Below are 134,527 nucleotides of genomic sequence, written 5' to 3'. Positions count from 1 at the left end.
GAATTTAGGAGCAGCAAGTAACACTATGAGGATTCAACCAGAAGGTGCTTGGGGTATAGTGAGAAATGAAGCTTCAGCAGATAGGGAAGGACTATGCTGTGGAGCCCTTAAGTGGTGAGCTAAGCGAATTTCACTTAAGAGGAGCTGAGGAATTCATGACCAGAGGTGTGTCAGGCCACGCAGTAGACAGCCAGAGGCTAACGTAGGAGAGGGATAATGGGAAGAAAACGGTGGGGGAGGCATACTGAGAACTGAAATACTGTTTACTAATAATAAGTTGGATACTAAAACAGTTGAAAATGATTGGCTTGCTAAAAACTCTTAGGGTGCTCTGCCACAGGTGGCTTTTATGTTTAACTCGATATGCAAAAGTACTGTGACTATTCGCAGAATTTACAGTCCTGATATGGGAAAGGCAAATACTGTAAGCATATTACTTGAACATTACCGTCATTTAAGCAGAGAGTTAAGTATGATTTGGAAAATGGGTAGAGCTGACACAGAATTTGCCAGTGAGTTCATTTATTTGTCTGTAAGTTTAGTTAATTCTAATGGAGCTATAAAGCCATAGATAACATGAGCTAGATGGAAACTAGACAACTCAAATCCTTTAATGTGTTTCATTGACTCTTCAATTATCCATAACTGCTGTTATATCAACAAGATTGTTTTTCCTTAATACAGCATATCTGACTTCAGTGGCCCCTGTGTGCAAAACAAAAAATTCCTACCTTTTTAAAGGAACACTTACAGAATGCTTATTGTATTAAATGGTATAAAAACAAAGCAACAAACTGTCAAAGTCATTTTCACACCTAACATGTAGGTGCTGGGGACTGAACTCAGAGCCTTCACACCAAGTTATAGCCACACACTTAAAATTGTTTTACTTTAATCAAGTCTTGCCAAGTCACAGATTCGGCTCAAAATTTCTTCCCTCAGCCTCCCTGGCTGCTAGGATCCTGGCTTACTACTTCTTTTTAAGTATTTCCTAAACCTTATGAAAACAGTATCTGACTCTGAGGCTAGCATGGGTAAAAAAAGTTGCAGTGTAGACATCTCACTGAAATGCAGTGTGGGAAGAGACCAAGAAGTCACCAAGCAGCAAGCCCTCCCTGTGAATTGCTGCCATGTGTGGGTTGCTGGGGAGAGAGCCCGATGCCAGCCCCTTCTGGTGTGCAGGCTGGGAAGGGAAGAACCAGCACCCCCACGTCCATGCTGACCTCGCCGAAAGTGACCAGGTGATCCAGAGAAACGCAGGCTGTGATGATGGCTACTGAGGTGGAATACAATTTAATGCTGCAGTGCTGAGTGTTTCACTGACTTTGCAGGTCTAAAGCCAGTGGTCTGATCATCTACTCAGAGGACCGCAATACTCAGTATAGCATCTGTGGGGATCTCCTTCTGGGGGTGGTGGCCACTGCTGACTCACTATTGTCTTGGTGTGAAGTTCTGTATCATTTTCATTGTTTTGTTTGATTTTATTGTATCCAATGGCATGGGCAGCTGTTTCAAAGATAACAAGCTATATTATAGAGCCATTTGGGGTTTTCTATTATCTTGTTTTGAAGTCCTGTATTGCATTCATTGTTTTGTTTTTATTGGTTCTAATCTGTTCTGTTTTGTTTGATTTTTACTGTGTCTGAAGGTATCTGCAGCTATTTTGAAGACAGCAGGAGGCATCATGGTAACCACTGTGGATTTCCTAGTGTTTTGAAGTCCTGTGTCACACCGGTTTGTTTTGCTTGACTTTGTTCTCTTGTGTTTTATTCTCTTTAACATAAAAATAAATTTAAAAAAAGAAATGCAGTGTGAATCACATAAATAAGAATATTCTAGCAGTTACATTTTAAAAAACTAGAAACAGATGAAATAGTTTTAATAGTATTTTATTCAATATATATTAAAATATCTTTTCAACATGAGATCAATATAAAATATTTTATTCTTTTTGTACAATTTCTTTAAAATCTGGTGTGTATTTTATACTTAACAGCCCACTCATTTGAACAGTAAATTGTTGCAAAGACGATCTGCATGTAGATATCAAAATTTGCAGTTGAAAACGTAGGTTCAAATGCCCAAGTTGTTCCAGGCACACTTAAATATTTTCTGATAATTGAATATCATTTTAAAAATCAAAAACACTGCAAATTTACTTTGCCAGTCACCCTAGCTACATTGCAAATGCTCAATAACAGCGTGTGGCCATTGGCTGTCATATTGGAGAGAACAGCTTTTTAAAAATGCTCTCTATTATCTGTATAACTTGTACCCTTTCCCTGCTTTTTTTTTCTTTTCTCCTTAAATAAAATTAAAAAAAAAAAATGCTCTCTATTTTGGCTGGGGATTTAGCTCAGTGGCATAAGCACCTGCCTTGCAAGCAGGTGGTCATGAGTTTGATCCCCGGTACTGATAAAAAGATGTAAAAAAAAAAAAAGAAGCTCTGTATTCTAGGGTCACTTACAACATTCATTTTTTTTTAAAAAAATGTGGATATTTTGGCCTTTTTCAGAATAATGAAATTAATTATTCTTAATTAATATTCTGTTTCCTTCTTGATTGGTCCTAAGGTCCTTTCCCCCTTCTTAGTTACTTTTCTCACTGCTGAGATAAAATACCTGATGCCCCAAGTTACAGGAGGAAAGGTTTATTTAGCTCACGGTTTGTGGAGGTTTCACTCTGTAATCTGCTGGCTCCAAGGCAGAATGGTACATGTCATAGGGCAACAGTGGATGGCAGCAGAAGACAACAAAAGCCACAGGAGCAAAAAGGGAGGAGTGGAAAGAAGACTCCTTCTGTCCAATACATTGTACGAAGGCCACACCCACCTATGGTGGAGGAGGCACCCACACCCATAATTCCAGCACTGGACCATGAAGCACAAAATCTAGAAGCCTGCCCTCATGATTGCATGAGGCTTCAGGGGGACATCCAGACACAAACCATAACACCCCCCCTTCAATAATCTTTATTCCAAGACACAATGGTTGATTTCATTCAACTACAGTCTTTAATTCCTGACTCTAAAATAGTATATGAGATTAATTTAGGGCTATAGGCATCTCTGGGACCTACCTCTCTTTCAATGGTTCTCAGTTTTAGTTATGTTTAGCACTTCATAATTTCCAGTACTTTATATTTTCAGAGTATTTCATGTCTACTTGGATTTTAACAGCTGTATAAATAAGTAGAGGATCTGGTATTTCATTCTACAGATAAGAAAACAACTATCAGGCATGTGTCATTGTGCCTAACAAAAGACAGATTTCTTAAGTTCCATTCTTGCGCCTTGTGACTACACTTAGCACAATGTCCTTCATGAAAGGCAGCCAGAGAATGTCAGACCCCATTCTTATTGTTCTGTACAATCTTACAATGTACTGTAGGCAGTCGTAAAAAATTCTGAAGACCTTTTATAGATTTCTTATTTGTAGATAATCTCTTATGTCTGCTCACATTACCTTAAATGAACTGGAAAACTCTTCCGTTATGCCAAAGTTTATAGGGAATAGAATATTTTCATTTTTAGAGCACACCCTTCTTGGATTCACTTAAATCACTGTCTTGCAGTGTGTCGGCCAGGAAGAACGCATCTCCTTGTTTATATACACATAGACCCATAAAATAAATGGGAAAAGAGGTATTACAATGGCAAGAAGAAGCTGAACTCTTCCAACACCAAGTGGATTTCTATAAAAACATACAAAAAATTAAAAGTAAAAATTTAATAAAAATTATGGGATGCATGGGGGACAAAGGATAAAGATTTAACTGGTAAACACAAATATACTTTAATATATTTTTCTCAATTCTTTAAAAAATTTTAAAAATTATTTAGTACCTGTTTGCAATATACAGTACTTACTTTCATTATAGGGAGTTGGTGCACACCACGTCTTAATTCTTTTCTGTTCCTTTCCCCTCTATTCCTCCTTCCCTCCATCTCTCGGTTCCCTTGTCATTGTCATCAGTTCTTTAAATTATAATATAACTCACTGATTTATAGAATTTCTTTATATCTACTTAATACAATTCTTACTATTTATGACTGTTGCAAGCATCCTCCCACACTCAAATGATTTCTTATGAGGAACCCTGATTCATTAGACAGTGTTAAAATTGATCTTCTCTTGGTTTTTAAGAAATATTTTCCTCTTCAAGCTCTTGAAAATATCGCAAACTTCTCTAAACGTTTTACTGTTTTCCCTCTATTAGATGTACAAACTGCCGGGAATTGATTTTTATGAAAATTTTGAGGTCAGGGTTGTTTTACTTGCTTCTGTACAGATACAGACACTTTTCACTTAAAGACCATGTTCCATTCTGGCATGACTAGGTTGTTGAATGAACTGGTCACTAAATGAGGGATTATGTATAGTATATACATTACAATATTCAGAACAAAGAAATGGTCAAGGAAACTCCAACTGGGTGACTTTGCTTTGATTTGCATAACTTCTCCGTGCAATATTGTAATGTTTAATAACGTAAAACAGTACAGTACAATCTACAAAAATTACAGCACCAAATAAATAAAGCGTACTGTATAAAAAAGACATCAAGGTTCTATAAGCAAGGTATATAGAACTGCAAAAAAAAAAAAAAAAAGAGTTGAGCACTGCCTCGGTCATAAATCAGAACAGTCGTTTAAACAGTAGGTCATTAAATGAGGAATATCTATGTTCAGTTGTTTCAGACACTATTTATAGAAAAGTCTGCCTTTCTTGGCTGCCCTGTCCTGTCACCTTCACCATGTATATGGATCTGGTCTAGATCGTATTGCATTCTGTTAGTTTATCCTGCTGCCAGTATACGTTTATCCCTGCAATTATTTGGGTTTTCTTTAATTTCCCACACTATTGTATAATTTTGTGTGCAAAGATTTTGCATATGCTCCTAGATTTAATTTTAGGAATCTGGCTTTTTTGATGTCAATTAAATGATGTCAATAAATGGTCAATTTTCAACACTGTGCTACTTGCTAATAGAAATGTAGTTGGACTTTGGAAATCAACCTAGCATCTAATAGTCCTGCCTAACTCACCTATCCAAGTAACTTCTTAGAATCTTTAAGTTTTCTATATATTCAATGACATCTTTCACCCATAAGTTATGAAACTGTTATTTCTTTCCAATCGGGGTGCCTTTTATTTTATTCTTGTCTTATTGTACTAGAACATGATGAGAAATGGCAGTACTGGGTGATCTCATCTAGTTCCTGATCCTAGAGGGGACGTCCTGAGGTGCTCAACATTAAGTACCATGCTTTGATGGAGATACTCTTTACTGGGTACCTACACCTGTAATCAAACCTGTGTTCTGAGAGCTGTCATCTCGAGCAGATGGTGAGCTTTTTGGATGTGTCTGTAGTTCAAGAAGCGTTTACTTTTTCACCTTATTTCGCTAACATACTGGTAAATACTGCTTTTTAAGTGATAAACTAACTGTGTCCTAGAATGAAATCACCTTGATTGTTGGGTTATATTTTGTAGGTTTCGATTTGTTAATATTTCATTTAGGATTTTTTCATCTATGGTCATGAGTGGGACTGCTGTATAATTTCCCTTTATTTTATAATATTCTTGGCAAGTTTGTGATCAGGGTCATTCTGTCCTCCAAAGTGGATAGTATTTCTTCTTTTTGTAGATCCTAGAAGTGTGTGTTGGTTGGCAGTATATTTTCCTTAAATGTCAGAATTCTCTAGCTATGCTACCTAGGTCTGCAGGTTTGTTTTAGGAAAAATTTATATTATGGATTCAGTTTCTTTAATTGGTGTGTGACTGCTCTGAACATTTCTCCTTATGTAAATCTTCATTGATTTCTAAAAAAAAAAATCTGCCCATGTAATCTAAATTTTCAAATTTTATGGCATAATGCTTTTCATTGTGTTCTATTAGAACTTTTAAAATATGTTAGATATATCATGTTTTCTCCTCCCTGATATTTTTTGTTTGTACTTGTTCTTTTATTTATTTCTCCTCCTTAGTCTCACCACGGCTTGTAAGTGTTATTGATCATTTTGGAGAATCTGTATTTGGCCTTATCTCTGCTCTGTTTTTAAATCTTTTTGGTACTGACTGGGGCCTTCACACTGAACTACATCTCTAGCCTTTTTAAAAATTTAAATTTTGAGACAAGGTCTTGCTAAAGCCTTGCTCAATGGCCCAGGTTGGGTTTGAAGTTGCAACCCTGCCTTACCCTCCCAGTTTTGGAACGATAGGTATGTGGATTAAATGCTCTATTTTTATGATGATTTTTCTTTTAATGGATTTCTGCTTTTACATGTAACTTCTTGCTACTTTGTGTTTCATTTGATATTCTTCAAATTTCTTGAATTAGAGAATTCTGAACTATTTGAAGTTTAGCTCATTAATTTTCATCTTTTCTTGCTTTTTCTCCTTTTTAAAATGTATATGTTTAAGAGAAAAGGATAAAATGGAAACAAACTTTTGTAAATAAGTTGGGGGAGAGAGGTTGAAAAGGGGAGAGGAACAGAAAAAAGAGGAACTAAGATATGTCACGTACAGAGAAAAATGCCTTATGATGAATGTGATCATTATGCATATCTAAATTGCACCAATAAACTTAATTATAAAGAAGATTATGTATTTAAATTTATAAATTTTCCTCTAAGAATCACTTTTAGCTACGTCCCCTAAATTTTGGTATATAGTGTTCTCCTTATTCGTTTATATTTTTAAATTTCCAGTCTGATTTTGTTTTTTGATGCAAGAGTTACCTGAAAGGTTATTTCCTAACTTCTAAATTTACACTGCTTGATTGTCATTTTGTTAATGATTTCTAGCTTAACTGCACTGTGGTCAAAGAGCATATTCTAGGAGTCCTTTGAAATGTGTTCAGGTTGTATTTCAGTGGCCAACCAGCTAGTCTATTTGTAAATACTCAGTGTATGTGAAAAGAAAGTGGGTTAAGTTTTTTGTTGTGTATTTAAATTTTCTGTGTTTTCATTGATTTTTTTTGTTTGCTGTGATTAGTAACTAACAAAAGTGTGTTAATGTTTCCCAAAATAATTGTGGATTTTTCAATTCCTTTTAATTCTGTCAACCTTTGTAACTCTTTTTCAGTATATAAAAATTTAGAATTCTTATATGTTGTTGGCATAAGCTGTTGTCAAAAAAAAAAACTATCTCTTTTTGGCATCTTATATTCATTTTTTAATAAGTGTTAATAAGAGATAACCAGATACTCGTGTAAAAAAAAAGGTAACATTGGACCCCCTTTCTTCATTTCTTCAGAGTAAATTCTAAACTGCGTTCGTGTATGTGTGTGTGTGTGTGTGTGTGTGTGTGTGTGTGTGTGTGTGTGTTTTGGTAATGGGGATCACACTCAGGGCCCTGAAGATGCTAAGCAAGCAAGTACTTTACCAGTGAACCCTGTCCTCAGCACAATTCTAAACATTTAAATGTAAAAATGAAACTGTACATGTATTACAAGAAAACTTAGGTGAATTACTTTATGATCTGAAAATCTTCATGTAACATTTATGCAAACTACTTTACAACCTTTCTTTCTCTCTGAAAATCTTTGACTCTTTATTATTTTATAATTGACATTTAACATAATTTCAGATACAGCTGGGTTTAAATCTCTACCTTAACATGTGATTCCTATTTGTCCTACTTGCTCTGTGCTTTTCCCCATTTTTCTTGCCTTCTATATTCAATTTCTAGTCTTTAGAGGTTACCCTAACACCTACACAATGAACCAGAGTCTAACATAAATGTGTACTTTAACTCACTTTAGAAAATCCAAGATCCCTAGAATATTTCTACTGTAATCTATGTATTACTGTTGTTGTGTATTTTTATAGTGTATGTTTAAGCTCTACCAAACATTATTCTTGTTTTGTAAGTTAATGTTTATTTGTAAATACCCAACCATATATCTTTTCTTTGCCCTTCCTTTCTGAATTTCTAAGTCTCCTTCTAAGATGATTTTCCTCCACTTTGAAGCATGCTCCTGAGACTAACAACTACCAGTTACTACTGGGCCTCACAGGAAACTGCCTTACTCAAGAATGCATGAGAGGTCAGGAACATTTAAATCAACTACCCTTGCTTTCCTTACAAAAGGAAAGATTCCTTCCAAAAGATTGTTGTTTTCATTTGTGTGTCAAAATTTCAATTATGATCTAACTTTATTGACCGAGGGCCATCTGATTTTTTTTTTTTTTTTGTCTTTTTCATTTTTATCAGTACCAGGGATCAGACTCACGACTGCCTGCTTCCAAGGCAGGCGCTTATGCCGCTGAGCTAAATCTGCAGCCCCGGGCCATCTGATTTTAACTGATGAGTTGAAAACTTACTTTGAAGAACTGTGGCACAGACTCATCCATGCTATGATAATCACCAGACCAGACAGCTCCCTGCAAAACAGCACCAATATTTCAAATTTTTAAGAGATGGCAACATCACCTATTTCAGGTCAGTGGGAAGAATAATATAACCAATAAAATAATCCTGATTTGTTATTTTTACATTTTCAGAGGCTTAATTGTAGGAGGAGCTCAAATCAGTGCACAACTGGAGCACATACTTCAGGAGCGTGGAGGAGAATACAGGGGAAATGGTTTTGATTGTGGATCAACCATCGGGGTGAGTGTGTCCTTCTAGCCATGTGTGCTCAAGCCCACACATTACACAGAATAAAGAGAATCTATTCGGCCATGGTGCCCGTCAGCCCCTTCTTGGGCTCACTGTACCTCGTGGCCTTCAAGCTGGAGGCAATTCAGCCCGTCTGATCTGCATTCCTCCCTGCAGACCCAGCTGGACGGCTTCTCCAGCCTTCCCTGGGTAACACAGCAGCACCTCACGCGTGATCCCTGACTTACAGGTCTCTGAGGCTGAAGTTGGCCGGTGTCGGCAGACAGGTAACAAAGAGGGATTTTTAATAATACCACGAGTCATGGGCGGAAGGAAACAAAAGAAGAGGTGATAGAACAGGAACATTTGGCCGTGACAGAGAGGAGAGGACATGAGACGCACCAAGGCAAGGCCAGCAGGAGGCCAGTACTGGCCTCTGACACAGACGGCCGATCGCTCTTGTAGATGAGGGTTCCACTTAGAGCTGGATCCGAGTTCTGACAGAGATCTCACCCTGCTGGCTGGACCTAGGTATGACTGTACGTACTCTTGCAAGGCGGCCAAAGTCTGAGACCGTGAGAGGGGAAACAGGTATAAGGATTGCTGAGAGCAGTGATCATGGAGCTGCACAGACGGGGCTGGTTGGTCCTGGGTGCATCATTTCCTCAGCTGAGAAGCCTGCTGCGCGGTGCAGTCAGGGGCATGATACCATCACCATGACAGGTAAGATGAGGTTGGAAAGGGGTGAAAGATTGCCCGGTTCTACCCCTACGCCCACCCCAAAACCGAATGTCCCTGCTCACCTGCCTTCTTCCTCGTGTAAGATGTTGTGCTGTGCACGCAGCAGGAGGGAGCAGGCCAGGCCGGCAGCCCACAGCAGGCAGAATAAGACGTGCGCTGCAGAAACAGTCTTCCAGATGCAGCTACCTAAAAGCGGATACCCCGATGCTGTTAACCATGGACCCTCACATCCAGAAAAAAACGATCCCTGTTCCTGTTCTGTCCTAATCTTCTTTCCAGAAAGACACTCAGAAAAAAATACCTTTAAAGGGACAATTTAGAGATTAGACCACTAGTTATAACATAAGTGGACACATTCCCTTTCCTAGGACAATAACGCTTATTTTCTTCGGGAAGCCTCACTTCCCACACTGCTAGTCCATGCAGGCCAGAGAAATGGACCTTAGGTCAGCCAAGCATTTATTACCTTAGCCACTGTCATGTGGCTCATGACAAACTGATGATTCACTCATATTTCATATAATAATTCATTTTTGATACTTTGAAAGAGTGAAGAAACAATCAAGCCGGGCACAGAGCACCACCTATAATCCCAGCACTCAAGTGGCTGAGGCAGGAGGTTTGCAAGTTCAAGTACCACCTGGGTAATTTGGTGAGTTACTGAGATCCTATCTCAAAGCAAAAAATAAAATAAAATAAAATAAAGCAAGATTTGGGAAGGGAGCTATGTCAAAGCGTTGAGTTCAACCTCCAGTACTGAAAAGAGAAAACATTATAGAGGAAGGAAGGAGGGAGGGAATCTATATTGTCTGGGACTTCATGTCTGAGAGATGTGAACTGGGAACTCAGGGCTGCCGCGTGCCTGTCAGGAGTGAAGCCAGGGCAGCAGCCAGCAGAATGGGGAGGTGGAGAGAAGCTGAGGTTCAGGGTCCGTCAGTGCCTGATGTCAGCGCCAGCCACAGCCTGTCCAGGAAACTACACCAGTGTTACTTTCTTCTTACCTCACTGATCCACTGTAAAGATACAGCCAACCAAAGAGGAGCCGAATCAAGAAACAAAGCCATCTAGGGAACCGAGGTTTTCCAAGATGGAAATCAACAGTCTCTATGTACTAAAGGTTTTGAGAATTTTGGGGGTCCCACCTGTAGAAGCTACATTCATTTTCTATTAAGAATGATCTTTCAGGATAAATAGTTTCAGTTGACAAGAAACTGTTAACAACCGATATAAAAAATACTTTCTTTTCCCATTACAAGACACCATTTTACAATACAAAACAACTGAATTTTAAATTTGTGAAGTCTCCTAGGGGTACAGAAGAGGTAGCTGGAATTTGCCTAGCATTGACTAGGGAGCCTACAAGGAATACCAATCGTGTTGAAGCATATGTTTCACCTATTACCATAGACATCTTCACAACTTCCAGACGTAAGCGGCGCTTCATACACAGACTTGGAATAAATGAATTAAAATAATTCACCAGCACAGTGTTGCTCTAAAAAGAATTTGTAACGGAAGTCGGTGGATCTGAGTTGTATCTGGTCAATATATAAGAGGCATTGATTACCTGTATTACCTGTACGTGATTACAAGAAGGGCAGCTGGATTGCTGCTGATTTTACATGAGTTTGGTGGCTAAGGAAATCAGTACAACTGAAACCCTTCTCTCACGTGTCGCCTGCATAACCAGCTTCCCAAATTAGGCTGAGAGGTCTTGGGACCAAGCTGAGGAAGAATGGCTAAGGACGGCAAATCCTTCTGGAGTTTTCCTAAAGACGGGTCAGGATGAGCTGTGTTCGAATGAGCCCTTTCACTATCAGAAATGAGAAGGAATGCTGAGTTCTGTCCTTCTCCAGAGTCTGGCAGGGAGAGTCTCATCTTTATAAAGGAAATCTGATTGGCTGGAGCTCCGTGCAGAGGTTCATACCCGTGACAAGAGGGTTAAGTCCAACAAGCAGGGTCAGCACGGCAGGTATCATGTACACCACCTGACAGCAAACAGAGAGGAAATACATGCGTGAGGAGGATGCCCACTGCACGAGACGCTCACAGCCATCCAGGAAGCGAAGAAACACGAGATCAGTGCTTGTCGTGTTCCACGGTTTACCACTAAGTTTCAGGAACTATTAGGAAGCGGCCATCTGTGCTCCTGTGTAACCTGATAAGTGTGTCAGGCTGTAATTCTACCTCCTTCTTCCTAGATGGTTGGTTATTGCAGGAAAGACTCAGTCATCTTTACGCTCGAGCACGTAGAGTTTTGGTCTAGGTGCTGACTTCCTAGTCTCTCCCAAATAACTTCTATGCTGCCACGGCCAAGCCCTCTCACATAAACTAAAAGGTTCTTTGCAAAGGGGGTCGAGAGGTAGTCATAGCTACCTAGGTGATCTTGCTGGGTTTGATCTCATGGAACATCTCTGCAAGCCAGACCATCATGAACGGATAAGTTGTGCCACATACTGACATGAGGCTCTTCACTAGGAAACGGCTAGGCTGGCTAGGAAGTTAGAAGACTGGCCCTACGATGGTCCTATTCTCACAGCAAGCAATCTCTGGCAAAACTTGGTGCTGTGTATGAGTCTGTTGTGGACAGAGGGAAGGTAGGGAGCCTAAGTTTATAAGAAGTCTGGAGAGTTTCCAAGTGTAGTTCTTAACCGCTGCATTGCTTATATCAGAATCCTTCACTTTATTTGGAAGCTGTGAGAGCTGATCATATTATGTGATTTGTTTTCACTTTAAAGTCATGTCTATCTTGCTGTTGGGCAGAGAACACATTTGGATTACAGCCCCTTTGTTCATCTTTCTTTCTCTGGCCTTAATGATTACTGGAACATCAGTCAGTATTGATGTTTGCAAGCCAGGTGATCTAGCAAAGGTGGACAGAGGTGCTCCCTAGGGTTAACCCAGTACTTCTCAAACTTAATGTGCTTGGGATCTTAAACTCAGTTTCCAGTTTGGAAGGTCTGAGAGGAGAGGGATTTTCTAACAAGCTCCCAGGACTTGTGGAAGCTCCCACACTTGGAGCACTGAGAGGTTAGCTTCTAATCCCCACCCTGCGCAAAACTACGTGACTCAGACCCTCTCTGTCACACACACACACACACACACACACACACACACACACGCACACACGCACACACGCACACATGAATGACAGAGAACCAAGAGAGAAAGAACCCAAAAGAGCCCAAGAAACAGTGAAAGATAAACACACACGTCCTACAATATTCAATGGTGCTTTCCACAAGAAAGGTTAGGCAGAGATTCTTAACATGTGCATCAGCGCAACACATATCTGTCATGAATACATTAAAACAGTGTTTCAGTGCATTGCAAACATAGGAACAAAACAGTCCTTTAAGCTAAGTAACAGTTTTGCCGACAATCCTGACATATTCTTACATAAGCGCATCTCTGTATCTTGAATGAGAGAAAAGAAATTGAAGACTGAAAATAATTTCCTCTTGTACACAAGTTAAAAGAATGCACATTAAAAGTGCTCAAACATGAACTCAAGAGAACTCACACTGGTCTTTTTTATTTTTGTTGGATGTTTAAAAAACACTGAGCATCAGAATACTCAATACACTGAGTACCGTGGCAGGCATTCCTGATACCACACTTTCTGGTCTACCTGCCACCAGGAAAACTATTTTCCTCTCACAGCTGGGAACAGTCACAGTTCCAGCAACGAGATTCCAGGAGTGATCTTCCAGAAGAAGGCTGATAATGCACAAAGTATTTAACAGCTGGTGTGGGCGTGTGCTGATCACTCAGAATGGAACCCCACAACGTACCACACTGGGGGGGGCACACTGAACTGCAGCCCTGTCTGAATAGCTTCTTAGGAAACATTTTCTCCTAAATAAAAGGATGAAGACACAAAAAGGAAACTTATTGTGTTCCTGCTTTGCTTCTCCTTACTTGGAGATGAGATGTTTGGAGCTGCAGCAGCTGTGGTGTAAACATGAGACAGTGGAGAAGAGCAAGTCCAGGCCCTTGATGATTCCAGTGACATCTTAGTGAGTGATTCTGTATTTTTCTAACTGGTGCTAATCGTGTCTGTACAGATTCTGATAGCGATATCCCCCATGAGCAAAGAGAAGCAGGGAACATGGGGACGAGCTGGGTCCAGACAGTCCCCAAAGCACAGGAACGTACTCGTTGTTCATCTGTGTGTCCATTTTCAGAGTCAACACGGGCCAGCTGAAGTGGTGCACGTCTACAATCTCAGCTACCTGGGAGGCTGAGGCAGGAGGATGGCAAGTCTGAGGCCAGGTTAGTTAATTTATGGAGACTCTGTCTCAAAAGAAAATAACAGGGCTGGGAATGCAGCTGAGGAGTAGAGAGCTTCCCTAGCATATGTGAAGATCGGGGTTCAATCCCTGGGACTGGGGGCGGATGAGGGGAGCCAACACAGGAAGACTTTCTATAGTGGAAGCTCTACATTAAATTCCTAGAGACTCCCAATGAAATAGAATACCTTACTTTGTCCTCCTGAGCGCGGGCGCGTACAGAGCTAAGTCTAATGCTTTTATGAAGCTGAACACCAGGGTGCTACAGTAAGTGCTCAAAGGAAGAAGGCTCAGAACCTACGAGAAAGATGCCCAGTTGGCTTGTTCAAAGAGGCAGTATTTGGAGACGGTCCGTGAAGCCGCGTAGGCCACGACACACAGGAGTTCTGGGGCCAAGATGCAGTGACCATCATGCTGGGCTGGTTTTGCAGGCCATGCTGGGGAGGTGGTTGGGGCCATAGTGTGCAGGGCCTGAAATCCAAGTGGATGTGCAACTTAAGACAGTTTGAGAAATGATAGAAGATTTTGCAGCAGACAGTGACACATAAGAGGGGTCCTAGGAGCACAGGAGATTAGAAGCTGACCCAAGGATGGGGACTGTGCATACAGGAGGTGGGGGAGGCAGCACTGGGGATGAGGGAGGCTGTCAGGATGTGGGGGCTTACTTTCCTGCAGAGTCACCAGACGGGAAGTGAAGGGTAAGCTGGGGGTACTGTAAACTAAAGACACACAAGTGAATCTAAATAGCTTCTCGGGGTGGAGGGAGACAGGCTCTTCTCCCTGTGTAGCTCAGTCTGGTCTTTCTCATTGGCTTACTTTTAAAATTCTATTTTGTTTGAGGGATCTCAAAGGCTGTGGTAGGGAACAGACAGATGTTAAAGCAGACTGAGGTTTTAAACAAGGATGACTGAGGGAACATTCTGCTGAAAACACAAATGGTTAAGTCAGGAGAGGAGTGGGTTTGGGAGGGACAGATGCTGGGGAGAACCTTGGCGTACTGGAGGCACACTGCCGTGTTTAGGCGGACACACACCAGTCCCTTAGAGATTCGGTACTGTTCTGGATATCTCACACTCTGCACTAGACATTCACATAATATCGCCTATATTTTCATTTATAGCTCATCTGTACCTGGTCAATAGTACTCCAAAGCCATAAAGTCACCTGCTCGTTGATGCTGTGTAAAGTTACACATTTGTATTGAAAGACAGGGCATAGTTCAGGTCTTTTGGGAAATGTATGGGATGGTCTCCCCTTTTCCCAAATGGCTGAGTTCAGAGCACTGGCTAAATGAAAAAGGTACATTTTACGGACTTTAGTTTCTATAAAAACAACTCACTGAATTAGCAGAACCACAGAATCTAACCTGTCCCTCAAACACTGTAGTTTCTGACTAGAAACTTGTGAGATCATTGGGTGATTTGGAGAGGTCAACTCCAGGCCGACAAGTACAGGGTCCTCCTCCATGAGGCCATCTCCTAGAGGGAATACAGTCTTCTCTAGGAGGACATCGTGTTCAGGACACCCCCACCCCGACCTGTGCCTCACTAAAATCTGTGGTTATTCAAGTACTGGCAAATAACCCGTGCAATCCTTTGCATGGTTATTGTAAAGGTTAGCAATTATGTATGTAAAGGGGCTAGCACACTGTAGGCTCTTAGTAAATACTAAGTATTATTGTTGTTGTTGTTGTTGTTGTAAGACAGGATTTCAGCAACTTGCTGAGTTGCCCAGGTTGGCTGGAATCTGATCCTGCTGCCTAGCTTCCTGCAGTGCTGGGATCATAGATGTGCTTGTAACCTCACGCTGCAGTCAAACCGGCTGCAGAGAATGTGATAGGTTTGCTGGGATATCTGTCTGTCTGCTGGGAGAATCCCAGTGTCTCCGGAAAGTTCAGACTTCACACACACACACACACACACACACACACACTCTGCACTGACCCCTCCCCCACCCCAAAGGAAAAACGTAGGGACAGAAGAGCAAAGAGTCCGATTGCTAAGAGAGTGGGGGAGGCAAACCGCAGCCAGCAGCGGGCTGCGGCTCCTGCCCGGACAGCAGCACGAGCCCAGGGAGACTCCGGCAGCAGGCACACTCACCACCCACAGCGCGGCGTCGGGGTCGTTGACCTGGAAGCCAGAACACCGGCCGTTAGCAGATGCTGGTCCCGCCTTCCCACCTGCCTGTAACTCACAGTTAGTCACTTGGTGAGGGGCGGCCGCAGAGGGCACCAGGGCACAAAATACAGACGAGCCGCGGCCCAGCGCGCAGGCCGGCTGAGCGCCGACGGACCTCAGCTCGGGTCCCCGCACACGGCGCCGCCGGTCCCCCCGCAGGTCCCCGCGCCCTGCACCCCGCACCCCGCTCCCCGCGCCCCTGACCTGCACGCAGGCGGCCAGCGCGAAGAAGGTGGCCATGAGCGCGCTGCAGGCCCGCCACAGCCCGGGGACCCCGCGCCCCGCCGCGGGCGCCATGGCCCGGCCGCCGGCTCCCCTCGCCCCCTCCCGGCCAGCGTGCGCTCCGGGCGCTGCGCAGAGCAGGGAGTGACCTGCCCGCCCAGGGCGCAGGGCTCCGGGCGGCCGGGAGGTGGTGCTGGGCCCCGCGTCCCTGCAGGGCCTGCTCACAGGCTGATGCCACCAAGGCCAGGCTGCTTTAAAAACAGCAGAGGGGAGGGGGAGGAAGGAAGGAAGGAAGGAAGGAAGGAAGGAAGGAAGGAAGGAAGGAAGGAAGGGAGGAAGGAAGGAAGGGAGGAAGGGAGGAAGGAAGGAAGGAAGGAAGGAAGGAAGGGAGGAAGGAAGGAAGGAAGGAAGGAAGGAAGGAAGGAAGGAAGGGAGGAAGGGAGGAAGGAAGGAAGGAAGGAAGGAAGGAAGGAAGGAAGGGAGGAAGGGAGGAAGGGAGGGAGGGAGGGAGGAAGGGAGGAAGGAAGGAAGGAAGGAAGGAAGGAAGGGAGGGAGGGAGGGAGGGAGGAAGGGAGGGAGGGAGGGAGGGAGGGAGGGAGGAAGGAAGGAAGGAAGGCAGTCAGTCTTGGTGGTGCAGGCCTGGAAATTCAGCCCTCTGGGAGGCCGAGGCAGGAGTATCCCACACTGAAGCCCAGCCTGGGCAGCTGGAGATGTAGCAAGCCCCTGAGTTAACCCCCAATGTGAGCTCCGTGGAGGGGCCCGTGTTCGTGGGGGTGTGCAAGGAAAAGGGAAAGAAACATGTTGGGCCTGTACTTTAGTTAATCTACAGGGGAGGCTGAGGCAGGAAGACTGCAATGGTAAAGGCCAGCCTGGGCAACGGAGACCTCATGTCAAAAGGGAATATTAGATCTGGGGATGTGGCTCAGCACTGTCTGGGTGCAGCCCACCTAGACCCAACCCCTGTGGGGATCGCGGGTACATTTTCTGGCGGGAATTTATGCATTGCCTTCCCAAGCTTAGGAAAGCCTTGTAAGCGTTATGCTAATTTGCACAGTGATGAGGGTTATATTCACATCCCATCCAGCTCACAGCTTTGCTGCAAACAGACTCATTTATGTTGATGGGCCTTTATTACAAAAAGTATTTACATATTATACATATTTACAATTCTCTCCCACCACCAAAACCAACAAAATTTCCTGTGCGCCTTGCTCATGAATTTCTTATGAAGGAGAGAAACTGACATATTCCCTGCTCTCCACGCCCTTGTCTAGGTCTTTTTCTGTTTTGTAATTCACCCTTCTGGTTGGTTCTTGTAGGTTCATTTGCACATCCATAGCCTCATCATTTTTGTCTTCCAAAGAGCCTTTGTCACTTCAAATCACAGGAGCTTGTGAGCTGGTCCTCCTTTAACTAAGTCTCTTTAAACCATTTAGGGGGATTTTTGTTCCCTTTCTTGGTTTAAGTCCTTTCCAGAAACAATTTCAGAAATGTTGTCATGGGCTGGGTGTCTGGGCTGCGCTAGGAGGGGGGCCCAGGCTGGTTTTCTGTGTCCTGTCTAGGAAGGGATATTTGGGGACAAGGGGTGGGGGTAGGACTCCAGGGACCACTTTCACTTGGGGTTGGCACAAGTCTCAGTACTGAGTCCTGTGGCTGCCCAGCCCTGGGATGGGGACAAGCCTCACCTCCCTCAGTGCTCATCCTTACGGAAAAAGAATAGAGGGGGAGCTTTACGGGATGAGCTAGGTATCCTGTCCCTACTCTCCAAATCCACACACTGAAGCTCTAAGCCTTAGTTTCCCAAGCAGTAACTGTATTCAAAGGTGAGAGCCCTTAAAGAAGTGACTAAGACATCAAACAGAAGTCACGAAGGTAGGTCCTGTTCCAATGGACTGATGTCCCTAGCTGAAGAGGGGACTGAGCCTCAGGTGCTCACAAAAGACCAAGTAACAACCTGGAAGACTCCTCCATGGAAACCTGCCGTGCAATCACCGGGACCCTCCATGCTGGCCTGCCCGATTGTGAGATAATAAAATGTTGTGGTTTGAGTGCTAACACTGTTCTGATAGCCCTAGCAGATGAATGCAAGGAATGATTATAGAACTTAGAAAGAAAGAGATGAAGATGTGTTTTGTCTGGATAGGGGTCATCCCCTTTATTTCTAGGGTCAACATCTTGATTATTAAGGGGAAGCCTGTTCTGATTTAGATGGAGAGCATTCTCCAAAGGCCCCACAAGGTCATAGGTGGAGCCTTCGGATGGTGGCTGAATCATGCGGGCAATATAGGTGAGTTGCTGTCAGGAGGTGGGATCTCCTTGGAAAGGGGCTTCACTGGGGCGTAACCCAGGAGGGTGGGTGCACCTCCCAACTCAGCCTCTAGCTTTCTACTTCCTACCACTGTGACATCAGCAGCGTTCCCAGCTCTGTGCCCCTCTGCTGTGCTGTTCTGCCTTGGAGCTGGTGGACTGTGGATTGAAAATATTGTTAGGGCCGCCGCCGCAGGGAAAGAGACCCCAAGGACTCAACTCTTGGTGAGGGAAAAAAAGTTTATTTCCATGCGCATGGGGTCCTCCAGGCAAACGAGTGCGGAGGGCCCCGAGGAGAATTTGTGCAGGGTTTTTAAGGGCACAAGCGGGAAGTAAGCAGGTTTACAGAAGCAGATCGCATTGGTTAATTTTGAACGGCGCAGGACTTTTGCAGATGCTGATTCAAGGGGTCTGGGGCTGAGTAACCATGGAGACTGAGGGTCCTGGTCTGATCTCAGAGTGCCAGGTATAACTCGGTCTCATTTGAACAGCACATTCCTTTACTTATCTTTTCCTTTACAGAGGACAGAACATCTTGTGGTTAATGACTAGCAAATGTATTCCTTCCTGTCCTGCTCTGATATCTCAAGGAGGAATTAGGGAGTGAGACATTCCTTACAGCTCTGTTCTATAGCTCGGGGGGGTTACATCACAAACGGGGAGTCGATTCTCTCATTCCCCCCCCCCTTTTTTTGCAAATGACTTTTAATCTTAAAGGTCCTGTATGGGTAAGGGATCATATTGTTGACGTAGCACCATAACTTTTACTTGAGAAATCTGGGCCCTCACAAACCGGGTTACTCGGTTAATGAGGCAAGGGGCTATAGCTATGACTATAATGAATCCGGCCAGGGGTCCCAATAAAGGGAGAATATAGGGCAGGATTGATTCCCAGAAAGAGAACACTTTGGCTTCACTTGAAGGGGGCTCTCGAGATCTGATTCTCTCTCTCAACTTTTCCATTGCATCTTTTACAATCCCAGTATGATCAGTGTAAAAACAACATTCTTCTCTAAGTGCAGCGCAGAGACCCCCTTCTTTTAAAAACAAAAGATCTAAGCCTCTTCTGTTTTGTAACACTACTTCAGATAGAGACGAGAGAGATTGTTGTAATGCAGTTATAGATGTCTCTAGGGCCTGTAGATCCTGGTTCACAACTGCAAGAAGCTGCTGGCGGGTCTGGTGCCCAGTAATGAGGGCTGCTATACCAGTTCCTATCCCCCCTGCCACACCTATCCCTAATAAGACTGCCAGGGTCAGGGAGACAGGTTCCCGTTTATATCGACCTTTCATGAGGGGGAGCATGTCAGGAGGGAGATACTTAATGCGTGGCATAAGGTCTATGAGGATGCAGGAGCTGTCCCCTGCAAGGAGTACATTTGTGGAAACACAAGGGGTGAGCCCCGTAGTACATAACCAGAATGCCCCGGTGGGAGGGATGAGGTACTGGTTTCTGGGGAAGGAGCGGGTATGTGTGAGGCAGCGATGGCGTAGATCTGCAGGCCAATTATCAAGTGTCCCTATACAGGTTCCTCGGCTAGCGAGGCCAGGTAAAGGAAGGGTGTGGAACATGTGATCCCAATCGCACTGGTCGGAATTGGGGGTCAGCGTATAGGAATCATTTAGAGCAGTCCCCTCATAATATGGAGGGTTAGCACTTAGACATAACCAACAAGCTTGGGCCAGGTCTGGATGGGTAAGATTAAGGGCTTTATGAGCCCCAAGTATAAGGCTGAGAAGAGAGCTCACAGTTGGAGGGATGAGTCCTGACTCAGGAGGATTAGTTAAATCCCCGGAGGGGGTGCGAGGTGAGGTCATGTGTTCTCGATTTTGAGTAGCCTTAGGCCCCGGGGATAAAAGTCTTTTAGCAGTTGTTGGGGCCAGTGGTGGCAGGGACGGCCTTGTTTCCGGTTTTAATTCCTTTTTGATAAACAAATATCCCCCTGAGTCTTTTCCACTTTGATAATATCTAAACCCCCAAGTTTTTCCTGTGATCCATGAAGGCTCTTGGGGGGTGAGGACCGTGAGTTGTAGGTATAGGCAGGGTCCAGGTCCCTGGCTCGACTCGGCGTTCCAAGCCCCACCATAACAAGTGGGGGGCTTTGGGCGAGCCCCAGTCAGCCTTGAAAGGCTAATGTGTTGGTCCCTTATGGTGGGTGTCCACGCAGTGGTCACCGTCTCACATCCCCAGTAAGCACAGTAATATTCTCCTGGGGAGTTACAATAGGTTCTCCCTTCTACTGAAGTTGGGCATAGGTAAACACCCTGAGATGGATCCATACAGGGGGCTTGAGAGACAATATCGCAGGAAAAGAAGGCAAAAGTGGGATTACCTGATCCTTCCCACTTGCCGATCACCTCTTGGTTGTCCCACTTAATCAATGACCAGATCCAAGGGCGGTGGGGGTTAGCTATTGTAGGGGTGACTAACACTAACATGAGTAATCCCATTATAGCCCAGGGGGTTACAATCTGGGGTCTTTGTTGGGTCATCTTGCAATAATACACAAGGGGAGTGTATAGAAACAGCATCAAAGAGTCTTTCGGCTCAGTTTAAGTTTCAAGGGGTTATCAGACCGCTTGAGTTCCCAGGAGCTGTCCTCTGGCGCCGAAGCAGGCTTTAGATGTGACGCGTGGATCCAAGGGGCGATTCCGTCAACCTTTACCGCTGTAGGAGTAGTCAATAGGACCTGGTATGGTCCTTTCCAGCGAGGCTGCAGAGTCTCTTGTTGGTGGCGCCGGACGAACACAAAGTCTCCCACCTGGTACGGATGTGGTGCAGGGAACTCACTGGGGACGTAGGCCGAGGCTAGCTGCATCCACACGTCCCTCTGTAGATTGTCGAGGGCGATGAGCCTGTCAGACAGGGAGGTTGGCAACAAGGCAGCATGTTTGGTTAAGGGAGTGAGATCCCGAATGGGGGGTGGAGTGCCAAAGAGGATCTCGAAGGGAGTAAGGTTAGGGGGTTTGGCTGACGGGGTGTTTCGCGCGCGAAAAAGGGCATACGGCAGGAGCATCGTCCAATCTTTTAAGCCAGTCTCATGAGCCAATTTAGTGAGGGTCTCCTTAATAGTTCTATTCATTCTTTCTACCTGTCCTGAACTTTGGGGTCTATAAGCACAATGTAACTTCCAATCAATCCCCAATATGTTGGCCAGTCCCTGACTTACCTTAGCCACAAACGCCGGCCCATTATCGGACCCTATTACCTTTGGCAATCCGAACCGGGGAAAAATTTCTTCCATCAACTTTTTTGTTACCATGGCAGCAGTTTCCTTTTTGGTAGGAAAAGCCTCAGTCCATCCAGAAAAGGTGTCCACAAAAACTAGCAGATATTTTAGTCCACATCGGGCAGGTTTAACTTCTGTAAAGTCCACTTCCCAGTATTGTCCAGGCCTGGTACCATGTAGCCTTTTGCCGGGGGCCAGCTTGGCAGGGTAGGCATTGGTCAATTGGCATGCCTCACAATTAGTCACGACCCGAGTGGCGACCTGACGTATGGCAGTGGGGGATGCCCCCGGGAAGTCTTGGCATTGGGCCAGCAGGCATAGCTTTTTAACCCCCAAGTGGGTGAGCCGGTGGGCCTGTTGTATGTAAGTAGTCAGGTCAGATGCCTCAGGGGTTTGGTTAATCTGAGCTTTCTCTTTGGGAGGAGAATCTTTGACATCAGTCACCAACATCTGTGAGCCTCCCATGGCTGCAGATTTTGCTGCCTGATCAGCCAGGTTGTTTCCCTTCGTGACAGGATCAGTCCCTTTTTGGTGGCTATTACAGTGTATTATCGCCACCTTCTGAGGTAACATAACTGCAGCTAGCAATTGAAGGATTTCCTGTTTGTGTTTTATTTCTTTGCCTGCGGAGGTCAGAAGTCCCCGCTGGCGGTATATGGCCCCATGGATGTGGGCCGTTGCAAAAGCATACCGGCTGTCCGTGTAAATGTTTGCTCGCTTTCCTTTGGCGAGCTCCAGAGCCTTAGTTAAAGTGATCAACTCGGCCTTTTGGGCCGAGGACCCGTCCTCTAGCCTGGCTGTCCAGATAACACTGGAGTGATCGGTCACAGCCGCCCCCGCATACCGCTTACCTTGAATCAAGAAGCTACTCCCGTCAGTGAAGTAAGTCACCTCCGCATCAGACAGGGGGTAATCCAATAAGTCCGGTCGTACTCCGGCTTCTCCCGCCAAGATGTCTTGGCAGGTATGGAGGATGGGTTCCGGAGCTTCTTCCGGCAGCAGGGTTGCCGGGTTGAGAGTCACCGGGGGTCCGAAAGTTATTTTGTCCTTGTTGAGTAAGAGACTCTGATAATGAGTAACTCTGGCATTTGAGAGCCATCTGTCCGGAGGTTGGAGGATGATACTTTCTAGCGTATGCGGGGCAATGATTGTTATTTTCTGTCCCAAAGTCAATTTATCAGCATCCTTAATGAGCAAGGCAGCCGCTGCGATGGCTTTTAAGCAGGGTGGCCATCCGCTCGCCACAGTGTCCAGTCTTTTTGAGAGGTAAGCCACCGGATGCCTCCATGGCCCAAAGGCCTGGGTTAGTACTCCTCTCGCTATTCCTTTCTTCTCTTCAATGAAGAGAGTAAAAGGTTTGTCTACATTAGGAAGGGCCAGGGCCGGAGCAGATAGGAGGGCCCGCTTGATGGCATCAAAGGCCTGCTGGTGGTCTCTTTCCCAAACAAAGGGAGATCCCCCCTTTAGTAACGGGTACAGGGGAGCTGCCAAGGTCGCGAACCCAGGGATCCACAATCGGCAAAACCCCGCGGTACCCAGGAACTCTCGTAATTGCTTTTGGCTCTTCGGAGTGGGAATCTGGACCACAGTCTGTTTTCTAGCCTCAGTGAGCCATCTTTTCCCCCCTTTTAAGGAGTAGCCCAGGAAAATTACCTCTCGTCTGCAAATTTGAGCCTTTTTCGCCGATGCTCTATATCCCAGGATAGCCAACTCACGTAAAAGGTCTTGAGTCCCGCTGGTACAATCACCCTCGGAGTCCGCGGCCAGCAGCAAGTCATCTACATATTGGAGGAGGGTGAGGTTCGAGTGTTGAGCCCGAAAGGGGGCTAAATCCTTGTGTAGAGCCTCATCAAAGATGGTCGGGCTATTTTTGAAGCCCTGTGGGAGGCGCGTCCAGGTCAGTTGTCCGGTGGACCCAGTCTCGGGGTCCGTGCATTCAAACGCAAACAAGGGCTGGCTATCTTTGTGCAAAGGCAAACAGAAAAAGGCATCCTTTAAATCCAGAACAGTATACCAAGTCCTTGACGGATTCAAACCGCTGAGGAGATTATAAGGATTGGGTACGGTGGGGTGAATGTCTTCCACCCTGCTGTTGACCTCCCTCAAGTCCTGTACCGGTCTGTAGTCATTTGCCCCAGGCTTTTTGACAGGGAGCAGCGGGGTATTCCATGCAGACCGGCAAGGAGTCAATACCCCTTGGTCTAAAAGTCTCTGTATGTGTACCTTGATTCCCAGGTGAGCTTCTCTATTAATGGGATATTGTTTAACTCGAATAGGGGAGGCGGTGGCTTTTAGAGTGACCACTACAGGCGGTTGCTGGCTTGCCAGCCCGAGCCCAGCTGTCTTGGCCCAGGAGTCTTTAAAATCAGTTAGCCAGGCAGGGGCGATGGGCTGGGGGTCTCGGTGGTCATAGAGCCTATATTCATCTTCCAATTTTAGAGATGACACTGTAACCATGGGTTGCCCAACCTTTGGGTTACGGAATGTCACCTGAGGTCCTTGGGGCTCAAAGGAGATTTTCGCCCCCAGTTTGGTTAATAAGTCTCGTCCCAGGAGGGGAGCAGGGATTCAGGAATAACCAGGAAGGAGTGTTTTACTTTTCCTTTGCCTAGGTCAACTGTGTGCTCGGTGGTCCACGAGCGATATTTGCTCCCGTTAGCCCCTTGAACTAGAGATTTCTTAGTTGAAAGGGCCCCTAAGGGGGCCTGAAGAGCCGAGTAAACAGCTCCCGTATCGACCTCGAATTCTACGGGAGTCCCCTCCACTTTAAACATTACCCTGAGCTCGGGGAGGGGGTCCGAGCCCCGAAGTCCCTAGTCCTCTTCATCTAAGGCGAGCATGGGGGCTCGGGGTCGCTGCGAGGACTGTTTTTCTCGCTCCTCTCTGGCTCGTTTCTTTCTCAATTTCTCACAGTCTTTGATCAGGTGTCCTTTTTCCTTACAATATGCACATTGGTCAGGGTCTAATGGGGGGCGAGTGGGCTTTCCCTTTCCTGTCTCAGGTTTTCCCTGAATAACTGTAGCCAACACTTTAGCCAATTCCTTGTTTCGTCTTTTGTCCCTAGCTAACTTTTTTTCCTCTTCTGTCTCCCGTTTATAGTAGACTTTTTCAGCTTCCTTAACAAGATCCCTCAGAGTTAGGTCTTGCAGACCATCTAGCCTTTGGAGCTTACGTCTTATATCAGGAGCCGATTGCCCTATGAAGGCCATGGCTATTGAGCCCTGTCGGCCTTCCTCTTCAGGGTTAAAAGGCGTGTACCGCCGGTAAGCTTCCATCAGGCGTTCCAGAAAAACTGAGGGAGTCTCAGTAGGCCCTTGAATTACTTCTCTTACCTTGGCCAAATTAGTGGGGCGCCTTGCAGCCGCCTGGAGACCCACCATTAGAGTCTGGCGATAGATAGAAAGATGCTGCCTACCGGTAGGTGAGTTGGGGTCCCAGTTGGGGCATTTTAAGGGGAAGAAATCATCAATCAGGTCTGGTCTCTGGGTGGGTCTGCCGTTTTCTCCAGGAACAGCTTTCTGGGCTTCCAGAAGGATGTGGTCTCTCTCCTCGGTGGTGAACAGGACCCCTAGAAGCTGCTGGCAGTCATCCCATGTGGGTTGGTGGGAGAACATGATAGAATCCATTAAACCTGTTAACTTAGACGGATCATCAGAGAAAGGAGGGTTATTGTTTTTCCAGTTATAGAGATCTGAGGTAGAAAAAGGCCAGTACTGTAAAGCGGGCATCTGCCCTCCATCCGACCTGTCATCTATCATGGGCCCGTAGGGGCGAAGGGGAAGGGTAACAACTGGGTCCTCAGGCCGTAGCTTGCTCCGAGTGTTCTGGGCTGGGCCTGTGGGCCCCGGAGGTGTAGACCCAGAGCAAGCCATCGTAGGGAGCGGGGGATACAGAGGGAACGTGGGTATCGGAGGAGAAGAGGGGTTCGGTTCAGGTGAAGAGGGTGCTGAAGGAGAAGGAGCGCTTGATCCGGACGAGGAGGCTGGAGGAGAGAGTGGGTACGGAGGAGGTTGAGTCAGCTGGGAAGGAGGAGGCCGGTTATGTCGAGCAGAGGTAGATCAGGCTGAGACTCGGGCAGGACCGGAGCTGGAGCGGGAGTGGGAGGTCCTTTCAGAGCTAAGAGTTTTGGTATAGAGGAGTCAGAAGGGGGAAGAAAGGGTTTCACCCACAGTGGGGGTTCCTCCCTGAGGTCCTGCCATACTAGGATGTAAGCGACCTGATTAGGGTGGCCCCCTTGTCCGGGGCGGAAGATGATGTTCTGAACTGCTAGGATGAGGGGCAGGTGGAAAGTCCTCTCCGGCGGCCATCCCACTGAAAAAGTGGGCCACTCAGTCGAGCAGAAATTCTGCCATTTACTCTTCTTGACCTGCAAGGAGAGATTGTGAGCCCTCTTCCGCACCTCCGACCAATGGTCGAGGGTGAGGGACAATGGGGATGAGGTCGACTGTCCCATGATGTTCTATGGTCACAGGGCGGTTAACGCAAGCGCGATACAACAAATAACTAAACACGATACCCACAACACACAGGACAAACAGGCCGGCCACCTCACTCTCACGCATCAGTTTCACTCCAAACGAGCCACCTTACAGGGTGTCTCCAGATTGGCCCGGACGGACCACAGATTGGGAACGAAATTCCCCAGATGAGTCACCTCAAAGGGTGTCTCCGAATTGGCCTGGACGGACCACAGATTGGGAATGAAATTCCCCAGATCGATAGGGAAGCCCTATCGCAGACGGTGAGCCACGGAGAACCGTGTGGGGCGTCCCCCGGTCACCAGAGAACAGAGAACAGATAACAAAAACAGGTAACAAAAATTGCCCCTAGATCGGAGCCATTTGGCTCGGGGCGTAAAATACCAGTAGATTGACCCTCAGAGTAAAAATAAGAAGCGACCGGTCGTACTCACCCACCGCAGAGCCGTTGAGGTCACCTCCCGTGAGACGTGCTATCTTGCTGGGGCCTCCAGAATGTTAGGGCCGACGCCGCAGGGAAAGAGACCCCAAGGACTCAACTCTTGGTGAGGAAAAAAAGTTTATTTCCATGCGCATGGTGTCCTCCAGGCAAACGAGTGCGGAGGGCCCCGAGGGGAATTTGTGCAGGGTTTTTAAGGGCACAAGCGGGAAGCAAGCAGGTTTACAGAAGCAGATCGCATTGGTTAATTTTGAACGGCGCAGGACTTTGGCAGATGCTGATTCGAGGGGTCTGGGGCTGAGTAACCATGGAGACTGAGGGTCCTGGTCTGATCTCAGAGTGCCAGGTATAACTCGGTCTCGTTTGAACAGCACATTCCTTTACTTATCTTTTCCTTTACAGAGGACAGAACATCTTGTGGTTAATGACTAGCAAATGTATTCCTTCCTGTCCTGCTCTGATATCTCAAGGAGGAATTAGGGAGTGAGACATTCCTTACTGCTCTGTTCCATAGCTCGGGGGGGGGGGTTACATTACAAACGGGGAGTCGATTCTCTCAGTTCTGTTTTTTAAAAAAGGGTCTCACTGTGGTTAGATGGATTCACTATGCAGACCAGGCCGACTCTGGACTGTGGCAAGCGCTGGACTGAGCGCTGGCATCTCAGGCGTGTGGTACTGTGCCTGGCTCTGAGATTCCGTGTAAAGGACTGAAACACTTCTTTGGTGGGGGTGGATACTGGCTGTTTGCAGTATCTAACCAGCTAAAAAAGTGCACAGGGCCCTGTGTGGTAGTAGACACCTCTAATGCCGGCTCTTGGGAGGCTGAGGCAGGATGACAGGGGTTCAGGATCAGCCTGAACTACGCTGAAACCTTGTCTCAAAGGCCAAAAAAAAAAAGGGAAAAAAAGAAAGAGAAGTCATGAGCAGAAGCCTGCGAGAGCTGGGGATAGGAAAGATTCCTGTCAGGTCTTGCGATCTTTGTGTGTGTTTCTTTTTCTTCCTGTCTTTATAACTGTTTACTGGTACATTTTAGGGGTACATAATGCTCCCACTTAGCCTAGGGAGTTGCGCCTGTACATGGAACACCTTCATTTTTCCTTTGCCGGTCCCCTACTGTCCCTCAGGCCCCTTCTCCTCGTGTACAAAAGCTGTTCCTAGTTTTTCTGTCTTTTCCCTTCCTCCCCGCCCCAGTTCTCCTTCCCATTTGAACATTTTCTTCCTGTTTCACCATTTCCTATTTCGCCAATTTCTCTTCCACATTTTGGTCCTTATTTACACTTTCAGTTTCTCAAATCAGAGAGACAATTTGTACGTCTATGACCAATTTATTTCATGCAAGAGTAGGTCTCAGGGTGCATCCATTTACCAGAAATGTCTCGAATTCATCCTTCTGCACAGGGGCTAGTACTTCCCTGTGTAGAAGAGCCACATCTTCTTATCCGTTCACTGGCTGATGGGCATCTGGGCTGCTTCCCAGACTTAGCTGTTACAGCTTGTGCTGCTGTAAACACGCGTGTGCGTACATCACCGTGGTCCCTGCCTTTCATTCTTGGAGGACCGTGAGGCTGAATGGAACCTCTAGTCCTAGTTCTCCGAGGAATTTCCATACTGATTTCCACAGTGAATCCCCCATTTCTGATCAGCGCAAGGGAAGGTGACCAGGTGGGGATCCTGAGGTGCTCTGGCGCCTTGGGAAGTGGACACCAACGCTGGAGAGGCTTGCAGCACGGAGCACAGAGGCATGGAAGGAGGTGGCACCTCCATCTCTGGGGGCCCATCCCTGACCTTGGACAGCAACTGGAAGCATCACTGGGATTTAGCCGGGGTGTGCCCGACAACCCAGCACTTCTGTGTTTCTCCAGATATCCCCAGTGAAAGCCCCGGCAGGGGGACACAGCAAGCCTGGGAAAGACATGGCCACAGAGCTAAGCACGGGAAACCACCTCTGTGTCCCTCCGGAGGAGCTTTCTATTGGCTTGTTTGATTGAGGTGGGGCCTCTCACTCACTGTGCAACCCAGGCCGGCTTGGGTTTGAGCCTCTAACCTCAGCCTCTCCAGTAGAAGGGTTAGTTATGCTCCACCACACCCAGGGAGGATTGCACTGTAGCTGTTTCATGCTGTGCATCTGTTCAAACTGTCAGAGCTTCCAGGGTAAAGAGGGCAGAAACAAGCAAGAAGCACTGAGGAGACGGAGGCAGGAGGGGCACCATGAGTCTCCAGCAAAGCCCTGCCTCACAGTAAGACACAAAGAAAAAAAAAAGAGCCAAGTGTGGAGGCTCACGCCTGTGACCCCAGCACTCGGGAGGCTGAGGCGAGGGGACTGTTGTGAGTTCGAGACCAGCCTGGGCTACAGAGTGAGCTCAGCCAGCCTGAACTGCACAGTGAGACCCCGTATCAAAAAGAAAAGAAAAAAAAACCAGTAAGACACAAAGTATATACAGTGCAATACTAAAGCAAATCCCCACATGCTAAAAATGTTGCTTTCTAGTACAGAGACATGAATGTAATCGCAGAGAGGCCTGACCAATGTCACTTGCTGATATAATTGGAAAAGTGAATTTTTACCCCCATTCCTATCATTTAAAAGAGAATCAACTCATTTAAGCTTAATAAACTTTTAAATATTAAGGCAACAATATAGGGCTCAAAACCATGCCTGTGGAAAGTGGGATAAGATGAGGAGCTGGGAGGTGTAGGACCCTGACTGTGGGACTTGGGGTACAGGCAGGGGAGCGGCGCGGAAAACCTCTGGTGTAGGGAGCTGAGCGACAGCCCATTGCTGCCTCCCTGCCTCTCTCTCCTATGGGCACTGCGTCTGCCTACATTAACCATGATCCTCTCCTGCTTACGTCACATACCCGGATGAGACAGTGACCCTGTTGTATTCATCCCTGTAGCCTCTTCCTGTCCCACCTCCTGCCCTTGGCCTATAAAAGATGTAATCACTTCCGGAATAAACCGGGGGCTTGATCGGATTTTTTCGACTTGCTTCCATCTCTCTTTGTCTCCCCTATGTCTTTATTTAATCCCCGTTCCACCTCCAGGTACACCCCACGGATTGATCCCCAGACCGGATCAAGTGGCGCCCAACGTGGGGCTCCTGGCACGGAGGAGTCAACGAGGGAACCGTTTGAGACAGCCAGCTTAAACTGAAAGTGAAAGCAAATTGAACCAAAGACCTCGGCGAGGAGTGAGCAAACTTAAACAAGGATTAAAGCTTAAAGCAACAGGACATTAAATCAAGTACCGAGGCCTGTGCAGATGACTACCCAGCGTACCTGCCCGAGTCATGGTGAGTGAACGGCGACCCCATTCCCTTTCCCGGACATAGATCAAGCATTGAACGAACATGAAGTGTTCATGGGAGGCCTTATAAAGGTATGAAAGACAAGAGGGGTAAGGGTTAGAACAAAAGAATTATTGCAGTATTTTAAATTTATCCATAAGGTTTGCCCTAGAGGGTTCCATAGATAGCAAGAGGTGGAAAAGAGTAAGAGATGCTTTAAAAGATTATTATAGAGTTTTTGGTCTGGAAAAAGGTTCTGGTGACCACCTTTGCATATTGGAATTTAATCTCTGAGCTGCTTGCCCAGAGGCATGCAGATCCTCAGATTGAGGACACAGTCGCACAAGACCTTATAGTGCTCCTAAGATAGCGCCTGCCTCCAGCAGGCACTCTTAAAATGGCACTTGCTTCACTTCCGCCACATCAGCGTGGGTCCCTCCCCAAAACTGCATTTCTGGTGACGGAAACAAACATACCTCCCCAAGATGGCGCTGCACAGCCGCAAGAGGGCGTGAGCACCACGAGTTGTTAGGACTCATACGCCATTCACAGTGGCAGCTTTAAAAAAATTAAAGACAGGGGCTGGGGATTTAGCTCAGTGGCATAAGCACCTGCCTTGCAAGCAGGCGGTTGTGAGTTCGATCCCTGGTACCGGTAAAGAGAAAAAGACAGAAAAAAAAAATATTAAAGACAGCAGTTGCCCAATATGGCCTTACAGCTGCTTTCACTCTTGCTGTTTTAAATTCTCTGGCTGACGGCTGGCTCACACCTACAGATTGGCAAAGATTGGCTCAAGTGACTTTATCGGGTGGGGATAATCTTTTGTAAAAATCAGAATATACAAAAAGTTGCAAAAGAGACAGCCAGGCACAATACACAAGCCAGCAATGGGTGGGACCTTAATATGTTAATAGTGAAAGATGCCTATGCATGCAGAAAGGCTCAAAAGTTTAATCCAACACTTTTCGCTCAAATTCAAACAGCAGCTACTTGAACATGGAGAAAGCTGCCTGCAAAAGATAATATGAGCTCCTCTCTCAGTAGCATTAAGCAAGGCCCAGATGAACCCTTTTCAGAATTTGTCGATGGTTTGATTACTGCAGCTAACAGAATCTTTGGCTGCACTGATGCAGGCACTGATTTTGTTGAACAGCTGGTTTTTAAAGGTGCCGGCACCGCCTGCTGGGCCGCTATCAGACCTCCTAAAAATAGAACAGGCCTAACAGGATATATACACCTTTGCTGTGACTGCTGCCTTGCAGGGGTTTGTAGTTAAACAGTTGTTATCTCAAAAGCATAAACAAAACTGTTTTGCCTGTGGAGAGACTGGTCATTTTGCAAAAAAGACTCCAGAGATAGAGATTCCAATGTCAGTTACTTTGACTCATTTAACTGATTGGAGTGATATTGGTCTGGTCTCTTAAGTTTAATTTCAGCATATGTAAGGATGGGGACAGCTGCTAAAAGGAGAATGAGAGACACTATGGTAGTTGTTATTGTCTTCCCCAATGTCAGATCTTGAAAACCTAAGGAGCCTTCATCATGCTGTAATGGTTTGATTAGTTCTATAATATGCAGTGTGTATTTAATGTGTGTGAAGATGGGGACGACTGTTTGGAGGAAACTAGAGACAATTAAGTAAACAGTAAAGATCTCCAGTAGACTTGCTTTAAAAATCTGTATTTCTTTAAATCTTTTTTTAAACTGTTTTTTTCTGTTTTGATATGTTTGGTCTTGCCCTCTTTGAGATAAAAAACAAGTGTATAGGACTGATAACTGTATTACTAAATTTTTGTTGGATCATTGAGAACTGTTGGCATTGTCACTGTTTAAATGTCGCTTTGAATGCTTTAATTTTGTAACCTGAACAGCTATTTCTAAGATGACAGTACGTAACTTGTTAACTGTTGATTTCTTACCATTTATTTTTCTGTAATTCTGTGTTAAGATCACTAGAAAACAAGCCAGACAGATAGTAAAAAATTGCCTTTCTTGTGCCATGCACCTCCCAGTTCCACACTTTGGGGTTAATCCTAGAGGACAATCCTCAATGCATTATGGCAAATGGATGTCACCCACATTCCTGAGCTTGGCAATCTTAAATATTTTCATGTAACTATAAATATTTTTAATGATTTCATTTATACCTGTCCCCAGACAGGCAAAGCTACCAAACGTTATTAGCCATATGTGAACTACCTTACCAGTTTTGAGATGCCCACAACAATTAAAGACTGATAATGGTCCAGGCTATGCTAGTTCTGCCTTTGCTCATTTCTGTCAACATCTTAATATTGATCATATAAAAGACATACCTTATAACTCTCAAGGTCAAGACATAGTTAAAAGGACACATCTTTTCCTAAAATTCACTGTTGATAAAATAAAAAGGGAAAATGGTACTCTACGAGGACACCTAAAAATATTCTATCCCATGCCTTATTCATCCTTTATTTTTTAAATTTGGATGCTTCTGGACAGTCAGCAGCCATGCGTTTTTGGCATTCTAAAACACAAAAGCAATTTGCTTCAGTACTATAGAGAAACCTCCTGACTAATTCACAGCATGTCCCTGATCCCATTCTCATATGGGGACGCAGCTCAGTGTGTATTTACTCTCAACAAGATAGAGAAGCTAGATGGCTACCTGAGTGCCTCGTAAAACAAGTAGACAGTTCTTCAAAGACCCCATGCAATGCCCAGGAATAATGTCATTTCCCGAGGCACAATCCCCGGTGTTCTCTTACAGGTGACACAACCCCCCGGAGCCTTATGCTGCCTACTCAGCCTTCTCCTTGAGCCATACCACACCCATGGTGGATTGAGACCCCTGCCAAACAGACTACAACTGCTGACAGCCCTGCACAGAACCCCCTGTGACCACGGAAGAGGCTCTTCTCAGTCTGGGGGAACATAAACCAGCCAAATAGACTGCGGCCGGTGTTATGCGAGGCATACTCCAAGACATAGGAGAACGACTTCAACAGAGACACCAACAAATGGCTGCCAACCCCTTCTCCTCGATATGTGGTGGGGGGAGCTTTTCCCTTACCTAGCGCCCCTTTTGGGTCCCCTAGCTGCCCTATTGCTTCTCCTTTCTGTGAGTCCTTGTATTTTCAGAGGATTATGCTGCTCATTAATAACCGGATAGACGCGTTTATGGCAAAGCCCATTCAGGTACACTATCATCAGCTGGAGATGGCAGATCAACAAACCTACCAGGAAGGAATTCCCACGAGTGGCCCATATGACGATGCGGCCTAACTGCCCTCGGGCAATGGACAGGCAGTCAGAGACGGGCAACTAGGACATGCATGTTAACTCCATCGGCCGCCTAAGACAGGCACAGGACCAACTGCTGTCCTGCAAGCCCATGATGGGTAAGGCCTGGTTGGGTTCATGCAATGAGGTCCTTGACCTAAGACAGACGCTGTCCGGCAGGGCCTGCCATACTCTTGATTAAATAATATAGAAAGGGAAGAGATGTAGGGAGCCGAGCGACAGCCCATTGCTGCCTCCCTGCCTCTCTCCCCTATGGGCACTGCGTCTGCCTACATTAACCATAATCCTCTCCTGCTTACGTGACGTACCCGGATGTGACGGTGACCCTGTTGTATTCATCCCCGTAGCCTCTTCCTGTCCCACCAGCCCGCCCTTGGCCTATAAAAGATGTAATCATGTCCGGAATAAACTGGGGGCTTGATCGGATTTTTTCCACTTGCTTCCATCTCTCTGTCTCCCCTGTCTTTATTTAATCCCCGTTCCGCCTCCAGGTGCACCCCACGGATTGATCTGCAGGCCGGATCACTCTGGGGCAGAGGAGCTCACGTTTGGAACTTTGTTTTTTGTCTTGTACTTAGAGAGTTCTACTACACTGTGGAGATTTAGGAATAAAAACAAAATTACTATAGGGAATATGTTCTTGTTTGTGGGAAAATATTCAAAAATTGTCTGACCTATTTTTCTGGCAGTGGCCTTTTGATTTCCTTCCCTTAATACAATGCTTTGTTTGACTTGAAAATAAAAGGCAAAAAAATTAAAAGGCAAATACACGAATATATAAACATGTATGAATATGTATTTGTATATACATAAAAATGAGGGAAAGAGAAGTGAGGGGAAAGGAGAAGAAAGCCTGAAAACCTGATTTCTTATGCTTGCTAAGTGAAAAAGACAGGTGAAAGTGGAATCAGGCAGGACCTTGGCGCAAGGGATTCGGCTCAGTGCATAAGCACCTGCCGGCGGGCGAGCTCCTGATTTGGGCTCCTGGTGCAGACGGGAAAAAAGAAAGCCTCCCCGCCACCACAGAGGTCCTGATCCTCTTGCCCTGCTTAACATCTACTAAAAATAGCTGTGCATGGATTATAACAATTTAAGTTTTAATAACTTCATCAGGAGATTGTTTTATTTTGCTGTTTTGTCTTTTTGAGACAGGATCTCTCTGCTGCTCAGGCTGGCCTTGAGCTCACATTTGGAATTTTGGGTTTTTTTTTTTTTTTTTTTTCTCTTGAGATGGAGGTCTCACTGTGTAGTCAAGGCTGGCCTTAGACTCAGGCAGTCTTCCTGCCTCAGCCTCCCAAGTGCTGGGATTTCAAGTGTGTACAGCTATTCCTGCTGGAAGCTTTAAAATACCTGCAAAACATATATTCCATCAGAGGTAATACTAACGCTCAAAAATCTATCACACATAAAAAATGTATCACACACGAGGGATGTGGTGCAGGAAGTGGCGTTTTGGTGGATATTTACAGCTTAGGTGCTTTGACGGGAGAATGTGGAGATGGGTCTGGCATCTATGTGCGTAGGAAGTGAGCAAGTTTCCCAAGACAGCTGACTTCAGGGGTGTCCAGGGCTGTGTAAGACAGGAGGGTAGTGGATGCCAGGGTCTCACACATGCAGGAAGCACTAAACATCGGCTCCCTATACATGGATGCTTCCTGGGTGCAGTTTTAAAAAAAATGCTTCACCTCTCCCCTTTAGCACAAAGCCTGTAGAAGGTGCTCAGTACATTGTCAAATGAATCAATCTAGCCAACACTGTGATGTGGGGACAGGAGATGTACATGCGTTTGGTGGCCGTGGGATGAGAGTAAAATCTTTTTTCTGCAGTCCTAGAAATCAACCCAGGGCCTTGGTTCGGCCTCACTACTGATTTACAGCTCCAGCCCTAAAACCCTTCAGCTCCATAGTGGGAAGCAGCAGGTAAAAGTGAAAGCCTCAGCAGCAGTCTAATGGGGCCTGTTTTGCAGGCTGTCACCCCAGCAGTCTGGGAGGCACCATGTTTGTGCCCAGCCTGGGCAACTCGGTGACTTAGCAAGACCCTGTCTCAAAAAATGAAAAAGGGCCGAGATTCACTTCAGGGCCAAGATACTGGAAACACGTGACTTAAAAACTATACATTCCATGACTTAGGGTGATTGTCTTTGGAGTACTTGGGATTCAACCGAAGGACTCATACATGCTCGCCAAGCACTCTATACTAAGCTGCATTTCCAGTCCTGACTTACAATTATTTGATTTTTTATTTTTTGAATTTGTGATGGTGTAAAAGTGTACTCCCTCTCTCCAAAAAACTCCAGTTTTTGTGTTCAATATTCAACAAATTGCAAGAAATCAAACACTTGGTATATAATAGGCTTTGTGTTAGGTGATTTTTCCAGTATATTTTTCCATGGCTAATACAACCATGCTCAGCTGTTTCTAGGTTGGCAAGGGCCAGGCAATGAGCCAGCAGAAGAAAATGCTAGAAGCCCAGAGAAGGAAGGCAGAGATGGCTGAGATCTAACATCGCAGTGGGGAAGTAGGATGTGGGGGCAGACACCTGTAATCCCAGCACTTGGGAGGCTGAGGCAGGAGGACTGCTGCAAATTCTAGGTCAGCCTGGCCCACACAATGGGACCCTGTTTTAAAACAACAACAAAACAAATGAACAACAACAAAAACAGTGGGGAGCTAAGGTTTTCCCAAACTGCAGACTCTACAACTCAGAGCAAACAAAGAAGGGTCAGGGGACAGAGAGGGGACAGGGCCAGGGGAGGGAGCAGGTGGCCTCAGAGCTAAAGGCAGGGTGTCAGGTGGGCAAGCCGCAGCGCTCCCCCAGGGCAGTTCCCCCACCTGTCTCTGAAGGAAGCTTCCTCCCCAGCAAAGCCTCACCTAGAAACCTCTGCGCTCACCAGTACAAAAAGCTACAGGTTTATTAAATAAAAAGGAGGTGGAAGACATAAGGGAAGAGGCCAGACCTCTCCTGTCTCCCTGCACAATCACAGACACACCAACATATGCCGGGCACACTCAGGGGGCAGACGGAGGCAGCACCCTGCGGGAGTGCGCCCGCACCCAAGGGTGCGCTGCCACTTGGTCCAGGGAGAGCCGTTCGGATGCCTTATGCTTGAGCAGCTTGGAGATGAGGTCTTGGGCCCCTGTGGGCACAGAGGCGGGGAACTTCAGGTCCACCTGCAGGGGTGGAGAAAGAAGGTGGGGCCGGTCTGTGGGGTTCTCCTGGAGTATCCATCCCATTCAGGGCTTCCTGAGGGGCCTGTGACCCACTCTGGCCACCTCCAGCCCCACATTTACAGCCGGCCGAGCCGGGCACAGCCCTCTCACCTTCACAATGCGCCTGTAAGTCTCGTTGTGTGAGGCACTCTCGAAAGGCGGGTTGCCCACCAGCAGCTCATAGCAGAGGACCCCAATGCACCACAGATCCACTTTCTCGTTGTGTGTGAACCCCTCGATCATCTCTGGGGGGAGATAGTCCAGGGTGCCACACATGGTCTTCCTCCTGGAGAGATGCAGGAAGTGGGTGGAGGTCCCGGGGGTGGGCAGGCTTCCCAGCAGGCACAGCAGTGTCCCAGCCTCGGGGCGAGGATGGGTGAGGACATCAACCCGAGCCCCAGCGGTGGCCTGCATGCCATCCTGAGCATTTTAATATGGTAACTGGTAAACAGGAGCACAGGCTGAGGTAAGATCACAAGGCAGGAGGCTAGCCTGGGCAACCATGCAAAGCCCTGAGTAAAACTAATTTTAAAAAGAGCTGAGGGGAACACATAATATCCCCATACTACTGGGAAAAAATCCAATAGACTTATTAAAAGATTTATAATCTTTTCTTTTTGACATTTGAAAAAGTTCTATCAGAAAACATAATCCAAGGGGCTGGGGGTTTAGCTCAGCGGCATAAGCACCTGCCTTGCAAGCAGGCGGTCGTGAGTTCGATCCCCGGTACCGATAAAAATGAAAAAGACAAAAAAAAAAAAAAAAAAAAAAAAAAAAAGAAAACATAATCCAGTTGATTTTAGAACTACGTATTTATTTTTGGTGTTTCTGTTTGGAGTGAATCTCTCTGTGTAGTTTGTAGTTCAGGCTGGCCTTGAACTCACTATGTAGCCCAGGCTGGCCTCAGAGGCACAGCAACCCTCCTGCCTCAGCCTGCTGAGTGCTGAGCTTAAACCCCCATGTCGGGCTGGGGATTTAGCTCAGCAGCCCAAAGCACCTGCCTTGCAAGCAGGCAGGGGGTCGTGAGTTCGATCCCCGTACAGATAAAAAGGAAAAAAAGAAAAAAGAAAACCTCCATGTCTCTAGAGACTCAGACTCGATGGGATTTTGTGTTGGCCTGGACAGCCTTGCACAGGACTGGCCTTGTGGCCCACCGTACCTGAGGGACGGGGCATGCACAGACCAGCCGAAGTCAGCGATCTTCAGCTCTCCCTGGAGCCCCAGGAGCAGATTCTCAGGCTTTATATCTCTGTGGATGACCTTCCTCCCGTGGCAGTAGAGCAGCGCATCTGCCAGCTCCTCCATGATCTGCAGGCCCAGGACCCGGCGGTCAGGTCGCCGCTACACCCAGCGTGGCCCAGCTTCCGCCTCCCGATGGTGCCCTGGGTGCCCACCCGCCCGGACCGTGGCTGTCCGCTGCTCATCGAAGGTCCGGCTCTTTTGCAGCTCCTTGTAGAGCTCCCCGCGCGGGGCGTACTCCAAAATCAAGTAGATCCGCCGCCGGTCATAGAAGTAGTTGTAGAGCCTCAGGATGTTGGGGTGCCTGGGGGGAGAGACAGAGGATGCCTCAGGGAGGGAAGACCACAGGACCCGATGGGGTCAGAAGTGGGCCGGTGCTGGGGGTCGTAAGGGGGCATGGACGCCAGTCGGCAAGGCCTGAGAGCCAGGGGCCTCCCTGGCTAAGGTACGCAGTCCGGGTACCGCAGGGCACCCCGGAGGGTTGCAGGAGAGGGACAGAGAGGGGCTCTGGTTTGGAGGTGACGCGCATACTGCAGATGGGCCTGGATTTCGATCTCCCTCCGCAGCTGGTGCTCCACGCCCTCCTTCTCGATCTGAGACTTGAAGAGGACCTTGAGGGCCACGATGAAATGGCTTTTCTTCTCCCGAGCCAAGTACACATTTCCAAATTTGCCTTTGCCCAGCGGACGCCCGATTTCAAAGTCGTCGATCGTGAGGGGCCGCCTGATTAGAAAGCAGGGGCAGGTTAGTGCTAGCTTGTTAGTCTTCTTCTGTCCCTTTCCTCCTGACCCTAAGCTTGGCCTCCCAGATTTTCTCTCTTCACCCTTCCAGGACCCCCATGCCACCCCAGGCTTGGGCACTCACGTCAAGTTGGACCCTCCATTGCTGCTGTCCACCGCCTTCTGGCCAGGGGCAGCTAAGGAAAGCACAGGTAAGTTGAGGTCTTCCCACACTCCTCCCCTCTACACAGTCCTGTCCTTGGCCCAGTTACCTGCGGGCTGGCCGTTGGGGCGGCTCATGAGGACAGCTGCGGAGGGGGTGGTGGCTTCCTTCCGCAGGACTCTCTGGGACAGGGTGTTCAGGCCTGACTGAGACTGAGAAGAAGCAGAGGTGCTCTGAGGGGCCTTTGTCCTACTGACCAGGGTGGAATATGCAGCCAGCAGCATGTCAGCTACTTGGTAAAGAGCCATCCACCCTCTGTCCCAAGAAAAATACTGATAACCACAGTCTGACTCCCCACCCACCAAGCTTCTGCACCTTGAGGATTACTAACAGACAAAGGACTTAGTCTGACATGTCACACTTCATCTCTGCTTGAGGCCTGCGCCACCTTCTCAGGTATGTAGCTTCTCAGTCTGCACAGCTGTCTCACTGTCACCAAACTCATTCACCGGGCCCCCGTCCCAGGGGGCAGCGGATATTCACAATTCAGAGTCTAGCACAGTGGCGTTCTCAAAGTCCCCTAAAAAGCTCAGGCCATGAAGGCATTGTTAATGTCCTTAAGGCTTTAAATGTTGAAACAAACACTAGTATTTAACCCTTGCAGCAAAAGATGAGGGACACAGAGGGCTCTTCTGATGGCCACAGGCAACTTGTTCACTTTCATCTTTTCAGGGTAAGAGACTCCAATTCTTTTTGGGAGTGACAAAGGCAAAAGTGACACTGGGTCCTCAGTCAGCAGATTCCCCTTGCCAGCCTCACTCAGTGCTCCAGGACAGAGGGAAAGAAAACCAATGGACTCCTGGGGGCGCCCAACTGACCCCCAAAGGGAGCAGTCTGTGCAGCTAAGAGAAGAAACGGACCCAGGCCCCCTAAACACCTGCTTCCTGAAGACTGACAACCAAGCTAACAAAACACAGAGGATTCTAATATACATAGTAAAGGCATTGCTGGGTGTGGTGGCACACACCTGTAATCCCAGCACTTGGGAGTCTGAGGCAGGAGGTTGCTGGGAGTTCAAGGCCAGCCTGAACTACGAGAGACCCTGTCTCAAAATAAATAAATAAAAATAAATAAATGCATGACTTCAAATTAATGGAAGGTGTTTTTATAATTAGAAAACAGATTTGAGTCTTTATACCAGTCATTAAAATAAACTCCAGGGCTGGGAGTGTAGCCCTGGCGCAGAGCACTTACCTAGGATGCAGAGGCCTTGAGCTTGATCGTCTGCACCCCAACTAAATTCCAAAGGATTAGTTCAGATTGGTCTTGAACCTTTACTTTTTTTTTTTGTACTGGGGATCAAACTCATGATCTTGTGCTTGCCAGGGAGGCACTTACACCACTGAGCTAAATCCCCAGCTTGTCCTGAATCTTTTGAACACAATAACTTTATGTTTTCTTCCAGACTGTTTCCTGCCCAGTTTTCTCAGAGTAGAGTTGGGAATCATGGCCTGAGGTCCGACCCTGACTGCTCAGTCCAGGATATCATTTGTATGTGACAAGTTGGCTCAGCCCTGCAGATGTCCTCCAAAGCTGAAGTCACTGTTAAGACTGGGTAGCATCGGACAGGACATGGCTGCGCAGGGCCAAACAGGGAGCCAACAGTCGGGGCCCCGAGGTCAGAGCATCAAGGGAAGAAGTGCCTTTCAGAGGGGAGGAGGCGGGGCAAGTGGGAAGGGCCTTACCGGCATCCGGCCGTAGGGCCAGGGACAGGCGTTCTCCTTCTGGGCCATCCTCAGAGAGAAGGGGGACGAGAGCTGGGTGAAGGGGGGGGAAAAAAAGGAAAGGGAAGGAGAGGTCTAGCCGGAAGTGCTATCCTGTGCTGGTGAAAGGGAGAGGTCAGCCGAATGGCCTCCGTCTGGAAGCAGCCCGGACCTGGTCTCACCGCCCCGGCCCTACTACCCGTCCCGCACACTTCTACGACAACCCCCTTCACCCTTGAACGCTCATCGCTCACCGGTGGGGAGCGCGCGGTCCAACCAAACGGACCCCCGACCTGTCTGATCATCCACGAAAGGAGATCAGGCCTGCTCACCCGCTAAAGAGGGTCAGCTCACCTGGAACCCGCGGCCCAGCCACTGCACCGCTCCGGATCACCTGCGGGCTGCTGAGTTTGCCCAGCTCGGTCTCTGCCGAGACACTTTCAAATCTCCCGCCCTGGTCCCATTGGCTGAGGCGCCGCCCACGCTCAATCTCATTGGCTGGCTGCCCTGACGTAGTCGCGGCGCGCCGCGGGAAGGGCCAGAGAGTTAACAGCCGCGCGCCGGCTTCCAGCTTGGTCAGGTTTCCCGAGGCTCCCGATGCAGTTCTTCCATTTAGAAACGTTAATGTTTCTAAGTGACCAGAATTTATCTTAATGCACGTATGAACTAGAGCTTACATTTGTTTTCTGCCAGAGGGAGACCAGTTATGCGAAGACCGTTTGTTAATTGCCCCTCTCGCACCAGAATTTAAATGCCGCTCTTAATAAAGTCTCCTTAAGTAGAATGATCTTTTTGCTGTCTTTGCGGGGAAGTCGCTCCAGAACTCCACGGATACCAAAAATCCGTGAATGCTCAAGTACTTCATATAAAATGGCATAGTATTTGCGTATAACCGACGCAATTCTATACACTTTTAAAAATTTATTTATTTAAATTTTTTTACCTTCCATATACTTTAAATCACGACCTTTCTGAAACATGTCAAGAGTGTATGAATGGGAATATGCTTAATAGATGCAGTGTAATATCCCTAGTCTTCAAATTCCCACTTGCACTTTATAGCAAAAGATTTTGGCCTTTCAGAAATACTTGATGGGCCAGTACAGGATTGGCATTTGCATCTTTCACAAAACGAACACAAAAACAAAAATGTATCAGACCTCTCACATGCCGGCCCAGCTTAGTGAACAAACTCTGCTGCCCTCTACTTTCATTCTCAGGTGACTTGATAAGAACCAATCTTGAATATTTTCAATCTACTACAAATCAATACTTTAATAAAATACAATACAAGCAGGTTGTGTTCATGCATTCCTGTAATTCCAGCATCCTGGGAGACCGACATGGGACCACTGCAAAAGTCTGAGCCCAGCTTGGGTAACCCAGGGAGACCCTGTCTCAAAAGAAATTTTTAAAAATGTTGTGGGTGTAATTTAGTGTGAAGTTCCTGGTTTGAATCCCCAGTATTACAAAAACAGAGCAATGCAAAAGTATTCCTTGGAAAATTAAATCTAAACGAATAAACAAAAATGACAAGGCCACATCTTTCTGATAGTCAATATAAATAAGTGCTCTGATGAATGCTGTAAGAATTTTAACGTTCTTATAACTAGAGTTTTATATCATCCTGGATCAGTGTGGGTCACACTTTGAATGCCTCCTGTCTAACCTGAGAGAAATAAATGCAGCTCTGTTCAAAATTACGTTCTGTTCTCCTGCATCAGGCATACTTTCTTGTAAGTATGCTTTATTCTTGTGACACTACCATTTTGTTCTGGAAAGTTCTTTTGCTCTTAAAAGTACTGGAGATAGAACCTGGGGCCTCCACAATGAGCTACACCCCCAGCTTCCATTCTGGCCCTTCGCTAGTTTTTTTGTTTTTGTTTTGGGATTTCTTTTTTGTTTTGTTTTTGCTTTTTGAGACAGGGTCTTGCTCTGTTATTCAGGCTGGTTTTAAACTCACTGCGTAGCCCAAGTTGGCCTCAACTTTACAATGATCTTCCTGCCTCAGCCTCTCAAGTGCTGTGTTTAGAGGCATGCACCACCACCACATGCTTTGATTTCCTTTTCATCTCATGGGCCACGTTAGATGTGTTTGCTACTGGCCAAGAACTCCCTCGTGGAAGCCCCAGCCCCAGTGTGACTGGATTTTAAGACCGAGCCTCAGAGAAGGTTCAGCAAGGGTCACGAGGGTTGGGGCCTAAGCCAGTGAAGCAAATGTCCTCAGAAGAGCCGGAGAGCTCTGTCATGTAAGGACACAAGGAGAAGGTGACCCATTGATTGCAACCCAGGGGACACTGGTCTGGCACTTACACCTTCCCATTTATGAGAGAATAAATGGCTGCTCTTATGCCATTGGGTCGGTGACATTTTGTTATGGCAGCCTGAGCAGACTAGTACACCTTTTAAAGTCATCGAAGCCAGGCAGGGGGCGCATGCCTGTAATCCCAGCACTCACACTGGGGAGGCTGAGTCAGGAGGACTGCCGCAAGTTTGAGGCTCTCAGGAATGAAGCTTAGGAGTACAGCAGGTAAGAACACAACCAGGCCATAGTGTGCACACCTGTAGCCCCAGCTGCTTGGAGGCCGAGGAGTGTGTTCCTTTGGCGATCAGAGCTCCTTGCCACCCTGTGTGACCCTCCGGAGTCATCAGCAGGCCTGCAGTTCCTGCAGGTGCGGCTCAGCCACAAGGGCTGTCCACTGTCTGCCTCTGTCACACGGGGACAGCTCTGGAAGACAACAGGCGGGAGCCTCGAGGTTGGGGAGGAAGAGACGGACTCAAACCTGGTGGGCAGCTACTGTGTGGACAGAGGCAGGACAACCCGGCCCCTCTCCTGTCACCTGTCACACTAACAGCCACCAGCGCGCAGTAGGGGGAGGATGTGGAGGGAGGGAGCTCCCCATGGGGAAAGATGACAACTCTGAGTGCTTTGTGGGGAGCGAGGAGGGGGTGGCAGCCTGGGTTTCTTTGTATTTTTTTCCATTTAGCCAAAGCAGCAAAAATGCCCATGGTTCCAGCCTTTTAGTGGCTGCTGAAAAGTCCAGGCAAATGACTGTATTTAATATCTTTGTGTCCTGCCGCAACTTAATCAGAGACAACTAAAAACACGTAAAATAATTTGGACCAAATTCTGAATACAAGAAGCGACCACTGGAAACACAACGAAAAAATAAAAAAGAAACCAGGATGACTTTTGCTTGAAGGAGTCCCATAGCTCTTTGGACCACACTACAGTTAGAAGTACAGCTATCAGAACTTAAGCTAGGAACTGAAGTTTCAGGAATTTTTGTCACAGAGCTAATTCAATAAGGATAAAAACAGATGCACAACAATACCCTTCACAACATTTTAAACAGTTTAAATAGTAAAAAAAAAAAAAAGAACAGATTACCAGAAAACCAGGATGTATAACTTTAGGAGAATTGCTTAATAATTTACAGAACTATCAAAAATTTTAAGTGGTCACTAAAATTATAATTTAGGGTTATAGAATTATATTTCCGTTATACCACTGATAAATGTAAGTTAAATTGCCAAAGAGAAAAATGTCCTAAGTGCAAGGTCCTGAGTTTGATTCTCGGTACCAAAAAACAAACACACAAACAAAACTAAACAGAAAAGTATTTTAAGATGGTTATAAATGAGTTATTGTTTTAAAAATAATGATTGCTACAGTCTACACTCCTTCCAATCTGGAATATACAGTGTTACAAATGCGTTCTCTGAACAAGAATTGCAGACTGTTCATTAACAATTTTTGTTATGGCAACCTAGCCAAACTATCTGAGATTAAAGGGATTATTGTTTTAATCAGTCGATTTGATGGAAACAGCAAAATGAAATAAAGTACTCTCGCATTTAAGGAGACATTCCGGCGCCTTTGGGGGGGGTAAAAAAAAATCACAGAAATAATGAAATTCTTATTTTTCCCATGTAATACAAGAAGACCCACCCAAAAAAGTCCCTTAAAAGAAAGTCTTCTTTTTCCAAAATCCAGCTGCTGTATTTCAAAAACACTGATGGCTTTTGACCCCGACGTGATTTGAACACGCAACCTTCTGATCTGGAGTCAGACGCGCTACCGTTGCGCCACGAGGCCTGCCCGACCCCTTAGCCTGACAGATTTCGTGAACTGATGTCCCGTCAGCAGCGAGGGGCGGGGCCTCCTTAGGCCCCGCCTCTGGAGCCGCGAGCGCTGCACTCGGGGAGGTAGGTGCGCGCGATCGCGCACACAAGGACTTGAGCTCAGGTTCTTGGCAAACTACGAAAAGATGCAAATTGTGAGCAGGCATATTTGCTGTTAGGCCCAGTTCTTTAACCTTTTCAGCTCACTGAACAGAGAAGCGATCTCTGGGTTTTGACTTCTAGGGGAGGTTGTCATCTCGGTGTCACTGCTGTCCTCGCATGTTGCATAAATCTTACACTTAATCCCGACTCGGCTGGTGGCTCAGAAAATCGCCTTACTTAGCTTCTCTGGGTCTTAGTTCCCGCATCGGGAGACCGGGGAGAGCCCAGTGCTGCGGGGCGGGTTTCTAGCGATGGCAGGGGTGCGGCCCTGCTCGGCCTTCATTCAGCCTGCTGCCGCCTCGCTCAACCCGCACCTGGTTTGAGTCAGATGGCGGATCAGCGAAAGCCAGTCTTGAGTAGGCGCAGGGAGCCTACACTCGCAGCTGCGTTGGTGGTATAGTGGTGAGCATAGCTGCCTTCCAAGCAGTTGACCCGGGTTCGATTCCCGGCCAACGCAACCTTTATTTTCCCAGTATTTGAAATACTACATTGTACTTTTCCCGGACCCCAGCGTGGTGGGTGACAGGTTGTCACGGGGAACCCTTGCTCTGAGAGGACCGGCTCGGTCCCCGGTCCTACCGCTCTGCTCCGGATCGAAGGCCCCCGCGGTAATCTGCTCCCAGGACGCGGAGGCTTTGCGGAGAGCCTTGCGAACCGAGCAACACGGACACAAGAAGGCGAAATGGAGCCCCGAAGCCCGCCTCCGCGCCGCCGCCTGGGAATGGGGAGGGGGTGTCACGGGGCGTGGCCGGAAACTCCCGCGCTTTGGGGGCGGAAGCGAGCGCCGGTCACGTGGGCGGTTTTATGGCGTTCATTCATCTGTGTATTTTTTTTTCTAAATCTATATTTTCTAAATTATCGTCCACGAACACTTCTAGTAGCGAATGATGGGCAATGTAGCCGCACGCTCAAGTCGCGAGTTATTTGTAAACTATAAACTAGAAATTTCCAGTACGATCTCGACGTCGAGACAAAATTGTTTTTGTTTCGGTTGTTTCCTCAAGGTCTCAGTCCCGCTGTCTTAGAAGAGGAATTTGACGGATTTATAAAGTCAAAAAGCTAAATACAACGCTCTCCCCGTCGGGGAATCGAACCCCGGTCTCCCGCGTGACAGGCGGGGATACTCACCACTATACTAACGAGGAGCGAGCTGTTTGGGTCCCTTCCTGGATCCTTGATTTGGCTGAGATGCCGCCGCTGGCGCTTGGTGCTCTCTGCGCTGCTGGGGGATTCTTTCCGGGCACCGAGGGGCGCTATCCAGAAACCTGGGCGCATCTTAGACCCTGTCTGAACGCGAAAGAAACGAATAGCAGTAACCGAAAGAGACAGACACGGGTGCAGGGAACCGAGTTCTGAGTCCTTTGCTCTCCAGGCTCGGCTCAAGCAGCTCCCACCCGCTTCCACCATCTGTCACCTACGAATGCAGCTTGACGAAAGCCTCCAAACTCTGGTGGCCACGGCGAAGGGAGAAGCAGGAGCACGGGGGTCAGAACGCGAGAGCCTTGCCGAAGACTGGAGGCGCCTCGGTTCTCTCCAGCGTGCCGCGCAAGGCTGCTCGCTGAGCCCGTGTCCGCCCCGGGGTCCATTCCGAGCAAAAGAGCTCACTGGACGTCCTGGAGCCTGAGCTTTGCCCGTCCAGCCTCGCGCCCCACTGTAACCCGCACTCTGTGCACTCGGCGTGTGGTAAAAAAAAAAGCACACACCCAGGGCTCGTCCGGGATTTGAACCCGGGACCTCTCGCACCCGAAGCGAGAATCATACCCCTAGACCAACGAGCCGACACGCAGCCCCGCTGGCGGATGCGCTTAGAGGCCGTACAACGTTTGCTGTGTTTCTGGAGACGAGAATGGCGGAAGCGTCCCGGGGCGTTTCGGGGGCACCACCGCTCCCCACGACTGAATACCGAACTCTGGAGCTTGGATCGAGAAATCCCTGGACGCTGACTCTGCAGAGACCCACCCAGGAAACAGCGTGGAGGAAATGGAGCCCAGTGGTCCGGGTCTGTCCCAGGGTCACCTTTCTGGGCTACTCTGAGCTGCGAGATTCCTGTTTCCTGCGGGGAGGGACTCCGAGCCATCGCTTAGCCTGCAAAAGGTCTCCACTCTCAGCCCTGCGACCCAGCCCTGCGGTGGAGAGCTCTGGAACAAGCTGGGAACACGGCTGATTTCGGGAAGGCTTGGGGACACTTAAAGAATCCTGAGATCGCTAGGCGGACACCACTTCTCTGACCACCCCTGCATCTGTCCCTTTCCCCGGGAAGACTGTCAGGGTGGTCTGTAGCCTGTGGTTTCCCCACACGGTTTGACGGGCCCAGTTGAAAGACAGAGGTGGTCATTTCTCTGTCCAAAAAGACTCGAGGTAGAGATGTTCTGCAAAAGGTGGCTGCTAGGGTAGAGGATGTGTCCTGCTTTTCCTGCAGGGTAGCGTGGGGCGCCAGGCCAGCCCAGCAAAGACGGTCCCTGACCCTGACAGCCCTGTGGGCTCTGCTTCTGAGCCTCCAGCCGTTAGCATCAGGTTACGTCCACCTCTGGTCAGCCTCAGCTCTCCAGTTCTGTCTAGGCCGGCCCCGGAGACTGACTCTCCACCAAAGAAGGTAAGGGACTGACCACCTGGTCACATGAGCATAGTCCTAGGCCTACCTTTGAGGCCTTCAGTGTCCCCTGAGCTACACCGCGAGCCTCTCAGCTCTGAGAATGCCCATCACACGTGTACTTCCAAAGTCCCGAAAGATCTGGCGGAGCTGGATATGGTGGTGCAGGCCTGCAGTCCCAGGACCAGGGGGTCACTGCGAAGCCAGCCTGGGCTACATAGCGAGGTTAAAGCCAATTGAACTCTCCCCATTTACAAAACTTTGTCTCCATGTTCCCCTTCTCTTCCCTCTCCCCCCTCCTCAGTCCTCGTTCTCCCCATTTGAACACGCTCTCCTTAAGTCCTAAACTCTGTCCCCTTGGGGCCCATATTTTTCCTTTGGGTTTCTCACATAAAAGAAACAATGCAATATTTAAGCCTGTGTGTCCGGCTTATTTCACGTATGGTTATGGTTTCGAGATGCTTTCATTTTCCTACAAATGACTCAAATTTATCTTTATGGGAGAGTAGTACTCCACTGTACATAAATACATTTTCTGCTGGGTGTGATGGCACACGCCTGTAAACTGAGCACTCAGGAGGATTGCTGTGAGTTCAGAGACAACCTGAACTGCAGAGCAAAACCTGTCTCAAAAAGACAAAAAAAAAAAATCTGTATCTATTCATGTGTTGATGAGCCTATGGGCTGTTTTCAAGAATTAGTTGCCATAAATTGTGCTACTGTAAGCACGGGTGTGCATACATCACTGTGGTGTGCTGCTTTTAACTCTCTCAGGAAGATACGCAGGAGGGGAATAACGGGGTCTAATGGGACCGCCCCCTAGTCCTAGTTTTCTGAGGAATCACCATACTGATTTCCACATGGTTACACCAGTTTACACTCCCACTAGAAATGGAGGAGGAATCATTTCCCCCACAGCCTGGCCCGCACTTGTTCTTGGTTGGTTTCATGATTCTTCTTCGCCATTCTTCTGGAGTGAGATAGAATCTCAGTGTTTTCATTTGTATTTCCCGAATGGGAGCGACGGCAAGCGTTTTTTTCATATACTGTTCATGCTTTTTCTCCTGGGAAGTGTCTCGTCATCTCAGAAGCCACTTGTAGATTGGGCCTTTAGTGTCTCGTCATCTCAGAAGCCACTTGTAGATTGGGCCTTTAGATGCAGGAGTCTGGTTTTTAAAAAGTCCTTATATATTCTAGATATTCGTCCTCTGTCTGAAAAACAGCTGGCAATTTTTTCCCCCATTCTATGGGCTGTCACCGCACTCTTTTGGTGGTTTCTTTTGCATCAAATGCCTTCTTGAAGATCATGTTTTCGCTTCAGATTTGACATACTGTCAGTTACTAAAACTTTTTTAAACTTTTTTTGTAAATGTCTTAAATTCATCTCATGACTGGCTGCGGTGGCAGTGCACCCCGATAATCCCAGCGCTCTGGAGCCTGCGGCAGGAGCACTGCTGTGAGTTTGAGGCCAGCCCGGGCAGTGAGTTCAGGGTGGACCTGAACCGCACAGGGAGCTCCTGTCTCGCCAGCCCCTCAGTACATACCAGACTCACCCCGTCCCACAGTACTGTGCTGCAAGCTGCAGGCACTCCTAAGCCAACCCTGGCCTCCCACCCCTCGTGCTAATTACAGCATTTGTCTAGCTAGCATAGGTGTGGGACTGGTCTAGCATAGTTACAGCACTACACGTTCTGTTTGTGTTTATTGTATCTCCATTCTCCTCAGATTATAAACCCAGCAGGGCAGGGCTTTTCGTGTCATTGTTCACTGCTGTATTCCCCGGCCTTCAACACGCACTGTCTATTACACAGCAGGCTTTAATAAAACACACAGCACATTCTTGCTTGGTTTTTCACCTGCTCCCGAAAGCTTCTGCTGACACCCTCCAGCCGCCCACCGGCTAAGATGCCTCTTCTCTTCCCCAAGTCCTCCCAGCACACTACGCAGCCCTTAGCTCCGGTTGTGTTGTGATTCTGTTTTCCCAGGAGCCCAGGAGCTCATGCACAGGGTCCAGCACTAGCTTGACCGGAAGTGATCAGTTCCTGCAAGCTTTGACTCGCACTCACACAGCGGGCCGGTAAGGAACGCTCTCTTAACTTAGTCTTCCAGCGAGACGTAGGCTCTGGCCACAGCCCAAGGGTCTCATTTCTCACCGTGTCCAGCGGTCACTTCCTCCTTCATCAGCTTGGCTCCAGGGCTGCAGGGCTCCAGGAGTGCGTGCAGCCCTTCACAGCAGGCTCGCTGGGCACCGCACGGCCGGCCACTTCCCGTCCACCTGGTCCCAGCTCTTCAGCGCCCTCAGATGAGAAACCTGAAGGCAGGCTGGCGGGGAGTGCGCTGACTCCTACCCACCAGCGCGCTCCTGGAGAGGGGTGGCGACAAACACAGGCGAGAGGCCTGCTTGTAGATTGCTCCTAGAAGCTGCACCGAAATTTAAACATGTAAATATAGTGCTTTATATTTTACATAGAAAATATAAAATTAGAGGCCCTAAGCCAACAGTTAGCAAAGACACCCTCCGTCCCTAAATCAAAGCGACTCTGGCTGTAGGAGCGTCGTGGGGTAAAGGAAGCAGCTCAGAGGGCGGCGGCAGAGCCCAGAGGTTAGGATCCCAGCGCCAGTGCACTGTTGCGTCTTGCTAGGTAACCTCTGATGTCCCACGAATGGCAGCATTTTTCAGTAGGACAGCCAAGAATTTTGGGCGAAACTAACCTCCGTGTTGCGCACTCTCCTACAAAAACAGGATAGACCCCGAGAATATTGAATTTTGCCACAAAATGTCATCACAAAGCCCTCTCCCGAGCTAATAAAGGCACCGCTGGGATTCGAACCCAGGATCTCCTGTTTACTAGACAGGCGCTTTAACCAACTAAGCCACAGCGCCAGGGCTGCAGAACATTTTTTCTAGGAAGCCCTACAGGAAAATACGACTTGAAACAACATGTTCTCTAAAACAAATTTAGCGGATTCTGCACCAGCCAGCCAGCCCCATATCCCTGCGACTTCCCACTGGTGAAGGAAATAAGACTCACTAGACTGGCGCGCACGCTTGGGAAACAGGATTCGGAGGCTCCAGGGCAAGGGTCCCCAGGGCACGGCAACGGGTCCGGTTTGCGTCTTGGCTTCATGGCTGGTGACGAGGGGCGTAAGGGAAGAAGAAAAAAAAGAGCACGTAGTCGGCAGGATTCGAACCTGCGCGGGGAGACCCCAATGGATTTCTAGTCCATCGCCTTAACCACTCGGCCACGACTACACGGCGCTGGCTGCGACTTCTGTCCTTTTAGGGTTCTGCTCGCCTCGCCCACGCTCCCCCCACACGGCGGCCGCTGAGTCCACTTGCATCCCGCGTTTCTAAAACCCTCCTTTGCCATCTCCCCAGCGCCCCCAGCGTCGCCCAGCAGCGGCCTCCGGGAAAGGACGGGCGGGCGGCTAGGAGCCCTCCCCCGCTCTCCCTCCCTCTGCGGAGCCCCGCAGGCTGGTGTGAGAGGCGCGAGTGGCGCTCGGGCGGAGGGCAGGAGCGGGCGGGAGGAAAAACACTACCGGACAGCAGCCTCCAAAAGGCTAAGCCCTGGCCCGTACGGGGATCGAACCCGCGACCTTGGCGTTATTAGCACCACGCTCTAACCAACTGAGCTAACCGGCCAGCTGCTGGTGTGCAGTGCCTCCTTCCTCTAGATAACTACTCCTGAAGTGTGGGCCCGTGTTCCAACCCACAAGGGGTAGTTGATGCCGAGGACTTTTCTAAACAAAACGAAGTCTGTTTATTTTTGCTTAGGGAGAGGAAATGCTCCCTCAGCAGCTTTGAGAAGCGCGACGAGGCTCTAAGGCTCCATCTGGCGAGTCGCTCTCAGGAAAGAAATGCAATTACACGCAGAGCGGCATCGCCCTGGGCCGCGGCCGTTTCTACAGTCCCCGACTGTGTGCAGCGCTTCAGGGGGGCTGGCACGCCCCTCTGCTGCCGGCCGGTCTCCTGACACCCGGGAGGCTCTGCCCCAGGGAAGCCCTAAGTGTGCGGCCCGGCTCCCTCCCGGGGCTCGGCACTTGGACGCCGGCTTCCTCCTCTTCCTCTCGCAAGGCCTCTGGGCTCTTCGCTTCACCCAGGCCAGCCGTGCCCACCGCGGGCACCGAGGCCCTATCTTCACCTGACTCCCTCGCTCCCTGGAGGGCCTCACCGGCTCCTCCCTCGCTGGCCCAGCAGCTTTTCTCCAGTCCACTCTGCACTCTGCACGGTGGTAAACACATGGCTGAGACGACGCGAAGGCCGGGGCCAGGAAATGTGGCAGCGGAGATGAGCACAGGAGAAACAGCCGCGGGGAGCTTTATTGGAGCGCAGGGCCTGGGACAGCACCCTCCCGAGGGGCAAGGCTTCCGTCCTGCAGGCTGAGCCGCCTACTGCCAGCTGCGTGCAGGTGTCCAGACCCCATCAGAGGAGGAGTCCCCTGCCACCACTTGCTGTTCCCACACCAGCCCCAGAAGCCTGGCACTGGTCTAAGTCACAGTAGGGTAGCAGTTGGTGAACCAAGAGATACGGGGCCCAGGTTCAGTGACAGAAGGTGCCGCAAGAAGAGGACAGGGCTGGAACCCAGGCCTCGAGGTTCCCCAGGCAGGAAAAACTTCAGGCCATCTGTGCAGTTCAGGTCAACAGGGGGAGGCACGGGCCCCCAGGGGGCCGGGGAGCTGCGGCTCCCGGATAGAGAGACAAGTCAGTCTCAGCCTGGGATTCAGCCTGGTCAGGACAGGGAGCTCTCCACACTGGAACCGCTGGAGCCGTGGAGGTTCTGAAATGGGAGGAGAAAAACACACCCCACACAAAGGCAGGGCTGAAGGCATGTATCAGTCCACACCACCATTCCCCTCCCCCGGTCCAGCAATTCCCCATCAGTCCTTCACCCCTTCCCCAGGAACCCCCTGCACGTACTAGCCTTACCTAAGGGGCCAATATTACAGGGCCTCCTCTCCAGCTCAAAAGAAAGCTCCACAGGGCGGAGGACAGCGGGGCTGGTACAAAGCGCCCTGAGGAAGAGTGTCAAGGGCCCGATCTTCTCAGCGGAGGACTAGAAAGGGAACAGAGTCACCAGAGCCCACGCGCTCACGTCTCAGGCAAACCCTGGAGCCTGGGTAGTCCAGCCCCTTCTCTTGGTCACATCTCACCTCCAGGTGGGCTCCAGGCCGAGTGAACTGCAAGGCTACTCTACCTGGCCCTCGGGCAGACTCCAGCAGGGAGGTCCACTCACTAGGACACAGCCCCAGTGCTTCCGTCACATGATGATTCTTACAGGTCACCATGGCTTCAGCAGTCCCGTCCTCCACCAGAAGCCTAGAGAAAGACGAGGCAGAACTCCCAGAGCAAACCCGGGCTTGCCAATCCCCTGAACCCAACCAACCTTGCTCCCCACCATTTCCAGCCTCTTTTCCCCCATTCATTCAAAAATATTAGGCAGCGCCAAGGAGCGGGAATTATGCTAACAGAGACAGGTGAAGCCCGTCTAACAAGGGGCTCAGTGCAGTGGGTGCCCACCTGATGCTGGCCTGGCTTACTGACGTCTGAGTGGGGCAGGAGGGATCCTGACGAGTGCACCTTCCCTGGGATGAAAAAGGAGGTGCGGAGTCTGAGGGTTCCATCTCAGCCCTCTGGCTGCCACACCCAGCTCAACTGAGCCTCCTGCTACCTGGAGACAGACGCTGCTACAATGGGCACACACCCACTGAAGCTCCAGGCTGAAGACAGAAACCACGTGGCAAGACGCAGTGGCACGGAGGGGGGCCCGTCCACCGTGCAGCTCAGCCAGGTAGATGTGAGGCAGGGGAACGCTAAGGAGACACAGAGAGGCCAGGGTCAGGAGACAAGCAGACAGCTGGAGGCACTGGCACATCCTGTGACCCCAGCACCTGGGAGGCTCAGGCAGGATGACCTCAGACTGAAGAGCATCCTGAGCAGCTAAGCAAATCATCATCAGCTACTTCTCAGGCTTCTACGCCAGGATGCTAATTAACCAAGAGACATGCTTCTTAGACTGAAAACCATTTAAAAACCTAGAACAAACATTGTTCGATGACATGACAGCACTGGGCAGTTTTTATTTAGAGCAGGGGAAATCCTGACCAACACACTCTTCTAGGGCTGCAGAAGACTCTAGCTGTGGCAAAAGCCCTAGCGCGGGGGACATGAGTGGGAGAGACGGGGGTGCGAGACCGTGAGGTTTAGGGACCGGGGACTGGGCGCTGACCTCACTGTGGTCTCCGGGGGAAAGCTCAGGACCTGTACATGAGTGGATGACTGGAAACAGCAGTAGACATTGTGGGATCTGTGAGGGGAGAAGAACAGTCATGAGGAAGAGAAAGCAGGCAGACCGGGGTGCAGCTGTACTCAAGAGATCTGCTTGACAGGGTTGGCTCCCCTCACCCGAAGAACGGACCCTGGAACTGGCTTTTCCAAAGCAGAGGGAAGAATAAGGGAAGGACTGGCCTGCAGCACCTCAGCAGGGTAGAGGGCATATGTCACAACTAACATATTCGAAGTAGGCAAAGCTGGGTGTGGCGGCACATGCCTATCATCCTGGGGGCACTTGGAAACTGAGGCAGAGGATCACTGCAAGTTCGAGGCCAGCCTGGTCTACAAAGTGAGCTCAAGGCCAGTGTGAACTACATACACCCTGTCTCAAAAAGACAAAAAAAAAAAAAAAAAAAAAAAAAGCAAAGAAGCAGGTGTGGGATGATCCCAGTATTGTTGGCAGGTGAAACAGAAGCAGCCTGGGAAATGTAGCAATGTAGTCAGACCCTGCCTCAAAATAAAAAACACAAACGGGGCGGGCACGTAGCTCAGTGTGGAGGCCCCTGGTCCACTCCTCAGTGGCGGGAGTGGCGGGGGGAGAACAGAGAAGCAGCAAGCCAAGAGCCGTCCCTGCAGCCAGCCGAGCTGGGGGAGCTGAGCAGCAGAGCAGCGGGCCAGCAGGGAAGGAGCGCGCCACAGGCAGGGTCCCCACCTGGAAACCCTCTTCTCCAGCCGGCTGAAGTGCACGCGGGCTCCAGGCAGGAGCCCCAGGGGGACGGGCAAGTGTGGCTCTTCCATATACACGTCCAGGTGCGGGGGGAACTCGCAGTGAGCAGTCCCGAGCGCCACGGTTAGCTTCACACACCTCCTCGGGGCCCGGGCGCTCCCTGCAGGAGGACAGGGGCCAAAGGGATCTGCCAGGACCACAGTCCCATCACTACTGCACACCTGCCCCCAGGAAAGGTCATTACCAGGCTTTGTCCAGCAACGGCCCAGAAGTGGCCCACACACCGTCCGTGACAAAATCTCAGCTGAGAAAGACACCAAGGAATCGGTGAAACTGCAAAGTGAAACACACCAGGACACGGGGCGGAAGGTTAAGAACGGTGAGGATAAAGCCAGGACAGAAACAAGAGCCACAGTATCTGCTGCAACGTCGTGTGGAAAGTCTCGAGCTGGGCGTGGTGGGCCACATCTGGAAGCCCAGCGCTTGGGGGGCTGAGGAAAGGGGATTGCTGTGAGTTCCAGGCCAGCCTGGGCTGTAAAATGGGTTCCAGGCCAGCCTGAACTGCATAGTGAGACCCTGTCTCAAAAAGACAACAACAACAAAAGTCTTGGAAAACTGGGGCTCTGCCAAAATGCTTACTGACAGTAACAGAACATGAATTTCAGGCTTGAAGCAGGATACTCAAAACCTGTACAATTTTAAAACAAAAAACAATGAAATCTATGCCACTTTGGAAGCAGAGGCCTTCCTAGAGGATTCCCTTCAGTCCACACTTCCATTTGTACCTACAGTCTCTGTCAACCTGTCACTTACAGTCTATGCCTTGAGCTCAGCCCGCTTCCCCCTCAAAATACAGGTCTTTGGAAAGGTAGTTTTTGGGGAGTGTCTCACTATGTAGCTCAGACTTAACCTGGAGCTCCCAATCCTCTCCCCTCAGCCTCCTGAATGCTAGGATTACAAATGTAGCCAAAACATTTGCTTTCTTTTTTCTTTTTAAAGGCAGGGGTATGCTATATGGTTCACACTGGCCTTGAACTCACTGTTTGCAGCAATCCCCTGCCTCAGTCTTTCAAGTGCTAGGATTACAGGCATGCACCACCACGCTTGGCTCAAAAAGCTTACATGTGAAATACTGTTCCTACAACCACCATCCAGGCACTTGCACTAAACAAAAGCCTGTCTCTACATTTTCAGCTTTCCCCATATATGTTCTGGTCTCTCCTGCTTTCTCTCGTTGCTAAAGCTTTTCCTCTAGTGTGAGAATACTTCCTGTGGCCATCTCAAACGGTCATGCACGACCTGAGCGTGCAGCTCAATGGCACAGCGCCTGCCAAGCAAGCGCCGAGTCAGGAGTTTGATTCTGGGTACTAACAAAAAGCCATACGATAGGGGAAAAATAGGAATCACAGCTCCCTTCTTACACGGACATTATTCCTCTACAGCTGTATCACATTAAAGAGATGTCTTGCTTGAGTGCAATGGTACAGTCCACAGTACCAGCTACTATGGAGAGTGAGGCCCGAGGACTGTCCAAGGCCAGGCTGGGCAACACAGAAAGGGAGGAGGGCAGGTGGGGACACGCACTGTAGAGAAGGGACTCCTGCCCAAACCCAGGCTGTGCAGAGAAGACAGTGCAGCCAAACTGACCAGAGGAACTGGTGGACACCTACTTCCCACTGAGCAGGCTGGGCAGGGAAGACTCAGGCAGCGCCCTCTGCAGGCTGAGCGCTTCGGGCACATCCTGGGAGCTCTCAGGTTCCAGGGTCCACTCATCCTGGACAGTGAGGCAAGACCCACCAGCAGCCAACTCCAGAGGACGCCGAGACACACAGGATGCACCCTCTGCCTCAAACAACATTGGCGTCTGCCAGAACACAGGGAGACAACGCCTCTGAGTGTCCAGGCCGAGGGAAGGTCACGAAACCCCCCAGGGTTGCTTCTTCCTGCAGTCTGGTGAAGAGATGGCAACCCCGACAGGCCCAGCCCCTTAGGAGACCTGAGGGGCCAGCTGGCACGCCTCTCCCAGACCCCAGCCCGACACAGCTTGCTGGGGAAGGGAGGGATGAGCCGGCACTCACGGAGGGAGGGGCGACAAGACGGTACACTTGCCCTGGGTGCAAGAACGCAAACCAGCGGACTGAGGAGCCGCGGAAGAGGAGGAGAACCTGTACGGAGGACAGCAGGGGCCTATGGGCCAGCCCGGTGCTTGGGCACGAGGCCAGGCCACAGGCACCAAGAGCCCCACTTTACCTTCTGGTCCCTGTTCTCCTCTTTCAGGGGTTCAGGTGGGCCCCATCCAGTCCCCATCTTCCTCTGGGTGCCCCCGAGCCAGACCCCTGACACCTGGAAACTGAAGGTGGGTTTGAGCACCTCTGTGCTGGCCCTTGAGGACGCACAAAAATTCAGCTTCATGAGTGTCTCCTTGTGGGACAGCACGAAGAGCCGGCTCTGTCCCTCAGGAGGCTGCTCGAGGCAGGAGGGCTCCATCTGAGCAGACGCTGGGCTAGTGACTGAATGAGGTGCAGATCTGGGCACCGGCAGGATCAGGCAGTCAGCAAGAAAGATCTGGATGTAGACTCTGTTGGGGAGACAGGGACAGATCTCTTGGTGGCGCAGAGACTGTGTGTTCTGGGTCCCAGTGTTCCCTCACTTGGATTCAGGAGGACCCACCACCCCAGGAAACTGACCTGGCCTTCTGCTTCTGGATGAAGTCTGCCACGCCCAGCTCCTTCCAGGAAGGAAAGTTGCTCTTGACATTCCTCTCTACAACCAGCTGGAACCTCTCTGCCCGAACCAGGCAGCCTAGAGGAAGAAAGTTCTCTATTTTGGCAAGAAAAGAACCGTAGGGTGAGTGGTCAGGCGGAACACCCCACAGGTGCTGCTGCCCGTCCAAAGCCAGGGCTGATTTGCTGCACACCTCACCTGACCTCCACCTCCCAGGGGCCAAGAAACCACTGCATCTGCAGGCACCACCCTGCTGCTCTTTGTTGTTTTGTGGTTTATCCCAAGAGAAAAATCCTTATTGTGAGGATTCCCAGGGTGATGCGTGACGGCACACGGTGCTCCTGAGCTGCTATCTCAGCTACTCAGGAGGCCGAGGCAGGAGCGTCACAAGTTCGAGCCTGGCCTGGGGAACTTAGTAAGACCTGTTTCAAAATTTTAAAAAGAGGCTGGAGACGTAGCTCAGAGCTCCTGCCACTGTTCTGGTTGTACTTTTTCACAAATTCCTAAAATGGCTGTTCCTAATTCTCAGTACTTTCCCTCCTAGAGGTTTCCTTTCCACAAATCCTAGTAAATCCAGTAAGACCATTGTTCTTGGGGCTGGGGATTTAGCTCAACGGCATAAGTGCCTGACTTGCAAGCAGGCAGTCGTGAGTTCAATCCCTGGTACCGATAAAAAGGAAAAGACAAAAAAAAAAAAAAAAAAAAACAAAAGACCATTGTTCTTCCAAGCCAAGAAGGCAAGAAACAGGCGCTGGAACCCTGGCACGCACATTAGGAGCCGGGGAGAAAGCACATGGGAGCTGCAGTTCTGGCGGAGGGGCTCCCGCTCTGCCAACCTGCCGTGCCAGTTCCTCCTCAACGTGTGTCACTTTAGCATCTCCGTAAACCCCGGCAGACGCTTCTCACTCTCAGGTCTAAAAACCCCTCCTTACCAGCACCCCCTTTCCGGCCCTGAACTCATACCGATGAGCCGAGAGTCAGTGACAGGCTGAGAGTCCTGGGCCAGGAGCAAGCAGGGCAGGGCACCACTTTGGTCCCGAAGACACAGATAACCTTTACGCGATGAAGCCACCAGGACTCCAACTAAAACCTGTAGGAGGAGGCAGGCATGTGACACTCCTGTAAGCCAAGCCGCAGTATCACCACACACTCGAGGGCAGCCTAGGGTAACAGTGAGTTCAAGGCCAGCCTGAACTACAAAGCAAGACCCTGGCAGAAAACAAAACAACCTACAGGAAGGATACAGGCCTCAACCTATAGAATGAGTCCCCCTGGTACTGGGGATTGAACCCAGGGCCTTCTCACAAAGCTACGCCCCCAGTTTCTTATTTTCTGATTTGAGCAAGGTCTCACTGAATTGTCTAGTCTGGGCTTGACTATACCATCCTGCTTTGGTTTCCAGAGTGCTAGGGTTATAGATGTGCGTCACCAGCCCCAGCCCCTCAAACATGAGCATACAAAGTGAACCAAAGGGGGGGCTGGGGATTTAGCTCAGCGGCATAAGTGCCTGCCTTGCAAACAGGCGGTCGTGAGTTCCATCCCTGGTACCAATAAAAATGAAAAAGACAAAAAAAAAAAAAAAAAAAAAAAAAAGTGAACCAAAGGGTTCCCTCTCAGGAGGGAAAATGGATAGGAAACACACAAAAACAGTCACATACACAGTAGCAAGAAACACAGCGCAGGACTGGAGCTAGAGTAGGCCTGTCCGAAACCATGAGTTTGCATTTATTGTATGTGCACTGACAGAAAGTGTCTGAACAACAAAAGGCTTAAACAAGTGAATTCTGTCATCTAAGTTATGTTGTTACCGCTCACTCTCTAGTTGCTGCAGGGAGAATCAAATGGTGGGGACCAAGAGTGGACAGGGCCACCTAGTCAGCAGGCTGGTATAGCTGGGTGTGGTGGCCATACCTGTAAGCCCAGAACTCCGGAGGCTGAGGCAGGAGGGTCACCGTGAGTGTGAGGCCAGCCTGGGCTATATAAGTGAGTTCCAGGCCAGTCCGCACTACACAGTGAGACCCAGCTGAACAAAACAGAACGGCTGGTATAATTAAAATGACCAATAAAACGACTGTAACTTGGACTTGAATAGTGGCAAGAGGAAGCCGCTGAGCCCTCTGGAGCCCTTACCTGGGCTGGACAGAAAGCAGAGGGCCGAATACAGAACCAGGACCAGGCGAGGCGCTGATTGAGCTGGCAGCTGGTCAGGTAGGCAGCCTCTGGGAGGGGCAGAAGGGCCTTTGGGTCAAAGGAGGCCCAAGCCTTCTGCTGCCCTTCTGCTGCCAGTGCATCCAGGGTGGGGAAAGAGCAGGGGGTCTGCAGCCGAACATACTGTCCAGAAGAGGGGACATCAGGTTGCGTCCTCCGTGCCCCGTGTCCTCCAGCACATCAGTGCTGCCACCCACCTTCCCTGCAGCCTCGTACTTTATCCTCGTACTTTCTGGAGGGGACAGCGATGGGGCTCCTCAAGGATCTCACTGTGTACATTCCGCCTGGCGCTGCCGGGTGGAGCCAGGTCATTCAGGGCAGGAGCCAGGAGCTGCAGTCCCAGGCTGGGGTGTGCAGGAGAGGAATGCTGCAGGAACTGGCCGTGTCTCAGCATGTGGGGACACAGCCTTGGCCAAGAAAGGCAACGCAGTTACTTCCCCCGAAGTCCCTGTCCCTTCCATGATCCTGCTTCCCCCACAGAGAAACTGTCCTCCCCACCCGCCTCCCTGGCCCAGGCCCTCCTGGTCCTCACTTGCAGGCCAGCTCCACCAGGGCCCTGCTGGCCCAAAGGTAGAGGGGAAGCCCTAACTGGTGCTTCCATATCAGCTGTTCATACAAGGGGGCCCCGTGAACTTGGTGGGATGACTGAGCGCCAGGCTTCTGACAGGAAAAGGCCCGAAGCAGAACAGCTCCGTGGAGGCAGGGTGCCAGCACTGGCCTTTCTGTCCCTCCACCCAGTAACTGGAGAAGATGGACGTCCCGGAGCTGCAGGAGAACAACGGAGAGTGTGAAAACAGAGACGAAGCCCCCACCCAGCGATCCCAGACTGCTCCTGCTGCTTATGTCCCGAGAGAAAGAAAGAAAGTTCCCCTGCGCCGGCCGCTGCTCCCTTCCAGACTCACGCTGTGCTCCCAAAGCCCACTCCCCGACATCAGCACCATCTCCCACACTCGCCAGTCAGTCTTTCTGGGGTTCCTGGCTGGCAGGGCTGGTTCTGCCTTCCCACCAGGCTGCCCGAGATCCTGGCCTGCACCAGTGCTTCAGCCAGCTCCTCCCTAACGCAGGAGGGCACTCTGGGAAGCGGATGCTTCTCCTCCGCCCTTCCTCATCGTCTGTGTCCTCCAGTGCATCAGCAAGACTGCTGCTCTCCTTTGTAAGCTCTTGGCTAAACTATCCGTGTGAAAGCACTCCAAGCCAGGTGTGGTGCACAGGCTTGTGATCCTGGCATGCTGGGAAGCTAAGGCAGGATTTTCAAATTCAAGCCCAGAGTTTGAAACTTAGTGACTCAGTGAGGCCCTGTCTCAAAATAAAAAAAGGGTGGGGATGCATCTCAATGCAAAGGTTCTGGGGATAACTCCAATACGCCAAAGGAAAAAAGGCAGGGGAAGCATTCTGTCCAACAGGTTACTTATAGTTTTCTAAAGGGGCTCCCACTTAGCATAAAAAAACAGCAGCCCATAAAGGAAGCAGACTGTGGAGAGGACCTTCATCACCCGCCTAACTTCTCACCTACCTCCAGGCTGACCCCGGGTCGCATCACCCGCCTGAGGCCCTGGAACTGCTGGTATGCCAGGCAGAGTTCCAGCTGCCTGTCCAACTCATAGAGGCCAGCGGGCTCGTTCAGCACACCAGTGACTGTTCCCTGCGAGAGGCCGAGGTCCAGCTGGTCACACCACCTCCTTCCTCATTAGAGAGCCCACTTCCTGCCCCCCAAGCTCCAGGCTCTCTTCCCTAGGCTCACCTTATAATGTAAGAGGAGGGAGTCCTGGGAAAGACCTTTCTGCCCTTTCCCAGCTTGGGAGTTGCTGGGTGCGGGGAATGGTTTGGGCTCCGCCTCCAAGGCTCCTTCCAGCTCCAGCCCCAGCTCCAGCTCCCGCACACATTCTGGATTTAGCAGCACCAGATTCGAGGCAGGAGTGGTCGTCCAAACGCGGTAGCGGTGACCATGGATCCTGGATACTCGAAGTTCCGTCAGCACATAGTCCTCGCCAGGCCGAAGAGCTCGGTGCCACACCAGCTGGGCAGGGACCTACACACCGATGCAGGCCAGAGGAGAGTGCGGAAGGGGCTGCCCACAGCGCTGCCCCTCGGCCAGCTTCTTTTCGCCACAGCTTGACCTCAAGGCCTGCTCCCCATGACTTTTCCCTGTCTATTCATCTTGTCTATGTTTGCTGATGAAACATTAAACCACAGGCTTTCGGGATTTCTCCTTTTCACTGGAGAAATATTTCCTAATCCCTTCCTCAAGATATACATCATCTTGGGGCTGAGGATTTAGCTCAGCGGCATAAGCGCCTGCCTTACAAGCACGTGGTCATGAGTTCGATCCCTGGTACCAATTTAAAAAAAAAAAAAGATATACATCATCCATAAAATTTCCATGAAAATATACAACTGTTCTACCGGGCGTGGTGGTGTACATCTGTAATCCCAGTGCTTGAAAGGCTGAGGCAGAAGGACTACCGTGAGTTGAGCCCAGCCTGGGCTACCTAGTGAGTTTAAAGCCAGCTTGAACTATATAGTGAGATGCTGTCTCAAAAAGACGAAAAAGAAAACAAACAATAACAACTATATATATACACACACACTCAGACACAAATATGCCCACCTACCCACGGCATACAGCCTGCTTGCGTACACATGCACCCGCTTGTCCTGGGATTCCGGCGGGATCACAGGCATGCACTACCAGTGTGGCTACGAGGGTTCATGTCACACAGCATTTCTAGTGTGCCTGCATTTTAACTCTGACCCATCACGCAAGGTCAGGGGTGAAATTTTCCACTTGTGACGTCAGTAGAGCCCTCAAAAAGCTTCAGATTTTGGAGCGTTTTGGATTTCTGCTCAACTTGTAACTGGTTTGTCGAAGAGGGGAGGAAGAGGAGGGAGATTCAGAAAGAAGCCAACAACATAAAAATGCTCACAACTCAGAGTGAGCCAGGAATGGTTTGGGAGCAGGGGAAACTCTAGCAGTGATAAGGAAGGGGGAATGCTGCCGGGAGCTGCTGCGGGGGAGAGGGAGGGCTAAGATAAGGGAAGAAGCCGTCACGTGGCCTGGAGGGGGCAGCAGGACAGTCGCTGGAGACACTGAGGCCTGGGAAGATGCTTCATGGGTAAGACGGTTCATTGGCACAAAAACCTTCTCGGTACGCTCGCTCCTCCCCAGGTATAAAACGCACCGCTACCTTTCTCAGGGCCTCCAAGGCCACTGACACGAGCTGGAGTACTGCTCAGCAGTGGAAAGGGGCCCGGTATGGACCAGGCCCTAGGTTAGGCCCCACGCTGAGAACTCAAGAAACTCAAACTGCAGTTACCTCTGTTCACCTTTCCAGACCTCTCCTCCTTCCACTCTGAAACCAGCCGAGTCCACCAGTTTGGCCTTGATATCGCAGCACATCATAAAACATCGCTGAGCCCTTATTAAAACTTACTGCACGGGACAAAACAAGTCACAGCAGCGGGCTGAGTGAGCAGACGAATGGAGGCCCTCCATCTCCTCTCGGCGCTCCTCCAGCCCTCAGGAGAACCCCAGCATCTCAGCCCTCCTTCACTCCCATGCTGAGGTCCCTCTCTTTCCCCGTCTGACACCAGGATCTGGCCCCTGAATCCAGCCCTCCCTGCCCTTTACCCTTGGGTGTACCAATGCCATATTACACAGCTGCTGGGGCCGGGGTACAGCTCAGAGGCACAGCACCAGCCTGGCAAACACCAGGTCCTGAGTTCAATTTCCAGTACCCCTCGAAAAACAAAACAAACATATTATATATCTGCCTCAATTCCTCTCTAAAGTAGAAACCTCACTCAAGGAAGACAGATTCACACCATCTCAGAGCCAGACACAGATGCTAACCTGTTCCTGAGGGGCCTCTGTAATCTCCTATCCCCTACTACTACAGTGATTACCCTAAACTCTCCTCTCCCTTCAACCTCCAGCCCTTCATTTTTTAAGAGATAACCTCAGCTCTCAGGCTCTGGCAAAGATCCACTGGTCATGCAGAGCGACAAAAAGTTCCCAGTAGGCCTCTTCGGCAGCCCACAGACAATTCCAAGAGCATCCCTGTGCTGCTGTGGGTGTAGCTCGGTGATAAAACATGCACGTGTAAGACACTGGGTTCAACACCAACATCAACACACACACACACACACACACACACACACACACACACACACACACCCCAAAACCCCTCTTCCCCTGACCCCCCCCCAAGTTTATATCAGATGCACCTTTGCCCCTCAGACATCCTCATGCATGTGTATCTATCTGCCACTGTACTTATAACCTGCAATCCTACGCAGTCACTGCTAGGACACTTATTTCATGGATAAGAGCGGCCAGAAGACGAGAGCCGTGAGCTTACTCAGCTTCACCTCTGCTGAGCAAGGTGCCTAGTCTGCAGCACATGTTCCGTCAACAAAGGCTGAATCTGGGGGCAGGTAATTCTCCAGTCCAGAACATCCTCTTCTGTCTTCTAGCAATTCCAATCCTACCCTCCTTCAAGATGCAAATCAAGTTCACATCACTTTACACAGCTTCCCCCACATCATAAACTCTAGCTGGCTTGCAACAAATTAACCACCCATCCTAGAACTCACATACTGCTTTGTATTATTCTCTAGTTGCTTCATAAATCCATGATCATATCAGATCTACATACATTATGAACCATCTAAAAGAGTCATCTGCAAAAATTCAGGTATATTTCAGAGATGTCTATCTTGGTACACAGTAATACGTCAAAAAGCCAACTCTGTGCTTCACAGAATGTTCTAATGATCCTTAAGAGATTTAAAATATGCTTTTTAAAAAAGAGATTTAAAACATTCTAATGTAAACCAGGCTTGGTCACCTATGCCTATAGTCCCAGCACTCTGAGAGGCTGAGGCAGGAGAATCACCAATTCAAGTCCAGCCTATGCAATTCAGTGACTTAGCAAGACTCTGTCTCAAAATAAAAACAGAAAAAGGCTTGGTGATACAATTCAGGGAAAGGGTCCAGAGTCCAACACCCAGATCTCCTTGATCTAGGAGAAAAAGTCAAAGTCAGAAATTTAGGCAGCTTCTAGGGGCCTTTTAAAAAAGTATGCTTAGCTTCCTTACAGGCTACTCACCGTTACGTAAGCTCACCAGCTGCACACAGGTAAGCGTTCTGACTGTCCCTAAGTCTCAGGACTTTCCCTCCCTCCTTCCTTCCTTCCTTCCTCTCTGCCTCCTTCGCGGTGATTCTAGAAACTGAACCCGTGACTTCACACACGCTAGGCAACCATTTTTTTGGAGACAGGTCTCACTATGCAGCCCGGGCTGGCCTCGAACTCATGGCAACCGTCCTGCCTCAACCTCCCGAGCGCTGGGAGGACTGGCAGGCACCACCATGCTCAGCTGCAGGCAAGCTCTCCTAACTAAATTAAACTCCTTACCCTAGTTTCCTGCTCTAAGAGACATGTTAAAGAACCTCTCATGTAATTTTTCTTGTATGCTTTTAAATATTATTTAGATGATTATGTAAGTCATAAAATATTGGTTTGCCATGGTACAAATATTAGTGATTTAAAAATTGTACCTAGAACCAGGTGTGGTAGTGCACACCAATAATCTCAATTCCTAAAGACTGAGGCTGTTCCAAGTTCAAGGCCATCCCAGGCTACATAGTAAGTTCAAGGCCAGTCTATGCTACATGGTCAGACCTTGTCTCAAAAAAAGAAAAAAAAAATCAACAATGAATGTCAAGTTTGTTATTTGAGGGTTTTTTTTTGGTACCAGGGATTGAACCCAGAACCTCGCACTTGCCAGGCAGGTGCTTATGCTGCCAAACTCCCTGGCCCCAAGTTTGTTTTTTTTTTAATGCATTTATTCGATGTCTTATTTGAGTCATGATGATTTGTTTGCCCATCCTTCTAACACAGAAGAAAATAAGTCATCCTGGCAGTTTTCAAAAATGTCACAGAGGATACAAACACCATCGATGCAAATGAACGGACTGCAGAGCAGGTAAGTCTGTTCCCTAACCCCACACACAGACAGCAACACCGCTGGCCCTTCTCTGCACAGCTGTGTTCCACAAGGTGCCTCCCGGCCGTCCTCCTCCCCTGTGCAGCTCCCATCAGGGTACCCTGCTTCCACGCCTGCGTGCCCCTGAACCGCCCCTGCCCCTCACCTGCACAATGATGGGCACCTGGCCGACAGCCTGGCCGGCGGCAGAGGTGGGTTCTCCAAGAGACAGGATGAAGTATGTCTTCTGCTGACTTCTTACCAGAGGACTCAGCCGGACCAGCTTCCCGGCTAGATTTGACTGCGCATTTCTGAGCTTACTTCTAAGAAGGAAAAGGAGGGGAAGAAGTCATTTCCATTTCTTTCCTGTGACTCTACAAATGTCTTTCCTTCCTGTGCAAAGAACAACCTCACAGCACAAAGCTATTCTAAAAACCTTCCAACTCTTCTTCCCTTGCATAAATCTAGTAGTGATATAAAGTGTCCATACTCCACCCCACAATAGCATTTTAAAATCTTTAAACTCTTTTTCCCTTTTTGCCTCCTAGGACTTCTGGAAGCAACATGGGTCACCAGCAGCTCTAGTGGAGCCACCCGAGGCAATTCAGCCAGGGCTCTCATTCCTGCCATGTCTGCTCAAACCGACACAGTCTGATTTGGAAATACGGGCTGAACATGTGCCATCAGTGTTTCCGCCAGTATGCGAAGGATTTCGGCTTCATCAAGTTGGATTAAGTGATCTTTGCTGGATTATCCAGGACATCCGCTCAGTGAAAGAAACAATGCAAATTCTTTGTACATAAAATAAAAAATCTAAAAGCTTTCAAAAAAAAAATCTTTAAACTCTTTTTGCCCTTAGATACAGTACATTTCCTTTGAAGAACACTTCTCTTACACAGGGTGTGATGGTGCATGTAATCCCAGCACTCAAGAGGCGGGAGGCTAAGGCAGGAGGATCCCTGCAAGTATGAAGCCAGCCTGGGCTACACACTGAGTTCAATGCCAGCCTAAAACTACACAGGTAACCCTGTCTCAATAAAACAAAAATAGGGCCAGGAATATCACTAAGCACAAGGTCCTGAGTTCAATTCCCAGCACACACACGCAACACACATCTTCTCTTTATAATCTTTTTATGTGGCACTGGGGCTTGACCCTGGGCCTACACAGGGAGCTAGGTCCTCACAGCTCTAGTCCTTTTTCAGTTTTTATTCTGAGACAGCGACCTTCTAAGATGCTACGTCACCCAGGCTGGCTTCAGACTCCCTGAGATCCTCCTGCCTCAGCAGCCCAGAGTACTGTCATTACAGGTGAGCACCACCATGTGCAGCTCTTTACGTCCCTGACGTGCAAAGGCCCACCGACCCTTTGAAATTTGGAATGTCCCACCTATACTACCATCGAAGCTTTCTTTCCCTCCACTGAACCACCATCCTCCTCCATGTTGCACAGTGCTCCCTCCTCCCCTAGAGAAGAGAGCTACCTGTGTCCAAGCACCTGGGATGCCATCCGTGGGTACAGCACAGGGAGAGGCGTGAGAGGCTCAGGACTGACGCTCAAAGGAAACACTGGCACAGGGGCATCCCAGAGCTCCAAGTGCCCTTCCCCTGAGGAATCCCACTTGGCAGGAGGAAGGTAACTCCAACTGGGGAATAAGAAGAGATGGCCCAGCCAAGACAGGTCCAAACCTAAGAGCTGGAAAAACCAGGAAGATGGGTTAACCGGTCCCAGCATCCAATTTGCCCCTCTAGAATCCTGGCTGCCGTGCTCCCGCTAGAATCTGAAACTTCTGGTTGGTCCACCCTACTTACCTCGCAGCCCAGGATTCCAGTGTTGTCTCTCACAAAGAGGCTTCCATCCCTGCTCTCTTGTTCTGAGTCCTGCGATAGGTCTGTTAGTGTCCCTAAAAGCAACAGCTGCTCTTGGGGCAGGGGGTTCCCACTTGATTCGGCCTCTTGGGCCCAAGCCTCGTACGCACTGCTGCTCCAGGACAGGTGACTACAGCACGGCTGATGGTGGCTCCTGAGCTTCTGCACTGAAGCAAAGCTGGAGAGTGGAGAACAGAGGTTCCACAAAGCCAGGCCAGGCCAGGAGGACACTCCCCAGACACTGTCCCACGGTTCATGCAGGGAAGGTGAACTAAGAGATGTGCATGACCAAAGAGAAAGGAACCAGGGCAAGGGCCTGCCATAACGCGATGGGCCTGGGTCTGGGGGCTGCACACTGCCGAGGGAAACGCAGAATGGAAGTCTCGGCCAAGCGATAGCTGGGGGCTGGGGGGTAACAGGGCCCAAACCCAAGGGTGCCCTGACACTGAGCAATGTCCTCGGTCCTCTGTACTTCTGGTTCTTTCTGAGACAGGGCCTCACTATGCAGCTCAGCTTGGCCCTGGACTCACTGTGTACCTCAGGCTGGCCTCGCATTTGCAGCAATCCTCCTGCTTCAGCCTCCTGAGGCAAGTGCTACCATGCCCAGCTCTAAAGTAAATCATTTTCTTTTTTTTTTTTTTTTTTTTTTTTTTTTTTTTTTTTTCCTTTTTATTGGTACCGGGGATTGAACTCACAACTGCCTGCTTGCAAGGCAGGTGCTTATGCGGCTGAGCTAAATCTCCAGCCCAAGTAAATCATTTTCAAACATAAAAGACTTTCTCAGAACAGGACCCCAGCAGGGCCACAGCCTCGCTCACTGCAGGAAGCAGGGTGCTGGGTCACATCTGGCAAACCAGTGTTTGAAGAACCACTGTTTAATGTCACAAATTAGAAAATTAAACAGAATTATGAAAACCATGTCTCAAATAACAGAATCCAAATAGCAGCCTCTCACCAGAATTCCATGCCTCTACTGACTGACACAGGGAGCCGAGTTTGGGAAGTGTTTCCAAATCCCATAAACAGGTTAAGGACAGTGTCAGGGAAACAATATCCCAGCTGAAGTTAGCTTGAGCAATGATGAATTAAGCAAACTCAAACAGATTTTTATCTTTCGTCTTAAGAAGGATAAACAAAAAGTGACACACACTCTCTCATATACATGTACACATATAAAATAAAGCAGTTAAAGGTCAGCTAGAACTAAGTGTACCAATACGAAGTGCAACGTTAAGCACAGAGAAGCGAACTGCAGAGGATGCTAAGATCCTGTACCATTTACACACAGCTCTACTGCAGACTGCTCACGGGTAGCTGGACCCATAGTGAAATACAGACATTTTGGGGATAACATATTCCATTCTTAAGACTGTGGTACTCCTATAAAGAAGAAATAGGTTTCCTTTGGTAAAACTTTTCAGAGCCTTAAGTTAATGAGCCCTCTAAATCTCTTAGAGAAGGTTGTATTCACAGTCTCTCAAGCTTCCTTGGCCATAAAGCAAATTCTGTTCTTTTGGTGCTTGATTAACTTTTCCTAGTGTAGTGTAGCTCACGAAGTGGTTTTGTGCACTAAAAATCCCCAAAGAAGTGTACCTTTAAGAAGACCTTCAACTTAAAAGGTCTTCCTTTTCTCTTTTTAAGTTTTGAGGTACTGGGGCGCAAACCCAGTACCTTCACACTGAGCTACATCCTCGGGTCTTTATCTTTTTCTCTTTAAAACCAGGTCTGAATAAGATACTGAGGCTGGGCGTGAACTTTCAGTTCTCCCGCCTCAGCTACCCAGAGCATTTACAGCCACTATGCAGCATGAGGTCTTAAAAACAGCAACCCAGCTGGGCTGCAGTGGAAGACACCTGTACTCTCAGCTACTCAGGAGGATCATACATTCGAGGCTAGTCTGGGTAACTCAGCGAGACCCTGTTCCAACTGCCCCTCCCCCGAAAAAAAGGCTGCCAAGTGTGACAGTAATATGCTGCCAGCACCCCAGCGCCTGAGACAGGAAAGCAGCAGGAGTCTGAGGCCAACACAGGCCACACAGTGCAATCAAGGACTCCCTGAACTACAGTGAGAACTTGTCTCAAAAAATAAAATAGGGCGCTGGGGATTTAGCTCAGCAGCATAAGCACCTACTTGGCAAGTGCAAGGTCATGAGTTCAATCCCTGGTTCCACACACACTCACAAAAATAATAATAATAATAATAATAATAATAAATAAAAGCTAAAATAAATGAAATGAATAAGCACAGACAGACCTGGGGACATAGCTTAGCCCTAGCACGTGCGGGCCCAATTTCAATCCCAGGACTGCAAACACAAAAACAAACAAAAAACAACCCAAATTCGGTAAGGTCTAGAATCTCTCGGAATCTCTCTCTCTCTCTCTCTTTTTTTTTTTTTTTTTGCAATAGGGTCTTGCTACAAGTTCACTGAGGCTGGTCTCAAATTCAGTGATCCTCCACCTCCCCCTCCTGAGTACAGGGGTTACAGCCAAGGGGGCAGTTCCTTCCCTCCCATCAGGAGGGGGAGGGCTCCGCCTAATCTCAGCTTTTGTCTCCTGGTCTCTCACCCCTACCCCCATCATAAGAGCTGCATGGTGTGGCAGTGCCTCTCCTCACCTCTAAATCTGACTTAAGCCAGTTAAGGAAAAGAAAAACGGAGGGAAAAAAGTTCACAGGAAAGGCTGTGTACACACCACTTTGTTCACACACTTTTCTCACTTTCCTGGATTTGTGTGTGTTTTTTTAAACAACATTTTCAGGGTTGGGAATTTAGCTCAGTGGCATAAGCACCTGCCTGGCAAGGACAAGCACATGAGTTCATTCCCTGGTACCAAAAATAAACAAATAACACTTTTATTTGTTCAGAATGTTTATTTTAAATTTAGCTGAGGTTGAAAATGGTTTATCTTCCAATGAATTTCTTAACATCCAAAAGTGTTAATTTCAGTATTAAAACTTTATAACCAAAACGCATCTGTATTTATTACCTTATGTTTATAACAAATAACTTCTATGCTTTTATCAGATCACAGTCTCCCAATCAGACATGGGAATACACAAGTAATAATGTTACTCTAAGCTTTTCTGAGTTCTAGATTTTAGTTTCTATAATTCTTTTTTTTTTTTTGTCTTTTTCTTTTTTATCGGTACCAGGGACCGAACTCACAACTGCCTGCTTGCAAGGCAGGTGCTTATGCTGCTGAGCTAAATCTCCAGCCCCCAGTTTCTATAATTCATAAACTCAGAATTAATGAAAAAGATATGGAATTTCCTGAGTTATATATGTAGCTTATATGTACTTTTACAAACACTTAAATATCACAAATTTATACCCATAATACATGCCCTCACTAGTCATACATTTAACAGTCAATACATTTGTTCTTTGTATGTTTATATCATCTTAGAAACTATTTTTAGCTTTCAACAAAACTATTCGCCAAGATTTCTTAGATATTAGCAAAGAGGACAAAACCATTATGAAACTAAACCGCTACCACAGCTCTCTTGCTTCCCTTTCAGCCATGCAACTTCCTGTTCTCTAGAGACACTGATTGATGCTTATCTTTCCAATCTCAACACCACTCCTCCTTTATCAACGTGCCGGTCCCCTGCAGGGATTGTGCACACACACCAATCACAGCGGTGAAATCTGACAATGTTGGTATCCGTCATTTCCAGTTATTTCAACTGCAGGCCCACCTTATTAGCTGCTTCCCAGGAATTTAGGAGACTCCACAGCTCTTCCTTACTCATTTCAACAGAATACAGTTTTATTTCACCATTTTCTTTTACATCTAGATGAAAACGGTTGGGATTTAGCTCAGCAGCATAAGCACCTGCCTGGTGAGCGTAAGAGCATGACTTGGTGAAAGCCTTAACTGCCAGTAAACATCTGGTAGCTGTGCAGAGGAAATACGAATTATTTCTCCTAACATATTTCTTCTTTCCTACTTTTCAAGTATTTTGTGATAGGTTCTTTTTTTTTTTTTGAGACAGGGTCTCACTATGCAGTTCACGCTGGCCTTGAGCTCACTTTGTAACTCAGGCTGTCTTGAACTCACAACATTCTCCTGCCTCAGCCTCCCGAGTGCAGGAATTACAGGTATGCACCACCACACCCAGCGTCATGATAGGTTCTTGATGATGAGATCAATTCAACTGACTCAACTGTTCAAGTGTCTCTTCCCCTGATAAATTTTTACCAACTATGGCTTTAAAAAACTTGGTAATATTTCCCAAAATGTGTACCCATTCTGTTGAATCCTGAACACAGTCATCACCCTGGTAAAAAGGGTATGCTCAACCACAAACGCCATCAATTATTTTGTGAAGAGGCCGTGTGCCCAGCTCCAGGGCAGCGTCAGCAGCTGCCACAGTAGCAAACCCTCTTCCAACTCCCCACTACCCTGTGTCTAAGTGTGGATTCCCTCCTCTTCAATCCCAAATTCGATCTCCCTGCCAACCTTTACCTTCCTTACCTGTAGTTGAGGGGCAGTGCAAAACCCTGGTTCCTCTCCTGGGAACACCAGATCCTCTTCACACAGTCAATTACCAACTGAGTCAAATGAACATCGGGCTCTTGGTCAGTTGGGCAAATGGTCTCTTGGATGAAGGCCCGGGTAGCCTCAAGCCAGGCTTGCTCCTAAGGAAAGTGAACCTAGTTAAAACATCTTCTGGACTATCCCTCCCACCAAAATTTTGGGAATAAAGAAATAGAAAAAAATTGCCGAGCGTGGTGGCTCATGCCTGTAATCCCAGCACTCGGGAGGCTGAGGTGGGAGGATCCTTGCGAGCTCAAGACCAGCCTGGTCTACAAAGTGAGCTCAAGACCAGCCTGAACTGCATAGTGAGACCCCATCTCAAAAAAAAAAAAAAAAAAAAAAAAAAGAGAAATAGAAAAAAATTTAGAAAGCATATAAAATGAAGATCAAGAGCAAAATGTTTAGAATTTTAAGCCTTCAAAGTCCTTAGTTCTGTTTTGTTTTAATGTTTTAGTTTTTTGAGACAAAGTCTTGCTATGTAGTTTGGGCTAGCCTCAAGCTCACCGTGATCTTTCTGCATCAGCCTCCCAAGTGGTAGGACTACAGCCTATGCCACTACACCTAGCAGAAATCCTTAGCTTTTACTGGTACACCATATATACACATAGTGATAACATTCATCACAGAGAATTTGTACCCGTAATGATGCATCTTGCTTCAGAAGTGCTTTGTTTAGAGCGAGAGTGTAGCTCTATAATACAGCACTTGTCCAGCGTGTGTTTCCTTGGGTACTATTCATAGCACAGTAAAATTAGCTTTGGTCTTCCTTCCTTTTCTAGGAAACCTACAGTAACCCTTAAAATGCTCGACCTAAACCTACAGTCCTCTCTGGACCACACTCTGACCATCTCAAGCAGACTGCTGGGCGCTCCCTCGGCACCTGGCACACTCCACCGTTAGGGGGAGACCACAGCCAAGCCCGGCGTGACCCACTGGAACCCAGCCCTCAGGAGGCCAGACTGGACTACACGGGGAGAACTTTGTTCAGAACAAACAGAAAAGAACAATGACAACCACATTGAGTGCCATACCATCTTACATGAGGTCTGCTTCTAAAGACAGCAAGCTGAAAAGCAAGAATAGGCAAAATTACTCTTTCAAAAATACTGTACTGTATCTTGCTCATAAAAAATATATTTAGGGGTGACAATGCACAGTATATGTACCATTGTTATCCCCTGATTGCTCTAAAATTTCTGTTGTAATTTTTTTCCCTTTTTATCTATGAATAAAATGGATTTGAAAAAAATAGGTCAGAGTACTGTTCTATAATATGCTTATTTAAATAAGTGTGTCTAATAGGGTATAAAAAGGACATGGATATATGATTTTTAATCATTTCCCTTTTTTTCAGATATATATATATTTGAGTTTCCATAAACTAAATATATGCAAGATATAAATCCCAATGAGTTACATTCCTAACTCTTTGAGACAGGTTCTTGCTAAACTGCCTGGGCTAGGCTCAAAACCTTGCAACCCTCCTGTCTCAGCCTCTGAAGTAGCTGGATTTACAGGCTGAGGTCACCACATGCAGCTCAAGATGTGGGCTTTATTTTTTTCTTTTTGAGGCAGTGTCTCATTGTATAGTCCAGACTGACTTGAACCCACTACATAGCCCAGGCTGGCCTCGAACTCATGGCAATCTTTGTGCCTCAGCCTGAGTGCTGGCATTACAGGCATGCACCACCTAAGATAATGCTGAGGAAAGCATAGACCACCTTTGCATGGCTGACAGATTTTGGTTGCCATTATATATAGCTTTAAGGAAGACGACCACTTGGCCTCTTCCCAGGATAGGTAGCTTTGCTTTAAAATCTCTAAAGAGTTCAACAGTACATAGGAGTAGGACCTTTATCCTAATCAATGTATTTCTAAGCCACTACAGCTTCATCCCTGGTGTTCCAAGGCTCCTCTCTTCTGGTCAGTCTTCCACATTCAGCAAAGCTTTAGCAGCCGGAAAACAGCATTAAAAAATCTGTCTTTGAAGCTGGGCAAGGTGATGCTCACCTGTAACCCTAGTACAATGGAGGCTGAGGCCGAGGATGACTGTAAGTAGCCTGGCCTACACAGTGTGCCCCGGGCTACAAAGTGAGTTCAAAGAAGTACCAGTGTTCAAATTCTAGGTAACTTCAGGATCCTTGTGGAGACTTATCACTGACATACACCTTCACCTGCCTCTATCAAATAGCCTCGTTTCATTCAGCTTTGGGTCCCAGACCAGATCATTACTCCAAGCTGCCCCACCAACATACTGGAAGGGTAGGATTTTACTTTTTGTCTTTGCCTTTTTTTTTTTTTGAACCTGAGTCACTCTATACCTCTATCCCTTTTCATTCTTTACATTGAGATAAACTCTTGCTAAATTCCCCAGATTGGTCTTGAATTTATGATTCTCTAATCTCAGCTTCAAAGTAGCCCACCCTCATTCTTCTTTTTCAGTAGTTCCTATTCTTCTAAAGGCTTGCTGTTGTTTAGCGCACCAAATACCACTGCTTTTTAAATATCACTGTTTCAAAATGAAGTTAAGTTTTTTAAAAAGACAAATCCAAGCCAGGTATAGTGACACGTGTATACCTGTAATCACAGCATTCTGGGAGGCTGAGGCAGGAGGATGGCAAGTTCAAGCCTAGTCTGGGAAGTTTAGAGACCTTGTCTTAAAATTAAATAAATGTTTAGAAAGACTATGGATATGGGCCCCGAGTTCAATTCCCAATACTCCCGAAAAACCAAAAAATCCAAGAAACTAAAAGAAAACCAAATCTAAACAAACAAGGTAAATTATGGATCTCATCTGTTGAATCAGAATATTTTAATAAGATCCCTAGGTTGATTATGAACAATATAAGCTGAAGTTTAAGAATACCACACACTGGGGCTGGGGATTTAGCTCACCGGCATAAGCGCCTGCCTTGCAAGCAGGCAGTCATGAGTTCAATCCCTGGTACTGATAAAAACGAAAAAGACAAAAAAAAAAAAAAAAGAATACTACATACTGAGGCCCAGGATATAGCTCAGCGGCACAGTGTCTGCCTGGTAAATGTGGGGTCCTGAGTTTAATTCTGGTATGCATACACATACTGGAAGAATACGACACACTAAGCATGGTGGCACACTCCTGTAATCCCAGTTTTTTTTTTTTTAATCACTACCGGGGATCGAATTCATGACGACACGCTTGCAAAGCAGGCGCTTATGCTGCTGAGCTAAATCCCCAGCCCCATAATTCCAGTTTAGGCAGGAGGTCCACTGTGAGTTCAAGGCCAGTCTAGATTATACAGTGAGATTCTGTCTAAAAAAAAACTATACACTTTCTCCTCAAATACTAATGGGTGACTTTTTTCCTTTTTTACCATCTAATTGAACTTGTTGAGTTTTGCAAGTACTGGGAATTGAACCCAGGGCCTTATCTGTAGTGGGCAAGTGTTGTATCACTAAACTGCATCCCCTCCCCTTTTTATTTTGTTCTGAGACAGTGCTAAAATATCCAGGTTAGCCTTGAACTTGTGATCTTCCTGCCTCAGCCTTTCCAGTAGTTTGGGATTACAGGTGAATGATAGCCCAGAAACAACCTGGCTTTAAACAGCCACCAACAGATGATTGTGCCTACATTTCTCTAGGCAATACATGCCTAAAAATGACTTTTCACATCATCTCTTTTTCTAGTCCTCTTTAATTTAGCAGAGAGCACTCTCAAGTAACTGTTTTACACTGAACCTGGTCATACTCTAACTCCTTTCTTTCCTTACACAAATCTGGCCCTCTAGAGTCTATGACAGTCTTTTTTTTTTTTTTTTTTTTTTTGGTCTTTTTCCTTTCTATCGGTACCGGAGATTGAACTCACGACGCCTGCTTGCAAGGCAGGCACTTATGCCGCTGAGCTAAACCCCCAGCCCCTTTTTCTTTTTCTTTTTTCTTTTCAAGATACGGTTTCACTATGCAGTTCAGGCTGGCCTTGAACTCATTTTGTAGCCAAGGCTGGCCTCAAAACTCACAATGATCCTCCTGCCTCAGCCTCCAGAGTGCTGCGATTACAGGTGTGCGCCACTATGCCTGGCCTGACATTATCTTTCTATTTTGTTTTCGTCCCTGGAATCTCAAAACTGCTTCCAAGGCTGGGACTACTATCCTCTCATTGCATTTTAATCATGGTTTTCCAGTTCTTTACACTACTACTTGAATAAGTAGCCAATCACCAACTTTTCCGTTTAGGATCCACCAACAACTCCTAACAAAGTTGTGCCCAACAAATCCTACAACACTCTTGGCTCTGGAGCATCCATCACTATCCAATTTACCTTCCTGAGTTTTCCCAGATACTTGCTGTACTCCTCCGTTTCAACCTGTATCTGCTTCCGCCTTGTAATGTAAAAACTTCTTTGCTTTGCTAACACTTCAAAACTGACTTTTCTTTTTCCCCTATACATGCGTCTCGAGTCTTCTTTGCGACCCTCAGACCCACAGCTGCCCCATTAACCTTCTCTTAGTTTCCCGCTGGGTCTAAATCCTAAAGAGTGGCAGGAGAGACGCCTAACGGGCGCCACGCGAATAAAGTAACAAAATATTCGCAGAACTAACAGAAGTAGCAGCAAACTGTCTCATAGTCCCCTCACTCCCAGTCGTGCCCAACGAGGTCCACAGGCCAGAGACGTGGTGAAAGAAACGTGAGAAGAAAGAAAACTCGGGTCAGAAACAGTGACTACGGACACAGCTCAGCACTCACAGACAGAACCGGACCCCGCGAACCCGTCATGGTGCACCAAAGTCCCGCCCCCGGGAACGACGCGTGCGCGGACGCCGCGAGTGCTCACGGGAGGGCTCGGTGACGTCATCGGGGCGCGTCGCTGCTCTGTAGCTTTGCATCGAGAGGGCGTGATTTCTGCACACCAGCGGATTTCTTTCAAAGCACGTCTTTATTTTTAAGAACATTTGTTTTCAGCAACTAATACAGTCAAGTCTATACTTTTCTACATAATTTGTGAATTTTTCAAAGTCTAATAGGAACTTTAATCATTTGCTTCTGTTCATGTTTTCTTGATCAGTTCATTTTTCTTTCTAAAACGCTGCACACCACACCAGGCAAGGAAGTATCTTTAAACACTACAGCCTCAGGACCTGGACATTCTTCTGAAGCGACCTGTACGCTTGTTTTATGGAATTGTGGTCATACTATTTTCTTCAGTCATCAGACAAGAATTTGTAAAACATCTGTTCAGTGACCTTCGCATGTCTTCAATGCATAGCCGCAGTTGTACCTCAAAGAGGCCGGGAAATAGCATGGCTGCCAGCAGCCCATATGTCTTCCTCCTTGGGTGGCCGCGCAGGACAGGAAACCTGTCTGGCTCCTTAAGTGATGTTGAGACTTAAGTGTGAAGGGATGGGAGAGCTATGAGTTCAAACAGCCTGCCTGGTTGATAACCCCTAAGCATCTTTCGGTCTCCCTGAATTTGCCAACCAAAATAGTGCTTTCTCCTAAATGCAGCCAGAGAATCTCTTTCACTCTTGGGTTATGGACAGGTTATGGTAGGTGTTCAAAATACCCGGACTTCTCCTCACATCCCTTCCAGCTCCTTTCAAAAAAATGCCTTTTTCTTTCTATGTTAGAAGTTGTAGATAAGCTAAAGTTTATGATGCTAGCTTTATACCCTTTCTATGTACCTTACTTCTCTATTGGATCTATATTAGCTAAGTGATTATTCTTGTAATTCTATTGGTTGATTGTAGTTTGATCTATGTTATACCCACCTTGTGATTTTTTTCATGTTTTGTTTGGTTTTTTTGAGATAAGGTCTTGCTATGTAGCCCAGGCTGGCCTTGAACTCATTATGTAGCCCAGGCTGGCCTCAAACACACAGAAATCCTTCTACCTCAGCCTCCCTATAGAGGATCCCTTTCTTGTCCTCACTGCAATCCAGGAAGTTTAACTTTGTAATCCTATGGAACTGTTACGGGAATTTGAGCAAGTTAATTCCAATCTACACTTCCAGTGTAACCCATGACAAGAACAAACACTAAGACATTTGTCATTATGGGGAGTCAAGGGGTCTTGAGTTCAGCCCAGATGATGATAGTTCAACAGAACAAAGGCCGTGACCCAGAGCCTAACCTGGATTTTATTAATTTTGAAAAGAAGAGAGTGGCTTGAGGATGAGTGACTATGAGGATAGTGGAAATACAGAGTACTGTGAACTGGGCTGTGTAGGAGGCCTGAAAGTGCCTCTGCAATATGCAGAGAGAAGGGCATGCAGAATGATCAGTCTGTATAACACAACTGAGGTAGCATTTAAAGTTTAGGCACCCGTGCCTAAGCTCTGATGTGCAAACTTTTTACTCTGGGAAGTCATAGCCTCTTATCTCCAGGCTCAACCCAGATGACAGCCCTGAAGCCGTGGCTCTGTATAAACACTGTGCTAATTGCACCGCTGGAGCATCTGCCATGGCTCTTTCTTCCTGCCAGGCTCAACCATAATGATGGGCGTCGGGGAGGGAATCAGTGACTGCTGCCTGGCTTCAAAGATTGCACATCAGCACCTCAGCCGCGCTATTTACTTTGCTTACAGCCAGTTGAAGGGAGAAGGAAATGGCTTAGCCAGGTCTGTACATCAGCACCTCAGCCGCGCTATTTACTTTGCTTACAGCCAGTTGAAGGGAGAAGGAAATGGCTTAGCCAGGTCTGTACATATCAGTTACATGGAGATAGGATCAGGTTTAGTCAAAGTGGAGGTACTTGTTCTTTACTCAAGAAGAGTCTTCCAGGTGTTAGGGTTACAGGTATGTAGCACCACACCTGGCTCCACCTTGTGGTTTTGCTTTGTAAAACATTCTTAGAAAATAACCTCTGTAGTAACCCATTTGGAACCTCCTGCCCCCATCTTGTGGGAGCTTTCTGTTAAACTTTTGCTATTCTTAGCTTCCTTTGTTTCTTGGAGCTCACTCGTTATATTTGGGGAACATAGACTTACACATCTGATATCCAGCAAATTGAGAGTTATTTTTCCTCCTAACATTATGAAGGTTTAAAAAATGTACAGAAATCTCCAGGCATCGTGGCACATCTCTGTAATTCCAACCCTCAGGAGGATGAGGCAGGAGGATTGCTGCGAGTTCAAGGCCAGCCTGGGCTACACGGTGAGATCTTGTCTTGAAAGGAAAAGAAAAACAAAAAAATGTACAAAAATAGGTTAAGTAAAAAGTACTGAGTTACAAAACTAAATAAGAAGCCATTGTAATGTTACCTGGTCTTGGTAACCCAAGAACTTGCCTGGATCACTTAATGATCACACACAAGCCTGAAGGTGTTTCTAAAATGCAAGTGTTTACTGCAAAGGCGGATATGGCCTACAGTCAAGCCAGGTTACCATAAGAGTGTGAACAACACTGGGTTCCTTTGTCTTGGTTTCTTTTATTTTTCTGAACTTCCTGACGTTGGATATTCACTGCTGTACTCTTACATATTCATGAATTACCTCTGCCTTGTTTTCAATTTTGGAGGGTGTGTGTAGTTTCCCATTATTGGTCACTAATTAATTTATGCACTACCCATGTATGAGGCCATAAGCAGATGATAATGAGGAGAGGTCACCCCAAGGATGCTCGAGGCAATCAGGGCTCATGCTCCACTGCGTGGACAGTCCCTAGTCCTCCTTTGCACTTGGTTTGTAGTTCCCTCTCCACGTAGGGTTTTTTTTCCAGTTGGTTAAGGTCACTTCACATCCTAGTCCCGCATCTCACTTCCTGTCACTGCAGAGAGCGGCTTGTAGTTAACCAACCTCAGCCACGTGCAGAAAAGAACAATCTGTGCTGACTTTGAGACCCCAGCCCTCTCCCACCGTTCATGTTGGACTAGCTCCTATAGCAACAAGCCTCAGTTTCCAATTCCATAAAACGGGGTTTTCTGTCAAGGTCCGACATGGTATAAAATGCCTCGCTCAATAAATGTTTCGCACCATTATCGTGGTAATTGTAACTAGTGAGTATATGGAAATGTAAAAATGTGTGTCTCCTGGTCCGCTAGGAATGAAATAAAATCACTCTAGGAATGAAATAAAATTGCTCTTCAGAAAGTAAGGGAAAGCAAGCCAAGAGAGAAGGGTGAGGGAAATTGAATACTGGACACGGAAAAAATCTTATTCTGCTTTCTGTGTTCAAAGAACTTGTCTCCGTCATACGGCGTTTGCGCAGCAACGAGAGATCCGAGACCGCTGAACTGAAGGTACAACCCAGGGTCCGAGTAGGCGTTCGCCTCGCCCACCACAGGGGGCGTGGCCGGGGCGTGGTCACCGGCGTGCGCGCGCCCGGGCCTTTCCTGCGGCGCACGCAGATGACGTAAGCGCGCCACGATTCTTCCCTGAAGCGCCCTTGCGATACATTTCACGTGAGTAAAGTTTCTGCGGGTGGATGGAGTCCCTTTTCTTGGAGTGTTCCTTCGTCATCCATCCCATCTTCGATTCAGGCCGCATCAGTGTCCCCACCAGAACGAACTGGGGCCACGTAGGTCCTGCGCGCCCTTGTACTAGGTGCATGTTTTCATCTGCTTCGGCACGCGTTCAGCAGACACTACACGCGGGTGACAACTCCCTTTGTGTCATTATTCTTCAACAGAAATCTTGTAGATCACCTGCTTTTATTTTGTTTCGTTTTCATGTTTTTGAGATCTAGTCTTGTTCTGGGATTACAGGCGTGAACTGCCACTCCCAGCCGATCATCTGCTTTGTGTCAGGCATATGGTAGTCCAGTGGGGACACAGCCCTGGTGTAGACAAATCTTTACCTCTGGGGGCGGGGCTTGTATTTCATTAGGAGTGATAGATGAATATCTTAAAATCATTTCGGGAAGCCTGGCCTGAAGAAAGAAGAGCGTTCCTGCCTGGCGTGGTGGCGCACATCCTGTAATCCTGGCACTTCAGGAGCAGAGACAAGACAATCTCGAGTTCCGAGGTCACCCCTAGGCCACATGGGATGTTCAAGGCCAACACTGACTATATGTAGTGAGGATCTGTTTCAACCTGCCCTCATTAAAAAAATAATAATAATAATAATAATAATTCCATACAAAAGTTTTAACTTTCTTGTTTTAAATACCTGGGTTACCTGTCACTTGAGGATGAGACAGGAGGATTTTGAGTTCAAGACCAGTTTAGGCTACGTAGTGAAAACCTGTTTCAAATATATGTTCAACTGGGTTTGGTGACATATGTCTGTAATCCCAGTACATGAGAAGCTGAGGTACAAATCCCTCTGCAAATTAGAGCCACACTGGACTATGGTGAGTTCAAGGCCACTCTAAAGAACTCTACACAGCTAGACCCTATTTCAAAAGCAAGCCAAGAATGGTAGTGCATGCCCTTAATCCTAGCATTGAAGAGACTGAGGCAGGAAGATACAAGTTCAAGACCATCCTGGGCGATTTAGAAGGGCCCTGTCTCAAAATTGAAAATAAAATAAGGGCTGAGCATGTAGCTCAGTGCACAGGCACTGGGTTAGATCCCCAATTCTAAGAGGGACAAAAACCAGAAAAAGATTTTGTCTAGTGTGGAATGTAGAGCGAAGTGTAAGTCAGACAGTGATAAATACTACATAAGAAATTAAAATAGAATCTTTTTCTTTTTGTCGTGAGATAGGGTCTTGCTATGGGATTCAGGATGGCCTTGAACTCACTTTGTAGCCCAGGCTGGTCTCTTAATTTGCAACGATCCTGCTGCAATAGCCTCCTTTGTGGTGCTAGGATTACAGGAGTGTGCCACCACGCCTGGCTAAAATAGAATCATCTTATAGTGGCTCTTTAAAAAAGTGGCTAGTCAAGTAAGATTTTTCCAAGGTGAATTTCCTTGAAAGAATGAGCCATGCAAATATCAGGGCCGCAGAAAAGCCATCCAGGACTGAGCTTGGCAAGTTAGAGAAACAGAAGGTAGTATGATTGATATGCTGGAATTAAGACAGGTTAAAGATAGGGGTGGAGCGGTATGGAGTGGCTAGACTCTCCAGAGTCTAGCCAGACTCTCAACACCAGAGCGTTGAGTTGGAATTTGATGCTGTATGTGATGGGAACCCGTGATGTCTATGTTGACATGTGACAAATGTGTTGAAGTTGTGCAAAGGTGGGATCAGGGCTGATCAAGAAACCAACACAAGCACATGTCTTTTATCCCAGCACTCTGACAGGCTAGGGCAGGAGGATTGCAAGTTAAAACTCCCTCTGGGCAATTGAGTGAGATCTTACCTCAGAATTAAGGCAGGAGGCAGGGAATGTGCCCTGGTGCAAAGGCTCAGGAGTTCAGGTCCCAGTACCAAAAATAAATAAAAAGTAAAAGAAGCGGCCAAAGCTTAGACTAGAGTGAGATAGTAGAGATAGAAAGATGAGAGATTTGGAAGCTATTTAGAAGTAGACACACTGATGGATTAGGTATAGAAAGGGTGAGGCAAAGAACTAAGGTTGATTCCTATGCTTTGGGTTTTGTTTTTGTTTTGCAGGGCAAGGTGTCTCAAACCCAAGGCCTCAATCATGTTAGGCAAATATTCTAACAATGAATTACATCCCCACCTGACTCCCGTGGTTTGACTTGAGCACCTGAACACATGGTAGTAGTGTTTCTTTAGGTGGAGAGGTTTAGAGGAACAGGATATCTGGAGAAAGAATAAGTCAAAACTCCTGTTTTGGCCAAAATAGACTATTTGCTGTGTTTCTCAAACATTTATGTAGTGATGTTGTGTGAGCATTTGAATGTAATAACTGGAATTTTAGGGAGAGTGAGTATTGGGTAAAGTTACAGAATCCTTTGGGAAAGTGTTAGCTTGAACCACATGAAAGTATCATTTTCCATACTCTCCTTTGGACAGAGGAAAAAAAAAAAAAGAAAGTATCATTTTCCATCAAAAAAAATGGGTGAATGTTGATAATTCCATTGGTTCATTCTACGAGGTAACATTTATTTTTTGTCTGGGGTTTTTTGTTTTTTGGGTTTTTTGTTTGTTTTAAGATATGGTCTTGGCCATGTAGATTATTGTGGTGATTCTCTCCTGCCTCAGTCTCCCAAGTGCCAGGTATGTGCCTCCATGCCCAGCTCTGGTAGGTAATACTTAAAGCCATGGGACTACATAAGTTCACTGGAAAACAGGTAGAGAGAAGAGAAATAAGGAAAGATTCCTGGACAAAATTTATAGGTTGAGAGCTCTAGGAGCCAGCACAGGACACTGAGGAAGAGCAACCACAAGGTGGGGGGGTGACCAGGAAATGTCACTAAAACCGACAGTGGGGCTAGGTGTGGGGTGCGCTCCTGGCAGAATTAGGGAGTTTTGTTTTGTTTTGTTTCAGTACTGGTGATCGAACCCAGGGCTTTTGCACCGAACTACATCCCTAGGAGACCCTTTTCTTCCCCCTTTAAAAAACTGTAGCCCGGGCTCAAACTTCAGTCCTTTTGCCTCAGCCTCTCAGAGTACTGGGATTACAAGCATGTACCACCACACCTGTATCTAAGAGTTAAGTTGTTTTGTTTTGTTTTTTAAGAATTAGCCAGGCGTGATGGCACAGGCCTGTAATCTCAGCAGTTGGGAGGCTGGAGCACGAGAGAGGGGGGGGGCAGACTATACAAAACGAGACTGTCTCAAAAAGACCCCCCCAAAAAAATAGTGAAGAAGAAGAGTTGGAAAAGTAGTTGGAGACAGCTGCAGAAGGCCTTTGAATGTCAGCTTTACCTTTGGCAGGGATGGGATACTTTGAAAGCGATAAAGCAGAGGAACCATCATTGGTGTTTTCCAGTCGGCTCACATGAGCTCTTCTGGGTTTACACTCAGCTGCTGTCTTAGTTCAGGCTGTTGTAGCAAAGTACCATACGTGAAATGGCTTACAACAACAGAATTGCCAGGTGTGGTGGGTGGCACATCCCTGTAATTCCAGTGCTTGGGAGGCTGAGGCAGGAGGATTGCTGTGAGTTCCAGGCCAGAGTGGGCTACATAGTTCAAGACTAGGCTGAACTTCACGGCAAGATCTTGTCTCAAAAAAAAAAAAAAAAAAAAAAAAGAAACCGAGAAAAGCAGCAGAATTTAGCCAGGTTGGGCCCGGGATTTAGCTCAATGGTGTAAGTCAGTCTCCAGTACAAAAAAAAAAAGAGTTTACCCAGGTGCAGTAATGCACACCTGTAATCATAGCTAGTTGAGGAGCTAAGGCAGGAGAATTTTAACTTCTCGCCCAACTCGGCCTTAGTAAGACTGTCTCAAAATAAGACAATGAAAAGGGCTGGGATGTCGCTCAGTGGTAGGATACTTAGTATATGTGAACACGTGTGGAGCCACATGCTGCAAAAACAAGGAAAGTAAACGCTGGAACTCTCCCAGATACCTGGGACTGGAGTGGCAGCATGTTTGGGGTCCCGGCCGTCTTTTGTCAGGAGGGCCCCTTCCTCACAACCAATTACTGCGCAGGGCTCTATCGGGAGGGCTGTGGCGCAGTGCTAGATCTCTTGCCTTGCACACACAAGACCCTGAGTGTGTTAGGGATTAGAGTCTCAGGGTGTGAATGTGGCAGGGACGAAGACATTCAGCCGACGGTAGACACCATTTCTCCCTTGAGACTGTGACTCCTAAGGTGCGCTGAGCTGGTAGCCCAGGTCCCCTGTCCTTAATCATCCTGTTGTCGAAGCTCTGTGAGGGCGGAGGTTGCTGATGTCCTGTATTGCTAATGTGGCGTCTTTTTTTTTTTTTTTTTCCTTTTTTGAGATAGGATTTTGCTATGGAGTTCAGGCTAGCTTGAATTTGTAGCCCCAGCTGGCCTTAAACTCACAGCACTCCTCCTGCCTCAGCCTGCCTCCCGTGCGCTGAGATTATAGGTGTGCACCACCATGCCCCGTGCCCAAACTCTGTTTTCATTTTTTATTTTGAGCCAGTGACTCTGAGTTGCCCACTGTCCTCGAACTTGTACTCCTGCTTCAGCCTTCCGGAGTGTTGAGGTTACAAGCACGTGCTGCTGTGTCCAGCCTCATAGTGGCGTTTTTAGGTCCTTGCCTGGAGCCCCAATAAAGTACTGATGCTTCCAAAATGGGTCAAGAATGTGCTGCCTGTGCACCCCTCCCCTGAATCACTGGTGCCTACGTTTTTAAGAGCTTGATGTGGTGGCACGTGCATGTAATCGTAGCATTTGGGGGGCTGAGGCAGAGGATTGCCATGAGTTTGAGGCAGGGCTAGGCTACCTAGTGAGACTGTCTCAAAACAGACAAACTTACTTAAGAGCCCAGCGTGATGGTGTGTGCCTGTAATCTTAGCACTCCGGATGCGGAAGCTGGGCAGTTGTGAGTTTGAGGCTATCCTGGGCTACATAGTGAAAGCCTATCTTTTTTTTTTTTTTTTTTTTTTTTGTCTTTTTTGTTTTTATCGGTACCGGGGATCAAACTCACGACTGCCTGCTTGCAAGGCAGGCACTTATGCCGCTGAGCTAAATCCTCAGCCCCCGTGAAACCCTATCTTAAAAACATTGTATGTATATGTGTATGCTTGGTGATTGAACCTAGAACTTTACACACACCACGTGCGTGTTCCCCTATTGACCTACAGCCCTAAAGTCCACGTTTTACAGGATTAGTTATAATCCCCTTGTTTTTCTGACTGCTTCGTTTCCCCCCCCCCATCCCCAATGTCTTGGTTGTCTTTGGCATTTGAAATCAGTTCAGCAGAACAGATGGACTCTAGTTAATGCTATCTTTTTAGGAATTTAGTGGTTTCTCCAGCAAGAGCATCTGCAGATGGCCCTCGTGCTTCGATTTTACGTTCGCCCCTCTGACCACACGGGGGCAGGCTCTGAGCACAGTCTCCGGAGGCTGCAAGGGAAACTGCCGGAGCTGGAGAATGTGGAGACTGAGCTGTGCTACAACGTGAACTGGACAGGTGGGCCTGGTGGTGTTGGGTTCTTGAGGGAAGCGCCACGGTGCCGGAGTGGAGTCTCAGGTCGTCATTGCCGTCTCTCTGTAGCTGAGGCCCTCCCAAGCGCTCAGGAGATGCAGAAGCTAAAGTGGCTGTTCGGCTGCCCCTTGTTCCTGGATGGCGTTGCTCAGGAGTCTTGGCTCCGTCCTGGCTCCAGTGACCTGCTGCTGGAGGTCGGGCCCAGGTTCGTGTCTCCTCCTGGCAGCTTGTTCCATGTTCCAAGGCACATCCTCCATTCAGACTCTGCCTGCCCTTCTGCTTCCATTCACCTCTCTTCTCCTGTGCTCCTTGGAGATTTGTTTTTCCTTTGTCCCATCCTGCTTGCCACCTGGGAGCTGGCATGTGCTCTCCTTGTGTGGCCAGATGCCTTTGAAGACAGCCAGCTCCCAGGCATGCTCTGGGAGTAAAGCCCTTCACAGAAGTTGTTGCAGTCTTGATTCTCAGGGGATGGATGTGGTTTGGAGTGACATTGGAAGTCAGGGTTCTTTGTGCCCAGTCTGAGCTGGAAGCCAGTGGTGAGGGCCAGTGATGGGCAGGAGGCTAGCTGAACAGCATCAGGCAGGATCCATCGTCCCAGCAGAGGGCTGCCAGGGCTCACAGCCCCTAACCATCTGGCCTGCTCCTCAGGCTGAACTTCTCCACCCCAACATCCACCAACATTGTTTCCGTGTGCCACGCCGCTGGACTGGTGGCCGTGGACCGTGTGGAGCCCACCCGGCGCTATCGACTCTCGGTGAGGCAGTATGCGATTGGGCTGGCAGATCAGGAGGCTGAGATGGATCAGAGATGAATAATTTAGGTCCTAGACTCTAGGGAAGCAACGGGAGAAGCCAGGAAGAGGTCTGGGCTCAGGACTACTCTTTAAGGTTGTGCCGGTTGTTTGCACCTGCACATCCCTGGTTGAGTGGTGACTGGGACGGAAATCCAGCTCGTGCTCCGTGTACTAAGCTGTACACCACTGTGTGGACCCTGAAAGAGGAGTCATTTTGTAGTCTGAACAAACGTGCTGGGGGGCTGGAGATTTGCTTAGCCTATACAAGGTCCTGGGTTAAACTCCGAGCACCCCCAATAGAAGTTTCTCTGGGGGTGGCAGTGGGCTGGCTAGAGTAGATGATTCAGAGGGCCAACAATGGGCCATTTCTCATCGTTCTTCAGCTGTCATTTCTCTTCATGTGTGTCTCATCCTCAGTTTGCCCACCCTCCTTCCGCTGAGATGAAGGCCGTGGCCTTGGCTGCCCTGCATGACCGAATGACAGAGCAGCACTTCCCCCACCCCATCCAGAGCTTCCTCCCTGAGAGTATCCCAGCCCCACTCAGTGGCCCCATCGACATCCTGGGAGAGGGTCGGTCTGCCCTGGAGAAGGCCAACCAGGAGCTAGGTCAGTGGGGTCCCTGGGAGAAGAGCAGAAGGTCCAGGAGAGTGCTGGGACCTGCGATGGGGCGGCCTGAGACCTGAAGTCAGTTCTTCTGGGTTTGTCTCCCAGGTCTGGCTCTCGACTCCTGGGACCTGGATTTCTACACCAAGCGTTTCCAGGAGCTGCAGCGGAACCCCAGCACTGTGGAGGCTTTTGACTTGGCTCAGTCCAACAGGTGAGGAGGAATGAGTCATCCTTTGTATCTTTGCCCAGGAATTTGGGGGAGAAGACCACAGGGCTCACCTTCCATGCTTCCCTGCTGTGGGAACCTCCCCGAGTCTGTTTGAGGTCCTGGTTCCCACTTCCGTCCAGGAGTCTGTCTTCAAAGTTGGTTTCACTGTCACTTTAGTTGTGTATCATCTGTGATGACAAAGTGCTCTACCAAGATTGTTTTGGACTTCTTTCTTTGTTCTGGTTTTTCCTCATCTTATTTTTGGAGCGTATTTTGGTGCACTAAGGATGAATTGGCCGTAGCACTGGTGTTGAATGGTGTCGAGCAGAAACAGCACAGAGGGGTGGCCATGGTCCGACTTGTCCTCGCCCCTGTGTCCCCTTAGTGAGCACAGCCGACACTGGTTCTTCAAGGGCCAGCTTCATGTGGACGGGAAGAAGCTGACACACTCCTTGTTTGAAGCCATCATGAGCACCCAGGCATCCTCAAACCCCAACAATGTCCTCAAGTTTTGTGACAATAGCAGGTCAGCTCTGCCCTGAACTGGGGTAGGCTCAGGGCTGGGAGAGGGCAGGCCCCAGGTGCTGGCTGGGTTGGCACAGATGCCAGGAAGGAAGCAAGGTCCAGACGGATGTGTCCACAGTGCAATCCAGGGGAAGGAAGTCCGATTCCTGCAGCCTGAGGACCCCACGAAGCCAAGCTGCTTCCAACAACAGCAGAAGCTGAGGCATGTTGTCTTCACAGCAGAGACGCACAACTTCCCTACAGGTAGGCTGGTCCCCACGAGGGATGGGTGAGAGCAGAGTGGTGGGTAAGGCCGAGATCGAGCCTGGGTAAGCAGGCAAGCTGGCTGTCTTGTGTCCTTGAAGGCAGTCAGAGGTGGAGTGCTTTTCTGTGGCCCCCATGCTCCTCCTCTCTTTGCAGGGGTGTCCCCCTTCAGCGGGGCAACCACAGGCACAGGAGGCCGAATCCGCGATGTTCAGTGCACAGGCCGCGGCGCCCACGTGGTGGCTGGCACTGCTGGCTATTGCTTTGGAAACCTCTGCATCCCAGGTGCCATCACTTTCCTGTGTTCGTGGGTGACCCTAGCAGACACCAGCTTGGATCTCTCAGTGCACAGGGTCATCTGGGTGCCTTTCTCCTAGAGGGGGAGTTTTCACTGACGGTGATCGTAAGGAGTAGAGGCTGGGGAGATAGAGGGTGCCAGACTAGCTTTGCAGAAGCATGGTTTCCTTTAGAAAGTAGCGACCACTCACCCAAAAAATGTGACACTGGATTGGCCACCACTTGCTCCCAAAACCCAGTTTCTTAGGAAGCCTTTCAAGTCTTCCTGGGCATGGTAATGCACACCTGCCCTCTTAGGAAGATTACAAGTTCAAGCCCAGCCTGGATGCCTTAGTGACCTGGTGAGACCCTGTGTCAAAATAGAAAGGGCTGGAGATGTAGCGCAGTGGGAAGGCCCTGGGTTCAGTCAGTCTCCCATACCACCAAATGAAAAGGGCCGGGGATACAGCTCAGTGGCTAAGTGCCCGCCTGGCAAGTGTGAGGTTGGGAGTTCAATCTCTGGTACCAAAAATAAGGCAAAGAAGAAAAAGCTTTAGGGCTGGGTACAGTTCAGAGTAGAATTCTTGTGTAGAACATGTATGAGGCTCCAGGGTTGATACCCAGTTCTGGGAGAAAAGAGGCTTGAGAAGGAAGGCTGGTGTAGGAGTCTTCATTAGCAAGCTCTACACCTCTGTAAAATGGCACTTTCTGAACCTGATGTGACGGGACATGCCTGCTATCCCAGCACTTGCAAAGCTGAGGCAGGAGGATTGCCAAGAATTCGAGACCAGCCTGGACTACATAGTGAGTTCAAGGCCAGCCTGAACTACATCATGAGAACTTGTCTCTAAAACAAAACAGCTGGGGATATACTTCAGTGGCACGGTGCCTGCCTGGCGAGCATGAGGTTGTCAGTTCAGTTCCTGGTACCAAAAAAAAAGTGCCAAACCGGAAAACAGAGTGGAGCCTTCCAACCATGGAGTAGGCAGATGCCGGCTCTTCCATTTTCTGTACTTACGGTCCATTTAACTCTTTTCTTCCCTCCCAGGTTACTGTCTTCCCTGGGAGGATCTGAGCTTCCAGTACCCTGGGAACTTTGCCCAGCCCCTGGAGATTGCCATTGAGGCCAGTAACGGGGCATCTGACTATGGCAACAAGTTTGGGGAGCCAGTCCTGGCTGGTGAGCCTGAGGGCGTGGAGAGATAACAAATACCTAGTTCTAGTGGGCTGTGGTACTGGGCAAGTGCTTAGGAGACTGGGTGACCGGTCCCTTTCCCTCGGCTTTCTAATGTCCATGCTCCAGGCTTTGCCCGCTCCTTGGGCCTCCAGCTCCCAAATGGCCAGCGGCGAGAGTGGATCAAGCCCATCATGTTCAGTGGGGGCATCGGGTCCATGGAGGCTGAGCATGTGGGGAAGGAGCCCCCAGAGCCAGGTGAGAGCCTTCACTGTTCCCTGTGTCTATTCCCTTTCTCCCCGGCAAGGGCACTGTAGGGAGGGGACAGGGTGTTTCAGTGGTCAGCGTTTAATCTCTTGGCTCATGTTATCCCCACCCCCAACCACGCAGCACAGCTGCTCAAGGCAGAACAAGGTTCTGTGCCAGCCGGCAGAGTGGTCCCAATCTGTTGCCTCTTGTCTCCTCCCATGTTTACTTATGCCTGGCATGAGGGGGGGCCCTCCCCCCACCCTCGCTGGTCCCTGCTTCTGGGTCACACTTTGCTAGTCAGTGTTTACCCAGTACCTGCTGTGTGCCAGGGGCTGTTATCTGCTAGGTTGGTTCAAACAAGCAAAGGTTTACTGAGCATCCATTGTGCGCTGGGCATCACGCTAAGAGATGCAGAGGAATTGGGATAATTGACCAGGCCACCCAGGCACATGGCTCAGAATTCAAAAGGCAAAAGGTTGCAGGGGAAACTCCTCCTCCTGCCCCCCAGGTAGGCCTGTTTATCCCTTTTTTAAAACACACATACACAAATCTTTCAAGTAATCACTTTAATTCATGTCCCGTAAAATTCATCCTTTCAAAGTGTATGAATGAGTGTTTGTTTTGTTTTTGTTTTTAATTTGGGAGGTGGGTGTGAGACCGGGTCTCACTGTGTAGTCCAGGCTGGCCTCAAACCCACAGTGATCCTCTTGCCTCAGCCTCCCAAGTGCTGGGCTTCCAAGCTCGACAAGTCATGCTTTTTAGTGTGTTCCAGAGGCATGGTCTGTCACTCCTAATTCCAGAATTTGCATCACCCCAGGAAGAAATGCTGCGTCTCTTAGCGGCCCTCACCTCAGCCCTGGCCCTGACTAATCTACGTTCTGTTTCTATGGATTGGTTTGTTCTGGGCTTTCAGTTCCTGGCTGCTTTTACTTAGCATATTCTTTTCCAAGTTCATTCACATCGTAGCGTGAATGAGTTTCATTCTTTACTCCTCTCACCAGTTTTTTTCCGGCATTGTTCAACGCCTTTCCACCAGGCTACATCACTCCCTTTTTCCTGACCCCTTTAAATTTTTTATTTTGAGACAGTCTCAGTAGGCCGCCAGATTGCCCAGGTAGAGCTCAAATTTGTCATCTTTCTGTCTGAGCCTGCTGTGAGTGCGGGGAGTACAGGTGAGAGCCACCATGCCTGGCTTTCATTCTTTGGTTTTATTGTTATTTTTGTCATTCTTTGTTTTTTGGTCTTTTTCAGGCAGGGTCTCACTGTGCAGATCAGGCTGGCCTTGAGCTGGTAATGCTCCTCCTGCCTCAGCTACCTGAGTGCTGGGGTTATGGGCACGCTGCCACTTGGCCTGTTCCTTTTTAAGGCTGAGTAATAACTCATTAGCTAGGTGTGTCACCTTCTGTTTATGCTCCCCATGGTGAGTTGCTTTTCTCTTGAGTAAAGCATAACACCACTGCAAACACTTGTGCCCACGGCTTTGTAGGGATGTATGTTCTCATTTCTTATGTGTAGAGAACTCAGAAATTCTGGGTCACATAACTATGTTTAACTTCACAAGAAATTTCCAAATTGCTTTCCAAAATGCCATATCCCAGGGGCTGGGGATATAGCTCAGCAGCACAAGCATCTGCCTGGCAAGTGCATTGTCCTGAGTTCAATTCCCAGTATCAACAAAAACCCAAAAAAAACAAAGTTCCATATCCTCAAAAACATTTATTATCTGTCCTTTTGATTATAGTCCTCATGGTGAGTGTGAAGCAGGATCTTGTTGTTATTTCAATTTGAATGACTTTGCAGCTTTTTTTTTTCTTAAAGAGCTAGAGTCTCAGCTGATGTTGTGGCTCTTGTAATCCCTGGAAGGCAGAAGGATCACAAGTTTTAATCCAATCTGGGCAAATTAGTAATTTGGAAAGACCATGCCTTTGTTCATTTGTTTGCTTGTTTGTTGAGAGAAAGGCTCCTAGGTAACTCAAGCTAGGCTTAAACTCACTGTGTAGTCCAGGCTGGCCTCAGAGTTGGAACAAGCCTCCTGCCTCAGCCAATTGACTATTGACAAGCCAAGAAGGTGCAACACTAAACAATAGAATAAAAGTACCAGATAGACACTCAGTGCAGCAGTGCATACCTGTAATCCCAACCCTTAGGAGGCTGCCGTAAAAGGATAGAGAGTCTGAGGCTAGACTGAACAATACAGAGTTCAAAGCCATCGTGTATTATGTGATAGGACCCAGTCTCAAAAACACTACTATTTGCAGCTCAATAGTGGAGCATCTGCTAGTATATTCGAGGCCCTGAGTTCAGTCCTCAACACCACACACACACACACACACAGGCAATCGGCTGTAAGTATAGAAGCTCACTTTGGATTCATTTTTGTCCCATGATTTGTATTTCTGTCCTTAATTAGTAGGGCAGTGTCTTGATTATGGAGGCACCGTAGTAGTGGGACATAGATTAGTGGTGGCATGTGCCCAGCATGCGTAAGGCTCTGGGTTTGATTCCTGGTCCTGCCAAACCAAACACTCCAAAATAGGAAAGTAGTAAGACCGCCAGCTTTGTTTGTTTGTAGTATTGTTTTGAGTGTTTCAAGTGTCAACCTGTCAGTTTCTTCAGAAAGGTGGATGGATTTGTTTAGGCTTTGTGTTGACCCTGCAGATCAGTTTTTGGATAATATTAACAGTATTAAGTGTTTCAGTCTATGAATGTGGGGTCTCTTTCCATGTGTTTAGATCTTTTTTTTTTTTTTTTTTTTTTTTTGTCTTTTTCATTTTTATCGGACCGGGGATTGAACTCATGACCACCTGCTTGCAAGGCAGGTGCTTATGCCGCAGAGCTAAATCCCCAGCCCCATGTGTTTAGATCTTCTAAGATGTTTTACAGGTGTCAGTGGAAGTCAGTCCTACGAATGGAAGTCAGTCCTGCTGCTGCAAGTGGGCATATGTACTTATGTACCTTGTTCTACTTAGCAGTATGTCTTAGAAAGCATTACCATATTGATAAAATCACTTGTTACATTTAATGATTTGTGGCAGCTTAGTGTTTCATTGATGGACATACCATAATTTATTTGATTCTTTTTTTTTTTTTTTTTTTTTAATCGGTACCGGGGATCGAACTCACGACCGCCTGCTTGCAAGGCAGGTGCTTATGCCGCTGAGCTAAATCCCCAGCCTGATTCTTATTGCTAATACAAGTATGCATGTAGTATTAATCTTATACATAGTGATTTTATACTTGTGTGACTAAGACTGCAGAATAAATTCCTTGAAGTATATTTTCCCAATCAAAGCAGAGATGTGCTTGTGATTTTGATGGGCGTGTCTACGTTGTTCTCCATGGTGGCTGAGCTAGGTCACTTTCCATCAGCCTGGTAGAGTGTCCAGGTCCTGTTCCCCTCATGTCAGCTGCTCTGTTGTCGAGCTGCCTCACTCCAGGGGCCTCTGGAGGGGACTTCTCCCATACTCTGGTTCTGCCTCCCACCCTGCAGGGATGGAAGTCGTGAAGGTTGGAGGTCCTGTGTACAGGATTGGAGTTGGAGGTGGAGCTGCATCATCTGTGCAGGTGGGCGGGGAGCAGCTAAGGTTGCAGCTGGTGTCACTGGGCCCGTTGGTAGGTAGTATTTCGCTGAGCTGAACTATGCTTTGTGTTTTCCCCAGGTACAAGGAGACAACTCTAGTGACCTAGACTTCGGGGCTGTGCAGCGAGGAGACCCAGAGATGGAACAAAAGATGAACCGTGTGATCCGGGCTTGTGTGGAGGCCCCCAAGGGAAACCCCATCTGTAGCCTCCATGACCAGGGCGCAGGTGGCAATGGTGAGAGAAGCAGCTGGTCTCCTGCCAGGTTTGGTTTAGGAGGCGGCATGGAGGGTCCGTCATCAGCACCCCAGCTCTGGTCCTCTTCTCCAACCTTGTGCATTCTTGATACGTCTGGGTTACAGACGGGTGGATAGTGTGGGTGTGTCAGCCCCTCCTGCAGGGTCACAGAATTAAGTGGTGCTTCGGGGGCCAGGGGCTCCTCTTCGTTCGCCGGGAGCTGACCATGACTCCATCACCTCTGCTGCAATCCTTTACCAGGCAACGTCTTGAAGGAGCTGAGTGACCCGGCAGGAGCCATCATTTACACCAGCCGCTTCCAGGTGGGTCTTGCGCTGAAGCCATGTCATGCACCCCTGCCCGTGCCAGCCATCCTACCTGTCTCCCTTATTCTTGGCAACAGTATGAGCATGCAAGAGCGACTGTTCATTTTCTTTCCCCTCTGCAATGGCTGTGAAGCTGGGTGACCCAACTTTGAATGCTCTGGAAATCTGGGGCGCTGAGTATCAGGAGTCAAATGCACTTCTGCTGAGGCCCCCCCACCGAGACTTCCTGAGCCGCGTCTGTGCCCGGGAACGCTGCCCGGTTTCCTTTGTGGGCACCATCACTGGGGACAAGAGAGTGAGTTGGTCCCAGGAGCAGACACTGAGGGCAGGCTTGAGCCTCCAGGGTACATGGGATGGAGAACTGCCAGGGAGAGGAATGAGAGGACGATTGGGGCGGGGGATGCGGCGGGCAGGGAGAAGGCAGGAACCTTGCAGATGAAGGGCTGGAAGGAGTTTCTGCCCGATGTCTAGGAACATGCCCTGCCAGTGTTCCCCATCTCACTTTGGTCCTGTTGTCCACAGATAGTGCTGGTGGATGATCGTGAGAGTCCTGTGGGAACAAACGGCCGAGGGGATTGCCCTGCAGCCCCTCCCCCAACCCCTGTGGACCTGGAGCTCGACTGGGTGCTGGGCAAGATGCCTCGGAAGGTGCGTGGAGTGGGGGCGGGAATGAGCTTCTGGTGCGGCTCCTCCCAGACCTCCCCGTACCTGCCTGTGCTCTGGCACTGTGTGCCCAGCCTTCCCTGGCTGCTCACCCTCCCATGCTGCCATCTCTTGCAGGAGTTCTTCCTTCAGAGGGAGCCCCCTGCGCTGCAGCCCCTGGCCTTGCCTCCTGGGCTGACTGTGCGCCAGGCTCTGGAACGGGTTCTGCGGCTTCCTGCCGTGGCCAGCAAGCGCTACCTCACCAACAAGGTCCTCCCTGCTCAGCCCCTCAGCCCTCTGTCTTCTCTGCGTTTGTGTCCCTGGCCCCCCGCCCTAAGGGTCTGCAGTGGGAGTAGGAGCAGGGTCAAAACAGCCTCCCATCCTGTGTAGAGCTGTTCTCTGCACGGTGGGGGGAGCCAGGCCTCTCCACTGCCCTCCGTCCCTTAGGACAAGGGAGGAACGCCTTCCTGTCCTTCACCTCCTTGCCAGCTCTTTCTGATTCCACAGGTGGACCGCTCGGTAGGTGGCCTTGTGGCCCAGCAGCAGTGTGTCGGGCCCCTGCAGACTCCACTGGCCGATGTAGCCGTTGTGGCACTGAGTCATCAGGAGCTTGTAGGGGCTGCCACAGCCCTGGGAGAGCAGCCTGTGAAGAGCCTGCTGGACCCCAGGGTCGCTGCCCGGCTGGCAGTGGCCGAAGCCCTTACCAACCTGGTGTTTGCCCGGGTCACTGACCTCCGAGTGAGTTCCCCCACGTGTCTGTGCTGGAGCCCCCGGTGGGTGTCTGGGATACTCCCACATCCACACCCACCTCTGCCCACATTTCACTCTTGGAACCTCGAAGGCCTTCTGCATCTCCTGTCCCTTCCAATGCTGTGTTCCCTCTGCTTCCAGGATGTGAAATGCAGTGGGAACTGGATGTGGGCAGCCAAGCTTCCAGGCGAGGGTGCAGCTCTGGCCGATGCCTGTGAGGCTATGGTGGCAGTGATGGCAGCTCTGGGTGTGGCGGTGGATGGTGGCAAGGACTCCCTCAGCATGGCTGCCCGGGTGGGCTCTGAGACGGTGCGGGCTCCTGGTGAGGCTGGGGCTCCTAGGAAAGGGAGTGGGAAGGCAGCGTGAGGCTGGCAGTGGCTCACTCCTCTCCTCCTCATTCTGCAGGGGCACTGGTCATCTCAGCCTATGCTGTCTGTCCAGACATCACAGCCACTGTGACCCCAGACCTCAAGCATCCTGGAGGAAGAGGTAGCGCTTTGTTCCCTTCTTCCACGTATCATGTATGTTGAGCTTGGTCTTTGGCTTAGGGTCCACTGTGTTGAGTTCTGGGCTCCCCATCTTATGACTACACTAGGGTTGCTTTCTAGGGTTGGTTGTCTGGGCATCTTTCTGCGTGCTGGGAATGGGACTTCCCAGCATGAGCACCTTAGGGAGCGCTTCCTGAGCTGTTGGCTTCCCCTCTCCCCACCCCCTCTCCCAGGCCGCCTCTTGTACGTGCCTCTGAGCCCTGGGCAGCACCGGCTGGGGGGCACAGCTCTGGCCCAGTGCTTCTCCCAGCTTGGGGAGCAGCCTCCTGACCTGGACCTTCCTGAGAACCTGGTTCACGCCTTCAGCATCACACAGGGGCTGCTGAGAGGTGAGCAAGTCTGTTGCGGAGACAGTGGTGTGGTGTCAGGACATGGCAGGTGCTCACCGGCTGAGCAAGTGAGGGCCGGGAGAGAGGGGCCCGCGGGCTCTTCTCCAGTTCTGCGTGTGCCAGCCTTGCACACACCTCCTGGCTCTCCAGAAGCAGGTGGAGCCTCAGGCTCAGGCCGTGAGGTCGATGAGCATTTTTCTCCTTCCCTCCAGACCGCCTCCTCTGCTCAGGCCACGATGTCAGTGATGGAGGACTTGTCACCTGCCTGCTGGAGATGGCCTTTGCTGGAAACTGTGGGCTAGAAGCGGATGTGCCTGCCCCTGGGGTGGATGGTGAGGAATGAGGGGTGTAGAGTCAGGCCTGGACGGCCACCTGCACCCTGCAGACTCCTCTCTTGTGAAGAATGGAGTGAGCCTTTCCCCTTTCTCCAGCTGTCTTCTGTGCTTTCCTCCGGCGCCCACCATGTTTCTGACCGCACCCTTCGGGGACCTCCCGGGGTCCTTGGTGCAGCCTCCTCCGTCCCACCTGCCTTGCCCTCGGCCAGCCTGCCTCCTGCCTCCGCTTCCTCAGGCTTCCCGCCCGGTGCCCCCTCCCAGTCCCTGCTAGCACCCTAGTCACCCTGCCTCGCCTCCATTGCTCTCCCAGCACTGGCAGTGCTGTTTGCTGAGGAGCCAGGCCTGGTGCTGGAGGTGCAGGAGCCCGACGTGCCCGGAGTGCTACAGCGCTACCAGAGTGCTGGCCTCTGCTGCCTGGACCTGGGCCACACGCGTGAGGCTGGGCCCCATGCCCTGGTAAGGGAGCCAGGGAGAGAGCGGGACTCAGTGGGCAGTGGGGTGAGGAAGCCGAGGCCTCTCTGCTGCCATCGGGGGCTGTCCCGTCTCCCAGCGCCTGCTCGGCTTGCCCTCTCCCCAGGTCCGGGTCTCAGTGAACGGGGTCGTGGCTGTGGAGGAGCCTGTCGGGCAGCTGCGAGCCCTCTGGGAGGAGACGAGTTTCCAGTTGGACCGGCTGCAGGCGGATCCTCGCTGCGTGGCAGAGGAGGAGCAAGGCCTAAAGGAGCGGACGGGGCCCAACTACTGCTTACCGCCGGCCTTCCCCAAGGCCTCCGTGTCCCGGGAGCCTGGTGAGGGAGTGTGCCGAGGCCGGGGTTCACCGGGCCCGCCCTGGGAGCACCCCGTGACCTAGAGACGCTTCCTCTTTCAGGTGGCCCCAGCCCCCGAGTGGCCATCTTGAGAGAAGAGGGCAGTAATGGAGACCGGGAAATGGCTGATGCTTTCCACCTGGCTGGCTTTGAGGTTAGCAGGCTGCAGGTGGAGCTGGGGGCCCCGATCCACCTCAGGCCCTGTCCTCTGATGCCTCTCCCCCTGCCCTGCAGGTGTGGGATGTGACCATGCAAGACCTTTGTTCTGGGGCCATCGGGCTGGACACGTTCCGTGGTGTGGCCTTTGTGGGTGGCTTTAGCTATGCCGATGTCCTAGGCTCCGCCAAAGGTGAGTAGTGTACGGGCTTCTGCGTGCTGTTCCACCACATCCCGAGGATTGCAGATTGGCCTCCCTCCACCACAGAGCCAGGGCTCAGTAGGCATGCTGCTCAGGCCCAGGTGCCAGCAGAAGACCTGAGGGTAATTTAGACCAGGCATCGGGCTGGATGGGATTGTGCTAACCTGCAGGCCATACTTCTAGCCAGTGGGGCCGCTGCCATGCAGCTTGAGCAGATTGTTATGCTAGAAAGATGGTTTAACATGGCCAGATCCTTCAGTGTTTCAGGAGAAACCAAAAATTTGGAATCTTTGTATGAAATTCATTTTTAAATGTTAGGTGGCTCAGCTGGGCGTGGTGGCTCATGTCTGTAACTCCAGCACTAGGGAGGCTGAGGCAGGAGGATCATTGGGAGTTCAAGACCAGCCTGGACTACAAAGTGAGCTCAAGGCCAGACTGGACTGCATAGTGAGACTCTGTCTTGAAAAAAACAAAAAAAAGTTAGGCAGCTGGGCATGGTGGTGCATGCCTGTAATCCTAGCACTTAAGAGGTTGAAGCAGGAAGATTGCCAAGAGTTCATAGCTAACCTGCACTACATGACAAGATCTTGTCTCAGAACCCGCCCCCCCCCCAAAAAAAAAAAGCAAAAAGCCAGGGCTGCCTCTAATCTCAGCACTCAGGAGGCCGAGGCAAGAGGATCGCTAGGAGTTCAAAGCCAACCTGAGCTACACAGTGAATTCAAGGACAGTTTGAATTACATAGCAAGACCCTCTCTCAAAAACTCCCACAAAATAAAAGATAAATGTTAGGCAACTAAGTACTATAAAAATTTTTAAAAATTGCTAACCAAAAGTGTGGACCCGGACTGTGAGGCAGTTCCTGCCTCTCACTTGCCCAGAATTTGCAGGAGTGCTTGCTGGGATAGAGGAGCGGCTGTGCCCTTTTTCCCGGCTTCCTCTTTCCCACATCTCACCCTGACTTTTCTGTTCGCTCCTAGGGTGGGCAGCTTCCGTGACCTTTAATCCAAAGGCCAGGGCCGAGCTGAGTCGCTTCCGGAAGCGGCCGGACACCTTCAGCCTGGGGGTGTGTAATGGCTGCCAGCTGCTGGCTCTTCTGGGCTGGGTAGGAGATGACACCAGGGAAGAGGCAGGGGCAGTGGGCCAGGACTCCTGGCCTCCCCAGCCCAGCCTCCTGCTGTGCCACAACCTGTCTGGGCGCTACGAGTCTCGCTGGGCCAGTGTCCGTGTGGGGCCTGGGCCGGCCCTGATGCTTCGAGGGATGGAGGGCGCGGTGCTGCCCGTGTGGAGTGCCCATGGAGAAGGTCAGGCCAGGGGAAGGACAGGCTGGGGGGCAGGGGTGCTGAGGGAGCTTGGCTTTCAATTCCGTCTTCCTTCCTCCTAGGTTACATGGCGTTTTCTTCTCCACAACTCCAGGCCCAGATGGAGGCCAGCGGGTTGGTTCCTTTGCACTGGGCAGACGATGATGGGAACCCCACAGAGCAGTACCCTCTGAATCCCAATGGGTCGCCAGGGGGTGTGGCTGGCATCTGCTCCCGTGACGGCCGCCACCTGGCTCTCATGCCTCATCCCGAGCGAGCTGTGAGGCCTTGGCAGTGGGCATGGCGACCCTCTCCGTTTGACGTGCTCCCTACCTCCCCCTGGCTGCAGCTCTTCATCAATGCCCGGGACTGGACCCAGGGAGGCTGCTAGGCCTGCTGGGAGGCGCCTGCCTGCTCCTCGGTGCCTGAGCAGTGCTGCCCTCCCCACTGCATGCTCCTCGTCACCTTCAGGAGCTCTGCACATGATTCCCAGACACCTCTTGGACAGACAGGGACCAAAGTGCCGGTCCAGTTGCTGCTCAAATGCTGGGCCAATTGCCTTTTCTGCCTGCTTGAGCTCTGCGGAGCTAAGCTGTTCTCAGGGCTTCTCTGCTGTGGGGCTGGCCTCCTCACACCAGGGAGCAGGCCAGGACTCTGAAGAAGGAGGCTGCGGGCCAGGTTAGGGTTCGGGGGATCAGCAGGGGCTCCCTTGGCCTTGCTTCGCTTCCCCATCATCACCTGCGTCTCGTTCCCTCCTTGGGGCGCTGAGGGATGTTTCATGTCCCCCTCTGTCTTGTCATAGGGCTCAGAGTCTGGACAGCATGTAGATTAGCCTCTTCTGAAAACAGCAGGAGCTTCCTCAATTCCTTTTGAAGTGTGCAATCCTATTCTAGAGCTGTATTACCTGAGCATGTCTGGTGCTGTCTGCAGTGTGCTGTCCTAGGTGTAAAGGATGCTGTTGTCTCTGACACGGTCTGGCCTTGTGTCGGGCTCTGAGCTCAATATCTCGGTGTGTGATTCTCCTAACTTCGCTGCTCCTTGGTTCCAAGAAGGGTGCCCTCGGTGTATTGGTCTCACCTTATCATTCTTTTTATTTTTTTGGTTTTTTTTCTTTTTTATCGGTACCAGGGATCGAACTCACGACCACCTGCTTGCAAGGTGGGTGCTTGTGCCACTGAGCTAAATCCCAGGCCCTCCACCTTATCATTCTTTTTTTTTTTTCTTTTTTATTGGTACCGGGGATCAAACTCACAACTGCCTGCTTGCAAGGCAGGTGCTTGTGCTGCTGAGCGAAATCCCTAGCCCCCCACCTTATCATTCTTTTTTTTTTTTTTGTCTTTTTCCTTTTTATCGGTACCGGGGATTGAACTCACGACCGCCTGCTTGCAAGGCAGGCGCTTAAGCCGCTGAGCTAAATCCCCAGCCCCCGCATCTTATCATTCGTGCCCCTTGGTGTTTTTTCTGCCAAGCAGTGGCATTGCTCTTCAGGAATTTATGGTCTAACAGCATTTAAAGTAATACGCTGAGCATAGTGGGACTGCCTCTAATTTCAGCACCCAGAGACCAAGGCAAAAGGTTGCTGCAAGTTTAAGGCCAGCCTGGACTATAATACAAGACCCTGTATCCAGCTATTTTTTTTTTTTTAAATACCTGTATATAGCACCACTGAGCCAAGAAGGTACACACTTATTTTTTTCTCCTCTACCTGGGATCAAACCTAGAACTTTCTCTTGGGCAGGGGATATAGCTCAGTGGCATAAGCGCCTGCCTGGCAAGCGTGAGGTCATGAGTTCAATCCCCAGTACCATTAAAAAAAAAAAAAAAAAAAAAAAAAAAAAAAGGTTAGTACAACAATTATAAGGGGCTGGGGATTTAGCTCAGTACCTGCCTTGCAAGCAGGCAGTCGCGAGTTCGATCCCTGGTACCGATAAAAAAAGAAAAAGACAAAAAAAAAAAAAAAAAAAAATTAGAACTTTCTCACTGAGCTACATCCTTTGCCTTTAAAAAAATTTTTTTGGCAGGTGTGGTACACGCCTGCAATCCCAGCATTTGGGAGACTGAAGCCAAAAGTTAACCAAAAGTTCAAGGCTAGCCTGGGCCACATAGTGAGTTCAAAACCAGCCTGAACTACACAGCAAGACCCTGTCTCAAAAAAAAAAATTTTTTTTTTTTTTCAATTTTGAGACAAGGTCTTGCTAAATTACCCAGCCTGGACCTGAATTTGCAATCCTCCTGTCTCAGCCTCTCAGAGTGCTGGATTAAGGTACATGCCAACATGCCACGCTTTTTCCTTCTTTTTTTCTTTTGAATTAAGGTTAAGTACATAGGGTTTGTTTGGTTTTCTGTTTTCTGTTTGGTTTTCTGAGGCAGGGTCTGGTCGTATAGTTTAGCCCTGCCTTGCACTCACTGTGTGACCCAGGCTGGCCATAAACTTACAGCAGTCTTCCTGCCTCGGCCTCCTAAGCGCTGGGATTTAAAGTGCTGAGGGTTGGTCAGACACCTTGAATGACTGCGGGGTCCCTGCTCGCCCACTCCCTGCTGCCTGGAGCAGCATCCGCAGGCTTTCTTGCTGCCTGCTCTCCTCAGCGCCTCTTGCCTCTGCTCATATAAGTGTGTAGAGCTTGCTTCCTCGTGATGGTTCTGTGGTGTAACTGCAGTCAGTCGGCTCCCCGGAAAGGGACTTCTGGATTAAAGCAATTTCCCTGGAAATGGGGGCTGGCGTCTTAGATCTGTGGGAATGTGCGTCTGCAGGGGGAGGAAGGGTCAGCACCGTGCTTCAGGCAGAGGGGTAAGGAGAGGTCATGGGACAGTGCAGAGTGGTGGCGGGTGGGGCTGGCGGGTGGCTCAGGGGTACAGCACTTGCGTCCGCAGTGCTGCAGAAGGGTTTGTTTGTGGGAAAATGTCTGGCCTTTTCTTACTTCTTTCCGAAGGGAGCAGCCCTGAACAGTGCGGTACTCCTAGGGATCATTTTTCACAGTTGAACAGTCCTTCCTGCTGCTGCTAGGGAGAAAAATATACTTATTTTAAATTTATAAGCTCAAATGTGCAGTTTGGGTGCTGACATCAAGGCTCAGGTGTCAGAGTGACTAAGGCTAGCGCGGGCAGCCTCGTTGGCTGTGACAGGTGAACTTGCATGTTAGGAGGTGGAGTCATTTCTGGTTTGGTCACCTTGCCAAGCAGTACTGACCCTCAGGCAGTGCCAGGAACAGGGCCACTCAGCTTATGCTGTTTGGTTTGTTTTTTGAGAGGGTCTGGCTGCATAGTCGAGCTGGCCTTGAATGCTTGGGGACCCTCCTGCCCGGACTCCCAGGTGCTAGGAGATTCCAGGCCTAGGCCACCACGCCCAGCAGTCAGCTGTGTTTTCATCCGCTGGCTCTACAAGCCTGCCCTTTCTTGCCCCTGCCCCAGCTTTTGTTTCTCCTCCTCCCAAGGGGAAAATGATGGTGGTGGTGATTGAACCTCAGGACCTTTGCACTGAGCTACATTCCAGATCCTTTTTTACTCTGAAACTTGCCCAGGCACGTTTCCTTCTTTCTCAGCCTTCCAGAGTGCTGGAATTGCAGGTATGCGCCACCACGCCTGGCTTCACCAGTCAGTCTTACATCAAACAGTGTGCTGGCCAAAGATCTCTCCAGTAGAATATAAACACGAGTATGAACCCAGGAGCTCCATTTTCACATTCCACTGCCTCCCGACTGCCTGGTACCCTAGCGTGTGTTGGACAAATGTGTATGACTGTTTAAATTAAATTAGTACAGGCTGGCGGACTGTCCTTCAGTGGAGTGAGCTTACTGGGTCTGGATTGGGGTTACAGGTGGTTTGGCTCTGTGTATCGCAGACAATTTCCCCCTTCATTCCTCCAGTCTCTCCAGTTTACAAGGGTTTTTTTGTGTGTGAGGGGGTGGGCTAGGGGTTGAACCCAGGGCCGCTACACTGAGCTATGTCCCTAATTCTGTTTTTGATTTTTATTTTGGGACAGGGTTGTCACTAAATTACCCAGTTTGGATTCACATTTGTAATCCTGTCTCAGCCTCACAGCGTGCTAGGGTTACAGGTGTGTGCTCTGCCCAGTTTAATTTTATTTGTTTTATTTAGTGGTACTGGGGATTGAACCCAGGGCCTTCACACTGAGCTACACCCCCAGCCCTTTTTTCATTTTTAATTTTGAGGCAGAATCTCAATGAGTTGCTAAATTGCCCAGGCTGGTTTTAACCCGGTCTTTCCTTGGCCTCCCGGAGTGCTGGGATACCCGCATGTGCCACCACTGTGTTCAGAGGGCCTGATGTCAGGTCAAATGCAAGATGCGGATGGTGGTGGCGAGAGACAGGAAAACCTGAAGTTTCTTAGTGTGATGCCTGCCAGGCAGCCAGCAGGGCCCTTCAGTTCTATGGGAAGATCGTTGAACACACCTACTGCTACTTTGTAGTCAGTGCCAGGTTGCTGCAGGGCTGGGTGGGCTGGTGATGGGCCCGGAGACTCGTAAGTGTGGGCAGCAGGGCCCAGATGAACCACCTGGTGGGGGCTGCCTTGCTGGGAAGTCCCCTGCATTAGGGCGCCTCTGCTCCCCAGGCCAGCTCCCCCAGTGGTTTTCACACTGGGCCTGGGCAAGGGGCAGGGACTGGAAAGGGGCACCAGGCAGCTGGGAGCCCGTCGGCTGGGGAGGGTGTCTTCCCAGCAGCTGAGCCACCAGACTCGGATTGGTTAACCATGTCCTCACCCCCACCCGCGCCATCTGCGGAGTTCAAGATTGGCAGAAGCCCAGCCATCTTCATTCTGGCATTGGACAGGTGGGGGCAGTAAACACCACATGTGCAGACCCAAGTACTGCTGTCCGTGGGACAAGGGCAAATTTTAGAGTCTTGTCTGGGCTTCAGGAAATTTTCCTGTGAACAGCCCTCGAGAATGCTGTACATGGCCACCCTGACCTACCAGGGGCCCGGGCCTCGGCTCCCGCGGTCAGGCTGGAGGAGCAGACAAAAGGACAGTGATGTGTGACTGAGAACCATTTGGCAGCAGTTGTTGAGCTCTGCCCAGGGGACGCATGATGGAGGCAGCCTTGAGGCAAGCAGTTTCAAACAAGTACTGATGGGAACTCAGCAGGGGACAAAGGAACCTGAGGTCCGCCGTGCTGGTCTGAGCAGAGACCCTTCAAACCCTTCTCCCTGTGTGCCTTCACACCTGCTGCAGATGAGCCACCCTGGGCAGTGAGGCTCTGCGCACAGCTACACTCCAGTTCCCAACCCCTGTCCAGATCTGCCCTTGAGAACACACCACTCCTGTATGCTCAAGCCTTTCCTGGGTGCGTAGCCGTAACCTACTCCATGCTCTCCACTTGGAAGCCCTTTGTGACTTTCTTCTAACCCCCTAACCCCCAAATTTATGCTCCTGACTTTATAAAGACATAGCCTGTATAAAAGCCAATCTAGCCAGGCATGGTGATATACGCCGGTAATCCCAGCACTTGGGAGGCTGAGACAGGAGGATCATAGTAAGTTTGAGACCAGCCTGGGCTACAAAGGGAGCCCAAGGCCAGCCTGAAATGCATAGTGAGACTGTCTCAAAAAGAAAACAAAACAAAAAGCAACCCAGTCTGGTCACTGCTGCTGGTGAGGTCCCTCTCCGATTTGTTGTAACATAAACCTGTCCTGTTGAGCTCACACTCCTACTGCATATGTCCCACACTTGGGATTAGTGAAGGATTCCCTGGGTGAGCTGAAGCCAGAAGGATGCACGGAGCAGTTCATTACGTGAAGGGGCAGAGACGGCACTCACGGAAACTACTTGCAAAGCCTCAGAGGCAAGAGACAGAGTCACTTAGGGAAATGAACAAAATTGAGTCTGTCTGGAGCATTAAGGACAAATGGGAAACAGAACAGGCAAAATCAAAGGTCCAGCAGGACATGGTAAGGGGTCTGGGAGTTAACCTAGAAACAGGAAAGCATGTGAACAAGTCCGTAGAAGGGATAGACAGGAGCAGATTTGTGATTTTGAAGATTACTGTTGCTGCAGAGGAAAGTTGGAGAGAATACGGGAAGTCCAGGTAGAAGGCTACACAGGCAGAAATAATGCAGGTCAGGACCAGGGCGGAGGTGATGGAGAGAGCCCATGGTAGGGTAGAATCACCAGGAAGGGGGCGGGGGGGGGGTGGCCAACGATGACCCCCAGGCTTCCTGCTTGCGCCACTGGGCAAATGACCACTCCAGCAGCAGTGGACAGGTAGCATTGGAGGTGTCAGTGGGACACACAAGGGGTGGTACCCAGGACACAGTCGGAGGGGACCTGGAAAGGTTTGAGGGGCGCTGTGAGGAGAGGAGAGTTTCTGAGGGAGAGTGCGCAGACCTGGGAGCCTCACTGAAGGGGTTGGCAGCCGAACAGGAGGCTGAGAAGGAATGAATGGCCACCATGAATGTAGTCAAACTGGTTGAGTGGCTTGCCGCTGCCTGTTTCTGGAATGTCCTGGGATGCCCTGGAAAGGTACCTGGAGCAACAGAAGAGAGTGGGGAGCTGCCTCGTTCTTTCCCACCAAGTCCTGGCTCAGCTGGCCCTATCTTTCCCTGGAGGCAAACTCTTCTCTCCCTTAGATCCTTTCCCAACCCTCATTCCTGGACATCTCACCTGCGGGAACTCACGAGGAGGTGGCCTGGGCCAGGTAAAGCAGATGACATCAACCATGTGGTGCTTCGGAGGCTGGACTCGGGGGACTTCCAGAGGGATGGCACCTTCTAAAAGACTCTGAGGGAAGGAATAAGGGGCAGCCCCACTGGGTTTAAGAACGGGTACCTTAAAAAAACTAGACCAAACCCCCAAAACAGGTACTTTGTTGGCATAGTGGAGTGTGCCTGTAACCTTAGCTACTTGAGAGGCTGACATAAGATGAAAACTCAAGACCAGCCCAAGCCACTTAGCGAGAGCCTATCTCAGATTAAAAAATTAAAAAGACAGGATGTAGTTCAGTGCTGAGGCCTTGGATTCAATGCCCAGCACCAAACACACAACAATAGCAACAACCACAACAACCAGGGAGCTTGGCTGCCTTCTAGACCAAGGAAACCTCACCCTGCCCACAAGGGAGAGAGGGAGAGAGGCCTGTCCCTCCCTATGGCAGTCCACAGGATCAGGACAAGCCACAGGGTAATACCTGCCGCCACGCACCATGTCTGCCGCCTGCTCCCCCCAACTCTGAAGTATGCCCTGAGAAACAGGCATGAGACGACGAGGGTATGTGTCTGCTGAGAAGTCACAGCAGACAGTTGTGGGAACCGAGGTGGAGGAACACCTCCCTCATGTGGGGATGGGGAGGTGCGTGCCGCTGGCCAGTGGGCACCCACTTGCCTTTCTGCTTCCTGCCATGAGCTGGAACAGCATCAGCCATCACCAGAATCCAAGCAGATGTGGCTGCCTTCTCTCAGACTTCCCAGCCTCCAGAACTAAACTGTTTTGTTTTGTTTTTCAGACATGGTCTCACCGTGTAGTTGATTGGCCTTGAATTCACCTTGTAGCCTAGGCGAACCTCAAACTCTCAGAGATCCTCCTTCCTCAGCCTCCCCAATGCAGGCACGCACCAGCTTCATTTGTTTATGTTCAGCTTTAGAACTAGCCCCGCCCCTGACCCACCACCCCCTTACTCCAGCCAGTGCTGGCATTAAACCCAGGACTTCACATAGGCCTGAACTGTTTTCACAGTACTGGGGATAGAACCCAGGCCCTTCAAACTGAGCTGCATCCCAATCCTTTTTTAGGTTTTTATTTCTCAGACCTCAGTTTTTAGCTTTCAGAGCCTTATCAAGTTGCCCAGATCGGGCTCAGACTTGTGCTTCTTCTTTCTCAGCCTCCTGAGAAGCCAGCGTCACAGGCTTGTGGCCCTGTACTCCATCTTCTGAAGTTACAAACTGAATAAATCTCTTTTCCTCTTAAATTGCTCACTGTTGCTTATGCTGTTACAACAGCAGCAAATGGACTAAGACGAGCCCAAAAGAGATGAATGGCAGCCTCAGGGGCTTCATGGTGGAAAGTGGAGGACTCAGGGTCCAGGGGCCAATCTTGTGGCTTAGGGGCAAGAACCCCTAGGGCTACAATTTCCCCTTCCTTCCTCAGCACCGAGCCCTCCGGGTTCCTGTCTGTTCCCGACCTTGAGCAGGTCTCTACCCTTGAACCAGCTCTTCATTCTCACTGTGTACCTGCAGCTCAGCCCGGCTGCTTCTCTTGCTTACTGCTTATCTGGCTTCGTCTCTTCTGCCTCTGGCTGTGCCTGCCTAGTGCAGAGCCTCCTCATTCCACAGGTCTTCCATCAGCTGGACGCCAGACACAAACCTCAGAGTCCCCCGGTCACTCTCACTGTGACAAAGCAGAGCTGTGTTTAGGACTTCCTTCGATCTCTATGGGTTTGATAATTCACTAGAATGACTCAGAACTCACGGAAGCACTAACTGTGCTTAAGACTGCGGTTTTATTTTAGAGGACATACCTAGGTAAGGTTGGGATGAACTTCCCAGGATCTAACTTTCATGTTCTCTTCCCCAGAACTCAGGGAGCATCACTGTTTGGCGCCAACTGAGAAGCTTTTGCCAAGGTTGTGTCCAGAATTTTTGGGTTTTTGTTTTTTGGATGGTGTCTCATTATGTAGTTCAGGGTGGCCTTGAACTCACTATGTAGCCCAGGCTGGCCTCAAATTTGCAGGGATCCTCCTGAATCAGCCTCATGAGTACTGGGGTTACAAGTGTGTACTGCTACACTTGCCCAGATGGGTTTTATTTTACTGACACCAAATGGGCCAAAGTTCCCACCCTCAATTGACACACACACACACTTCAAAATATTCCTTCTAGGGATGCATAAACTTTACCCAACTCCCAAAAGTGTCCATGGTAGAAAAAAGGCTAACTTCTGAGCATGGTGGCACATGCCTGTAATCTCAGTGCTTGTGAGGCTGAGGCAGGAGGATCATCAGGAGTTCAAAGCTAGCCTGGGCTACAAAATGAGACCCTGAGCTTAAAAAAAAAAAAAAAAAAAAAAAAGAAAGAAAGCTGAAAACTTTACCAAATAGAAATATATGGCCCAAACAATTTCCAAAGGAATGCTTGGTGCTAGGTATTTGTCATCTCTGGTTCAGGTCCATCTCTTGGTGCCCTCAAAGGGAAAGCTCTGGGACATTTGCTTCTAATGCACACAGCATCAATGGCACGCAAGGAAATAGGCAGGAGGATGCCTTAGAGGCAGAGTCAACCAGTTATAGATCTGTTACAGCCACTAGGCTTAAGCTGGACAGATAGACAATCTCCTGAGAAAAGTAGCTACAGGCCACCTTGTACTGAGATTTGTCCCCTGGGATATGTTATCCCGGCCAAGGATTTCTCTGGTGTTTTGAGAAGTGATGAGCAGGAGACCTTGCCAAGTCTGCACTTCCAGCTGAGATCCTGTCTCTTGAGAGCTTTGTGTCTGAATAACTGGAGATCCAGCAGGTCGAGGGGCCGGCAGAAGTGACACAGAGAGAGGAAAGCGGTAGTAAGATGGAGCTTTGTCAAGTCAGATTAGCCTTTCACCTCGCCCCCTGAGGAGATCTGGCCAGATGCCTATGCCTTCCACCAGCTGGAAGAGCTCACCTTACCCTAATCTATACCAAGAGCTCACAGAACTGTGGAGGGCCAGGAATTCCCAGCAGCCCAAGGCCCACAGCAGACATGAGACATGCCAGAGACTAACAGTGAGGAAGTTGGGGAGCTTTTTCCTCAGTATCCCTAATAAGACTTCTCTGCCTGACCCATGAATAGGTTTCTATGGCTTGTGTCCAGTGCTAGGACCCTGCCAACTTGTGTCCTTGGTAGTACCTTTCGGAGGAATTCTCATCTGCTTAACTACTCACAAAGCAGCCAGAGCCAATACTGCCCTCCGTGGGGAGGGCAGAGAGGAGAGAGACAGAGCACTTGGTCACTTACTCCCCATCTGACAGAGGCAGCTTGGGGAAGACCCCTCTAACCGGGGTTCCTGGGAACCCACAGAGAGATTCCTCCCTTCCCTTTGGGACCTGTTGCACTCCTCTCCTCTCTGGAATTCTTCACAAAGCAAATCTAGTTCAGAGTCTTTGCCCAGAAACAGACTGAGATTCAACTACAGCCATAACTCAATCTTAACGTCTTAGATGAGAAAGGCTCAAAGAGAAGCTTGATGCCTGCACTAAGAAATGCAGTCCAAGCTCCTTAGAGGGTTTTACAAAAATCCTGCACACCTGGCCTCCTCCAAACTGATAATTTGCCTTCCCAGAACACGTCCTCTCATCCTCAATTCTTTGTCCCTTGCTTGTTCCTCCAACTAGAATACCCCAGGATGCCCCGGTGAATTCTCTGAATCAAGACTTAATGTGGGGGCCCAGGGTTTAGCTCAGTGGCATGAGTGCTTGCCTAGCAAACATGAGGTCATGAGTTCGATCCCAGCACCAAAAGACTTAATGTGGGCCTCTGGTTCACTCTCAGTGAAGCAGGTGTCCTAGTTCCCTTTGCATCGAATAGGGACTTCTTCACATAGGGCCTAGAGGGGCAAGGAACCAATAAATATGCACTCTTGGTTTCCCTTCATTAAATTATTGGGCTCCACAGAGCCTCAAGGTGAGAAGCCTTTGCCTAGCTCTGGTTGTCACCTGTGGTCATGGGTGACCTCCTGAGTTCCAGCCATATCCATTGATGGGTTTATTCAATCATTGCACCATATATGAATGGCCTGTTGTGCTTTAAACACTTTGCCAGGTGCTGGGGATTAAGGATGAATGCAGAAATTAACCAGGGGGATAAAGTTGAACAAACACTCAAAGAACACTAAAAATCTGTAAAAGAAAAACAAGAGTTTAATTCGTGCTTCCGTCCAGGTGTATAGGGGACCCACCCCCCGCCCCTTCTCCTCCTTCCCAAAAGAAAGATTTAAAGATTTAGGGAGATTAGCTCTGTAATCCTCAGGCTGGGAGTCACTTTCAGTAAAATGTGACACCCACATCTAGCCCTATTGTTTTTCTAATTCCAGATGGGATCCTGAAACTGGTGGGCTGGTTGGCTGCCCACTTGTCACCAGGAAGCCCCAAAAGCCCTAAAACTATTCTCCCTCGACTCTGAACACTGCCTACAGTTATTAATGTCCCTAAAGAGGTCTCAAACGACCCTAGAAGACGCGAGCCCTTTAAAGTGGGGGGGGGGGGAGGCTGACAGGTGCGGGCTGGTGAGGACGGAAGGCGTCACAAATCCTAAACAGAAACCTGAGCTGCAAGCCCGACCTCGCGGTCCCACCTGGCGCCCGCCATCCAGCGGGCCTCGGAGACCAGAGCTGCTGGCTCCGCCCCCAAAGCTTGGGCTCCGATTGGTCGGTGCGGTGGCAGGGCGGGACCAGCTCTTAAAGGTCCAGGAACTAAGATTACCCGGAGGAGGCGGAGGCAGCAGCGAAACCTAGGGAGGGGATGCCTCGTAGTCGCAAAGATTTCTTCTAAACTGTGTAAAGCCCATACCCTAGTGGCCCATGGAGCCCACAACAGCCTATCCACTTTTCGGGGGCGCCTTCTCCGCTGTCTTCCCCCGTGGGGCCATTGATGTAAGGTGAGAAAACCCAGGCGCCAGCGGAGGCCGACTGGGTGGGTTGCGGGAAGAAGCCTGGAAACAACCAGGATCTGCTTCGGCTCTTCCCAGCGACCTCCGACCGGTCCCGGACAACCAAGAAGTTTTCTGCCACCCCAGGACCGACCAGAGCTTAATCGTGGAACTTCTGGAGCTGCAGGCGCACGTGCAGGGAGAAGCGGCTGCGCGGTGAGGAAGGGGCTGGGCTGGCCAATGGGAGGGCCGGAGCCGAGGAGGTGGGCGGGGCTTGGGGTTGGACGGTTAGCAGGAAGGGAACACCAAGGGCCATAAACACTGCGAACGGAAGTGAAGGGAAGGTGCTGGGGTGGGGGTTGGAGGGCAAGCTCCTAGAGAGTCGCATCTCTCATTCTGCTGTCCCAATCCAGGTACCATTTTGAGGACGTTGGGCGGGTGCAGGGGTCGAGGGTCCTGCAAGTGGAATCTGTGCAGCCCCTGAATCTGGAGAGCCTGGCCTTGAGAGGCTGCTGTCAAGAAGCCTGGGTCCTCTCTGGCAAGCAGCAGGTAGCTAAGGAAAACCAGCAGGTGAGGGCCAGAGAGTGTGTGATGTCCTGGAGCGTGGAGGGGCGGGGTAGGGATCCAGGCAAGCGTCCTGACTCTGATCTCTTAGGTAGCAAAGGACGTGATACTGCACCAAGCCTTGCTGCGAGTACCTCAGTACCAGACTGACCTTTTGGTCACCTTCAATCATCCCCCGTAAGGAGGAAAGAAGGGGCGGGTATCTCCTGATTGGGTCTAGGCTGGACGGGCAGAGCAGGGAGCCTGGCAGGTGATGTCCTCCCAGGAGGCAGAAGCGGGCCAGATGCTTGAGGTCACAGATACCTGTGTCCTCTGGGGAATAGGAATTGGGAACTTCCAAACCTCAAGCTTGGATGCTGTCTTTTCTCCCCTTATTCCTTCACCCCCAAGCCCTGACAACAGGTCATCTCTTGGCCCTGAAGGTCTATCACCTCCTTCCTGGAACCTGGGTGACTTTGAACAGCTGGTGACCAGCCTGACCCTTCATGATCCTAACATCTTTGGTCCCCAGTAAAGATGCTGAAGCACTGCATGATGCTGCTAAGGACTTAGAGATGCAGTTCTGGGAGGGAACAAAAAGAGGGTGAATAGCTGGGTTTCTTCTCCCCCTGCATAAACAACAAGACATCTCTGCAGAAATAAACTTACTTTATAACCAATGTAATTTCTATGCCTTTGAATCATAAGACACCTGGGTTCCCCCAATTCCCTTTGGCTTTGGACGGGGAAGTTTAAAGCTGTTCACATGGGAGCATTAGGGACCCAACGCTGGCAATAAAGAGGGCGAAAATATGCTTTGGAGTGAGTGGTTCAGCCCTGAGAGAGAGGAGTGTACAAGGGTGCCGAATGTACAAGGGTGCCGAGTGTACAAGGGTGTGGAGTGTACAAGGGTGGTGGAAATGTGAGAGCAATGTCTAAGGGACGGAGAGAAACTACTGCTTGTAGTGAGGCAACCCTGAGAGAACAGATGGGGCAGTGGGGTTGGCTGTCCCCTTCAATGACAAGTAACATGGTCAGTAGCCTCCAAGCTATAGTAGGAGGCAGAAGTGCTGGTGGAGTGTGGGGAGGAGGCTGTTATTTCGTGTATGTGTGGTAGAGGAAGCGAAGCTGATCCCAAAAGAAGAGGGAGAGGATGGTGTGGGGGCCGAGACGGAAGTAGGAGGCACCTATACCCTTGTACATGCCAAAAATGCCCTCTGTCCGAGCAGTCTGCAGCAGAGCGTCCAGGATCCCCCGGTACATGAGGCCCTGGATCACGTCGGAGAGGAAGGGAGAGCACGGAAAAGGAGGTGGTCAGAGCCCTTACACTTGCAGGCTGTCCCACATGTACCCACAGTCTGTGCTCCCACCCCGGCTTTCCCTGCCTGCCCACACCTGAAGCACGCCTTTACCTTGCCCTGAACATCTGTGGGCTGGTTATAGAGCCTTGTGCTGGCTACATCAAACGGGGTCATGGCCAGGACTACTGCGATGCCACTCACCATGGCAGCTGCCAGAGCCACCTTCCAGCTCTGGGGAGGAAAGATCTACAGCGTAAAAGAGGAAGAACCTGGTCAGTCAGCCCATCATTCCACCCTTAGGACTGGACAGGCCATGCCCGGAAATGCAGAAAGGTGTAAGTCTGAGAGCTTTTACTCTAGCAGTTAGAACAGTGTGACAGCTTGGTTAAGGAGGGAGCCAGTGTGTCCTGAGGGATCCGTTATGGGAGGAAAAGACAAGAGGACTGTGGGGAGAGTCCCCAAGGCTTCCTCTTGCCCCACGCCTCTGGATGTTGGCACTGTCCCCTCAAGGCCCACCTCCATTTGCCCACCTCCCTCCTTCCCAGGCATGGCCTACCCCCTTCCCAGGTTGTACCTCCCACTGGCTCAGGAGGTCCTTGGTGGAAGAGAAGGTGCAGAGCTGGGTGGAAGAGCCGACGGCAACTCGGGGCAGACTGCCCAGGGCCCCTCGCCACAACCCGACCAGTCCATGTTTCTGGCCAATCTCAGTTAACGCCTGAAACATGCCCTGGTAGGGGGAAAGACCGTGGAGGTGGGGTTTAGTTACCTGTGGCAGGGTCTGCCACTTCGTAACTGTCAAGGATTGGTCCTTAGCCCAGTTCTTATCCAGACAACCATTGCAATATGGGCTCAGGACCAGCATGTGGACCCCTCAGGTGTCTCCAATCCCTTGCCACCCTGGAGCAGAGACGCAAGGACACTGCTGGGGCAGGACAAACGGAGCAGGAGTAACAGACGCAGAAGATTTGAGGAACAAGCACGCATGAAGCTCTGGGCGGGGGTGGGAAGTGGGCTCCTGGGGCAGAGAGCGCTCAAGGGCTGGGCAAAGCTGTGGCCAGGATTAGAGCCACTGGATGCAGGCAGAAAGCAGGGAAGAAACGGGAAGGGATGACTGAGCAGGTCTGGGCACCTCTCACCTGATGCCTATACTGGTGCCCTACGGCAATTTCAGAAGCCGCTTGTGCCTGGAGGTGTGTCTTCACCTGGAAAAAAGACAGTGTCACAGCCATGCCCACTGGCCATCTTCCCACCTAAGAGACCCCTCAGATTCCTTTAGGGTATTAAGCAATGAATATCCTTTTAAGTGGATAAGTATTGTTGTTTCTACTTAATAAATTGGTCATGAGATGCTGTCCCTTGGCTCCAGTCCCAGGGAACAGATCTCCTAGCATTGCAAGATACTCCACACACACATCCTCTTTCCCTTGGGTGCTGGGGGTGGGGGTGGAGAGGCTGGAGAATGGCAGTGTTTCCTAAGACAGCACTTTATGTTAGGCAAGAGCCGGGTGCCAGGCCTGTCATTTCTGCTCTAATTCTCAGATCAGAGCTGCTGCCACCTTGACCAAGCCTCTATCGACTGGCCAACGGTGCTTGTGGGCCCCCAGGACACATAGGGTACATGTTCAACTGACTTTGGAGTGCCTTTTCTTTTTGAGATAGTCTCAAGTGATCCTCCCTCCTCAGCTGCTGAGGCTGGGACTACATCACAGCTGGCTTAAGCTGACTTTGAAAAGGCGCTGATGCTCACAATTTGGGAGCAGACCAGGTCACCTCACCTACAGAACTCTGCTCTTATCTGCACTAAGCAGGGCCTCGTTCCAGCAATCAGCAGCTGTGTGACCTTCAGCTGTTTGCTTCACCTCTCTGGGCTTCGGGCTCCCAGTGCTTCACTTATATCTGATCGTTTTTCAAAGGAGCAGGCTACGTATGCAGTTGTGATTATGTGATCCCAGGACCTTCCTGATCTCTATTCTTGCTGATGAATGTTCCTCAAATTCCGCATCCTCGCCTAATCAAACTCAACCTCAAAATCAGGTAATAACTATAACACAATAGCAGTAATACGATCAAACGCATACTATTTGTCAGAATTTATCCTAGTTCTTTACATGTGTTATCTCCCTCAGTCTCTCAGTAACCCCACAGGAAGGGTCTTCACTTCTCCCCATTTTACAGATGTGGCAATTGAAAGTCAGCAATAAATCAGTTTTCATTTTTATTGCTGTTTTTGTTTTTTGAGACATGGTCTCACTAGGTGGTTCAGGCTCACAGTGTTCCTCCTGTCTTAACCTCCTGAGTGGGATTACAGGGGTGGGCTACTACGCCTGACCAAATGAGTTAATTTTCAAAAACAGAATTTGAGTCCCAGAAAGGCTGATTCCAAAGGCCATAATCTTCATCACCACAACTGACTGAATCTGTTGGTTGGATATATATATATATATATATATATATATATATATATATATATATAATTTAGGGGCGGTCAGAAGGCCCTAAGTCCTGCCGACACTTTCCTGTCCTTCCCTGCTTGCAAGGGGACAGCATCCAGGTGCTTACACTCTTGTGAAGGACCAGGCTGCCACTCCACATGTCCCCAAGGCCCCAAGCAAGACCCTTCTTCTTACCATGTAGATGGGGCTTCCCAAATAGGCTCCCATGACCCCAGCCAGGGCCCCAGTTGCAGCACTGCGGACAGGACTGAGGGTGCCTTCTGTCGTATGCAGGTAGCCACTAGAATCGGCCAGCCCGTAGGTGCCCAGTCGGATGCCATTCATCAGGAACTGGTACAAAAGCGCAGGGGCCAGGCCCTTCTGCAGGGCAGCCAGGCCATCCACCCGGCCAATGGTGAAGAAGGCATGGAAGACGTTTCGGTAGTGCCGCTGGTAGGTGCCCGGGGCTTTCAGTTCTCCCTGCAATTGCATCCTGGTCTTCACAACCTCCAGGGGATTGGTGAACACACAAGCCCCGCAGGCTGCCACACCACTCATCAAGAAGTCCATGGTGAGACAGCAGTAGCCTCAGAACAGCGGGTTGGAAATCAGGGGAGGACCTCAGCTTCTGCAGTCCAGGCTGCAAGAAGTAGGAATTTAGAGCTGTAGAATCGAGCGTCAGGGTCAAATGTCACGAAGTCAAGGGTGAGCTGGAATCTGGGAGTCGGGACTTGGCAAAGAGAGAAGATGCGGGCAGGACAGTCTGTAAGAAGGTTATGGCAGGGCTGTTGGCCGAAGGGTTTGAGATCAAGCAGCAGCAGAAGTCAGGAGCTGGCAGGTGGGATCCTGACAGGCTACGGGGCGGGGAATAGAGAGGGGAAACGAGCTGGGAGAGAGAAGCCAGAGAGGCAGGAGAAAGAAAACCACAGGAGGCGAGGGATCCGGGAAAAGATCCGGGGTGTCCCTGCGACAGCAACGACAGCTGGATGGAAGGCAAGCGGGGTCCCGGCCTGTGACGAGTGTCCCAAGGTTGCTTCGCGAGCCCGGAGCACCTCCAACCCGGGTGCCTGCGAAGATCAGGCCGCCACGCTCCTGTCGCTGGAGCGCGGCGCCAATCAGGATCCTGGCAGAGCTGCAGCCAGGAGCCTCGGCCAATCAGCGTCGAGCCGGCTTTCTGGCCAATGGGCGGCGTCCAGGGCGACCGGCCCCCCAGTATTCCCTGGAGCAGTTACGGTAGAATTAACTCTCCCCGCCCTGGCGCAGGGGCCTGAGGCAGACCCGGGCTCCTGAAGGGACCCCGGGGGCGCGGAGGTTCGGTCACTGGCTGGGAGGAGAGGCTGGACCCTCGGTCCGGGGCTGGATTCGGAGGCCGAGCCCGGAGATAGCAGCTGAGGGCGGTGGGCTCCTTCTTTCGCCCTCTATCCCGGTCTTTTTGGCCTGAGGCTGCCTAACTTCATCCGCACCCTGTGCAGTCGGGGTGCTGGGGTGGGGGAGCGGAAGCTACCGGCCGCCCGGAGGGACGGCGAACCCGCCGGACCCGCCCTTTCTCCCGAGGTAGAACGAAGCGGAATGAGACGCTTGTAGGTCCCAGCGTCTGGTGCGGCCGGCTGAGGGCGCCAGAGGAGGAAGCCTGAGGACAGCGAGGGAGCCGGAGCCGGTTCTTAAGCTCTTGTTCCTCGCAGCCCAGTGCAGGAGAGGCCAGAGCTAGATTTTGTTCCTTTCTATGGTCCGGCGTGAGTTGCGGAGAGCCCGAGGGTGATGAGACGTCCTGATTATCTGGACTGTTGTACTTTCTCACGATTTGGGTTAATCACGGAAGAACCTCGGAGAAAAACAGCTGGGGAGGAGTTGAGAGAAAAGGCTTAAAGAATTGTGGCGGGGGGGGGGGGGGCGGGGGCGGAAGGAGCCGAGATGGTGCCGCGGGGCTCCCCCTAGCTGCCGCCCATCTGCGTTCCTGTTTGGATCCTCCTGCCTCCTGCCTGAATGACTTGGACAAATCGCTTCACATCTCTTGTACAATGAAAACGATGTCTGTTACACACCCTAGAGGAAGTGCAGGACTTACGTGCTCAATAATCAGCTTTTTTGAAAAGTCGGAACTCAGTGTCACTTCCTGAAATCCCCTTTTCCCCACCTTGTGGCACCACCTCCTGACTCAGGAAGCGACTCACCTCCTGTTACGGGGTTTTGGGGGTGGTGTTTTTTTCTGGAGGTGCTTTCTAGGTTCTTTCTGTTCTGAGCAAAGAATTGGTCAAGACAAGCACAAACAATAACAAAGTTTTCTTAAAAGTAGTGTTACAATTGAATGGACCAATAATAATCCAAGTTCTTGTACCACAAAGAAAGCGTTGCGGATCATACAACCAGTAGTAGGTAGCTATGTTTATTGAAAATCACAGGGAAGGTAACAGCAAACACAAGGAAAAGGGAAAAAGGGTGGGGAGAGAGGCCAATAACTCAGGCTTTTAGCATTTAAAGGCCAGGGCTTTAGGCTCCTCCCATTGCATCTCGCTGTTGTATAAAGCATGCAATCTCCTAGACTTTTGCTGTGTTATTTTTAAAAATCTCTCTTAGAATAATAGGAGTGTGGATAACACAGGGTGCTGTTTATAGTCAAATGGAGGGAAGGGTATGACTCTTCCAACTCCTTTGTTTCTAACTGTACTACTCAGGGGTGAGAGGAGAAACAGGTTCTGCAGGGCAAGTTTGGGCCAAGTAAAAGAAGTACACCACAGCAGTCCGGCAGCCAGCAGGGAACAGCAAACCTAGTGGCCAAATCGCAATGGGAACTGTCCTTTTATCACCTACTCCTTAGGCTGATCAAAATGTGCTACAGTTCGTATGACAAGTCCATATGCAGGGCTTTGGAAAGAGTTCTGTGCCTGTGTTCTGGGATCTTGTCAGACTTCTTTCCCAGGCAGTTTTAGCTATGTCCTACTTACCTTTTTAATCCTGGTCATTCATTTACCCACGTTTTCATTGTAGCTGTTGATTTTCCAGATTCTCCCTGGGAGTTATTGGCTGCGCTGGAAGCCAAGTCTCAGTCTCCATTCTGCCAGTGTACAGCTTGATCATGGGAGGAGCCATGACAAGATGAATCAAGTGGGGGATCTTCAAGGTATTGGAGGGCTAAGTAGAGCAGGTAATGGGGTTCCTGATATCCCAGGAGGGTGCTCTCCAGAAAAATTTACAAGGATGCAGCCCAAATGACCCACCTGAGAGGGAAAAAGATGACTTAATATTTTTTCTCCAGAAGTTGGTGCTGTACATTAGTAAAAAAAAGAGCTTCGTCATCCTGTGCTATGTTTGCCAGTGCCCAAGTTATATGACCAAATTACCTGTTAATTCCCTTCGCAAAATGCAACTATTTTCTACAATTGGACACCCTGGGGCACCAACCACATTGTCGTAAAATAACTGTATCGTTGTCGTACTGTTCTGAATGTGCCATCTTCCTGGGTGACCTGATTGATATGTTAACCTTTGTTCCCTTTGTGAAGGACAATTATTAGTTGACCTCGAGTTACCTATATTCCTCTCAACCTTTGTCCCCCTTTTATAAAAGATAGTTGATCCTAAGATTAGTAGACAAAGGGCTGTAAATTCTTGTAAAGAAAAAAATGGCTGACCACCAACTGGGAAACTTCTCTGTCCTCAAGCAAAGGGAAACAAAGGTCTTCTTCATTGTTCTTTCTATAAAAGTCTGTCAAAATTTTAAGCCAGTTACACAGCTTTGCAAACTCCAACTGCACTGTGTTGCTGGTGCCAGGATAAATAAAAAGCACTCCTTTTTCTTTTTTTTTTTTATTAGTTTTTTTTTTTTGTCTTTTTCTTTTTTATCGGTACCAGGGATCGAACTCATGACTGCCTGCTTGTAAGGCAGGCGCTTATGCCACTGAGCTAAATCCCCAGCCCCCGCACTCCTTTTTCTTTAAGAAGACATCTTGCCCCGTGTTTTGGACAACATTTTGGGGTCTCATTTTTGGGGTACAACAGTTGGCATTGGAGATTGAACCCAGGGGGCAATGGGTGACATCCCATCCCTACTCCTCTGTGCTGATCAATATTCCCAGCTTCAAGCTGTAGTGTAGCTCATTTCTCTGAGCACAAACTCTCCACTCCTTTTTTTTTTAAGCTCTCCACTCTTGAGAGCCTCCTAAAATCTCTGTTTAACAAACCCTTCCTGAACCTTAACTGACGTGTCTTGAAAATTTTTTCATTTTAGGAGTTAGTGAAGCTGCAAAGTTACTCTATACAAGGGTGAATGAGGCTTCTCATCTTTTTTTTTGTACCAGGGATTGAACTCACAACCTCGTGCTTGCCAGGCAGACGCATATTACTGAGCTAAATCCCCATCCCAAAGGCTCCTCATCTTCTCTTTAGCAACCTTTCAGATCAAGCTGGGGTAACAGGACTGGTGGGTAGGATTACCCAAGATCCCTATTCAACCTTCCCCTGGGGAAGGTTTTACATCATGCCACACTTTGCCACAGTATAAGGTCCAGGGTGGACAGCAAGCCACTGCTGTGCTGGAACTCCTGGCCGCCCTAAAGCCAGTATCAGTAAAAGAGCTAATGAAGCATTTTAAAGTAAAACAAAATAAGATAAACCCAGTGTAAGGCTCGATTTGGACATGACTCTCCCAGGACCCAACCCGTCCGCCAGCAGTGCATTGTTGTCAACTAAGCTCCCAGGCTGCCTTCAGCAAACAGGCACAGGACGTCATAAAAAAGATAAGATGGAACAGGGAGTCTTCCAAACACCCAGACATCTGAAGACACCCGAACATTTACACTGGATGCCTCAAGGACTTTGTCCACTGAGGCAGGAAACATCCAGAGAACTTTGACTGTTGAGGTTTACTAAGATCTTCCGCGCTAATGTCCTTTGTCTTCTTTCAAATGCTGAAAAAAAAAAAAAAGCCTGCTTCTCTTTGCTCCTTACAGATGGCCTTTTCGCACTCTGTCTGCACCCAGGCACAATAAATTCCACATCATGTTGCTTTTATACATGCCTGGCAGTCCCAGTTGGTCTCTGTCATGGGCTTTTCCTCCTACCCGCACTCAGGAGGCTGAGGCAGGAGGACTACTGTGAGTTCAAGGTCAGCCAAGGCTATGTAGTAAGTTCAAGGCCAGCCTGAACTACACAGTGAGACTCTGGTTCCAAAACACCAAAAAAATATAAAATAAGACAACTTACTTGAGGGTGGAGAAAGAAAAAAGGAGAGAAGACATCAGCCTGCTATTCTGGATGAGCAGGGCGTATTCAAAAGTGGAGTTCTTGTATGAACTCCTTCTATGGAGATCCTAGTCCCATGTAGGCTCCTGGAATCTGACTGGCTCCCTGGCTTGTCTTTCATCCCAACCTTGGATTTCTTCTGGACAAGCAACCTTTCCCTGTTCTTTGGGGGAGGATAAGATTCTGGGTGAGCACCTGTGGACAGGTAGGCAATTTCAGCTAAAGGATTGAGTTGGGGGGGAAGTTCGAGATTCTTAGTTAATCATGCTACCTAAGAACTCCCCAGCCCTTTAGTTCTTTGCCTTTGTCTTCCTAATGGCTTGTCTAGTTGCCTTTGTTTTTCTAATTCCTCAGGATCTAGCTGCCTTTGGCCTTCTAATTGATGTAATCTGACTGCAGAAGTCACCAATCTACTGATTTTTCACAGAGCTCAGTGAGGCCTTCCTCCTATCTTTTCCCTACCTACAGTGACTCCTGTCCCTGTATTTTCATTGGGGAATGTTTTAGACTTGGTCAATAACTCACATTGGAGTGTCTTTGCAGGCAGACACATCTGGGAGAACAAGAAAGTAGATATATGCATACTAACTCGTTACTAGGCATACACAGATGTAGTCCAGGCTGTGGGGTACTCAGGAAAGAGCTGCCAAGTGCACACCCAGTAGCAATTACATTTTTGTTTGTTTTGTTTTTTTGTGACAGGGTCTTGCTATGTAGTTTGGGCTAGTCTTGACCTCACTATGTGGCCCAGGCCAGCCTCAAAATCCTAGCAGTCCTCCTGCCTCAGCTTCCTGAATGCTAATGATGTAGGAGAAACACCCAACCTACTAGATGACTGGTACGAGTTTGTGTTCTCTAAAATCGAAGAATGAATTTTAGGAACAGTGGAGGTTAAGAGCAGAATTATCTATTGAAAGCAAGAAAGCTTCTGTCTGAGAGAGAGACAAAAGGGGTCCCGAGTGGGTTGCTGAGGCTCGTGCCTTTTCCTGGTATTTTTTTTTCCTGGTATTTTTATAGAACAAAATCACAATGTGAGGTGAGACCAAGGTGGGAAAAAATGGAAACTATGAGATGGGACAGAATTATGGCCAACCAATAAGATTACAAGTATAATTCCGCAGGTAAGATTGATTAAATAAGGATCCAATAGGGAGGTGACTCATGTAGCAAGCAGGAACAGGGCTTTTGCCTATAGGGTTTGGGATTAGAGGCTTCTTCTGGCTTCCTCAAGGTGATCAAGGTATCAAGGTAGGGTTTAGCTCAGCGGCACAAGCACCTGCCTGGTAAGTGCAAGGTCAGGAGTTTGATCCCCGGTACCAAAACACACAAACAACGCCCCCCCCCCCAAATCAAGGTGATACCTATTTGAAATACCAGTATCAGAGGTTTGTGATTAGACTGTGGCTACATTTGTTTTGTCTTTTGTCTTGAGATCTGGCCCGCAGTGGAGGTGTCTGTCCCCCCCACAGCTGTAAGGTATCTGGTCTTTCGCATGGGCTCCTATAAGGGTCCAGCCCGGTCTGATGGCCTATACTTCTCTAATTCAGCTGCCTGTCACACTGGAATTACAGGCATGTGTCACCATACTGAGAGTCTTTAATTTTCATCCATGTCTTTATGAATCATTTATTTTCTTCAAAAATAATATTCCCTATGTGGATGCACCACCATTTGTTCACACACTGAAAGACATCTTGTTTCCAATTTTACATGTTTATGGATAAAGCTTATACGAATATTTCCATACAGGGTTTGGTATGAACATACTTCGGTGCTGGTGCTGGAACCCCAGGCCTTGCATGTGCCACGTACATGGTCTTCCGCTAGCTATACCTCTGTCCCATAAAGATTAGTTTCCACATTGACTGGGTAGCGGCCAGTCACCGCTCTGCTGGAGGATGCAACCCCAGCAACGGGAGCCCAGCATAGTAAGGGATTAGGGAAGCAGAGTTTAAAGCAGAGGAAGCCAGTTTACTTGAAAGTGGGGGAAGGAGATAAGAGAGAGATTGAGGTAGAGTAGAAGAAATAAAAGTAGATAGAAAGGAGACAAGGAAATCAAAATTTTAAAGATTGCCCTTGAAAGAGAAACTGCAGCTTCAGAACACAAGCCTGGTTTTTTCCTTCTCCCAGATCAGCCAACCTGGGCCACTTGCTTTCCGCTGCAAGCTGGTCTGCCCAGGCCCTTTTACGCGAAAATGGTCTTCTGCCCGTGAAGGGATGTCCCTTTGGTATTTCCCAGGCCACTAAGGGTGGCCCATCCTCTCCCACCCTCTAAGACTGAGACTGAGACTGAGACTATAGATGAGCGAATGCCAGAATCCCACCTCCTCAAACAGGAAAGGTCTCAGTTCCCAAATGTATGGTGCCCCATTTCTCCGAGCACTTGCGCTGCATCCACTGTGAGTGCAGCCTGTATCCCCCCTAATAAACCCTTCTGTGCCTCTTTTACTATCACATCCTGAAAATTCCCCTTCCCCTGCCCCTGGGAGTCAGGGACCTGCATACTTAATTTAAAGGGATGGTTTAAATTCTTTCAGTCCCAGGGGCCCTTAGATACAGCCCGCAGCCTGTGTGTGACAAGGTAACAGACAGCTACTCTGGAGGAGCAGGGATCCTTTGGAAGGGAATAGTGCTGAATTTTTATCTGTAGCTCCTTTGATTGGAATCCTTCTCCCCACATAGGACTGGCCATTCTCCTGCCTCAGCTTCTTGAATGCTGGGGTGACAGGTGTGCACCCCCACAACAGGTGCAGTTCTTAAGTTCATTGCACTACCTAGGACCTTCTTGGGCCTGGTTTCTTGCACTGATGGAGGGTGCCTTTGGTAGGATTCTCTGTTAATTTTTAATAGCTCAGTGAGGCCTTCATCCTATCTTTCCTCCCTAGGGGACCCTGCTTTAATTGCTGAATTATATGATCGGGCCATGTTTGTTTGTTTTTAATTACAGACTCTTTACTAAGATGGCAGTGGTGGCTTTAGGAAACACCCGTGACAAGGCTAGCCTCCCTCTCTAAGTGGGGGCTCAGCTACCCCCAGGCACCCCGCTTCATTCTCCCTGAGGAAGGTGGGGCAGAGCACCCCCGGGAGGGGAGGGCAGCACACCTACCTGTGTCCTCTGCTGTGGGCGAGGTGCACAGGTCCCACCGCCCTGAGTTCTGCTTTGTGAGGAACTGTCACTGTCTTCCAGAGCAGCTATAATATTGTAAAAAGCAAGGCACACTCACAGAGGTTGAGTATGGAACAGACAAGCTTTACTCCTTGGCTGGGTGGAGTGGTCAGCACTCCGCCATGACACACATCCACTCCAGGTCTTTGTTCTTCCAAGTTTTATCCCTCTCCAGTAACCATAGTAACTTCTCACCTTACTTGGGATTTACAGGTTCCTCGGTAACCATAGCAACCCTATCACCTGACTTGAAATCTCACAGGAGTGTTTAGGGTCCTCCTGAACAGCTGGGTTGTTAGTCACCCAGGGTACAGGCCGGGGTCAGAGTGCCCATTATGTGACATTTCCGTTTGTCCTCCCTTTGTGGAATTTACCATTGACTGGAAGGGTGATTCGCAAAGTGAGTTCATCTAAAAGTTAGCTACAAACTAGGATGGAGACTGAAAACGAAGTGGAGTCGCTTTAGCCCAGTCATTCCCCCACCCCCAGGACCTAGTTTCCTTTCCTAGGATATATGGGGTCTTTTTTATGGGGCTCCCAGTCAGTGGTTTCAGTTACAGTCATTCAGTGTACCTGGTTTACAGTACTCCGGAGTCTGTTTTTAATCCAACGAATACTTTGGGGCTCAAAGGTTAGTATCACACTTAGTGTCAGTATTGGGCCCGCAAATGCGGTGATCAGAGAGGTCAGCCAGTGATTTTGATTAAATAACTGTCTGCAGCAGCCTTGACCGTTTTTGTCAGTTTTGCTGTGCTCATTACATATGTAAGCTCAGTCATAACCACAGCATGAGACAGTCCACTTCCTCATGGTACAGGACACTGCACTGTTGTGGAAGCCCTTCCCAGGAGAAAGCTGTGCAGGATGGAGGTGACAATGGCAGTCAGGACCCTGTGAGTTTCTGCTGGGGTCTCTAAAAACATCACAGCGTGACAGTCTCTGATGCAGGCAGTTGTGTCTGATCCCCTGGGAATTTAGGTGTCACCTCTTGACCTGGAAGCAGTGAATTCATAGAGCACAACCTGTAATTTTTTTTTCTTCTACAACCTGTAGCTTTTTTTTTTTCCCTTTGGGTACCAAAGATCAAACTCACAACCTCGCACTTGCCAGGCAGGCGCTTGTGAGCTAAATCTCAGCCCCCACAGCCTATCACTTTTATTAAAGCAGTGGTTAGAATTGTTTATTTCTTTGAAGCAGGAGAATGAATTTGGATTGGTGCATGACAGTTTGTCTGAGATCCTGTAATGTCTAACGTAATGTTTTCATCTGCTAGTGTAGGTCAAAGGTTTCCAGCTTTTGTAATTCTTCCATCACAGACAAGAGTGGGTGAGGCCTCCCAAACACTGTTTCAAAAGAAGTCAGTCTGTCCCAGTATGGGATGCGCCATGATTGGTTCCACTGGGAACATACCAGTTTAGTTAGCTCCGGGTTCTTGACATGGCTTTGCCAAGGTGTTTTTCAAGATCCTATAGCAGCTGGGGGGCCCCTTGCCTGTCCTGCACCTCTACCATCACCCTACTGGTAAAGGAAGCTGATACACTGCCTTTGGACAGAGGTTAATGGTTTGTTCCTCATACGGTAGAGATCTGCTGAGAGGACTTGGTGGCAAGTGGCTGTTGGGAACTAGACTGGCCCAATATCGAAGAACTCTTAGTGGACTGAGAGCCTATATTGTCTTTTTTTTTTTTTTTTTTGTCTTTTTCATTTTTATCGGTACCAGGGATCGAACTCATGACCGCACACTTGCAAGGCAGGCGTTTATGCTGCTGAGCTAAATCCCCAGCCCCGAGCCTATATTGTCTTAATTAGTCTGGGGTCCTCTCCACTTGACTCAAACTCTGGAGTCGATAGGCTGTAACTTTTCTTTTAGCTCCAAGGCTTCCAAGGGGTCTTGGACTACTCTACCCACAAAGGCAGGTCCATTGTCTGAATCTACCATTATGAGGAGCCCATAGTAGAATATAATCAACTCCATTGAATCTATTACTATTTCTCTGGAGGTCTCAATCCAAGTGGGGGTAACCTTCACCCAGCCTGAAGAGAGGCAAATCAAGACCAGCAAACACTTCTTGTTTCTGCTAGTGGATTTGATTTCAGTAAAGTCTACTTCAACATCTTCCAGGGATAAAGACCCTTGTCTCTGGACACCCAGTGGTTGCTGGGGCCAAGAGACAGGATTGTTGTGGGCATAGGTTGCACATCTTGTAGCCACTGAGGTCCACAACATCCAAAGTCTGGGAACAAGGAACTGGCCACCAAGCAATTGTAACATAGCTGTTTTTCCTGAGTGGGCGCGGATGTGAAGGTCCTGGATTGCAAAATGTCCTAAAACCTCAGGGAGGAGTACCCTCCCCCCGCACCTGAAAACTTGTCGCCCTGTGATACCTTGTGTTCTGGCCCATTTTGGCTCTGTTTCTGAATACTGAGGTGACTTGAGAAGCAGAACCAAGATATGAACCATAGGGCATAGCTCTCAGGTAGTGGCCTGCTTAGCTGCTAGGTCCACTACTTGGTTTCCCTGAGCTTCCATAGAATTGTCCATCTGGTGCCCTGGGCAGTGGGTCACAGCTACCTTGCTGGGCAGCCAAACAACCTGTAATAGGCTCAGTATTTCCTAGAAAATTTTAATATCTTTCCCCCTGTCAGTGGGAGGCCTCTTTCTCTATAGATGGCCCCCTGCACATGTAGAGTGACAAACACATAGTGGGAATTGGGGTAAATGTTCACCTGCTTGTCTTTTCCTAACTCCGAGGCCCAGGTGAGGGCAATCAGCTCATTTCTCTGAGCAGGTGTCTCAGGAGGGAATGCCTCAGACTGGACCGTCCATTTAAGCATGAGAACAGTTGCTATTGCTCTCTGAACCCCATTGATTATCATGCTGCTGTCATTTGAAAACAGGGTCCCATCCAGGTTCTGGAGTGGCATGTCCCGTAGATCTGGTTGAGCTGAGTAGGCCATTTCAGTTGCTTCTGCAGTCATATTCCAGTGGCTCTAGGAATTTAGGCATAAGGGAGGCGGGACTGAGAGCCTGCATCGTTTTAATAATTAGTCTGAGGTCCTGTAAAAGAGTTCTTCGATATCCCCAACAGCCACTTGCCACCAAGCCCTCTCAGCAGGGTCTCCACTGCATGAGGAGCAAACACGTTTAACCTTTATCCCAGAGGCAGTTTATCAGCTTCCTTTCCTAGGAGGGTGATGGTAGATAGAAGTGGAGCACAGGAGTGGGCCACCCAGTTGCTACAGGATCTAACCTTTTTAAAAAATATGCTACTGGGTGCTTCCAGAGCCCCAAAGTTTGAGTCAAAACACCCTAACCATTGTCTTCCTTTTTTATGGATGAATCGCTGAAAAGCCTTGGTGAGGTCAGGCAGAGCCAGGGCAGGAGCACATCACAAATTTTCTTTTAGAGTCTCAAAGTCTGCCTGACACCTAGTGCTCCATTCAAGTGAGGAACTGTTTGCACTTTCAAAGCCTGAACAGGGCTTTGCAACAGCTGCAAAATTGGGAGCCTAGAGGTGACAGAAGCCAGGCTTCGCCAGGAATTCCTTTATGTCTTTTTAAGATAAGAGCTCTTTCAAGCCCTTAATGACCTGGTGATGCATGGGTGACAATGAGTGTCCCAGCCTTTAACATAAAACCCAAAATTTTTGCAATTTGTACACAGATTTGAACCTTTTTGTTTCTTCCTGGCACAACTTTTGCATCTCTGCAGCTAAAAGCAAGTCATTAACATATTGTAACAGGGAAATACCAGGATTTTTCCTGGCTAAAAGGCACTAAATCTTTGGACAAGTCTTCCCCCTAAATTGCTGGGGAGTTCTTAAACCCCTGAGAAAGCCTTGTCCAGGTAAGTTGACATTTTTGTCGTTCCTCATCAAATATTTTGCGAGACTCTGCAGGCAAAGGAGTATAAAAGAAAGAATCTTTTAAATCTAACACAATATACCATGTTTGAGTAGATGGGAGTAAACCAAGCAACGTATAAGGGTTAGGGACCCTAGAGAGGATGCTAACAACCAAAAAATTACAGCTCACAAGTCCTGGACTGGTCTAGACTTATTTGTCCTGCGTTTGCATACTGGCAGAAAGTGAGTATTTCATGGAGACTGATGCTCTCTCAGTATTCCTGCCTCTGCTGTAGCTTGGCATAACTGACGCCATCTTGAGCCCTGCATTTAACTACTTCCCTGTATTTGACCCAGGAAAATGGAAAATGCTCAGGGTATAAGTACCATGAGAAAATCAGAATGAGCTGTATCCACAGGAGAAAAATTAACCTGCTCAACAAAGAAGCAGGATACAGGTGTCAACCAAAAATTAATGAAAGATTCAAGCTAAATTATTTCCAACAGGGTGTCTTTTTGTGATTCTCTATTTTAAAGGCTCCGTAACTCTCCAGTTCAGGGCCACTTGTTTGGACCCTGAAACACGAGGGTCTGTATACAAGTGGTCCTGAGCTCAGATAATTACATTTCAAATTTATCAGTTTGGCTGCTTAGGTTCCTATTATATTGTTGTTCACAAACCTACCTCACCTCAAGTAACCTCTGTACTTGGGAGTTAATTCTTTTATGAGTCTCCATGGTCATTAAATATTGCTTGGAGTCCTTTAGCCTTCTCAGTAAGACTCTGCATTTCCATTGGAAATGGATGAGATTTCTTTCTTTTTTTTATTTAAAGTAAAACAAAACAAAATAGAAAACAGGCAGAAATAGTACATACTTTCAAAGAAAAGAAATAAACAGTAATAAATCACTAGTTGATGTATACATATTGTCCCCCCCACAAATAGTTGTTCAAGATATACAAGTGGAACATATAAATGGGAATTCAACCAGGGAGACTGCAAACAGTTCTTTCAACTGTCCAACAAAGACTAAGTATTATGGCTATCAATCCTATACACTTAGACATGTATGCATTTATCCATATCTTCATTTATGTGGAGACCTAACAAAACTTATTAGATTAAAATCCTCCTGAACAAAGATTAATAATATTGCTGGACTTCACATCATAACACTCCGGAATCACTCTGGGTACTGCAGAGCCCCTTTCTTTCCTTCAAAGTATTTGTTCATTTCATCCTGTGTCACAAGATCAGTTCTCATAAACTGTTTATAGGTTTTACACAAGCATGAGTCTTAACATGTATTTTTATCCTTTCTATATTAGAGGGAGAAACAGAACAAAACTTTTTCCTATAGGCACATAAAACTAAAAAGACATATAAATCTGCTGTATAAAGAGTTCTTCTGGGGCTGGGGATTTAACTCAGCGGCATAAGCGCCTGCCTTGCAAGCAGGCAGTCGTGAGTTCAATCCCTGGTACTGGTAAAAAGGAAAAAGACAAAAAAAAAAAAAAAAAGTTCTACCATGGTCACTGTGCTGTTTCTTGTTATCATAAACAGAATTGGCTATATCATCAGATAAAGTATAATTGAGCATACAGTACCTAACAGGATTAACAAATATAACTTTGTAGATAGTGTAGCGCAGCAAAAACAGGTAGTAATCAAGTCAGAATGGATATCGTGGTGAATCATTGTCATTTTCAGTATAGTTGTCTATACTCCTCAACTTGATACCAGCAATCTAACAGTGTTGAATAAAATCTGTAAATAATAAGCAGCAAACAAACAAGTCAGATTTAACTAAATCAGTCATGATACAACAGTGTAAGTCATACAGGGATCCTGGTTAAGTTAATAGGAAATTGAAGATGACCACTGTGCTATATCCTGATATCTTCAGGACAGCTGTCTGTGCCCTCAGATCCAGTGCTTGTATACAAACTAGGACGGAACAAGTTCCATCCAAGCAGAGTGGTGCAAGTAATAGGGGTTTTAATTCCCGATACACTATTAGCTGTATCTTCTGCTGGTTTTTTTTGAAGACTATTTCTCCCCTTTCCTCCCCCAGAATGAACTGTGTATTTTTGGGTCTCCCCAACACTTATGGTTTTGTATTGGAGGAGGGGCAACCTGCTATTTACCTAAGTGTTTCCGAACTTTCTTACTCCTGGGCTGGATGTTTAGTTATATTTCTTCATTTATTAAAGCCTGTCTGTTCAACCTATCCATAAATAGTGGGCTAGTTACCCCTATCACTCTCTGGTTCCCTATCATATCAGGTTCTGTTTTCTCATGTTTGATTTTGGTCCATATAACCTTCTCCAGGCTAATTATATTTCCTATAAAGAGCCTCTCGGTGGACCCTACCTCTTGATCCACTCTGCCTGCGATTCTCTCTATTTTCCCTTAAGTTAGGGTATTTAGGCCATCTATATTAGAAATTATATCCAACCTTCTTTTTTTTTGTCTTTTTCCTTTTTTGTCGATACCGGGGATCAAACTCACGACTGCCTGCTTGCAAAGGCAGGCGCTTATGCTGCTGAGCTAAATCCCCAGCCCCCTATATCCAACCTTCTTTACCTCATTTCTGTTGAGCTCTTTTTCTGTGATTAGTTGTCTATTTGTCTTCTTCATTTCGTTTTCTGCTCCATTCACTGAGGCCTCTCTGCCACTGTTTCTGAAATCCTGGTACTTTTCTCTTTTAGAATGTCCTGCAGTATTCTCTGTAGAGTTGGATTGGTAGTTGCGAATTCCCCCACTTCCTCTTTATCTTGGAAGCACCTTGTTTCTCCATTAATTTCTAGGGACGGTTGTGCAGGATATATCAATCTTGGCTGGAGGTTATTGTCTTTCAAAGCTTGGATTATTTCGCCCATACTCTTCGAGATTTCATGGTTTGTGCCAAGAAGTCTGCTGTAATTCTGATGGATGTTCCCTTGTAAGAGATCTATTTTTGTCTCTGACAGCTTTTAATATTCTGTTCTTATATTGGATTTCTGGAATCTTGATTATTATATGCCTGGGTGTAGTTCTGTTTTGATTGTAGGTGGCTGGAGTTCTGTATGCCTCATACATCTGAGCATCTTTACCTTTTCCTATGTTTGGGAAGTTTTCCTTGATTATTTCTGTGAATAGCCTTTGTAGCTCCTTTGTTTGTACCCCTGCTTCTTCATTTACATTCTTTATTCTTAAGTTATAGATCCTCTTGTCATCTTCTAGCCTTTGTATTGTTATTGCTTGTTTCCTTGTTATTTTTAAGAAGTCTTTCCTTTCATGTTCCCACATTACAAACCTGTCCTTCAGTTCAGATAATCTATCCTTAGTTTCTTTCAAGCTGTTATACCAGCTTTCAATAGAGTCTTTAGTTTCCTGGTAATCTCTTTGAACCTGCTTCATGTATTCTATGTTTTCTCTATTTTCTCTGTTAAACAGTTCTCCCCCCCTTTTTTTTTGTTCTTCCATTCTACCATCTGTTTTTTCTTGGGAGGTGCTTAGCATTTATTTAATTATTCTATTGATATCTTGCTTTATTTGGTTAAATACTTCAATTTTGAACTTGTCTATGAAGTCCTGAAGATATCGCTTTATGTCTCTATTGGTGCCATGCCTGATATTGCATGTTTGCTGTCCTCATTCTGCTTTGCATTTACCTTTCCTGGACTGGGGACTGAGGACCCTTTCTTGTTGCCTCCTCTTCTCATATTTTTTGTTCCTTCCATACTGGCATGTATAGGAGGCCCAGTTTCTTTCTTTGTCGGTTTGTCTGAAGCACACTGACTAGGTGTGCCTGCCCACTGCAGTGTACTAGGAGGTACAGACCCGGGCAGTCTATGCTGAGCCCATCCCTCCAGGTCAACCTACTGAAGGCTTCACTGCATCAGGATGCACTGCCAGTCGAAGGGACTTGATTTGGGCTAGCCTGTTGGGCGTGGCATCACCCAGGTCAAGTGCTCCCCACTAATCCTGCTTGAGAGGGGAATACGTGACTGAAGTCACTGTAGCACCCTGTTCTGGCCAGTCTGCCCGGTCCCAGAATGTCCTCTGTTGGAGCCTCTTTGTCTATGGAAAGGTCTTTATTCCTCTCACACTGCAGGTTGATGCACGGTTCCCCGCCAGCTCTGCTCTCAACTCAGTTCACCGATTCCCGTTCTCAGAACATTCACATCTTCAGTGAGTTGAAGCCAATTCAAGCGTGGCAGCAGCAGTGAGTTCAATCTTGGAGTTCTGAGTTCTGGGAGCAGCACTGAGACTTTAGCTGTTCCAATTGTAGCACCTGAACTGCATTTCCAATTGGTTTCTCACAGCTTCCTGGGTCAGCAGGGTATATCTCCCTCTGCTTAGGACTCCCCACACCGCACCATTCCTGAAATCTAAGCTGGCTATCTCAGAGAGCCTCCGTAGCTGCTGTTATCTATCTGCCATCTTTGCTCAATCTCTGGTAGGTATTTTTTAAGTCAATAAAAACAATTGAGGAGAAGCACCCTGGGAGTTCCTTGCTCCTCAGGCTTAGTTCCCCTTGCTCCCACAGGGATATCACATTTGGTTTGGAAAGTTGGTGCCCCAGTGAGACCAGATTCCTGTGGTTCTCCAGCATCCAGGTTTCTGTGAGCAGGATCTAGCTGCACCCACTTCCCCCGAGTGAAATCCACAGACACAGCCTTGAACGTCAACAACTCCTTGCCTCTCTTGTCACTGAGGTTCCTGTGCTGGCCACAGGGTAACTGCAAAAAGGCACAGGACCTCTTCCTAGTATAAGGTCTTTCCTCCCAGCCCACTCAAGGTTCATATTAAGCAGACTCTTTGTGTCTGAGCTCCCAAAGGCAGAGGCCCAGCAGCCATTGTGTTCTCTTTCCTTCCTGTGGAGGCCCTCCTATGCCAAAGGAGCCCGTGGGACTCTCGGCGGGACACAGCCACACCCTCTGGGGAGTCTGACTACATTCATGGATGAGATTTCTTATTACTTCACATCTTTATCAGCACTAGATCTAGGGGTTTTTTTTGGGGGGGTTATTTTTTGTTTTTGTTTTTTGTCTTTTTATTCATTTAATTTTTTTGACTTTTTGAGACAGGGTTTCACTATGTAGTTCAGGCTGGCCTTGAACTCCCTATGCAGTACAATTCTGGATTGATTTTTGCCTTTAAATTTTTTTAATTTTTAATTTTTTTGGTACTAGGGATTGAACTCATGCTTACCAGGCAGGCGCTTATGCCGCTGAACTAAATCCCTGGCCATTTTTACCTTTTTAATAGTTGTTTCTATGATTTGCATGTGGCTTGTCTCCAAAAACCCATGCTGAAGTTTAATGTTTTAATCAAGTTTAATGAAGTTAATGATTTTTTTATTGACAAAGTTTACAGGAACAAATTAAATATTTAAAATCAAGGGCCAAATTTTCAGTCTCTGTTGCTTATCCCATTTGTGTATATTCGGTGTACTTTTCTTTCATGTCCTAACTTTGTCAAGAAATAAGTCAACTACCAGCCTAGCCCAGCCTGTTTAGCTGCCGCGCCTGGCCATAGGTCTGCAGAGGAGGAGCTGGGCAGATCTGGGGTGCCCTCACTGGCCTCTCTGTGTGTCTGGAGGACTCTGGATATCTGCGCCCAGACTGCTGGAGTTCCCTCAGGCTTCCAGGTGCAGTGAAGGAGAGAGGTGGGTTTGAGGCTTCCACATCAGCCTCCCCATTCCCGGCTTCACTTGGAGACCTGCTGAGCTCCCCATAGGTGGGCTGGCCCACACTACCAGCCTAGCCCAGCCTGTTTAGCTGCCGCGCCTGGCCATTGGTCTGCAGAGGAGGAGCTGGGCAGATCTGGGGTGCCCTCACCGGCCTCTCTGCGTGTCTGGAGGACTCTGGATATCTGCACCCAGACTGCTGGAGTTCCCTCAGGCTTCCAGGTGCAGTGAAGGGGAGAGGTGGGTTTGAGGCTTCCACATCAGCCTCCCCATTCCGGCTTCATTTGGAGACCTGCTGAGCTCCCGATAGGTGGGCTGGCCCACACTACCAGACTAGCCCAGCCTGTTTAGCTGCCGCGCCTGGCCATTGGTCTGCAGAGGAGGAGCTGGGCAGATTTGGGGTGCCTGCATCGGCCTCTCCATGTGTCTGGAGGACTGTGGATATCTCTGCAACCAGGGAGGGTCCACAGGTTCCTGAAGCACTGCGGCCTGTGGTGAGTACCCTAACCCGGCTGCGATTGAAGAACTGTGGAGCTTCCAAGGGGCAGGTGGGCACACAGTGTCCCTGAGGCCCAGCTTTTCTGGAACTGCGGAGTTCTGAGCAGGCAGAGGAGGGCCACTGGTTCTGTAGGCCTAATGGCTTGGGGTAGCGCGGTGCCAGAGTCTCAGTAGCTCCAAACATAGAAGGGGATTTTCAACAGATCCTGAGGAAGCTTTCAAATAACACTTGAAACACAGAAATATAGGAAAATGACAAAACGAAAGACCAAATTACAACCTCAAACCTCCAGCCCATCTCAAGAAACCCTAGGAGCGATGTATATAGAAGAAAATATATCCCATCCACCTCATATATCGGACACAATAGCCACTGAAATTGACAAGCAACTCCAGGAAGCTTTAAAGAAATTCAAACTCGAAATAATCTCCCAGATAAAAGAAGAAATGATAAAAGAAATGAAAGAGATTCTAAATATATCTAAAGAAAACACAGATAAAAAATTGGAGGAACTAAACAAAAAGATAGAATCCCTAGACGAGCAATATAAGAAACAAACAGAATACATAATGCAGATGCACAGAGATATACAGGAAATAAAAAACTCCACTGAAAGTTGTAAAAACCACCTTAATGAAAGTGAAGATAGAATTTCAGACCTTGAAGACAGGATTGCAGCTAGTGAACAGGAAAGGAAAGATCTTTTGAAAATAACAAGGAACCAGGAAACAACAATTCAACAACTGCAAGACGATGCAAAGAAGAATAACATAAGAATGATAGGGATTAATGAAAGAGAGGGAGACAACATGAAGGATTTCAGGAGGATATTTAGAGAAGTAATAGCTGAAAATTTCCCAAGCATGAGATCAGAAACTGACATCAGGATCAGTGAAGCATATAGAACTCCAAACAGTCATAACCAAAATAAAACTACACCCAGACATATAATAATCACCATCCCAGAAATCCAACACAAGAATAGATTATTAAAAGCTGTCAGAGAGAAAAGACAAATCACTTATAAAGGAAAACCTATCAGAATCACAGCAGACTTCTCAGCACAAACGATAAAGTCAAGAAGAGCATGGAGTGAAGTATTCCAGATCCTAAAGCAAAATGATTTCCAACCAAGACTGATATATCCTGCAAAACTATCATTCAAAATAGATGGTGCAATACGATACTTCCATGACAAAGAACAGCTGAAGAACTTCATGAACACCAAACCAACCCTGCAAAAAATATTGAAAGACAGTTTAGATACACAAAGGAAAAAACCACTAAGCAAAGCAAATAATTAAACAGAACCGAAAGATAAAGATGCAACAGCAGAGAGATAACATTCCTACAATTAACCAGCATTTAACAGTAATAACCATTAATGTAAATGGTCTCAATGCACCAATCAAAAGAAACAGACTAGCAGAATGGATCAAGAAACAAAATCCAACCATATGCTGTTTACAGGAAACCCATCTAACCCAGAAAGATACTCACAGACTGAAAGTCAAAGGATGGAAAACAATTCTTCATGCAGCAGGAATCCAAAAAAAGGCAGGAGTAGCCACTCTGTTTGCAGACAACGTGAACTTTAAACCAACAATGACCATAAAGGACAAAGAAGGTCGCTACATGTCGATGTCCGCTCCCGGCTGGCAGGAAGGACACACGACAGAGTCTGGCAGTGGACAACCTTTTCTTTTATTTTCCTTCTCCGTACAGCCTGCCCTGGGATCG

The 134,527-nt window shown here is 48.7% G+C and overlaps 6 protein-coding genes, 1 long non-coding RNA gene, 7 other non-coding genes and 2 pseudogenes across 33 annotated transcripts; 5 read left to right on the top strand and 11 right to left on the bottom strand.

The window, feature by feature from the left end:
- Nucleotides 1-1,873: 1,873 nt before the first annotated feature.
- On the bottom strand, nt 1,874-16,361 carry LOC100729242 (transmembrane protein 220). 5 transcript variants are annotated; one of them, XM_063242103.1, is made up of 6 exons: nt 16,021-16,361; nt 15,739-15,822; nt 11,275-11,335; nt 9,410-9,533; nt 8,330-8,389; nt 1,874-3,693 (listed from the first exon to the last, which is right to left on the bottom strand). In XM_063242103.1, exons 1-6 carry the CDS (start codon nt 16,111-16,113, stop codon nt 3,555-3,557), a joined length of 561 nt encoding a protein of 186 aa, XP_063098173.1. In that variant the 5' UTR covers nt 16,114-16,361; the 3' UTR covers nt 1,874-3,554. The 5 variants fall into 5 exon arrangements, 3 of the variants coding, with proteins under 3 accessions (XP_063098173.1, XP_063098174.1, XP_023419306.2); XM_063242104.1 differs by having other exon boundaries at nt 15,739-15,768; nt 16,021-16,356; XM_023563538.2 differs by lacking the exon at nt 15,739-15,822 and having other exon boundaries at nt 16,021-16,358.
- A 12,903-nt stretch (nt 16,362-29,264) lies between these two features.
- LOC134474417 (uncharacterized) lies at nt 29,265-34,302 on the top strand. The gene is made up of 2 exons (XR_010045286.1): nt 29,265-29,784; nt 32,528-34,302. It is a non-coding gene; the product is annotated as an uncharacterized LOC134474417 (long non-coding RNA).
- Nucleotides 34,303-35,946: 1,644 nt separating this feature from the next.
- Nucleotides 35,947-40,630, bottom strand: Aurkb (aurora kinase B). Of its 4 annotated transcripts, XM_063242392.1 has the most exons (10): nt 40,508-40,584; nt 40,136-40,207; nt 39,418-39,492; nt 38,500-38,602; nt 38,373-38,424; nt 38,040-38,231; nt 37,674-37,812; nt 37,429-37,577; nt 36,381-36,555; nt 35,947-36,230 (listed from the first exon to the last, which is right to left on the bottom strand). In XM_063242392.1, the coding sequence occupies exons 4-10, from the start codon at nt 38,525-38,527 to the stop codon at nt 36,069-36,071; spliced, it is 897 nt and encodes a 298-aa protein (XP_063098462.1). In that variant the 5' UTR covers nt 38,528-38,602; nt 39,418-39,492; nt 40,136-40,207; nt 40,508-40,584; the 3' UTR covers nt 35,947-36,068. The 4 variants fall into 4 exon arrangements, with proteins under 4 accessions (XP_063098462.1, XP_013004168.1, XP_003466270.1 ...); XM_013148714.3 differs by lacking the exon at nt 39,418-39,492 and having other exon boundaries at nt 40,508-40,630; XM_003466222.4 differs by lacking the exon at nt 39,418-39,492 and having other exon boundaries at nt 40,136-40,184; nt 40,508-40,556.
- A 3,550-nt stretch (nt 40,631-44,180) lies between these two features.
- On the bottom strand, nt 44,181-44,252 carry Trnaw-cca (transfer RNA tryptophan (anticodon CCA)). The gene has a single exon. It is a non-coding gene; the product is annotated as a tRNA-Trp (tRNA).
- Nucleotides 44,253-44,825: 573 nt separating this feature from the next.
- On the top strand, nt 44,826-44,897 carry Trnag-ucc (transfer RNA glycine (anticodon UCC)). Its single transcript has one exon. It is a non-coding gene; the product is annotated as a tRNA-Gly (tRNA).
- Nucleotides 44,898-45,513: 616 nt separating this feature from the next.
- Trnad-guc (transfer RNA aspartic acid (anticodon GUC)) lies at nt 45,514-45,585 on the bottom strand. Its single transcript has one exon. It is a non-coding gene; the product is annotated as a tRNA-Asp (tRNA).
- A 561-nt stretch (nt 45,586-46,146) lies between these two features.
- Trnap-cgg (transfer RNA proline (anticodon CGG)) lies at nt 46,147-46,218 on the bottom strand. Its single transcript has one exon. It is a non-coding gene; the product is annotated as a tRNA-Pro (tRNA).
- A 3,622-nt stretch (nt 46,219-49,840) lies between these two features.
- Trnat-agu (transfer RNA threonine (anticodon AGU)) lies at nt 49,841-49,914 on the bottom strand. The gene has a single exon. It is a non-coding gene; the product is annotated as a tRNA-Thr (tRNA).
- A 287-nt stretch (nt 49,915-50,201) lies between these two features.
- On the bottom strand, nt 50,202-50,283 carry Trnas-aga (transfer RNA serine (anticodon AGA)). The gene has a single exon. It is a non-coding gene; the product is annotated as a tRNA-Ser (tRNA).
- Nucleotides 50,284-50,599: 316 nt separating this feature from the next.
- On the bottom strand, nt 50,600-50,673 carry Trnai-aau (transfer RNA isoleucine (anticodon AAU)). The gene has a single exon. It is a non-coding gene; the product is annotated as a tRNA-Ile (tRNA).
- Nucleotides 50,674-51,319: 646 nt separating this feature from the next.
- Nucleotides 51,320-76,167, bottom strand: Ctc1 (CST telomere replication complex component 1). 7 transcript variants are annotated; one of them, XM_005002094.3, is made up of 23 exons: nt 76,081-76,167; nt 72,389-72,423; nt 71,295-71,458; nt 66,757-66,991; nt 66,429-66,640; nt 65,112-65,268; nt 60,702-60,989; nt 60,474-60,602; nt 59,493-59,725; nt 59,190-59,367; nt 58,883-59,083; nt 57,716-57,842; nt 56,716-56,830; nt 56,279-56,606; nt 56,107-56,193; nt 55,699-55,892; nt 54,014-54,361; nt 53,258-53,335; nt 52,700-52,841; nt 52,549-52,613; nt 52,182-52,347; nt 51,958-52,084; nt 51,320-51,808 (listed from the first exon to the last, which is right to left on the bottom strand). In XM_005002094.3, the coding sequence occupies exons 2-23, from the start codon at nt 72,389-72,391 to the stop codon at nt 51,669-51,671; spliced, it is 3,717 nt and encodes a 1,238-aa protein (XP_005002151.1). In that variant the 5' UTR covers nt 72,392-72,423; nt 76,081-76,167; the 3' UTR covers nt 51,320-51,668. The 7 variants fall into 7 exon arrangements, with proteins under 7 accessions (XP_005002151.1, XP_063098460.1, XP_013004172.1 ...); XM_063242390.1 differs by lacking the exon at nt 72,389-72,423 and having other exon boundaries at nt 54,014-54,215; nt 54,273-54,361; nt 76,081-76,158; XM_013148718.3 differs by lacking the exon at nt 72,389-72,423 and having other exon boundaries at nt 54,014-54,188; nt 54,273-54,361; nt 76,081-76,157.
- Nucleotides 65,326-65,680, top strand: LOC100727841 (small ribosomal subunit protein uS14-like; annotated as a pseudogene).
- LOC134474465 (COMM domain-containing protein 8-like) lies at nt 67,436-70,937 on the bottom strand (annotated as a pseudogene).
- A 3,485-nt stretch (nt 76,168-79,652) lies between the features above and the next one.
- Nucleotides 79,653-101,232, top strand: Pfas (phosphoribosylformylglycinamidine synthase). 2 transcript variants are annotated; one of them, XM_003466161.5, is made up of 28 exons: nt 79,653-79,731; nt 85,052-85,228; nt 85,313-85,448; nt 85,892-85,997; nt 86,454-86,643; nt 86,749-86,854; nt 87,237-87,377; nt 87,495-87,619; nt 87,776-87,904; nt 88,944-89,075; nt 89,199-89,327; nt 92,809-92,882; nt 92,978-93,134; nt 93,396-93,457; nt 93,594-93,755; nt 93,983-94,108; nt 94,241-94,372; nt 94,610-94,840; nt 94,994-95,174; nt 95,258-95,341; nt 95,574-95,729; nt 95,942-96,061; nt 96,375-96,520; nt 96,642-96,849; nt 96,930-97,021; nt 97,102-97,216; nt 98,203-98,526; nt 98,607-101,232. In XM_003466161.5, exons 2-28 carry the CDS (start codon nt 85,087-85,089, stop codon nt 98,912-98,914), a joined length of 4,014 nt encoding a protein of 1,337 aa, XP_003466209.1. In that variant the 5' UTR covers nt 79,653-79,731; nt 85,052-85,086; the 3' UTR covers nt 98,915-101,232. The 2 variants fall into 2 exon arrangements, with proteins under 2 accessions (XP_003466209.1, XP_063098484.1); XM_063242414.1 differs by lacking the exons at nt 79,653-79,731; nt 85,892-85,997; nt 86,454-86,643.
- Nucleotides 101,233-109,399: 8,167 nt separating this feature from the next.
- On the top strand, nt 109,400-111,307 carry Rangrf (RAN guanine nucleotide release factor). Of its 5 annotated transcripts, none has more exons than XR_002790280.2 (5): nt 109,400-110,093; nt 110,184-110,300; nt 110,498-110,654; nt 110,744-110,825; nt 111,071-111,307. XR_002790280.2 is itself a non-coding variant. In XM_013148720.3 (5 exons), the coding sequence occupies exons 1-5, from the start codon at nt 110,017-110,019 to the stop codon at nt 111,099-111,101; spliced, it is 468 nt and encodes a 155-aa protein (XP_013004174.1). In that variant the 5' UTR covers nt 109,444-110,016; the 3' UTR covers nt 111,102-111,307. The 5 variants fall into 5 exon arrangements, 3 of the variants coding, with proteins under 3 accessions (XP_013004174.1, XP_013004173.1, XP_003466271.1); XR_002790279.2 differs by having other exon boundaries at nt 109,401-110,093; nt 111,039-111,307; XM_013148720.3 differs by having other exon boundaries at nt 109,444-110,093; nt 110,740-110,825.
- Nucleotides 111,280-116,229, bottom strand: Slc25a35 (solute carrier family 25 member 35). Of its 2 annotated transcripts, XM_003466162.5 has the most exons (5): nt 114,556-116,228; nt 113,065-113,130; nt 112,503-112,655; nt 112,040-112,174; nt 111,280-111,896 (listed from the first exon to the last, which is right to left on the bottom strand). In XM_003466162.5, exons 1-5 carry the CDS (start codon nt 114,928-114,930, stop codon nt 111,723-111,725), a joined length of 903 nt encoding a protein of 300 aa, XP_003466210.1. In that variant the 5' UTR covers nt 114,931-116,228; the 3' UTR covers nt 111,280-111,722. The 2 variants fall into 2 exon arrangements, with proteins under 2 accessions (XP_003466210.1, XP_005002153.1); XM_005002096.4 differs by lacking the exon at nt 112,503-112,655 and having other exon boundaries at nt 114,556-116,229.
- Nucleotides 116,230-134,527: the final 18,298 nt, after the last annotated feature.

Source organism: Cavia porcellus, unplaced genomic scaffold (assembly GCF_034190915.1).
Source record: "Cavia porcellus strain 051 isolate PalLab524CR breed Dunkin Hartley unplaced genomic scaffold, mCavPor4.1 scaffold_32, whole genome shotgun sequence".
NCBI classification, from domain to species: domain Eukaryota; kingdom Metazoa; phylum Chordata; class Mammalia; order Rodentia; family Caviidae; genus Cavia; species Cavia porcellus.
The sequence above is the reverse complement of the archived record's forward strand: the minus strand, read 5'-3'. Positions and strand labels throughout refer to the sequence as shown.

Excerpts from the sequence above, each read along its gene's own strand:
- Slc25a35 (XM_003466162.5), bottom strand. The coding sequence starts at position 114,930 with ATGGACTTCTTGATGAGTGGTGTGGCAGCCTGCGGGGCTTGTGTGTTC. Across the intron at positions 112,656-113,064 it reads GGCACCAGTATAGGCATCAG|GGCATGTTTCAGGCGTTAAC; the intron begins GTGAGAGGTGCC and ends TCCCCCTACCAG. Across the intron at positions 112,175-112,502 it reads ACCTCCTGAGCCAGTGGGAG|ATCTTTCCTCCCCAGAGCTG; the intron begins GTACAACCTGGG and ends TTTACGCTGTAG.
- Pfas (XM_003466161.5), top strand. The coding sequence starts at position 85,087 with ATGGCCCTCGTGCTTCGATTTTACGTTCGCCCCTCTGACCACACGGGG. Across the intron at positions 95,342-95,573 it reads CAAGCATCCTGGAGGAAGAG|GCCGCCTCTTGTACGTGCCT; the intron begins GTAGCGCTTTGT and ends CCCCTCTCCCAG. Across the intron at positions 96,850-96,929 it reads CTCCGTGTCCCGGGAGCCTG|GTGGCCCCAGCCCCCGAGTG; the intron begins GTGAGGGAGTGT and ends TTCCTCTTTCAG.
- LOC100729242 (XM_063242103.1), bottom strand. The coding sequence starts at position 16,113 with ATGGCGCCCGCGGCGGGGCGCGGGGTCCCCGGGCTGTGGCGGGCCTGC. Across the intron at positions 15,823-16,020 it reads CGCTGGCCGCCTGCGTGCAG|GCAGGTGGGAAGGCGGGACC; the intron begins GTCAGGGGCGCG and ends TGTGAGTTACAG. Across the intron at positions 9,534-11,274 it reads ACTTAACCCTCTTGTCACGG|GTAGCTGCATCTGGAAGACT; the intron begins GTATGAACCTCT and ends ATCCGCTTTTAG.
- Aurkb (XM_013148714.3), bottom strand. The coding sequence starts at position 40,183 with ATGGCCCAGAAGGAGAACGCCTGTCCCTGGCCCTACGGCCGGATGCCG. Across the intron at positions 38,232-38,372 it reads AATGGAGGGTCCAACTTGAC|GCGGCCCCTCACGATCGACG; the intron begins GTGAGTGCCCAA and ends CTTTCTAATCAG. Across the intron at positions 36,556-37,428 it reads GTGCATGCCCCGTCCCTCAG|GAGGAAGACCATGTGTGGCA; the intron begins GTACGGTGGGCC and ends GCATCTCTCCAG.
- Rangrf (XM_003466223.5), top strand. The coding sequence starts at position 110,017 with ATGGAGCCCACAACAGCCTATCCACTTTTCGGGGGCGCCTTCTCCGCT. Across the intron at positions 110,301-110,497 it reads CAGGGAGAAGCGGCTGCGCG|GTACCATTTTGAGGACGTTG; the intron begins GTGAGGAAGGGG and ends GTCCCAATCCAG. Across the intron at positions 110,826-111,038 it reads GTCACCTTCAATCATCCCCC|CCCTGACAACAGGTCATCTC; the intron begins GTAAGGAGGAAA and ends TTCACCCCCAAG.
- Ctc1 (XM_063242389.1), bottom strand. The coding sequence starts at position 76,110 with ATGACGGGTTCGCGGGGTCCGGTTCTGTCT. Across the intron at positions 59,368-59,492 it reads CTGGTGGAGCTGGCCTGCAA|GCTGTGTCCCCACATGCTGA; the intron begins GTGAGGACCAGG and ends TTCTTGGCCAAG. Across the intron at positions 52,085-52,181 it reads GGCCTGGAGCCCACCTGGAG|TCCTCCGCTGAGAAGATCGG; the intron begins GTGAGATGTGAC and ends TTCCCTTTCTAG.